General features: G+C 34.7%; 11 protein-coding genes, 1 non-coding gene and 1 pseudogene across 21 annotated transcripts; 4 read left to right on the top strand and 9 right to left on the bottom strand.

Moving 5' to 3' along the window:
* Positions 1–15035: 15035 nt before the first annotated feature.
* Positions 15036–23085, top strand: LOC100240941 (serine/threonine-protein kinase SRK2I). Its single transcript, XM_002264136.4, has 10 exons — positions 15036–15224; positions 16751–16947; positions 17797–17871; positions 18147–18248; positions 18332–18385; positions 18500–18592; positions 19361–19453; positions 21196–21300; positions 21382–21480; positions 22348–23085. The coding sequence occupies exons 1-10, from the start codon at positions 15152–15154 to the stop codon at positions 22633–22635; spliced, it is 1179 nt and encodes a 392-aa protein (XP_002264172.3). The 5' UTR covers positions 15036–15151; the 3' UTR covers positions 22636–23085.
* An 891-nt stretch (positions 23086–23976) lies between these two features.
* LOC100264041 (probable disease resistance protein At5g66900) lies at positions 23977–41288 on the bottom strand. Of its 7 annotated transcripts, none has more exons than XM_059738435.1 (6): positions 40713–41288; positions 27122–27793; positions 26159–26565; positions 25676–26040; positions 25148–25353; positions 23977–25039 (listed from the first exon to the last, which is right to left on the bottom strand). In XM_059738435.1, the coding sequence occupies exons 1-6, from the start codon at positions 40780–40782 to the stop codon at positions 24171–24173; spliced, it is 2589 nt and encodes an 862-aa protein (XP_059594418.1). In that variant the 5' UTR covers positions 40783–41288; the 3' UTR covers positions 23977–24170. The 7 variants fall into 7 exon arrangements, with proteins under 7 accessions (XP_059594418.1, XP_059594419.1, XP_010647112.1 ...); XM_059738436.1 differs by lacking the exon at positions 40713–41288 and adding an exon at positions 27902–28026; XM_010648810.3 differs by lacking the exons at positions 23977–25039; positions 25148–25353; positions 25676–26040; positions 26159–26565; positions 27122–27793 and adding exons at positions 36334–37461; positions 37561–37781; positions 38086–38450; positions 38549–38955; positions 39121–39789 and having other exon boundaries at positions 40713–41204.
* Positions 41289–46382: 5094 nt separating this feature from the next.
* On the bottom strand, positions 46383–50060 carry LOC100254879 (probable disease resistance protein At5g66900). 2 transcript variants are annotated; one of them, XM_010648818.3, is made up of 6 exons: positions 49836–50060; positions 49043–49719; positions 48469–48875; positions 48006–48370; positions 47483–47694; positions 46383–47383 (listed from the first exon to the last, which is right to left on the bottom strand). In XM_010648818.3, exons 2-6 carry the CDS (start codon positions 49668–49670, stop codon positions 46536–46538), a joined length of 2460 nt encoding a protein of 819 aa, XP_010647120.1. In that variant the 5' UTR covers positions 49671–49719; positions 49836–50060; the 3' UTR covers positions 46383–46535. The 2 variants fall into 2 exon arrangements, with proteins under 2 accessions (XP_010647120.1, XP_059594416.1); XM_059738433.1 differs by having other exon boundaries at positions 46383–47371; positions 49836–50055.
* Positions 50061–51674: 1614 nt separating this feature from the next.
* LOC104878428 (probable disease resistance protein At5g66900) lies at positions 51675–53805 on the bottom strand (annotated as a pseudogene).
* A 2634-nt stretch (positions 53806–56439) lies between these two features.
* Positions 56440–60507, bottom strand: LOC100853370 (probable disease resistance protein At5g66900). 2 transcript variants are annotated; one of them, XM_059738434.1, is made up of 6 exons: positions 60359–60507; positions 59547–60227; positions 58975–59378; positions 58513–58877; positions 57985–58196; positions 56440–57871 (listed from the first exon to the last, which is right to left on the bottom strand). In XM_059738434.1, the coding sequence occupies exons 2-6, from the start codon at positions 60172–60174 to the stop codon at positions 57036–57038; spliced, it is 2445 nt and encodes an 814-aa protein (XP_059594417.1). In that variant the 5' UTR covers positions 60175–60227; positions 60359–60507; the 3' UTR covers positions 56440–57035. The 2 variants fall into 2 exon arrangements, with proteins under 2 accessions (XP_059594417.1, XP_003635373.3); XM_003635325.4 differs by having other exon boundaries at positions 59547–60496.
* Positions 60508–68543: 8036 nt separating this feature from the next.
* LOC100246132 (probable disease resistance protein At5g66900) lies at positions 68544–72495 on the bottom strand. The gene is made up of 5 exons (XM_002268171.5): positions 71452–72495; positions 70896–71296; positions 70397–70758; positions 69703–69914; positions 68544–69608 (listed from the first exon to the last, which is right to left on the bottom strand). The coding sequence occupies exons 1-5, from the start codon at positions 72041–72043 to the stop codon at positions 68773–68775; spliced, it is 2403 nt and encodes an 800-aa protein (XP_002268207.3). The 5' UTR covers positions 72044–72495; the 3' UTR covers positions 68544–68772.
* A 2756-nt stretch (positions 72496–75251) lies between these two features.
* On the top strand, positions 75252–77705 carry LOC100251274 (pentatricopeptide repeat-containing protein At4g37170). The gene has a single exon (XM_003632418.4). It carries the CDS (start codon positions 75449–75451, stop codon positions 77534–77536), a length of 2088 nt encoding a protein of 695 aa, XP_003632466.3. The 5' UTR covers positions 75252–75448; the 3' UTR covers positions 77537–77705.
* A 5579-nt stretch (positions 77706–83284) lies between these two features.
* LOC132254088 (uncharacterized LOC116803646) lies at positions 83285–83965 on the bottom strand. The gene is given in 2 exon segments (XM_059738432.1): positions 83285–83750; positions 83753–83965. Coding segments are annotated over 2 exon segments (540 nt in total). The 3' UTR covers positions 83285–83423.
* A 241-nt stretch (positions 83966–84206) lies between these two features.
* On the bottom strand, positions 84207–84278 carry TRNAW-CCA (transfer RNA tryptophan (anticodon CCA)). Its single transcript has one exon. It is a non-coding gene; the product is annotated as a tRNA-Trp (tRNA).
* LOC100261514 (reticulon-like protein B13) lies at positions 84279–85487 on the bottom strand. Its single transcript, XM_002270761.4, has 4 exons — positions 85361–85487; positions 85107–85293; positions 84788–84999; positions 84279–84702 (listed from the first exon to the last, which is right to left on the bottom strand). Exons 1-4 carry the CDS (start codon positions 85395–85397, stop codon positions 84494–84496), a joined length of 645 nt encoding a protein of 214 aa, XP_002270797.2. The 5' UTR covers positions 85398–85487; the 3' UTR covers positions 84279–84493.
* A 4251-nt stretch (positions 85488–89738) lies between these two features.
* LOC100249552 (L-ascorbate oxidase homolog) lies at positions 89739–93948 on the top strand. The gene is made up of 8 exons (XM_002270795.4): positions 89739–90072; positions 90159–90268; positions 90786–91056; positions 91636–91732; positions 91870–92215; positions 92659–93024; positions 93106–93184; positions 93529–93948. Exons 1-8 carry the CDS (start codon positions 89938–89940, stop codon positions 93730–93732), a joined length of 1608 nt encoding a protein of 535 aa, XP_002270831.2. The 5' UTR covers positions 89739–89937; the 3' UTR covers positions 93733–93948.
* A 1362-nt stretch (positions 93949–95310) lies between these two features.
* On the top strand, positions 95311–99492 carry LOC100266715 (L-ascorbate oxidase homolog). Of its 2 annotated transcripts, none has more exons than XM_002267984.5 (9): positions 95311–95984; positions 96710–96890; positions 97010–97119; positions 97227–97497; positions 97788–97887; positions 98015–98360; positions 98451–98816; positions 98917–98995; positions 99074–99492. In XM_002267984.5, the coding sequence occupies exons 2-9, from the start codon at positions 96747–96749 to the stop codon at positions 99269–99271; spliced, it is 1614 nt and encodes a 537-aa protein (XP_002268020.3). In that variant the 5' UTR covers positions 95311–95984; positions 96710–96746; the 3' UTR covers positions 99272–99492. The 2 variants fall into 2 exon arrangements, with proteins under 2 accessions (XP_002268020.3, XP_019073787.2); XM_019218242.2 differs by lacking the exon at positions 95311–95984 and adding an exon at positions 96363–96488.
* Positions 99493–102853: 3361 nt separating this feature from the next.
* On the bottom strand, positions 102854–104365 carry LOC100244391 (dof zinc finger protein DOF1.1). The gene is made up of 2 exons (XM_019218234.2): positions 104217–104365; positions 102854–104119 (listed from the first exon to the last, which is right to left on the bottom strand). Exon 2 carries the CDS (start codon positions 104087–104089, stop codon positions 103091–103093), a length of 999 nt encoding a protein of 332 aa, XP_019073779.1. The 5' UTR covers positions 104090–104119; positions 104217–104365; the 3' UTR covers positions 102854–103090.
* Between the last annotated feature and the right edge of the window lie 4666 nt (positions 104366–109031).

Raw genomic sequence — 109031 nt, 5'->3', positions numbered from 1 at the left:
CTATTCTTTGTATAGTATTAATAGCTTAGTGAGTTGTTGAGATCTCTAATGGAAGGGGTTTTGTTATACATTTTATTTTTCTAGATCCTTGTTGTTGTTGGGCCAACTGGATACAGACTTTTTGCTTACATAGAAGGATGTTTAAACAGATGGTCTGGACACGCCCCTTCGAAGCTTTAAGTTAGAAATCAATAAGGATGAGTCCAATTATTTTGAATGGCTAGGTATGCACGCTTCTCAAGGGATTTTTATAAAGTAGATGACACCATTGTCATAGTGTTGATTGTGCATTCATGTCTTTCTTGCAATGATGATTGTCATTATAGTGGAAATTAAGTCTTAACAAAACAGTCAACATCATCATTTTTGAGCGAATTGGGTAATCATACCAAGTAAGAGCTGCTAACTAGTGTCATTTGCTGGCTGTCCAATCTCGTTGTTCAATTCACTAATAAAATTTGTGCTATACAGGACTACAATTTGAGGATGCTGATTAGAGTGGGTGAACAAAGCGAGGGGCTTTATTTTCTCAAGGGAGTGGCTCTTATTCGTGCTTACAAGACAACTAGTATTGCATCTTATGAGCTCTGACATAGAAGAATTGGTCATCTCTCTTTTAGTTGATAGTGTTGGTAGAAATGATGGTGTGAAGAATAAGTTTTGTGATATTTTTTTTAGAGCTCAACAAACCAAAAAAGTGCACGAGTCTCAAACCATGTAGTTGACTGTGCATCTACATTTGTCAAATGTCTCTAATTGCGTGTAACAGTTGATTGAGATTGATTTTTAGGCTTAAATGTCGTCTAGATTGTTGTTCAGGTTTTGAGTATGATTAACCCTTTGTTTAATGCCTAAAATTTTCGATTGGGTTGGTTTGCCTATTTCATTTGGCATTGGGAAAGAAGGAAATCTCTCTCCTTTTGCGTCGGACGAAGCTTATTTTGGTCAAGATGGATTGATCCCAAACAGATCAACTATTTACCTTGGATGGACCAAGGTGTCTTCAGTTTGGGGATGACACATAGAGGGAAGCCCCCATGTTAATTTCCGTGCAACGATTTATGGTGAAAATTAGAGAAAACGAAAAGAAAAACACACAGATTTAACATGGTTGAGCAGATTGCTTACGTCCTAGGGAACAGGAAAGAAGACTTTCACTATATATCAAATTAGAATTATATAAAAGAGTATTTATACTAATCCTCAAATAATGAAAATTCCAAAAATACCCCTAAACCGCACGCTCCCGCACCCCCAGCCTATCATTCACCCTCAATAATAAAAATACAACCTTGAATGGTAAATGTCGTCACTCCACTTCGCTCCAGCATTTACCCTTCTTTTGTTTTTTTTTTTGTGTTCATATGTCTTTCACTCAATATGAGCCATTTATTACAACACCCTACAATCCTAGAGATTCCTATAAGATGACTTAGAGCCCCTTTTTCATTCTCTTGTGTAAGTTGTTCAAAAAGGTAATACAGCTCTTGCCGATTGATTTTCTGTCCCAAAGTTGGACAATTCTCTTAGGCAATCTTTCCGTTGTCCCAAACAGGAAGGATACCTTAGCAAAGAAGATGTTGTCAGAAGCAAACAAAAGATAAAAAAGGGAGGGCCCAGTTCTGGAAGCATGTTGATCTTCAATATTGAGGAGTCGCGCGGCTCATCTCTAGCTAGTCCTGTGATGCCATTGCCAAGTGCCAACCGTAGTTAAATAGATCAATTGTCAATGCAGGATAGAGTTAGCATTCAGTAATAAGCTCTAAGAAGGGTTAGTGGATACCTAAAGGAGATGTTACAAGTACAACATGACCCTCTCTTTGCCGATAAACAAAAACTGAGGGGCGTTTGATTACAAGCCTAACGGCACTTATAAGTAAAAAAATAAAAAAATAAATAGTGGGTTCCACTTTTTACGGTAACATCTTTATAAAATAATACGTTTGAGACCAAAAAAAATTATTATCTTAATAAAAATATGAATATTTATGAATTTATAAAGGGTATTTTATTTTTACTATAATATTTGTACATGTATGATTTATAAATCTATAAATAATGAATGTGTTACTATGTAGAAGCGCAAGAGATGCTAAAAAAAAATAAGAGAATGTTATTAACTATAAAAGATAAAAATACTTAATAAGGAAGAGATGTGAAGGGTGTTCGGTAAATCGATTTAACTATTTAAAGTGATTTAATAACTTAATTTATGTTATTAAATAAATTAAATATTTTTTAAAAAATAATTTAATATTACAACTTAAAGTTAAAAATGACTTTAACTATTAATTCAAAATGGTTAACTTATTTTTACTTAAATCTAAAATTATGATTACAAAAAATATTAACCATAAAATATTTGAGATTGATATAAATTAAGTTATTAAATGTTAAGTCACTTTAAGCTATTAAGTTGATTTATTAAACATCGTGTATGATTTGAAAATTTATAAACAATGGATATGGTAAAAAGTTAATACATAGAAGTCTACAATACTTTAAAAATAAGATATGATTATTAACTTTAAAATATAAAAAGACTTCTAAAAATAAGAGTTGTGGTGTTAAACTTAGAATACGTTTGGTAGTGTTTTTATTCAAAATATTTTTAATGAAAGTGTTTTTCTTAGAAGTGTTTTCTGAAAAATTTCATATTAAATATTTATCCAAAAACACTACAAGTGATTTTTCATATTTGTAAAAATGTTTTATAAATTTTGCCAAATAGTTATTTTTTAAAAACATTTTTTAGATCACAATCACTTTTTAAAATCATTGTCAAACGAACTCTTAATATCTTATGTGGTGATTGCAATGAATGAATATAGAAGTTACTCAATACATTATATATAACCAATTCATCGTACTTTATCGGTTATTAATTTATATTTCCTTAGATTGTTAAGAATTTCTAAAAATATTATTATTTTATATATTTAGTGAAGTTATTAATTTAGTATATTAGCTCAAGTTGAGATTAGAATATTTTATTATTTAAACAAAGCAATTAATTTAGTGAATATTCATTTATCAAAGTTTTATTATACCACTTAGACTAACCACCACTAAAAAAAACTATTGAATTTGTTTAACAGGAAAGACTTACATTAATCACTTATGGCAAAACATGGCAAGTGAATTTTAAAATTTTCTAATTTTTTATTTCTTATGTGTTCTTTTGTTAAAAAAAAAAAAAAAGATTTTTATTATCAAATAATTTTATATTAAAATGTGTCTTCTTTAAAATCATTTTTATTTTATTTTTATTATTAGTAACTTCAAATTATGAAAATCCCATGTTAGTTGATGTCTAGGAATTAAACTCTATTTCTAATTTATTTATATTAAATTGATTTTTTTTAAATAGAATATTTTTATTTATTTAATATAATAAAATTAGAATTACAAATATTTTTATAAGTTCTAATTTTTCATTAAAGGGTTAATAAAAAACCAAAAATCATGATCATATTTCTTCTAAATGATTTTGTAAAAATAAAATAAAAATGTTAATGGAATTAATTAAGTAATAAATTATTTTTATTTATTATAAACTATTCATTTTTTCCTATTTTCTTGCAATTTTTACTCTATAATATATTTTCATTGATTTTCTTATTACATATTTCTTATAAAATACTATATATACTTTTAAAAGTTCCTTATTTATATAACTTTTAAGAAAAATATATTTAAATTTTAACCAATTCACTTTCTCATACTTCTTAATTTTTTAAATAAAATATTTTAAACTTTTCCATATCTTCTTTCTTAGTTTTTCTATCTCATTTTTCTTGAGAATAATTTTTCTCGATATTTTTTTCCCCAGTTTCTAAAATTTTGGAGAATCCAACATACTCTAAATAATTTCTATTAAAAGTAAAAAAATTATAATGAATTAAATTGTGAGGTCTATTTAAATATTTCATGAACATTGTAACTAGGGTGTATATTGACATTTTATAAAGATTGTGAGTCCTTCCTTGCAAGTAGTTTTAAACATGAAAATAAAAATAATGTGAGGTTTGCATTTACCATTGAAAATATAATATAGATATGAATTGATGTGTCCATATGTTGTAAGAATTGGACAATACTACATACTTTTATTAATCTCTACATGTAGTGTCCTATGAATGCTGGTTTCAAATGTGCAAAATATTATAGTACCTTAATGACATAAGAAAAGTCAAAAAAGTGAAAAACATGCTTACATGTGCTAAATTGGCATTGTTATTTCCAAAAATAAGGAGAATAATCATTTTGTAAATGAGTGGTTGCTTCTAAAGAAATAACAAGCATGTTAAGACTTTTATTCGTCGAGAGGGTAAACTAAGCTCACAAAGGAATTACTTTTGGAGGTAATCCAACTTCTGCGATTAGAGATCCTATAAAGATTCAATAGGTAGAAACACTTTGTATTGCATGATTTGTATGTAACACTGGTTTTAAGAGAGAGTTTCTTCTTTATCTTTATGATGATAGTGCTACCAATGCCATGATATAAAGGATGTTACTCTAAATAATCTAAAACAGAAAGTGTTACAAAGTACCACTCATGTGTACCCTTAAAGGATTTACTTAAGAGTTGTCCTAAGACCATGATTATGAGAATGGGTCATTCTTCATTAGCTTTCATGAGATCAAGATACCAACATATGATCATCAATAAAACTAACCCACTTAAAACCAAGTACTACATCAATACACTGTTTGATACTTTTAAATATTTCCAACCATTGGGTTAGAATTTATGGGTCATAATAGTTAATAGAATGATCCATTATACAATATTATGTACATAATAGTTCTTACCCATGTTTGCCTATAAAATGTGAGTCTCTTACCTTTTATAGATGATTGAAAAATTTAGAATAATCCACTCATTGTTTTCAAAGTCAAACAAACATTTGTTTTTATTTTATTTTTCTTTTACTTAGCAATGAAATTTATACAATTCTATTGATTTTCTTATGAATGTACTCATAGAAAAGATGCTGCTGTGAGCCAACCATTGGTTGTATCTTAGGCCTACTATCAACTATTATAAATGTTTTCAAAACTAGATTAGTAATTGAATAAAAAAAGTTATTGGTTTATGGTTCAATGGTTAGGTCGATGGTTGAACTGGTAATGTTATAAATATGTAATTTATATATTATTAAAATTAAAAATATTATATAAAAGTGTTTAGGTATGTAAAAAAAATTAAAAATCAATAGTATTTATTTTCTTCATCTTTAATATTATCAAATTAACATATAGATGTATTAATATTTTAACATAGTATTATCAATATATATATATTGAGAAAATAAAGGTTATGCTTAATTAAAAAAAACACTCAAAAGGGGGGGGGGGGGGTGAATTAGGTTTTTTAAAAATATTTTCAAACACAACAAGTTCAAGCACAATATAAACAAAAATAAAGAGATAGAGTTAGAAAATTCAAACTCGGGTTTTATAGTGGTTTGTCACTTCCTTGCCTACGTCCACTCTCCTCAATCTTTTAACCGAGTGAGGGTTCCACTAACTTGAAGCTTCAACTAAGCTTCCAATCTTCTTACACTTGGATTCCGACTCCAATAGACTCTTACACAATCTCTTCAAGATTCAACCCTCTTGAAGGCTTTAACACTCAGCTTTTACAAGAATGAATCCCTCAACCTAGCTTAAGGATAGCTCAAAATACAAGACAAAGCTAGGATGACACACAAAAGTGCACTAAAGAATATGTAAGTGATGATTTAATGCACTAAGAAAGAAATGAGAGCTTTTAGGCCAAGAAAAAGTAGGTAGACAATTGATTGCAAGTGTTCTCTTATCAATAAATGAAGTGAAGCTCTCAATTTATAGGTTTCTAAGCTTGGAAGCCAAAAACAGCAAAAGATAACCTCGACCGGTCGAGCTAGGGCTCGACCGGTTCACTAATGGTTGGAGCATTTAATGCTTAATAGGTTACCGTTGCCTTGACCGAACCTCGACCGGACCTTGACTGGGAAGAGATGAACCTCGACCGAGAAAAAAAAGGCTACTGGGAGAGAGAGAAGATTTTGGGCATCCCTCGATCGGATCTCGACCAGACAAGGGCAACCGGTTGAGCCAGTTGGCCATAGCCTCAACCGGTTGAGCCTTTTGACCTCGAAAACCTATCTTTTTCAATTCCTTTCTTTTCTAACACTTAGGCAAGGTCTTTAGGTGAATTATTATGCCAATTTTAAAACATTTTGCCTAAGGTACATTTGTTAAAACTCGGGTTTTAATGAAATCGAAGTTTAAAAGGATAAGCCGAGTTTTCTAAGTTGCATGAAACGGTATGAAAATCCTAAGTGCACCCATGCATTCATCTTACATTCGTTTCCTATGATCACAAGTCTTCTAAAATTCTCGATGTTGTATCCATTTGTTCATTTGATGAATTTTCGAGTTTATGTCTGAGATTCTTAATCATTAAACCAATTAGTCACTTAACCATGGTTTGTTATCATCAAAACCCAATTACGAGAACCCTTGGGCTAACAATTTCCCCTTTTTTTATGATGACAAACCTTGGTTATCTAGGAGAGAAAAAAAAATCTCCCCCTTAAACAAATCATGGATCAATCAATTAATTTTCAATAGGAAACAATGTAAAGCATGAAAATTAAAGAACCTAATTCAACCCTCCCCCCCCCTCTTTTGGATGTTTTTCTTAATTAAGCATAACCTTTATTTTCTCAATTGGTATCAGAGTTAGACCTCTTGTTTTAAAGACTTAATCGTCTAAGAGGAAATGACTATTCCATCAAGCTCATCTCAAATTGAAATTTTTTCAAAACATAGAGCTCTATTCTTTACGGGAATCGACTATCCCTATTGGAAAACTAGAATGAGTTGGTACTTACAATCAACTGATTTAGATGTATATGACGTCATTGAAGATGACCCAACTTTTCTCACTAAACTAGTTAATGGAGTTTTGGTTCCAAAACCCAAGCAAGAATATAATGAGTTTGATAGAAGAAACTTTTAATTAAATGCTAAAACCGTTTTTACTTTGCAATGTGCTATGGATAGAAATGAATAAAATAGAATATGTCAATGCAAATCGGCTAAAGAAATTTGGAGGTTGCTTGAAATAACTCATGAAGGAACAAATCAAGTGAAAGAGTAAAAAATTAATTTACTTGTTCATAACTATGAATTGTTTTCAATGAAAGAAAAAGAGACTATTGTTGAGATAATAACTAGGTTCACCGACATTGTCAATGGTCTTGAAGCTTTAGGAAAAACCTACAAGGAATCCAAGAAGGTGATGAAGATATTGTGGTTTATCCCATCAAAGTGGCATACCAAGGTCACCGCAATTCAAGAAGCAAAAGACTTGACTAAGCTACCTATGGAAGAGCTCATAAGGTCATTGATGACATATGAGATTAACTTGGCAAAGAAGCTACAAGATGGTGAAGACAAAAAGAAGAAGAAAATAGATCTCAAAGCTACAACCAAGGAAGAAGAAGATGTTGAAGAAGAAAAACCAAGTGAGGAAGATGATGATTTAGCCCTTATCACAAGAAAGCTTAACAAATACATGAGAAGTGAAAGGTTTAGAGGAAGAAAATTTACCTCTAGAAGAGACCCTTTTAAAAAGGAATCTTCATCTCATGGTGACAATGAGAAATGGGAAGAGAAAAGAGACTTGGTGTGTTTCAAATGCAAAAAAACTGGGACACATCAAATATGATTGTCCTCTCTACAAAAGTGAAGCCAAGAGAAGAATGAAAAAGGCAATGATGGCCACTTGGAGTGAAAGCGAAGAATCCTCCGAAGAAGAAAATGAGAAAGAAGTGACAAACATGTGCTTCATAGTAATAGATGATCTTGATGAGGTAAACTGTAACTTTAGTGATGAAGATATGTATGATGTTTTTGAAGAATTATATGAGGATTTTGAAAAACTTAGTTTGAAAAATAATTCTCTTAAAAAGAAAATTCAAGAACTTGAAGAAGTGAAAGAAAAATTTTCAATTGTTGAAATATCTAAAACTCATCTTGAAAAAGAGAATGAGATTTTGAGAAGTGAAAATAAGATTTTGAAAAAGAAAAATGAATGGTTGACTTCCTCTTTTTCAATTTTCTCTTGTGGACAAAAATATTTTGAAATGATCTTAGCAAGCCAAAAATGTGTTTTTGACAAACAAGGACTAGGATTCAAATTTTCAAAAAATCAAAAGTATTTTAAAAACTACTTTGTAAGAGAATCCGCAAGTTCAAGTCCTTCTACCACTTGCAACTTTTGTGAAAGAGGACACATTAATAGTACATGTCCCTTAAGAAATGGTTCTCAAAAGAATTCAAATGCTAAAGCTAAAAAGGTTTGGGTTGAGAAATCTAAGGTCACTAACCCTCAAGGACCCAAAAAGCTGTGGGCACCTAAATCAACTTAAATTTTATTTTGTAGTATTCAAAGAAGGATAAGTGGTTCTTGAATAGTGGATGCTCAAGTCACATGACCGATGATGAATCCAAGTTTGCTTTCCTTACAAAGAGAAAGAGATGATACGTTACATTTGGAGACAATGCAAAAGGAAGGATCATTGGTCAAGACAACATTGGTAATGACGCATCATCTCTTATTGAAAGTGTTTTATTAGTGGATGGTTTAAAACATAATCTTTTGAGCATAAGTCAACTTTGTGACAAAGGTTTTAAAATGATTTTTGAAGCATCTCATTGCATCATCAAAGATATTCAAAATGATAAAACCATTTTCATGGGTCATAGATGTGATAATGTTTATGCTATAAATATTTCAAAATATGATGGTCATGATAGATGCTTTTTAAGCACGCATGATCAAAGTTGGTTGTGGCATAGGAGGTTGGGACATGCTAACATGGACCTCATTTCCCAACTCAACAAAGATGAACTTGTTAGAGACCTTCCTAAAATAAATTTTCAAAAAAGACTAAGTTTGTGAAACTTGTCAAATGGGAAAGCAAATCAAAAACTCTTTTAAAAACAAAAATTTCATTTCAACAACTAGGCTTCTTGAATTGTTGCATATGAACTTATTTGGTCCCTCTAGGAAACCAAGCCTTGGAGGAAAATCTTATGCATTTGTTATTGTGGATGACTTCTCTAAATACACTTGGGTCTTATTTTTAAGTCAAAATAATGAAGCCTTTTATGAGTTTTCAAAGTTTTGCAATAAGGTTCAAAATGAAAAAGGTTTTGCAATTACTTGTATAAGAAGTGATTATGGGAGAGAGTTTGAAAATATTGATTTTGAAGACTATTGCAATGAGCATGGTATTAACCACAATTTTGCGACTCTTAGAACTCCTCAACAAAATGGGGTAGTTGAAAGGAAAAATAGAACTCTTCAAGAAATGGCTAGAACCATGCTAAATGAAAACAATTTACCAAAATATTTTTGGGCTGAAGCGGTTAACACTTCTTGTTATGTTTTAAATAGAATTTTATTGAGACCTATTCTTAAGAAAACTCCCTATGAGCTTTGGAAAAACAAGAAACCCAACATTAGCTATTTCAAAGTCTTTTGGTGCAAATGCTTTATATTAAACACCAAAGACAATCTTGGAAAATTTGATGCAAAATTGGATGTTGGAATTTTTCTTGGTTACTCAACTTCAAGTAAAGCCTTTAGAGTTTTTAACAAAAGAACCATGGTTGTAAAGGAGTCCATCCATGTTATTTTTGATGAATCTAACAATTCTTTCCAAGAAAAAGAGAGTTTTGATGATGATTTAGGCTTGGAAACCTCCATGGGAAAATTACAAATTGAAGATAGAAGGCAACAAGAAGAAATTGGAGAGGATCCCAAAAAAGAAGAATCACATTTGACACTACCTTCTCCTCAACAAGTGTAAGGTGAATCAAGCCAAGATCTTCCTAAAGATTGGAAGTTTGTCATCAACCACCTACAATATCAAATTATAGGTAATCTATCTAGTGGAGTAAGAACTAGATCATCTCTTAGAAATATTTGCAATAATTTTGCTTTTATCTCTTAAATTGAACCTAAAAATATAATGATGCTCTAGTTGATGAAAAATGGATGATTGTTGTGCAAGAAGAGTTAAACCAATTTGAAAGAAGTGAAGTATGAGAATTAGTACCAAGGCCTCAAAATCAAAGTGTTATTGGAATTAGATGAGCCTTTAGAAATAAAATGGATGAAAATGACATAATTGTAACGAATAAAGCAAGATTGGTAGCCCAAGGTTTTAATCAAGAAGAAGAGATAGATTATGAAGAAACCTTTGCTCCCGTAGCTAGATTAGAAGCCATTAGGATGCTACTTGCCTTTACATGTTTTAAAGAGTTTGTTTTATATCAAATGGATGTGAAAAGTGTTTTCTTAAAGGTTTTATAAGTGAAGAAGTATATGTTGAACAACTACCCGATTTTCAAAGTTTTAACTTTCCTAATCATGTTTTTAAACTTAAAAAGACACTTTATAGTTTGAAACAAGCACCTAGAGCATGGTATGAAAGATTGAGTAAATTTCTTTTGAAAAAGGGTTTTAAAATGGGAAAAATTGACACAACTCTTTTCATAAAAACCAAAGAAAATGACATGCTCTTAGTGCAAATATACATTGATGATATCATTTTTAGAGCTACTAATGTCTCTCTTTGTGAAGAATTTTCTAAATACATGCATAGTGAGTTCGAAATGAGCATGATGGGAGAACTTAACTTCTTCCTTGGACTTCAAATCAAGCAACTAAAGGAAGGAACCTTCATCAATCAATCAAAGTATATAAGAAATCTTTTCAAAAGGTTCAACATGGAAGAAGCCAAAACAATGAAGACTCCAATGAGCTCATCCATCAAGCTTGATAAGGATGAAAAAGGTAAATCCATTGACTCAACTATGTATATAGGCATGATAGGTTCTTTGTTATATTTGACTCTAGTAGACCTAACATTATGTATAGTGCATGTTTGTGTGCTAGATTTCAATCTTGTCCTAAAGAATCTCACTTAAGTGTTTTAAAACGAATTCTTAGATATTTGAAAGGGACAATGACCATAGGTTTATGGTATCCTAAGAGTGATAACTTTAAATTAATTGGATTCTCAAATGCCGATTTTGTCGGTTGTAGGGTTGAAAGAAAAAACACTAGTGACACTTGTCATTTCCTAGGACACTCACTTGTTTTATGGCATAGTAAGAAGCAAAATTCGGCAACCTTGTCAATGATGGAAGTTGAATACATAGCAGCCGATTTGTGTTGTGCATAAATTCCTTGGATGAAACAAACACTTAGTGATTTCAATTTGTTTTTTGAGCATGTTTCTATTAAATGTGATAACACTAGTGCCATAAACATTTCAAAAAATCTCGTGCAACACTCTAGGACTAAACATATAGAGATTAGACACCATTTTCTTAGAGACCATGCACAAAAAGGTGACATTACACTTGAATTTGTAAGCACAAAAAATCAATTTGCCGATATTTTTACAAAACCTCTAAGATCTTTAAGTGAAGAGCAATTTTTTGATATTAGAAGACAACTAGGGGTGATTTCTTTATGATCAAATGATTGTTTGATGAATTCTTGTTGAATATACCTTATGATTGCATGAATTTCATATCATATGCATCATATGGAAATACTCTTAGGAAAAAAGTCAAATTTTGACCAAAAATCAAAATTCCCTTGGCATTGGACAAAAAAAATTGGGGATTTCAACTGAAAAGGGTAGAGGGAAGATCACGAGACAAGAAAAAGCATAAAAAATTGGAGCATTGACCGTTGACTATTGACCAAGCATTCTACCGGTTCGTCGGGGCTGGGGATTTAAAGAGGCTTCCGCGCTTCATTTTCTCCACTGTTCTCTTTTATTCCTTGAAGACTCTTCACATTTTTGCTTCCAGAGATCAGTTTAGGCCAAATCTTGGACCGTTTACAGGCCTTGGAGTTGATTTTGGGACATTTTTTAGGCTAGGGTTTCGATTTGAAACCTAGGGTTTCCATTTTGGGAGTGATTTCTCTCTGACCGTGCACCTTAGCCAGGTTCAGCTCCATCTCCGTGCACTTAGGGCCTTTGGTTGGATTTCATTATCTCTTGTTTGGGTTCATTTTCTTTTCCGACTTCATTTTTTCATTTTCCGCTTTTCTGATGGCGCCTAGAAGAGAGACGACTACCTCTAGGGCTCAGGCCAAGCGCCCTGTTGAGCCATCTCTGCATGAGCAGATAGAGGCTCGCCGAAAGGTGAGGTATGACATGACCCTTTTCAGTTTTGTTGAAGAATATCAGAGATACAAGCAAAAATTCTCCCAAAGGAAAGTCGTTCCAGGGAGAAGTATCAATTTCTCCTAATTTTAGTATTTCGGGTTTGAGAAACTTTACAGTCGGATGGGATAGTTGCCAGTTGTGACGATTTCTGAGTCGATCTTCCCTACTCTGGTATGTGCATTTAATCATGGGTGACCTATGGACTTGGAGGATCGATCATGTCCATTGTTAGAGGTGTTGAGATCAGACTGAGCCCGGAGAGCATTTGGCACATTTTCGACATCCTTTCAGTTGGACTCTGGGTGTATGAGTCCATTTGGCCCACTGTGCTAGGTTTCGAGCCTAGAGAGGTTATTCAGAGGTTGTGTGACCTTGTAGACGCCTAGGGGATGGGCAAACCATCGGCACACAGCCTGACCATGACCAACCGTGTCCTTCATCACATGATCTGCTCCATCCTATTGCTGCGAGGTAGACATTGAGACGAGGTCTCCTATCTTGAGGCTTTCATAGTGGATTCCATTCTGATGGGGAGACGAATTCATGTAGGGTATTTGATGATGATGCATATGATATCCTGCTGTGAGAGCACGACCCGAGTACTCCCCTACGATTGCTTCCTTACTCAAGTATTCAAGGATGTCGGGGTTGATTTGAGTAGAGAGACAGACTTTGAGACCTCTACCGTTTATGACACTTATGATGAGTAGTCCCTGGGATGGATGAAGTTTGAGAAGGCCCCCGATGGCTCTTGGATTAGGAGAGTTGAGCGACCTCCAACACAAGTCCGGGACAGGGACAAATGCATCCCGGAGTAGAGGAAGAGGCCGAGATCAGAGAGATAGAGGGTAGGTTAGACCCTCAGAGGGACTTTGAGTAGAGAAGGCCCGAGCTTGACATTCCTCCTCCACCTCAGTCAGAGGGTATTCATTTTAAGGCCACATTCTCATAGCTTATGATGACTGAGCTGTCTTACACAACGGGACCATCCTCTTAACCATCATTCACCGAGCTTCCTCACACAGAGATACCATCTCAGGTAGCTCACGCTCCTGATCATGCGCCTTGGATGGATTTATCAGCTCAGATCAGCTCACTTGGGACTTGTATAGAGGAGCTCGCCGTTGTCAATAATACTCGATTCTATTCCATGGAGGATCACATAGATTAGTATCAGATTGGCTTCACTTCTTGTTTTGAGCACTTCCAACAAAGATTTAAGCGTATAGAGGAGCGTATGGATCAATAGCAGGCTACATTCGAGCATCTCCAGTAGAGTATTGAGCACATTGAGAGTCGCCAGGAGAGTCAGCATGATGAGATGATGGCTTACCTCCGCTTTGTGTTTCCACCTCTACCTCCTCAGCTTTCAGTTTATCTAGAGTTCCCACTCAGTCTTTTTTTGATGTTGCCAAAGGGGGAGAAATATCTAGGATCTAGGAGACTCTCATGCATATCATTGTCATATCTATCTGGATTAGCATATACGTTATGTTTTTGTGTACATGTGAGGTTACCATATATATATATATTATGCTATTTTCATGATCCATTGTTTCATATTCAAATTTTCATGTTTATGCATGAGATTCTTAATCATTAAACCAATTAGTCACTTAACCATTTGTTATCATTAAAACTCGATTAGGAGAACCCTTAGGCTAACATATATATACATTATTTTAGTTATATTATTTACATTTTTGTTATTATTAAAATTTTGAGAAGAATTTTATTATATAATTTATTGTTGTGCCTATGCGTATGTACAACAACATGAGCAACATAGTGGTATCGCTCATATGTGTTGAACCTAAGGTCACTCGTCCAAATCCCCGTCCTCCTTCTTAGCAATCCCACATCAAAATTTGATTAAGGAATAAAATGACTTTAAAGTGCCTATTCACCCATGACATAAGCAGCATGAGCGGTGACCTAAGTTATAGCCCATCTTCACATAAGATGCGTAAAAATATTGTTGAAAGACTTTTGAGGTTAAAACATTCTAGAAAGAAAAGATTGGGGTTTAGACTTTTGAGGCTAAAACATTCTAGAAAGAAAAGATTGGGGCTACTCTATTTGACATTGAATTTAATAAATTATAACGAGTTTAATAAATTATGAAATTTTAAACAATTGTAAGAATGTTCTAGAATTTCTAAGGACTTAGAGGGTTCTATATTGCTATTTGAGTGTTCATATAAGCAAAGACCTCATTAAGACCTCATTTGATTGAGACATGAGTCTTGAAAGTCATCAAACCTTTCATAACATTCTCATAAAAGCTTGTATTCTTTGAACTCACAAAGTTTGTCTTTCTTTATGCATTTCTAGCTTCCAAGCTTGCAAAATATTTCTAGTATCATTGGAATAGACTAATCTTGTAAACTCAACTGACTTGAATGATCTAATTAATACATAAGTTGCTTAGGAAAAAAAAAAAAAAGGCAAATAACATTGAGCTTGAGAGATTATAAAATTATAAGATAGAGCCAAATCATAGTGTCTAGTTAATGCCAAACCCAAGTTACGTCAATTAGGTTAAACCCACAACTTCGAGAGTATCGACCTCGAACCAACGTGGGACATCTTTTTAATAATAGCTTTAGGGGAAGAAAACAATTGAGACAATTATCAGCATCAACACCTCCAAAAACAGAAAAGAAAAAAAATCCCATTTATTATTATTAGTCCAAGTGCTTTGCCTATTTTTAGTTACACGACTCACTAGCATCGGTTACACATAGCTTCCTTGCATGCAAGGGCTTGGCTCTTATCCATAGAAGGAATCTCATTCACTCTCCTTCCTGAGCATAAATTAGGCCGTAAATTTCTCTCAATTCAAGCTAAACTATTCGGGTCTCTTTCAGTTTCGGTTCGAGTTTGAGAGAGCAATGAAGGGAAAAAGTGTGACCCAATGTGCAGAACATCTAGAGGGTTTAATCAAAGGGAAAGAAGCAGCTAAAGGTAAATATTTTCATCGTCTGTTTCTGTTTTTGAAATTCGATTCATCGTAAATTTGGTTGATTCCCCACCGATCATGCTTGGTTCTTTCCTTGCTTGATATATTGGGGTTCCGGAGTTTGGGTTGGTAACGCCGGTAGCTTGGGGTGAGGGTCCATGAGTTGATATTTAGTTTTGAGAAGGAGACGAAAGCTGCATGTCTTCAATCATCCCTCACAAACATTATCTACTACATATGAAAATGAGGAAACAAAATTGAGTGAAAGGGAAAGATTGGCACCCGAGTCTCAATTCCAGCACCTTTTTCATTCAACGGGTTGGCTACTTCCTTTATCATTATACTTTTTGATAATAAAAATTAAAGAGAGGGTGGCTAAATGTCAAAAATTGGGCTAAGGGTCTTGTAAGTCGGCCCAATCCAAGTCATTTTCATCTAAATGATCTAACCTTCTGATGGTGAGGTGGGGTTAGGTCCACCGTCCGCATACATCTCAACGGGACAAAATGTGGGACCACTCCAAGCCATCGCAAGTTCTTTTCCGGTGGACCTAATCTTGCCATCAAATCCCCCGAAACGGCGTCGTTTCGGTGGTCCCCGCTGTCATGACGCTCGTGGGCTCCCCATCAAGTCCCTTCCTTTCTGTGTCAAGTTAACCAAATAGAGTAGTCCCATCATCCAAAAATGTTTCAATGGAAGCACGCGCTCCCTAGGTTGGTCGTATTTCATCTTTGACTTGTTTGGTCCATTTGACGGTACGAGATCCATGTACTTCTGCTCCTCAGTACTACTCGATCGCTTCTCTCATCATTTGCTCAATTCTTTATTTGGCAAAATGCTGGAAAGTCAGAAACTTTACTTTGCACCCAAGGCTTTGCCCATAAAATGAGGATTATTTATGCTTTGAATTGACCAAAATGGCCCCCCGATAATGATTCTAATTTCTCGGTCCTTCATCTGCTTCTTCTCGGGCACTCAATGGTTGATGATTGAAGAACATCACAAATTTGGATGAGAGGATCTACTCTCTTTCTTTTTTGACGCTCACTTTATTGCCGTCGGATCACTTGGAGGGGCAGATATTTGGCATGCTCCCTCCAAAGACTACAGCCTCTCCCGACCAGGCCAAAATTATCCAAATTAGGGGCAATTGAGTCATTTCATTATGGTTGAAGGTCAATTACTCGACGGCAGGGGACAACGTTGCCCGCGAAGCAACCACTTCGAAACGGCGTCGTTTCAAACTGTTGCTGAAAGAAAAGACGCCATTTTATCTTATCCATCTTGCACACACCAAATACCGCCTTGTCAACATCACTTCCCCTTTCTCTCAGTTATCTTCGCACGCCGATTTTAATCAATCGCCGATCAGAAAAATATCTCCCTACAGCGAAACAAGTGAAATGAGTTCACGACTTCCAACCTTCTCTGCCACTCACTGAGTTTGAAAAACCGAGAGTTTCTTCTGGTTTGATCAGGAGCTGTGAAACGACGCCGTTGTCAGGTTCTCTGATGTGATCCGGTATTGCAGGACCAACTTGGAAATTGGGAATGGATAGATCGACGCTAGCACTGGGTCCTATCATGGACCTGCCGATCATGCACGACAGTGACCGGTACGATTTCGTCCGAGATATCGGTTCAGGAAATTTCGGAATCGCGAGATTGATGAGAGATAAGCTCACTAAAGAGCTCGTTGCCGTCAAATACATCGAGAGAGGTGATAAGGTGAGTTTTGGAATTTTCTATTGGTTTCAGTTCCCAATTGTGAACTTGTTTCAATTGGTTGTTGAACAGGGGCATATGACATTTATTTTCCATATTTAGTATTTCTTCAATTATTTGCCTTTTTTTTTTGCAATTAAAGTTTTCCAAATTTGCCGGATTTATGGTATATATTGGTACTTATTCATTTATTTTGGTTTTTGAGGACTGCTATTTCTACCAGTGATTGTGGTTCCTGCACAAAATTATGCTTCACAGAATTACCAAAATCGTTTGTGGAAATGGCAGTGCCCTTATTCTCTGTTTGGTTGTGAGAAACCGGAGGAAAAGAAAAGAGGAGGACATTTGAAGAGTGAAAACTCCATGCTTTTCGTTTTTGAGTTCCTTATTTGAAAAAACAAGAGCAAATCATACAAAATCTTGTTGATTATGTTAGTCAATTGAGGTTTTTTTTTTTGGTTTTCTGAAGAACCTGACAACCAAAACCATGAGACTTCTAGCCATTTTCCTCCGTTCTCTTTAAATTTCTTGGCACAACCAGTGTGTTGTCTATTTACCTGTTCTCATCATGAGCTATCATCAGGCCTATTATCATATGGTACATCATTATAAGATAAAAGTAATTCTTGAGTAGAAGGAGAAGTTGAAGAAGATGAATTCTCATTTCTCACACCTAAACAAAGTGGTATTTAGTAAGAAAATTTGGGTGATCTAGAATTAGACTGAAATTTGAATCCTGAAATTGGATTATCTGAAGCCAATTTAGATAGGCTATGATATCCACCTTGGTTATTTAATTTTATGAATATGTTTTAAAATGTGGATTTCTCATTATAATATTCTTTGTTGCAGATTGATGAAAATGTTCAAAGGGAAATAATTAATCATAGGTCTCTCAGGCACCCCAACATTGTTAGGTTTAAAGAGGTTTGATCATTTCTTATCTTTTATAATTTATAAAATGCTATTCTTTCCAGCATGGTGACCACCCATTCTGACTGATGCTGGGTGCTATTTTTCAAATTAACTAGTCAATGATGAGAATTTGTTTTCAAAAGAAAGGACAATACCTTGCAATGTCAGTTGGATTGGGGAACAGGAATGATGAGTCAGCTTTTGTAGCATCACTCTTTGTTATTGTACCTCTTTCAAAGTGGATGATAGCTAAATTTGCTATTACTTTCCTGGAAATCACACTTTAGGTCATATTAACACCAACCCATCTAGCTATTGTGATGGAATATGCTGCTGGTGGAGAGCTTTTTGAACGTATATGCAAGGCAGGGCGCTTCATTGAGGATGAGGTTCTTGATTCAACCCATTGGGTTTTTTCTTTTCTAGTTTTTGTGCTATTTCCATGGTTTCTTGACACTGGTTGCTTCTGCAGGCTCGCTTTTTCTTTCAACAGCTTATATCAGGGGTCAGCTATTGTCATGCAATGGTATTTGAGCTTTTCTTTTTTCTGAAAAAAGAAAATCTTGAAAATTTGTATTCCTTTATTCTACTAATTCCAATTATATAATTTATCTGACTTTTCTATATTCTTTTGATGAAGCAAATATGTCACCGGGACTTGAAGTTGGAAAATACTTTGTTGGATGGAAGCCCAGCTCCTCGTTTGAAGATATGTGATTTTGGGTACTCCAAGGTACTAACTGTCTTCATATTCCTGCTTCAGTTGGTGTCATTTCTGTGCTTATCTCCTGGAACTGGGCATTCCAAGGATGAGATGAAAATTTTCTTATATCCATCACTTGGTCACAGGTGTTCCTTTTAATATGTGAACTCCTGCTCTAGAATTACAATTCAGTGATTCTTGCTAAGTACCTTATAAGACTTGGGGTGATGAAACTTCTCTTCTATCATGATAAACTTTGGATGAGATTAAGACAAATTCAAGTGCTCTAGAAATTTAAAAGTTCCATTTACAATTTTAGTTTATAATGTTGTAAAAGAGGCAAAACAGTAAAGTTTACCATAAGAAAGTTCTAGCAGAACAAAATAATAAGTGTTCGTGGCTTAAATTTTCTAATTCAGGGCGTCACATTTACTTCTTTTCCAAAATATTTTCTAATCCATTTTATTGATGATTCAGTTTCTTGAAATATGGTTCTTGAATTTCCACACACACTCACATGTACATGCCTTCTACATGTTCCAAAGTTTTGAACCTCTAGGGACTTTCTCATCCTGAACTTCTTCTACCCCTGCTCTAGCTTTTTTACTTGTGAGGTATGCCAATTGTGTGATCTTACATGTTTAGCTATTTTAAATAAACTTTTAAGGGTTGATTGGAAACATTTGGGTTAGATTTAGCATCTGTACATCAGCATTCAATGGGTATTCAATCCCCTTTGTTCACGTTATCCTAGGATCATTATTATTTGCTCAAATCTGACAGTGGCACTTTTCTCAGTCTTCGGTGCTTCATTCACAACCAAAATCAACTGTTGGAACTCCTGCATACATTGCTCCAGAAGTATTAATGAGGCAAGAATACGATGGCAAGGTAAAACCATTTAATTTTACATCTTAATTTCAATTAAGCTTGTGCATTTTTCTAAGTTCTATCCATGAAACTTTAGCTTTATCAATAAAGATGTAGTAAGTTTTAATGTAGAACAAATTAATGAAGTATTTATATTGCTTATTGGTGAATCAGAGAAATTTGTGATAGCTATAGCAGAATGTGAAGTGGAAGTAGGTATGTGATATTCATTTAGTTTCTCTTGCTTTGTTTATCAGTCTTGTTGCAACGGACTGCAACAAATAGAGTTCTTATGCCTCTTCTTCTTTATCAGAAGCATCTACTGTCCATCTCATTATTTTCTTTTTCATTATAATTGAAGGATGCTTACCATCTATGTCACATGGTTTACTTTTTCTTAATCATTAACTTCAAGTGAACTTATTTAAAATCGTTTCTATCTAATTAATTTCCCATCAATAGTAAGAAAGAAACCAAATCTTTCATGGAAAACCCCTTCCAAGTCAAAACTAATTCAATTAAGTTAAAACAAGTAGAAGAGTTTTACAGAACTGTTAGATGATTAATCCCTTCTTGCTGGAATTGCTTCTATATTCCTTGTCCTTGGCTGTCCACAGTCCTGCAATACTTAATCCCCTTTTAGTGGGTCACTTCAAAACCCTCCGAGGAATGCAGCCCATGACTCCTTGAAATCACTCCAATCACTCACTTTCCTTGCAAGAGTGGCTTAGACGTTTGATTAATGTTTTTGAGATATAGGGTATGATTTTTCCGAACATGAAAATGATGAAAATTTAACCTTTTGAAAAATTCTAGAAAAGAATGATGAAGGACTTCTCTGCTTTTTGAACTTTTCTCTCTCCACTTCTATTATAAATGGAAGTTCTATACAATTTGGAAATGAAAGGTCAATAAACCAATCAAACATCATTTTGGAAGAATTTGGAACTGATATTATTGGTTGATCTCATATTTTACCGGTTGGCCATGTGGTGGTATTTGCAGTTGAAATGACCATTCAATCACATAAAGTACCATTCCATTGAACCATGTGTGGTATATGCAGTCATGGTGAACTCTTCAAATCAATAGATTGGGCTATGTATGTCCAGTAGAGTGCCCCTTGTAAAACTGTCTTGACCATTTCTCTGTTTTAAAAGATATTTTATGCAATTTAAAGAAACTGATTTTCTATCTTTAATGCAGAAACATACACATGTTTCTCATATACTTCGTTGAAATAATTTGATAACTGTGAACAACAAATTGATGATATGCATGCCCTTGAACAAGGACATCCGGGGTAAGAAAAACCCATGTTCACTAGATGGTTTTGACTTGACTTATCAGCAACTAAGATAATACTTTTACATCAACTAGAGTGCATTAGTGGGTTTATAGAACAAGAACATTGTAAGTTTGGTTTCTTAACATATCTGATATTTATTTTATTTCAAGATTTAAAGTTTTCTAGATATGACATGAATAAAAGCCAGTGTGGTCATCATCTATCAGATATATAATCTTTTATCATATGGGGTTTTTTTGTCTCCCCCTAATATCAGTCCAATTTTCATTTGGGCACGGACCTCAGCTTCTTTTTGGCTGTTGTGATAGGGATTGATAGATTTTTTCTATGGTGATTTATGTATATATTTATTTGAGTTTTTTATTCTGCTTGAGTGTCTTCCAGACACACAGTGTTTCATTATCTAATTATTCAAAGAATCAAATTTCTGGTTTGACTTTTACAAAAATTTCAGATTGCAGACGTGTGGTCATGTGGGGTAACATTATATGTTATGCTTGTTGGTGCATATCCTTTTGAGGATCCTGATGAACCCAAGGACTTCCGAAAGACAATACAAGTATTTCACTAGGCCTTATTATTGCATCATGAATCTGTGATATGAATCTCATCTGAAAATGCCCCTTATTATTTCATGCAGAGAATTCTCAGTGTTCAGTATTCCATTCCAAGCTCTGTTCAAATATCTACCGAGTGTCACCACCTGATCTCAAGGATATTTGTTGCTGACCCTGGAGCGGTTAGTAATGCTGGTTTCTCCAAAAACATAGTTTATTTTGCAGATAATCTTATGATTCCTCTTCCTCCCAACAGCTTGAGAAATTTGGATACCCTTCTAGATGCAATGATTTAGGTCCTGTTAAGATATCTTAGTTCATATGTGCTGCTCACCATCACCTTCTGTGGGTGGTAGCAAACATGGATGCTTTTTGAATGCAGGTGCTTGTGTGCATGAAGAGGAGCTCTTAAGATTGATCCTTTTTTGTCTCTATATAGCTGGAACCTTCTTGTTTCCTCTGGCCTAATTTTATCGATTTTCCAACTTATTATAAATAGCTATTATTTTGAATCATTGTTCATTATCAAAGCATCCAACTTCTGCTAAGAGGGATTCATTGTACTTCAATTATTACTTTTACAGAAGGGTGTCCTTGGAAAACTGGGTGCTTCAACTTCAAGGAATGATTTTGGTGGTCAATAGAATTTGTTCTACTGGAAGTTTTAAAAAGGGGAAAAAAAAGTGAGGCTGAAAATTTGGTTAGTTTCAGTTCAACTAAATATTTTTCAACTCTGTGTAAGTGGCTGGCCCTTCATTAAGTGGGTGATACCTTGCTTCCATGGGAATGTCTGTGCTAGGAAATCAAACAAAATGATTTTGATTGGAACATGATGTGGTTATTTCTATTGCTACCTTTATTACCATTAGATATTTATTTTTTGATAAAAAGTTGCCATCAAACCCACTCCAAATCTTGATGGAATCCTATTTAATCACTTCTTTTTGTTGCTTGGGCCACTTTTTTGGCACAAATACATATTGAACTTGTTCTTTTGCTAGTTTGGTCTTTGGTTTGAGCCTCATACTTCGGTTATTTACATGCAACAGAGGATTACAATTCCGGAAATCAAGAATCATGAGTGGTTTCTGAAGAACCTCCCTGCAGACCTCATGGATGAGAAGACAATAGGAAACCAGTTTGAAGAGCCTGATCAACCCATGCAGAGTCATGATGAGATCATGGCGATAATTTCTGAGGCCACTGTACCAGCACCAGGGGTCTATGGCCTTAATAGCTACATGACGGATGGCTTAGACATGGATGATGACATGGACTTGGAAAACGATTCAGACATCGATGTAGATAGCAGTGGAGAGGTAGTGTATGCAATGTGATGGGAACATGTATTTTGCCTCCTGAAAAGACAGCTGCCCCCAACTAGTAAAGCTCTTCTAGGCTTGTGGCTGTGTAGATTAAGCCAAGAAAATGCATGGTAGAATGTGTGGGAAATCACAGTAGATATTGCTCTAGGAAAGGAATCGTGGTTAATCTGTAATTCTCATTTACATTTTGGAGTTTGACATGTTCATAGTATGAAGCTTTTATCCCTTTTTTTGGGTGGGATATTTTAGTTTTATTACAAGAGGTGATAATAGGTTGTGGAAAATCTAGAGGCCATGTGACCACCCACCCCTCCTTCCCTTCCCCCTGGACTCTTGTTTATTTGTCATTTTTTACCTTCACCCTGTGTTTCTTGTTGTTTTATCTTTGCTTGTAAGGTATAAATATATATGTACACTTTGTACGATAGTGGTCTGTAGTTATTTATTTTCCTGTTGTGTTAAGTTCGGCAGTCTAGTCCCTTCATTTATTCTATGTTAGTTGTGTTCTAAGCTCTGAAGTATGTTCTTGAGATATGGTTTTTACTTTTGCTGAGCACCAGACGAGCATTAGCTCAATCACATCTGGTTGGCTTTGTTCTTCCATGTGGAGGGCGAGGTCTAAGAACCAAGATCTTTTGATGAGAAAATAGAGCTGGCAAATATTGGAATAGCTCTAACCCATTACATGTTTGAATTTATGTTGTCTGTCAAAGGTGCAGATTGGGCTACTTGTAATACTAGGCTCTATGCATGCTGGTCCCTCCTTGTTATGGTGCCAAGACAAAGTGAGCTCATCAACTGCAGGAGAAAGTGTGCTGTCCTCTTGCAGGACCCACCTGTTTTAAAGTTTTGCTTCAGGTAGAGATTTGTTGTTTGGAGAAATCCTGCTATTTCCATTTCTCTTGTTTGGGATAGAGAAGTGATGTTGCTGGTTCTGATACGCCTTGCTGTAATAGGAATTTCCAGATTGTTACGAACTGCAGCTGACTCCATTTTCGATTTTTTGGTGGAAGAACTTCATCGGTCAACACAAGCCTGTACTTTGGCCAACCCTAATCATTTTAAAATATGGGCCAGCTGGATTCAGTTCTAGTGTGAAAAATGCTAAAACTAAATTTCTGTTAATGTGACCAAATCTGGCACCGCGGACGGGATCGGGAAAATGTATTCCTTGATCTTAGCCTAACTCAAATATGAATATGACCAATAGTGGGTGAATTATGATGCCTGTACCCTCAATTTTTATCCTTACTCTTTAGATTTCACTGTTGAAGCAGAGGTGGTGTCACAAATAATTTTAAAAACATTTTTCATACCCATCATTATTAAGGAATGCATAAAAGAGAGTAGGACTTAGAACATGAAAAGGCTCACTGGAAGATCTTTAAATTATATGTATGAAAGTTAACATTACGGATCAAGCAAATGATAAATAAGAATAAAAAAAAAAGAAAAGAAACGAAAAATCCAATGCTTACATGTACAGCTGCTTCCATTTTGCAATCCCTCGTCTGTTGAGGAGAAATTTTTTTCGAGAAACTAGGATTTTATAGCAAATGCCAGTTGATACTTTCTTCACGCACTGATAGGGTGAGATTGGGGAGGAAGTGCTTAAAAGATTCCCACAGCAGGACAGTACTTTCATCGCATATTACACTCTCCAAATCCACGAGATCCTTCACTGATGATGGCAGCTCGCACAAACCAGGGCACCTTCTCATGTGGAACTCTCTTAGATCACGCAACCCGCCTATTCGGTTCGGCATTTCCGACAGTCGTACACAACCAGTTATATCAAGAAAGCTCAACTTGTGGAGGCTTCCGATTGAGTCTGGCAATTTTGACACCCGTGCACAGGCACGAAGCCTTAGCACTTCCAGATTTGCAAGCTTCCCTATTCCTTCCGGCAGTGCAGACAGCTTAGGGCAGTTGCTGATGCTCAGCTTATTCAGTCGGACTAAATCACAAAACCCCTCTGGTAATTCCACCAAGTCATTACAGTAGTCAATGTTGATTTCCCTAAGGTTTGCTAACATTTCTGTAATCTGGATGGTACTACTTGCAAAAGCCTGACCAATCTTATAACACATGACTAAGGATATCTTCTCCAAATTCTTCAATCCCATACTGGTGTTGCACAGTGTTGGAATTGAAACTTTCTCTAACCTGATTCTCTTTAGATTGGATAAGGAGCCGAGTACTGAAAAATTAGTCAGTTCAACTGCGATACCATAATTTGTTACTATTAGAACCTTCAGTTTATCCATTTGCTTAATGAACTCAGGCAATTTGTATTTTTTCTGTGTCTGATTAAAGTTCAGTATTAGAACCTCAGGGTCAGGAATTTGCATGTTGCACCAGCGAACCTCGGTTTCAGGAATTTGCAGGTCGCCCTGGCTTGAGGAAAACATTTCACCTGCAAAAGTATCCTATCAGGTATCAGAAGGTAGAGGAAAGAAGTAATACCAAATACTACTTATTAGATCCCCATTGTGAGACATAGAAAGAGAGGGAGAGAGGGGACCTGTAGAGATGGACACAAGGCGAGCACTTGATTGGGGTTGCTCTTCTTCAGTCCACCACTCGGGGAGTTTGCTAAAGTCCACAAATAGTCTTTTCCTCTCTTTTATGAGCTCCTGTTTGCTCTGGTAAATGGCTAGATCCCTGAGATCATCATGCTGCATCACAATGGCATCGCTGTACCATCCATCAATCTCACTTGCATCATTCCTGGTGAACCCGCAGACATTGGTTACTCAGTGATATTATGGATTGAAGAATATAATCGCAAATTAAGAAATATAATGGTAAAATTTGGGGAAATTAAGAGCAGTCGGAACTCCCCCCCACCCATGCTAGTGTTGATAGATTTCCTTCTCCTTCCTATGCTGTACAAGTTACTGTAATATGATATTACTAATTGCATAAACGCTGAGAGACAAAATTATAAGATTATCTATAGGATGCCATTGGTTGTAATTGCTGTGAACACGAGGACAAACTAATTAAAAGAAAAACGATCATTTTAAAGACAAACAGCAAGTCTGTGTACCTCGTGACCGCAAGATTAAGCAGACTCCGAGAGGAGAGTTCGTGAAGGTTGGCAATGGCATCAATCCCGTCTTTATCTAGGTTGTACAATTCCGCCCACATGTCTATAAGAGCAGTGGCAGGGATTTTCTGGTCTTCAGGAAAGGAGCCCAAGTCCATAAAACACTCCTTCAGCATAACATCCTCGTCATTTAGGGCGTCTATGCTACTTTGAAGACATTTACGCAGATCAGCTTCGGAATCGACAACGGATTGACCTTCGGATAATTTCTTCAGTCGGCTTCTCCAGATCTCTACAGGCCGCCCATGGAGTGATCTGCCAACGACTTCCAGGGCCAGTGGAAGTCCCTTGCAGTGCCCCACTATCTGCAGTTGAGCACCACTAACAAATGAAATCACTTGTGGTTTGGAGAGAAAAAAAATGAGTGCATATAGATGAAGTATACGTGCAGGTGCGATATATTAATGTAGAGTGACAAACCACCTTCTTCACAAGATCATTACTCGGTGTGAAATAACAGCTTCCATTCTGGGGGATTGCTGAGTGACGAAAAAGAGCCATGGCATCGTCGTCATTCAACGATTTCAAGTCATATGTAGACCCAAATTCTGGAAAGTCATTTCTTGATGTAACGACGACCTTGGATTTTGATGTCCGGAACTTGAACTTGGCTAAGAGGGATTCTGATCCACGCCAAACATCATCTAGGACCAACAGTACATCACCGGATTCTTCTTTCTTCTTCAGTTTCAGTTCCATTTGATTGGCTGCATCTTCCTCATTTTGAAACTTTGGCACTCGTTCATCCTCGTCCCAAAATAGTTTCGTAATGATGGCAATTAGGTTGGGCGATCTTGACACCGTGGCATACAAAATGTGCTTAAAATATTCTGTTCAAAATAGGAGAATGAAGTGATTTAGCAATGAGTTGATTTCATATGTTACATGGGTTTGGGTGCGGAACAATGTCTAGGTTGTGTCAGATCTTATACTTCCCAAAATTTTAGGATAAGGGGTGAATTTTTCAATCTTTTACAATTAATAACCATATCTTATTTTCTAAATTTCTAAAGCTTTTATGTATTAATTTTATATTCATTGTTATAATTGATCATTAAATTTTTTAAGATATTAAGTTTGATATTTATAAATTTTATATAATATTAATCACTATATTATCTTTAAATTTTATTTATTATAGTTTTAAAAGAAATTAACAAAAAAGATAAAAAGGTTGGCTCGAAATAAATTTTAAATTTCTTTATTTTTTATTATAATATATTTTATATTATTATATAAGTATAATTTTTTTTTAAAAAATTAAGCGTTCAATTATAAAAATAAAAAATAAAAAAATTAAAATTAAGTAGAAGATTAAAAAAAAAAGGAAATAAATGAAGCAATCTAAAAGTATATTAAAAAAAAAAAAAGATTTTGTATGAATACCTCTGACTTGATTGTCGTGACAAAGCTCTTTAGCCAAAGTGGTTTTCCCACATCCTCCAAGAGCCTTGATCACAATCCTTGATTCCCCATCCTCACATAGCCACCGCTTCAATTCTTTGAGAGGCACATCTAATCCCACCATAAATTCCGGTGGACCAGGAGCGTTGCAGGAACCCAAGTTTTCATGTTCATCGGAAACCCCTCTGTAATTCCAATTGCATCCATTTGATTTGAGAATGGCCAGAATCTCCTTGACGTCCCTACTGACTTGGGCGTGCACATCCACCTGAAACAATCTAAGAAGAGAGGCATCGAGGGCTTTAATTTTATTGGCGTACCCTATCCTCTGGTGGTAGTAGCAGCTAGAGCAGTCTTGGATTAGCTTCTCTCCATCTTGTAAGATTTGGATGAACTTCTCCATTTCCTTCCTTGGACGATCCAACTCGTCGTTCAACCTTTCCATCTCTTGGATATATGGCTTTATGCGTTCGAGTGTGGCTTCGAGTTTTTTGAGGATGGAGTGGAACCCGGCAAACTTTTTACTTACTTTTATGACCGCCGTTAGCAAACCCTGAAATGCTGCTCCCAGAGCAGCCCCTCCAACAAGCGCCAAAGCCATCGATATCTCCTCACCACAACCCCCAAAATCAGAAGGAGTTTTGTGTTTGCTAGCTAAGAAAGTCGTAGGAAACAGAAAAGAAATCGAGATAACTGGTCAGAAAACAGGATTCAATCTGAGCCTGGATTTTAATTCCCCTAAAAAGAAAAAATACATCTTACAACATCTAGATTCGAAACCACACTCTGCTTTCCTCCCTTTTCTTAGCGTGTTTTGGCCAGTGAGTGATCTGCAGCTAGGATTTATAAAGACCAGAAATGACGCGTCTTGGACTAGAAGGTAAACACGAAGCTTCCAGAAATGACGCGTCTTCGTCCAAATTTTGGGAGTACATTGACTTGTGCAGGTTCCATCGAAAAAAGATCAACATGTAACATTTTGAAGGTATAAAAAATATGGGGAGAATATGAAAAATGTGTAATGCCTAAGTAATATTAGTGCCATTAGAAGTGGAAAAAAAAATTAAAAAGGTGGAAAAATTGATAATTAAAATTAAAAAGGGATTTCCCACATTTACCCTCTCGAAATTTTAAGTATTTTAACCTTTTAATTTATTTTCATAAATTCCATCCATGGTGTAATTAGTGTGCATAAATAATATCATAGCTATTGAAAAAAAATTAGAATTAAAAAATTTACAAAAATTAGAAGGCACAAAGCTTCCCGAATTTTTTAGTATTTCCAATTATTATTTTTCTTTTGTGTGCATAGTTTCAGCAATCCTAAGGGTAATTAGTGTTTATAAATAATATCAAAGCTATTCGAAATGGAAAAAAAAATTAAAATTTCCAAAAAATGGGAAATTTCACATTTTTTGTACCTTTCTCAAATTTTAAGTATTTTCAAGTTTTAATTTTTTTATGCATAATTTCCATTAATCTTAAGTGTAACTAGTATTTTAAATAATATTATATCTATTCAAGTAGAATTAAAAAAAAAAAAATTCACAAAAGTTGGAGGGTACATATCTCACATTCTTAGTATCCTCCTTATTTTTTATTTCTCCATATTTTCAAGTTTTAAGGGTTTTTTTTTTTTTTTTTTTTGCATTATTTCCAACAATTCCAAATGTAATTAGTGCTTTTAAATAGTATTATAGCTATTGGAAGTGGATTTTTTTTTTTTAAATTCCAAAAAATGGAAGTTAATATTTGTTATTTCCTAAACTCATTTCGACATTGAACCTTGCATATTTTCTTCAAATTGATTGAGATATATGGGAACTAGGTTGGAATGGTTCAACTCATTGAGGGGGCCAAATGTCTTATGACGGTCTAAAAGGCAGATTGAACTTATTGAGTTAGAGTCTAGACCGGTCAAGGATTGATTGAATTGATAGAGCAATTGGTGGAGCTCCTATGGCCTAACAATCACCTACAATTCCCTAGCGGCTAGTAGCAAATTTGACTAGTTGAATGATCAGTTGGCCCCAAATTTTCCAACAACAAGTTTAGGCTTTTAACTATTGTTTAAAGGCTCTAAACTTCTTATATTGATGAGAAGCTATGTGTTTGAGTGCATTTTGCTTCAAAACTTACATTTCAACTTAGGGCACCTCTTAGTTATAGTTTCTTTGCATCAATTTAAGCCAAAACTACAAACTACGATCTTATTATGTTTCATTTATATATCTTGTGAGAATTTCAAAGTAAGATCACTAGGGGACTCAAGAGTATGGTATCTTTTTAGAGGGTTCATTAGAATGATATCATAATCTAAGGGATATAGTTTGGAGACTTTGGTTTTAAAAGTCTTATGGTCGTAAAGGATCCCTTGAAACCACAATCCAAGGGCAAAGCTTGAAGGCTTGGGTTGGAAGTATTGTTAGTGGAACTCTTAATGTTGAAGTTTGAAGTGAGTGGATGTAAGATTGCATTAAGCTACTATAAAAGTTCATGCTTGCATTTCTCTGTTCGTTATCTCTATTTACTTCTATATGTAATTGCTCTTCCATTATATTTGCTTTCTTAGTAATTAAATTGTCTCTTGCATTCATCCTAGTTCTTATTTATTAAAACTATAAAAAGAGACCATCACCTAGTTCGTCCACCCTCTTAGATGATCACCTTACATTAATTAATACATAGCCCTAACCATAAGTTTAGAAATATGAGAAACATCATTCCATCATAGTATGTTTGAACCACAACATCCCAAATAACATGAGTTATAGAAAGCTAGAGAAAAATGACACTATCATTTGAAGTCATTGAAATCAGAAGTCATGAAATCAACATGACATTCTCTTTTTCTCAAGTAAAGAAGAAGGATCACAAGTTTATTAAAAGTTATTTGTGCATATTAAGGTTTTGAAAACTGCACTGAATAGACTAGACTATTGACCTCTCCAATTCGATTGGCTTAGTTGAATAGCTTATGAATTAGACTGCTGTTGAATTGTTTGAACTGGGCAGATTGGTCAGTTCTCTAAGAATCAACAAGTTTATTTGACCCAAAATGGTAATGGGTAGTTGCAACTTTTGGTCCAATAATGCTAGCAACCTACCATTGCGCCAACTAGTTAGGTTTGTATTTGTTGTGATGTGTTTGTACAACCTTTTAGCTTCATATTCTCATACATGGGATTGCTTATAAGGTGCAAAAAAAGAATTTTTGCTTTAGGAAAACTCGGGACCACAAAATAATTGAATCATTAAGCTATGAGATCACTTTATTAGTTATTGCTATAAAATAATACACACATACATACATGTGGCTCAATCATAAGTATAAGTTATTATATATATAACTTATACATATAAACAAACATAAATATTTACCTTCACATTTAATTTTATAATGATAAGTATGACAATAATATAAGTTAAATAATATAATATATTTTTAAAAAATTATAAAATAATAAGATATATAACTTTTGAAATATAGATAAAATTAAAAATTATAATTTTCCTACATTGATCTAACCATTAAACCATCAATGAATAATGTTTCTAGTTCAATCATTGATATGAATTTGAAATATGACCGTTACAAATAATTATTTCGTAACACAAAAGATCAAATAAAATTTAATCTAAAAGATAATATAAAAATCATAAGGATGAAAATCTCTAAACATACTCGAGAGTGTTTTACTTAGGTTGGCAATTTTAGGGCAAAAACTTCTAAGTATTCTCCCAACTTGGGTCTATTAAATCCTTTCGCGAACTACTTATTGTAAGTGTTTTTAGGTTAAGATATGTAGTTGAGGTTGTGATATGGATGAAATTAAATTAACCAAAAATTTCAAATTAATGAAAATCTTTTAAAAATGGTTTTGGAAGACTTGGACAAACATTTTTTTGGCTAAGTATTTTTGTGCCATGTTCCAAGATTGATCCAAATTTATGTAGGATCAATTTATTTGTTGTTGAATCATTTTTCAGTTACTAGATCAATGATTCTTCAACTTATTTAAACAAATGTTTCTATTTTAAGGTGTGAAGAATACCAATAACCGTTTTTCTCACTCTCTTTGAGTGCCCTCTCACTCTTTCTCTTCAATCCAAATTGGAAGTGTTTGGTTGCCAAGAAAATCTTCCTTACTTCGATTTCTAAATTAGAGTTTTGATTAAGTTTTTTGAAAAATGGTCAATTAATTTTTTCCATTCATCTCTTTTGTTCTTGTTGATTTGGGTTTGAATAAAACCATATTTTCTTTTTGTGTGAATTCAAGAAAAAACTAAGATCGAGTTGTGATGTGAAGTCCAAGTGTGTTTAAGAAGAAAAATGTTTGAAGTTGAAGTTGAAAGATGTTCATCAAGTAGTCCGAAAAGGATTTGTAGACTTGAATTAGGTAAAACTTTATACTAAGTTTTTCTTCATAATAAATGCTCTTGATTACTTGTGGACCAATGATTTTTTATCTCTATTGATATTTTTTTCCATTAAATCTTGGTGGCGTTACTTTATTCTTTCTATCTTTTCATTAGCTAATTTTCTATATATTTATCTTTACTAAAAAAAATTACCATAATTTAATGAGTATATTTATAAAGAATTTGAGCTAAAGTTTCATTGTATATTCCTTGAAATAGTTTGGTAATTTCCAGCTTTGATTTTATTAGAAGTAAAGGATATTTAAGATTGTAAATTCTTACATGTGATTTAGTCTCACTATAAAAAAGAATTGATATAAAAAAATAAAAACAAAAAATTCTAAATAATGTTTTAGGTATAATCCATAGTGAAGATTCATCCGCAACATTGTTCACACCTGTCAACCGCCAGTTTTGATATGCCTTGCTAGAATAGGAATTTCCAGGTTAAGAAATGCAACCGAATCCATTTTCGATCTTTGTGGTCGATGAACTTCATAGGTTGATACGAGCCTGTGCCTTGGCCAACCCGAATCAGTATCAAGTCCCATTTTAAACTAACCTCCAACTGGATTCAGTTTTTGTGTGAAAAAAGTTCACACGAAATTTCCCTTAATGCCAACCAAAGTTGGCATTGAGGATGGGGTGCAGGAAAATGCATTCCTTGATTGAAGCCCGAACCAAATATGACAAATAGCCGATGAATTATGGCACCACAGCTTCTTGTAATCATCACTAGATTTCACACGTCGAATAGAACTGCTTCCCATTTTACAAGTCCACATTGTTTGAATATAATTAGGCGTCCGTTCTACAACTTTGAAGGATGAAAGTTTTTCAGAAACCAGTCTTCAAATTGATAAATGGTAGTTTTTTCATTCATTCTTTCATTCGTTCATGTACAGAGTATATACTAAGAATGGGAAAGAATGATACAAAGAAAGAATGATATAAGGAAATAACAACTAATATCCTAATATCTCAACTTTCCTAATATCTCAATATTTCTAATATCTCAACTTTCCTAATATCTAAACATTCCTAATATCTCAACACTAAATGATACAAGGAAAGAATGATATAAGGAAAACATTCCTAATATCTCAACACTCCCCCTCAAGTTGGTACATAGATGTCACACATGCCCAACTTATCTAAAAATTTTGAGAACACTTGACTTGAGACAGTTTTGGTGAGGATATCGGCCAATTGATCTTCTGATCGAATCTTAGGCAATTCCACAATCTTATCATCCAACTTTTCCTTAGTGAAGAATTTATCCACCTCGACATGCTTTGTACGATCATGTTGTACTGGATTATGAGCAATGTCACATGCAGCTTTATTGTCACAAAACAATCAGATTGGTTGCCTAGATAGGTAACCTAAATCCTGTAAGAGGAGTCTTAGCCATAATGCCTCACAAAGTCCTAGAGTCATACCTCTAAATTCCGCTTCTGCACTTGAACAAGCGACGACATTCTACTTCTTACTTTTCCATGTCACAAGATAACCACCTACAAAGGTAAAGTAACCAGATGTAGATCGTCTATCATCCACTGCACCGGCCTAATCAACATCAATATATACTTCTATACTTTGATGATCAATATTTTTAGCGAACAAAATTCCCCTCCTAGGAGCATTCTTCAAATACCTCAAAATACGCATGACTGCATTCATATGTTGCTCTCCAGGATTATGCATGTATTGACTCACTACACTCAATGCATAAGCAAGATCTGGTCTTATATGAGCTAAGTACATTAATCTCCCCACAAGTCTCTGGTATTTTCCCTTATCGGTTGATACTTGATTAGGCTCAACACACAATTTCAAACCTTTTTCTATTGGTGTATTAACAGGTTGACATCCCGACATTCCAGTCTCCTATAAAAGATTTAAGGCATACTTTCTTTGAGACAGAAAAATTCCTTCACTTGATCGAGAAACTTCAATCCCAAGAAAGTATTTCAGAAAACTTAGATCTTTCATTTCAAATTCTCTAAATAGATAATTTTGCAAAACTTTTCTTTCTTCAAGATCATTTCCTGTAACTACCATGCCATCCACATATACAATAAGTGTCGTAATCTTATCATGTTGCTTTTTCAGGAACAAAGTGTGATCTGAATTACTTTGACGATAGCCAAAGCTCTCATTGATTTTGTGAACCTTCCAAACCATGCTCTCGGGGATTGCTTCAACCCATACAATGACTTCTTCAATTTGCACACCTTCTGACATTGTTTTTCTGACACCATGCATCTTGGTGGAAGATCCATATATACTTCTTCAGATAACTCGCCATGCAGAAAGACATTTTTCACATCGAACTGTTGTAATGGCTAATCTAGGTTTGCAGCTAAAGACAGTAATACTCGAACTGTGTTGATCTTAGTTACAGGTGAAAATGTCTCTGTGTAGTCAATTCCATAAGTTTGAGTGTACCCTTTTGCTACCAGTCTTACTTTAAATCGTTCAATACTACCATCTGCCTTATACTTCACAGTATAGATCCAACAACACCCAACTGGCTTCTTTTGTGGTGGACATTCTACGAGTTCTCATGTTTCATTATTCTGCAATGATTTCATCTCTTCATTCATGACTGCTTTCCACTTTGGATCAGCTAAGGCTTCTTGCACATTGTTAGGAATAGCCACAGTAGATAATTGATTTACAAAGGACTTATTTGATTCAGACAAACGATGGTTAGACACATAATTATTCATGGGATATTTGACTTTGGTAGAAAATTCAGGTTCATATGTGGGTTTAGGAATACCTCTATTATGACGGTGTGGTAACCGTTTCATGAATGGATCAGGTTCCAAATTAAGAACACCCTCAGCAGACGACGATTGGTTTGGTATTTCAGTGAAGACATCTTCAGACCCAAATTGTTGACCACTCATATCCAACTCACCCGCTTCCTGGTTCACTAGTTTAGATTGTCTAGATTCATCCTCCTCAAAGATATGATAATCATAATCGAGAGTCTGAATTTCCTTATGGTACTTCCCTTGAAGTTCAGACTTAGATGAAAAATACATCAAATCTTCATGAAACACCACATCCATTGTAATAAACATTCGTTGAGTTGGAGGATGGTAACATCGATATCCCTTTTTGTGCAATGCATATCCAACAAACACACATTGTAATGCATGAGAAGTTAACTTGGTGCGTTGGTGTTTGTGTAGATGCACAAATGCCATGCAACCAAAAACACGAGGAGGTAGATTTGGGACGGTTGGGACAACTACGACATTAGTAAGAGCTTGAAGAGGTGTTTGGAAGTTAATTGAGCTAGAAGATACCCGATTGATCAAGTATGTGGCAGATGTGATTGCTTCTCCCCAATAAGATATCGATATTTTTGATGCTATCAAGGAAGCACGAACAACCTCTAACAAGTGCCGATTTTTCCGTTTAGCGACTCCATTTTGCTGGGGTGTATTAGAACAAGTAGTCTAATGAATGATGTCATGTTCTTCCAAATACTTTTGAAGATCAGAACTCTAATATTCTCCACCATTATCACTACGTAAAACCCGAACATTTGCATTGTACCGAGTTTCAATCATTTTATGAATTTTTTGAAACAACAAGTTCACTTCATCTTTGGTTTTCATCAAGCATAACCATGTCATTATGATACAATCATCAATAAAAGTAACAAACCAACGTGAGCCACTCAAAGTTGGGACTTTGGATGAGCCCCAAACATCAGAATGTATAACTATAAAAGGAAGCAGACTTTTATTCAAAATTAACGGAAACGAAGCACGATGACTTTTAGCTAATTCACAAATATCACAACGGAAACAAAAAATATCACTCTTTGCAAACAAATTAGAAAACAATTTTTTTAAATAACCAAAGGAAGCATGTCCCAGACGTCGATGCCACAACCAAATTTCAGACTTTTTTTTCTCCTCATCAGATCCATCTGCCATCTAGGCTTGTTGCAACTTATTTAAATCTTTTAACTGCAAGTCCAAGTAATAGAGTTTTCCCTACTTAATACCACAACCAATGGTCTATTTTGTTTGGATGTCCTTAATCACACAAAATTCAGGCCAAAAAATGATAATACAATATAAGACTGTAGTGATTTGAGAAACTGACAAAGATTGTAATCTAGAGATGGAACAACTAAAACAGAATCCAAATTCAAAGTATCAGTAAGGGTTAAGGTTCCTTCCCCAATGACTGGGGTTGTGTTACCATTAGCTGTGAAAACAATTTTTTGTGAAGAAGGTCTAAGGGGTGAAACTTGTCTGGAATCAAAAGTCATATGATCTATAGCACCAGAATCAATTATCCATGCACTATTAATAATAGGTGTAAAAGTATTTAGAAACTTACCACCATAATCTGTAGCGGCTACCAATGCAGAGGCTTTCTTAGCAACATTAGCTTTTGTTTTTATTTCGGCAACAGTTGCAGTCGAGGTTTTCTTGGAATCCTTCTTCCGTTGATTACGATTATTATCATTAATAACAAAGTGGTGATAGCCTAAACATGATCTAAAGGTCCATGGTTCAAACCCTTGGTTCCTCATTGTTTTCCTGGTCATACCAAGAGTCATTGCTTTGAAATTGTGGGATATCCAAACTGGTGGGATCAGTCTTATTGCAGTGAGTGCATTTGAAGGTTGACTTATTAATATTAGGGCTTGTCTTAGGATGGTTGACTGTTGTCGGACTACCATAGCGACAAAATATCCAGGATTTCAATTCCATGGCTCTGATACCATCTTCAAATTGATAAATGGTAGTTTTTTCATTCTTTCTTTCATTTGTTCATGTACAGAGTATATATAGAGGGTAATCACCATTCTAAGAATGAGAAAGAATGATACAATGAAAGAATGATATAAGGAAATAACAACTAATATCCTAATATCTCAACTTTCCTAATATCTCAATATTCTTAATATCTCAACTTTCCTAATATCTAAACATTTCGAATATCTCAACACTAAATGATACAAGGAAAGAATGATATAAGAAAAACATTCCTAATATCTCAACAACCAGTATTTTAAAGCCAATTCAAGTTGATAATTTCTTCAGGCACTAATAGAGTGAGATCGGGGAGCAAGTGCGTAAAACATTCCCACAGCTGGGCAGTCTCTTCATCGCAGATTACCCTCTTCAAATCCACGAGATCCGTCACTGATAATGGCAGCTCGCACAAACACTGGCACCTTCTCATGTGGAACTCTCTTAGACTGCGCAACTCGCCTATTTGTTTCGGCATTTTCCTTATTAGTAAACAACCAGTTATATCAAGAACCCTCAACTTGTGGAGGCTTCCCATTGAGTCTGGCAATTTTGACACCAATGTACAGGAACTAACCCTTAGCACTTCCAGATTTGTAAGCTTCCCTATTCCTTCCGGCAGTGAAGACAGCTTATGGCAGTTGCTGATGCCCAGCTTATTCAGTTGGATTAAATCACAAAACCCTTCTGGTAATTCCACCAAGTCATTACAGTAATCAATGTTGATTTCCCTAAGGTTGGGTAACATTTCTGGAATCTGGATGGTACTACTTGCAAAAGCCAGACCAATCTTATGACACATAACTAAGGATAGCTTCTCCAGATTCTTCAATTCTATACTGGTTTTGCATAGTGTTGGAATTGAAACTTTCTCTAACCTGATTCTCTTTAGATTGGATAAGGAACCAAGTACTGAAAAATTAGTCAATTCAGCCGTGCAGAAACCATAATTTGTTACTACTAGAACCTTCAGTTCATCCATTTGCTTCATGAACTCTGACAATTCGTATTTCTTTTCTGTCTGATTAAAGTTCAGTATTAGAGCCTCAGCTTCAGGAAGTTGCATGCTACACCAGCTTGAGGAGAACATTTCATCTACAGAATATCCTATATAAAGTGTCAGAAGGTAGGGAAAGAAGTAATGCCAAATACCGTATGAAATATTAGATTCCAATAATGAGAAATAGAAAGAGATAAGAGGGGGACCTGTGGAGATGGACACAAGACGAGCACTTGATCGGGGTTGCTTCTCTTTAGTCCACCACTCGGGGAGTCTGTTTCCTGTCAAGTCCACTATTAGTCTTTTCCTCTTTTCTATGGGCTCCTGTTCGCTCTGATAAATGGCTAGATCCCTGAGAAGATCATGCTGCATGACAAAGGCATCATTGTAGCACCAATCAATCTCATTTGCATCATTCCTGGAGGACCTACAGAAATTGGTTAGAGTGATACTATGGATTGAAGAATATAATTGCAAATCAAGAAATATAAGTCTTATTTTATTTTTGTGCTCATGTGATTTGACCATCTCCAAAACAAATGGGGTAAAAATTGCAGAAATTAGCAGGAGTTGGAATCCCCCTTCAATGCTAGCGTTAATAGATTTCTTTTCTCTATAGCGATTGTAATAGAACATTACTAATTGCATAAAATGTAGACTAAATTATAAGATTATAAAGACAAAAAAGACAAAAAGTTACTGCTTTAAAGACAAATAGCAAGCCTGTGTACCTTGTGACCACAAGATTAAGCAGATTCCGAGAGCAGAGTTTGTGAAGGTTGGAAATGGCATAAATGCCGCCTTTATCTAGATTGTGCAATTCCGCCCACATATCTATAAGAGCAGTGGCAGGGATTTTTTGGTCTTCAGGAAATGAACCCAAGTCCATAAAACACTCCTTCAGCATAATATCCTTGTCATCAAGGGCATCTAAGCTACTTTGAAGACAATTACGCAGTTCATCTTCAGAATTGACAATGGATTCACCTTCAGATAATTTCATCAGTGTGCTTCTCCAGATCTCTACAGGCTGCTCATGGAGGGATCTGCCAACCACTTCCAGGGCCAGTGGAAATCCCTTGCAGCGCCTCACTATCTGCAGTTCAGCACCAGCACCAAATAAAATTAGTTCTGGTTTGCAGGGAAACAAAAAGGAATGCAGGTGTGATAAATTAATGTAGGGTGAGAAACCACCCCATTCACAAGTTCTTCACTGGGCATGGAAGAACGGCTCCCATCCTCAGGGATTGCTGAGTGACAAAAAAGAGTCTTGGCATCTTCTTCACTCAACAATTTCAAGTTATATGTAGAACCAAATCCTGGAAATTCATTTCTAGATGTAACCAGAACCTTGAATTTCGATATTTGGAACTTAAACTTGTCTGGGACAGATTTCGACCCAGACCAAACGTCATCTAGGACCAACAGTATACGACCAGATTCTACTTTCCTCTTCAGCATTAGTTCCAATTGGTTGACTGCATCTTCCTCACTTTGAAACCCCTGCACTCGTTCAGCATTATGCCAAAATAGTTTCTTGATGATGCCAATTAGGTCGCATGTTTTTGATACCGTGACATAGCAAATGTCCGTAAAATATTCTGTTCAAAATGGTAGAAAGAAGTGATTTAGCAATGAGTTCATACAATATTTCATTAGACCAAAAAAGATTTTTGGATGAATTTCACTTGTATACCATGGAATATTTCATATTTGGTTTACTAACATGAAGGGAAAGAAAAGAAAGCAAGATTTTGTAGGAATACCCTTGACTTGTTGGTCGTGACAAAGCCTTTTAGCCAAAGTGGTTTTCCCACATCCTCCAGGAGCCGACACCACAATCCTTGATTCCCCATCCGTAAACAGCCGCCTCTTCAATTCTTTGAGAGGCACATCTAGTCCCACCATAAAAGCCGGCGGATCAGTAGCCTCACAGGAACCCAAACTTTCATAGTTATCGGAAACCCCTCTGTTACTCAAACTCAATCTATTTGATTTGGGCAGGACCGTGGTGCTCCAAAGTTGTATGACTTGCATTTCCACCTGAAAATTTTTTTCAATTGAGCCATCCAAGGCCTTAATTTTATTGGCGTACCTCCAATTATTGAAGTAGTCGCAACTAGAGACCTCGGAGCACTTGTGGATTAGCTTCTCCCCATCTTTTAAGATTTGGATTAACTTCTCCAATTCCACCCTTGGATGATTCGACTGGTCCATGAACTTTTTCACCTCTACGATACTTGGAGTTATGGAATTGAGTCTCTCTTCGAGTTTTTTGAGGCTGGAGTCGAACTGAGTTATCTTCTTCCGTGCATCTAGAACCGCCGTGATCAACTTCCCAAATCCTGCTCCCAAAGCAGACCCTCCAACAAGCTCCGCAGACATCAGTATCTCCTCACCACAACCCCCAAAATAAGGAGTTTTGTGTTTGCTAGCTGAGAAAAGTTGTAGGAAACAGAAAAGAAATCAAGATACTTGAATAGAAAATAAGAGCCAATCTGAGTCCTAGTTTTAAATTCCCCTCAAAACAAAACAATATTACAACATATAGATTCGAAATCAGACGTTGGTTTCTCCCTTCTCCTACTGTGTTTTGGCTAGTGAGCTCTGGAACTTGAAGGTAGCCAAGGAGTTTCCACTGTACTTCATGGAAATTTCGGGTATCTGCTGTGATTGACTTTACGTCGACTTGAGAAACGAGAAGGCAAACGCTGTAGTTTGCCTTTATCTTCTTATTTCCATTTTCTGTTTTTATTTTTTTAAATAAAAAGAAGGAATTTTTATACAAAAACTTACCATATATACCTTTAAAAATTACCCTTCCAAACCTTAAAATTTAATATAATAAAAAAAAATTCAATAGCTTGAATTTTTTAATCTTTTATGTTTCTAAAAATTCCTCTGTTTTATGTAGAAAGTACTATTATTTTTTATTTTTAAAATAAAAAAAATCTCCGTTTTTTGTTATAAAAGTAAAAAATAGTTGTAACATCTTTATAGAATATTATAAGTCTTAAAGTAGCTTTTGAAATTATTGTTTTTTTGAAGTCTTAAGTCTAAAAAAATTCTCCCCTTTTTTGTGGAGCTATTATCATTTTTTATTTTTAAAAATAAAAAATAAGAAGTATTCAAAAAGACAACTTAATAATTCAATTCTTTGTCTTTAATTATTAGTGCTTATTAAAACTTATTTGAAATTGAAAAAAAAAAAAAAAAAAAGCAGTTGGAACTTGGAGCCCTCCCATGCTAGTGTTGATAGACAAAATTATTAGATTATTTATGGGATACCATTCTGTGAACAAACTAATTACAAGAAAAACGATCATTTAATTTAAATACAAATAGCAAGTCTGTGTACCTCGTGACCACAAGATTAAGCAGACTCCAGGAGGAGAGTTTTTGAAGGTTGGCAATGGCATCAACCCCATCTTTATCTATAAGAGCAGTGGCAGGGATTTTCTGGTCTTGAGGAAAGGAGCCCAAGTCCATAAAACACTCCTTCAGCATAACATCCTCGTCATTTAGGGCGTCTAAGCTACTCTGGAGACATTTACGCAGATCAGCTTCAGAATCGACAACGGATTGACCTTCAGATAGTTTCATCAGTCGGCTTCTCCAGACCTCTACAGGCTGCCCATGGAGTGATCTGCCAACCACTTCCAGGGCCAGTGGAAGTCTCTTGCAGTGTCTCACTATCTGCGGTTGAGCGCCTGAGCACCAGAACTAACAAATGAAATCACTTGTGGTTTGGAGAGAAACAAAAATGAATGCATATAGATGAAGTATAGATGCAGGTGCGATATATTAATGTAGAGTGACAAACCCCCTTCCTCACAAGATCATTACTCGGTGCGACATAACAGCTTCGAAACCACACTCTGCTTTCCCCCCTTTTCTTTGCGTGTTTTGGAGAGTGAGTGACCAGAAATGACGCATCTTGAGCCTGAAGGTACACACGAAGTTTCCACTTTTCTTCGTCCAAATTTTGGGAATCCATTGACTTGTGTAGGCTCCATTGACAAATGAATAAATTATGAAGGTTTTTCCTCATATTTTGTTTCTCTCTCTAATGTGAACGCTCAATGCTGCTTACAATGCCTCGAGAGACTATGGAGCCGTTGATGGCTGGCTTTTTTATTTTATTTTATTTATTTATTTATTTTTTGACATCTACAACAAATTGGGGAAAAAAACCCTTAATGTAGTTTTTATTACCATAACATTTCCATGTGGGTCATAACTCAGATGTACTTTTTATGACCATACCTGATACCTCCAACCAGATGGTACGAATTCCATGCACATAACATTTAAGATATGTTTGCAACATCCAATTATATCATTTAATAAGTACTTTTATAAAAGTTGTAAACAAATTAAAGTTTTGTAAAAATAAAAATTTTGTGTAAGAAAATCAAAGTTGCTACTAATTATATGGTATAAAATTATAACATTAAGACTTTGTGAAAAAAAATCATTTATAAATAAATTAAAATAAATGTTTATTGTTAAAAAATTAAATTGGTAATCTATCAAATAATAACCGAAAATTATATTATTAAATTTTTTTATTATAATTTCCATTTTTTATGGAGAATATTGGATGAAATATTGAAAGTATTTTTTGAAGAATTTTTTTTTTTTAAATAAGACAAACATGTAAAATTTGAAGGGTATAAAAAGTACCAAGTGAAAAAGTTATGATCATTGTGATTAGGATGCCTAAGTAATATTAGAGCTACTAGAAGTGGAAAAAAAATTAATTAAAAAAGTTGAAAATTTTGGAAATTAAAATTAAAAGAGGATTCTCCACATTTTTCATGCCCTAATGAACTTCTAAGTATTTTAACCTTTTAATTTATTTTCATAAATTCCATCAATGTTAAGCGTAATTAGTGTGCATAAATAATATCATAGCCATTTGAAGTGAAAAAAAAAATCAAATTAAAAAAATTACAAAATTTAGAGGGCATGAAGCTTCCCCAATTTTTAAGTATTTCCAAATTTTAAATTTTTGTGCATAATTTCATCAATTGTAAGTGTGATTAGTTTTTTAAATAATATTATTGGAAATGGAAAAGAATTTTAAAATTTCCAAAAAGTGAAAATTTTCACATTTTTCATGCCCTTCTCAATTTTTAAGTATTTTTAAGTTTTAATTTTTGTGTGCATAATTTCCATTAATCTTAAGTGTAACTAGTATTTTTATATAATATTATAGCTATTGCAAGTAGAATTTTAAAAAAAAAATTCACAAAAGTACAAAATTAGGAGGGTACAAACCTCACACTCTTAGTATTCTCCTCAAATTTCTCATATTTTCAAGTTTTAATTTTATTTTATTTTTGTATAATTTCCATTAATTCCAAATTGTAGTTAGTGCTTTTAAATAATATTATAGCTTCTTCGAAATTTTGTTTAAAAATCCCAACAAATGGAAGTTAATAATTGTTGTTTCTCAACCTCATTTTGATATCAAAACTTGCATTTTCATCAAATCGATTGAGATATATAGGAATTGGTTGAGTCGGAATGGTTCAACTCGTCAAGGGGGCCAAATGTCCTCCTAAGGTCTAGAAAGCAATTTTAATTGATTAAGTTTGAGCCTCAATTAGTCAAGGATGGATTGAATTGGTAGATTAACTGGTTAAACTCCTATGACCTAATGATCACCTACAATTCTTCAATGGCTAGTAGTAAGATTTAACTAGTTGGATGATCAATCAACCCCAAATTTTTCCAACGACAAGTTTAGGCTTCTAACCCATGTTTAAAGGCCCTAAACTTCTTGTATTGAATGAGGAGTTATGTGTTTGATTGCATTTTGCTTCAAAACTTACATTTCGTCTTAGGAAACCTCTCAATCCTAGTTTTTTTGTATCCAATTTAAGCCAAAACTATTAACTAGGATCTTATTTATGTTTCATTTGTATACCTTGTGAGGATATCTATTGTAGGATCATTGGAGGACTCAAGAGTAGGGTATCTTTTGAGAGGGTTCATTGGAACCATAATCCAAGGGAGATAGTTTGGAGACTTTGGTTTTAAAAGGCTTATGGTCATAAAGGATCCCTTAAAGCCACAATCCAAGGGCAAAACTTGAAGGCTTTGGTTGGAAGTATTGTTAGCGGAACACTTAATGTTGAAGCTTGAGGAGAGTGGATGCAGGTTGGGTTGCATTAAACTACTATAAAGGCCCATGCTTGCATTTTTCTATTCGTTATCTCTATCTACTTTTATATGCAATTGCTCCTCCATTATATTTGCTTTCTTATATTCATTTACACATAATCCTAACAATAAGTTTATAAATACGAGAAGCATCATTACCATCGTAATATGTTTGAACCACAACATCCCATTGAATTCAGAAGTCATGAAATTAACATGATATTCTATTTTTCTCAAATAGAGATTAAAAGTTATTCGTGCATATTAAGGTTTTAAAAATTGCACTGAAACGACTAGACCGTTGACCTATCCAATTCGATTAGCTTAATTGAGTAGCTTATGAGTTAAAGTAGTGTTAAATTGTTCGAACTAGACAGATTGGTCTGTTCTCTAAGAATCAATCAAGTCTTATTTGACCCAAAATGATAATGTGTAATTGCACCTTTTGGCCCAATAATGCTAGCAACCTACCACTGCTTATATTTGTTGTAATGTGTCTATACAACCTATCAATTTCATAATCTTATGCATGAGATTGCTTATAAGGTGCGAATTTTTTTTCTTTTTTTTTGCGTTAGCAAGACTCGAGCCACGAGATAATTGAACCATTGAACTATGAGATCACTTTATTAGATATTGCTATAAAATATAATACACACACATACATACGCTATATATATAAACAAACATAAATATTTACCTTCACATTTAATTTTATAATGGTAAGTATGAAAATAATATAAGTTAAATAATAAACTAATTTCTAAAAATTATAAAATAATAAGATATATAACTTTTGAAATGTAGATAAAATTAAAAATTATAACTTTTCTTTCATCTTAAATATATTTTTACACTTAAATATCATACATGTTTTATTTAATAAAATTAAAAATATTAATGCATTTACTTTATTTTTATCATTTAATTTAACAACATCTAATATAAAAATGAAATATTATTAAAAAAAATTAGATTATATATATTCTTTTGATTGTGATTCAAACAATGATCTAACCATTAAACCATCAATGAATAATGTTTCCTATTCAATCATTTATCTAATTTTGAAATAAGACCATTACAAATAATTGTTTTGTAACACAAAGGATCAAATAAAATAAAATCTAAACGAAAATATATAAACCTTAAGGATGAAAATCTCTTAACATACATGTGATTGTTTTACTTAGATTGACAATTTTAGGTGAAAACTTCTAAGTATTCTCCCAGGTCTATCAAATCCTTCATTGAACTAGTTATTGTAAGTGTTTAGAGGTTAAGGTATGTAGTCGGGGTTGTGATATGGATGAAATTAAACCAACAAAGTTTTTCAAATTAATGAAAATCTTTTAAAGAAGCTTTGGGAGACTTGGGCAAACATTTTTTTGGATAAGTATTTTTGTGCCATGTTCCAAGATCGATCCAAATTTATGTAGGATCAATTTATTTTTTGTTGAATCATTCTTCAGTCATTGGATCAGGAATACTTCAACTTATTTAAATAAATATTTCTATTTTAGGGAGTGGAGAACACCAACAACTATTTTTCTCACTCCCTTTGAGGTCTAATCCAAATTGGAAGTGTTTGGTTGCCAAGAAAATTCTCCTTTGATTTCCAAGTCAGTTTTTTGAAAAATGGTTGATTAATTTCTTCCATTCATCTCTTGTGTTCTTGTTGATTTGGGTTTGAATGATAACCTATTTTCTTCTTCTAAAGATTCAAGAAAAAATTAAGATTGAGTTTAGTGTGGACTCCAAGTATGTTTTAGAAGAAGAAGGTGTGAAGTTGAAGTTGGAAGATGTTGATCAAGTAGTTCAAGCAGGATATGTAGACTTGAATTAAATAAAACCTTGTACTGGGTTAGTTTTTCTTCGTAGTAGATGTTCTTGATTTCTTGTAGGCCTATAGTTTTTTATCTTTATTGATATTTTGTCATATTAAATTTTGGTGTCATTACTTTATTTTCTATCTCTTCATTAGTTCATTTTCTTTGTATTTATCTTTGCTAAAAAAATTATCATATTTTAATAAGTATATGTATAAAGAATTTGAGCTAAAGTTTGATTGTATATTCCTTGAAAAAGATGGGTAATTTCCAATTTTGTTTTTATCAAAAGTAAAGAATATTTAAGTTTGTGAATTGTGTAGTCCAACATTAATATAATTCTTGATTGGAAAATGTTGTTCCATTAATACGTGATTCGCATTTATTTTACTTATTGATAGAGTGTTATGTATGTAAGAAATATTTAGGTGGTGTTTGTTTTTTTACTTAATTCTAAATAGAACATTAATATTTAATAGTGTTAAATATTAGGTTATTTGTTTTTATAGTATTTTATTTCTATTAAGTATTAAAAAATAAAAAAAATCAATATATTATTTTTTCTATTTGAAAAAAGTTACATATTTTAATTTTTTCTATTTAGTAAAAAGTTTATAATAAGTTATGAAAAAGTAAAAAAACAAACAACCTAAATTGTAAAACTAAATTACTTTCAACAAAAAGTCAAAAAAACAAACATCACTTAGTAAAAGAATTGATAGAAAAAATAAAAACAAAAAATTCTAAATAGGGGGAATGATTGTTAGGAGACTCCCCCTCTTCTAGGCGGTTTTGATATGCCTTGCTGTAATAGGAATTTCCAAGTTAAGAAATGCAAACGAATCCATTTTCGATCTTTGTGGTCAGTGAACTTCATAGGTCAATACAAGCCTGCGCCTTGGCCAACCCTAATCAATATCAAGTCCCGCTTTAAACCAATCAATCTCCAGCCGGATTCAATTTTAGTGTGAAAAAAGTTCACACGAAATTTCCCTTAATGTGAACAAAAGTTGGCACTGAGGACGGGGTGCAGGAAAATGCATTCCTTGATTGAAGCCCGAACCAAATATGACAAACAGCCGATGAAAGTTACTAGATTTCATAAGTCGAACATTGTTTGAATATAATTAGGCGTCCGGTTCAACACTTTGGAGGATGAAAGTTTTTCAGAAACCAGTATTTTAAAGCCAATTCAAGTTGATAATTTCTTCAGGCACTGATAGGGTGAGATTGGGGAGCAAGTGCGTATAACATTCCCACAGCTGGGCAGTCTCTTCATCGCAGATTACCCTCTCCAAATCCACGAGAAGCGTCACTGATGGTGGCAGCTCGCGCAAACCTGGGCACCTTCTCATGTGGAGCTCTCTTAGACCACGCAACTCCCCTATTTGTTTCGGCATTTTCCTTATTCGTAAACAACCAGTTATATCAAGAACGCTCAACTTGTGGAGGCTTCCCATTGAGTCTGGCAATTTTGACACCAATGTACAGGCACTAACCCTTAGCACTTCCAGATTTGCAAGCTTCCCTATCCCTTCCGGCAGTGCAGACAGCTTATGGCAGTTGCTGATGCTCAGCTTATTCAGCTGGACTAAGTCACAAAACCCTTCTGGTAATTCCACCAAGTCATTACAGTAATCAATGTTGATTTCCCTAAGGTTTGGTAACATTTCTGGGATCTGGATGGTACTACTTGCAAAAGCCTGACCAATCTTATGACACATGACTAAGGATAGCTTTTCCAGATTCTTCAATTCCATACTCGTGTTGCATAGTCTTGGAATTGAAACTTGCTCTAACCTGATTCTCTTTAGATTGGATAAGGAACCAAGTACTGAAAAATTAGTCAATTCAGCAGCACAGAAACCATAATTTGTTACTACTAGAACCTTCAGTTTATCCATTTGCTTCATGAACTCTGGCAATTCGTATTTATTTTCTGTCTGATTAAAGTTCAGTATTAGAGCCTCAGCTTCAGGAAGTTGCATGTTGCACCAGTTTGAGGAGAACATTTCATCTACAGAATATCCTATAAAGTGTCAGAAGGTAGGGAAAGAAGTAATGCCAAATACTGTATGAAATATTAGATTCCAATTATGAGAGATAGAAAGAGAGAGAGAGGGGGGACCTGTGGAGATGGACACAAGACGAGCACTTAATTGGGGCTGATTTTCTTTAGTCCACCACTCGGGGAGTCTGTTTCCTGTCAAGTCCACGATTAGTCTTTTCCTCTTTTCTATGGGCTCCTGGTTGCTCTGATAAATGGCTAGATCCCTGAGAAGATCATGCTGCATGACAAAGGCATCCTTGTAGCACCAACCAATCTCATTTGCATCATTCCTGGACAACCCGCAGACATTGGTTAGAGTGATATTATGGATTGAAGAATATAATTGCAAATCAAGAAATATAAGTCTTATTTTGTTTTTGTGCTCATTTGATTTGACCACCTCCAAAACAAATGGGGTAAAAATTGCAGAAATTAGCAGGAGTTCCCCCTTCAATGCTAGCGTTAATAGATTTCTTTTCTCTTAGTGATTGTAATAGAACATTACTAATTGTATAAAATGCTGATACACAAAATTATAAGATTATCAAGAGAAAAAGGAAAAAAGGTTATTACTTTAAAGACAAATAGCAAGCCTGTGTACCTTGTGACCACAAGATTAAGCAGATTCTGAGAGCAGAGATTCTGAAGGTTGATAACGGCATAAATGCCGTCTTTATCTAGTTTGTGCAATTCCGCCCACATATCTATAAGAGCAGTGGCAGGGATTTTTTGGTCTTCAGGAAATGAGCCCAAGTCCATAAAACACTCCTTCAGCATAATATCCTTGTCAGCAAGGGCATCTAAGCTACTCTGAAGACAATTACGCAGCTCATCTTCAGAATTGACAATGGATTCACCTTCAGATAATTTCATCAGTGTGCTTCTCCAGATCTCTACAGGCTGCCCATGGAGCGATCTGCCAACCACTTCCAGGGCCAGTGGAAATCCCTTGCAGCGCCTCACTATCTGCAGTTCAGCGCCAGCACCAAATAAGATTAGTTCTGGTTTGCAGGGAAACAAAAATGAATGCAGGTGTGATAAATTAATGTAGAGTGAGAAACCACCGTATTTACAAGGTCTTCACCGGGCATGGAAGAACCACTCCCATCCTCAGGGATTGCTGAGTGACGGAAAAGAGTCTTGGCATCTTCTTCACTCAACAATTTCAAGTTATATGTAGAACCAAATTTTGGAAATTCATTTCTAGATGTAATCAGAACCTTGCATCCCGATATTTGGAAGTTAAACTTGGTTAGGAAAGATTCCGACCCAGACCAAACGTCATCTAGGACCAACAGTATACGACCAGATTCTACTTTCCTCTTCAGCATTAGTTCCAATTGGTTGACTGCATCTTCCTCATTTTGAAACCCCGGCACTTGTTCATCACTATGCCAAAATAGTTTCTTGATGATGCCAATTAGGTTGAATGTTTTTGACACCGTGACATAGAAAATGTGCTGAAAATATTCTGTTCAAAATGGTAGAAAGAAGTGATTTAGCAATGAGCTCATACAATATTTCATTAGACCAAAAAAGAAGTTGTTTGGATGAATTTCACTTGTATAGCATGGAATATTTCGTATTTGGTTTACTAACATGAAGGAAAGAAAAGAAAGCAAGATTTTGTAGGAATACCCTTGACTTGTTGGTCGTGACAAAGCCTTTTAGCCAAAGTGGTTTTCCCACATCCTCCAGGAGCCGACACCACAATCCTTGATTCCCCATCCGTAAACAGCCACCTCTTCAATTCTTTGAGAGGCACATCTAGTCCCACCATAAAAGCCGGCGGATCAGTAGCCTCACAGGAACCCAAACTTTCATATTTAACGGAAACCCCTTTGTTACTCCAACTGAATCTATTTGATTTGAGCAGGACCAGAATCTGCATGTTGTTCCTACTGAGTTGGGCTTGCAATTCCACCTGAAAAATTTTACGAAGAGAGTCCTCCAAGGCCTCGATTTCATTGGCGTACCTCCACTTCTTGAAGTAGTTGCGACAAGAGACCTTGGAGCACTTGTGGATTAGCTTCTCCCCATCTTTTAAGATTTGGATCAACTTCTCCATTTCCTCCTTTGGACGATCCAACTGGTCGTTCATCCTTTTCATCTCTAGGATACTTGGATTTATGGATTTGAGTGTCTCTTCGAGTTTTTTGAGGCTGGAGTAGAACTTGGTTGCCTTAGTCCTTGCATCTTCAACCGCCGCGAACAACTTCTCAAACACTGCTCCCAACGCAGCCCCTCCAACAAGCTCCAAAGCCATCAGTATCTCCTCACCACAACCCCCAAAATTAGAAGGAGTTTTGTGTTTGCTAGAGGAGAAAAGTTGTAGGAAACAGAAGAAATCAAGATACTTGAATAGAAAACAAGATCCAATCTAAGCCCTAGTTTTAAATTCCCCTCAAAACAAAACAATATTACAACATACAGATTCGAAATCAGACGTTGGTTTCTCCCTTCTCCTACTGTGTTTTGGCTAGTGAGCTCTGGAACTTGAAGGTAGCCAAGGAGTTTCCACTGTACTTCATGGAAATTTTGGGAATCCACTGTGGTGGACTTTATGCAGACTTGAGAAATGAGAAGGCAAACCCTTTACCTACTGCTTCACTCATGCTCTTCCTTAAATCAATATTCTAGACTTCTAGTATGCATTATCCGTACAACTTATGAGGGGCGGACGCCATACTCTTAGTGGGGGACACAATGACACATTACTCCCTCAAATTTTCAAAAAATAAAACTTTTCTTATATTTATTTAGAAATTTTATAATATTAAAAAAAAAAAGTAAAAATGCAAATTTGCCCCTCTAAGAAATTAATTTTGTGTGTAAAAAAAAATTAGATAAGTATGAATATCAAATAGATTTTATAAAATGTTTTTTAAAATTTTATTTAATATTTATAAAATTAAATTTATTATAAAATAAATTTTTTATAATTTTTTTATTTAATAATATGTTTTTGTTGGTTTTGTTTGATTTTGATATTTTTTAAATGTTTTGACTTTTATGTTTAATAAAATATTTGCTAATTTGAAAATAATTACACATTATTCAATATATATTATTTAATTATTGATAAATTTTAATTTTATTTAAATATTTGATATTTTATCAAATATATTTTTTATCTTAAGTTTTAACAATAACTTTATATTCATTCACAACTTTTAAATTAAAATTTTATAACTATCAAGCCTTAGTTATTTCAAAAAAAAAATCTAATAAATTTATTAGTGAAATTATAAATTATTTTAAAATTTTCTCTACAAAAAACATTTTTGAAAATTATTAAAAATGTTTTAACAAGATTTTTTTTTACTATTTTTTTTTTAAAAAAATTACAAATATTATTTGAATTTTCTGATAAACTTTTTAATAAAATCAAAAACTCTCTTTTCAACATTTTAAATATTTTTGTTAATTAATTTGATATGTTATAAATTCTTCTTTCCTTTTATAATTAATATTAATAATTATTTATTTTATTGAATGATACCACCAACACCATTTCTAAAATATAAAAAATTATCTATATTTATTCTAATTCATAACTTTTCTAGACTTTTAGTCCAAAGAAAATGTACGGAATTCAACATATTAAAATTATCTTTATAATATATTTAAAAACATAAAAAATAAATTAAAAATATTTCAAATTCTCAACTTTTGTTTTAAAAAAAAATCATAAAACATTTAAAAACACTTTTCAAATAGAATCTTACTTTTCGTTTTTTACTTTTATTTTTAAAATAAAAAGAAGGATTTTTTATACAAAAATTATCATATACCTTTAAAAATTACATTTTCAAGCCTTAAAATTTACTATAATAAAAAAAATTCAATAGCTTGAATTTTTTAATCTTTTATGTTACTAAAATTCCTCTGTTTTATATAGAAAGTACTATTATTTTTTATTTTTAAAATAAAAAAATTTATTTTTAGTTATAAAAGTAAAAAAAATAATTGTAACATCTATATAGAATATTGTAAGTGTTAAATTTTTTAAAGTCAAGTCTCAAAAAATTCTTCCCTTTTATATGGAGCTATTATCATTTTATATTTTTTTAAATAAAAAATAAGAAGTATTCAAACAGACAACTTAATAATTCAATTCTTTATATTTAATTATTAGTGTTTATTAAAATTTATTTGAAATTTAAAAAAAAAAAAAATAGCACACTGTAAATATGAAGAAATAGAGAGGAAAACCCAGAGGAAGAAAGCAAACTTGAGAGGAAATAAGGGAAAGTGCAAAAAAGGCATGCTACATCACAAAGGCACCGCTGTAGCATCCATCAATCTCGCTTGCATCATTCCTGGTGAAGTCCATAAAACACTCCTTCTGCATAACATCCTCGTCATTTAGGGCGTCTAAGCTACTTTGAAGACATTTACGCAGATCAGTTTCAGAATCGACAATGGATTGACCTTCGTATAATTTCATCAGTCGGCTTCTCCAGATCTCTACAGGCTGCCCATGGAGTGATCTGCCAACACTTCCAGGACCAGTGGAAGTCTCTTGCAGTGCCTCACTGTCTGCAGACTGCAGTTGAGCACTACTAACAAATGAAATCACTTGTGGTTTGGAGAGAAAACAAATGAATGCATATAGATGAAGTATACGTGCAATGTAGAGTGACAAACCACCTTCGTCACAAGATCATTACTGTGTGTGAAATAACAGTTTCCATGCTCGGGGTTGCTGAATGACGAAAAAGAACCATGGTATCTTCCTTATTCCACAATTCCAGGTTATATGTAGAGCCAAATTCTGGAAATTCATTTCTTGATGTAACCAGAACCTTGGATTCTGATATCTGGAACTTGAACTTGGCTAAGAGGGATTCTGATCCACACCAAACATCATCTAGGACCAACAGTATAGCACCAGATTCTGCTTTCCTCTTCGGTTTCAGTTCCATTTGATTGACTGCATCTTCCTCATTTCGGAACTCTGGCACTTGTTCATCCTTGTCCCAAAGTAGTTTCTTAATGATGGCAATTAGGTTGGGCCGTTTTGATACCGTGGCATACAAAATGTGCTTAAAATATTCTGTTCAAAAATAGGAGAAACAGGTAATTCCTATGTTACATGGGTTTGAGTGCGGAAAGGTGTCTAGGTTATTTCAGATCATATACATCCCGAAATTTTAGTATAAGGGGTGAGTCTTTCTATCTTCTACTATTAATAACCTTATCTTCTTTTTCTAAATTTCTAAAGCTTTTATGTATTAACTTTTTACTATATTAATTGTTTTTAGATCCACAAATCATACATAAGTATCGTAATAAGCAATGATAAAAAAAGGTGTATTTGCACTAGTCATACATGCTTCTTAACATGGCATTTGCAAATATAAGTTGCACAGATAATGACCCATTTTTTCATATTCATCGTACAATACATGTATTTATTGGTAGAAGAATCATGATATATACTTTTGTATATTAGATAAAGCTTTATTTGGTACTATTCATAAATTAATAAATATTTATTTATCTATAAATCAATAAATTATTCATTTATGATCCCATTAAAACAATGATTTTGTTTTATTCCAAGACTATTATTTTATATTAGTTTTACTGTAATTTAATTTTTTTTTTTTAAATTTGTTGACTGATTTTGTATTTTATATTCATTATTATAATTTATCTTTAAATTTTATTTATTATAGTTTTTTTTTAAATTAACAAAAAGATAAAAGGGTATGCTAGAAATAAATTTTAAAATTCTTTATTTTTTTATTATAATTTATTTGATATTATTATATAAGTATGATTTTAAAAAAAATTAAGCACTGTTAATATATTGTCCTTTTTATTTATAAAAAAATTAAGTAGGAGATAAAATAGCGAAATGAATGTATTTGAAGCAATCTAAAAGTAATATTAAAAAATTAATAACAAAAAAAAAAGGATTTTGTATGAATACCTTTGACTTGATTGTCGAGACAAAGCCCTTTAGCCAAAGTGGTTTTCCCACATCCTCTAGGAGCCCTGATCACAATCCTTGATTTCCCATCCTCACACAGCCGCCTCTTCAATTCTTTGAGAGGCACATCTAATCCCATCATAAATTCCGGTGGACCAGGAGCGTTGCAAGAACCCAGGTTATCATATTCATCCGAAACCCCTCTGTTAGCTGTTATTCCAACTGAATCTATTTGATTTGAGCATGGCCAGAATCTGCTAGTGAGTTGGACTTGCACATCCACCTGAAACAATCTAAGAAGATAGGCATCGAAGGCTTTAATTTTATTGGCATACCCCATCCTCTGGTAGCAGTAGCAGCGAGAGCAGTCTTGGATTAGCTTCTCTCCATCTTGTAAGATTTGGATCAACTTCTTCATTTCCTTCCTTGGACGATCCTATTCGTGGTTCAACCTTTCCATCACTTGGATAAATGGCTTCGAGTTTTTTGAGGATGCAGTCGAACCCGGCTAACTTTTTACTTGCTTTTATGACCGCCCTTAGCAAACTCCGTATTCCTGCTCCCAGAGCAGCCCCTTCAACAAGCGCCAAAGCCATCGATATCTCTTCACCACAACCCCCAAAATCAGAAGGGGAGTTGTGTGTCTGCTAGCTGACAATAGAAAGTAAGAGAAAATGACACTACTATTTGAAGTCATTGAATGCAGAATGCATGAAATCAACATGAGACATTCTCTCAAGTAGAGAAGAAAGGATCTCAAGCTTGTTAGAAGTTATTTGTACATATTAAAGTTTCAAAAACTGCACTGTATCGACTAGACTGTCGACCTCTCCTATTCGATTGGCTTAGTTGAGTAGCTTATGAGTTAGGCTGGTGTTGAACCATTCGAGCTGGGCAGATTGATCGGTTCTCTAATAATCAATCAACTCTTATTTAACATAAGATGATAATGGGTAGTTGCACCTTTTGGCCCAATAATGCTAGCAACCTACCACTGCACCAACTTGTTAGGCTTATATATGTTGTAACGTGTTTATACAATCTATCAACTTCATATTCTTATACATGGGACTGCTTATAAGGTGCAAAAAAGAACTTTTGCGTTAGGAAGACTCAAGCCACAAGATAATTGAACCATTGAGCTATGAGATCACTTTTATTTGATATTGCTATAAAATATAACACACGCACATACATAGGCGTGTCTATATATATATACAAACATATATGTTTACCTTCACATTTAATTTTATAATGATAAGTATGAAAATATTACAAGTTAAATAATATAATAATTTTTAAAAATTATAAAATAATAAGATATATAACCTTTGAAATGTAGATAAAATTAAAAATTATATTTTTTCTTTCATATTAAATATATTTTTACACTTAAATATTATACATGTTTTATTTAATAAAATTAAAAAATATTAATATTTTTATTTTTATTTTTATTATTTAATTTAACAACATCAAATATAAAAATAAAATATTATTAAAATTTTGAGAGTATATATATATATATATATATATATATATATATATATATATATATATATATTCTTTCAAATGTGTTTCAAACATTGACCTAACCATTGAACCACCAATGAATAATATTTTTAGTTCAATCACTTATCTAATTTTGAAATAAGACTGTTACAAATAGTTATTTTGTAACAAAAGGATCAAATAAAATAAAATCTAAAAGATAATATAAAAACCTTAAGGATGAAAATCTCTTAACAGACCTGTGAGTGTTTTACATAGATTGGCAATTTTAGGTCAAAAACTTCTAAATATTCTTTCAATTGGGGTCTATCAAATCCTTCCTTGAACTACTTATTCTAAGTGTTTAGAGGTTAAGGTATGTAGTTGAAGTTGTGATATTGATGAAATTAAATCAACCAAGTTTTTAAAATTAACGAAAATATTCTAAAGAAGCTTTCAATGACTTGGGGAAACATTTTTTTGGCTAAGTATTTTTGTGTCATGTTCCAAGATCAATCCAGATTTATGTAGGATCAATTTATTTGTTGTTGAATCATTTTTCCATCATTGCATTAAGGATTCTTCAACTTATTTAAACAAATGTTTCTATTTTAGGGAGTTGAGAACATCAATAACCGTTTTTCTCACTCCCTTTGAGCTCTCTCTCTCTCCCATCCAAATTGAAAGGGTTTGGTTGCCAAGAAAGTCCTCATTACTTTGATTTCCAAATCAGTTTTTTGATTGAGCTTTTTGAGAAATGGTTGATTCATTTCTTCCATTCATCTCGTGTTCTTGTTGATTTGGGTTCGAATGAAAACCTATTTTCTTCTTATGCGGGTTCAAGAAAAAACTAAGATCAAGTTTGGTGTGGACTTCAAGTGTATTTCAGAAGAAAAATGTGTGAAGTTGAAGTTGGAAGGTGTTGATCAAGTAGTTCGAGAAGGATATGTAGACTTGAGTTAGGTAAAACTTTATATTGAGTTAGTTTTTCTTCGTAGTAAATGCTCTTGATTGCTTATATAGGTTTATGATTTTTTATCTCTATTGATATTTTTTTCACATTAAATCTTAGCGTCATTACTTTATTCTCTCTATATCTTCATTAGTTAATTTTTTTTGTGTTTATCTTTGCTAAAAAAAAATTACCATATTTTAATAAGTATGTTTTTAAAGAATTTGAGCTAAAGTTTGATTGTGTACTCCTTGAAAAAGTTTGATAATTTCCAGCTTTGTTTTTATTGGAAGTAAAGAATATTTAAGTTTGTGAATTGTGTAGTTAGACATTCATATAATTCTTGATTGGGAAATGTTATTACATTCATTTGTGAATCACATTTATTTACTTATTGATAAAGTATTGGTGCATTCATTCTTACATGTGATTTAGAGGATTTTTTTTTTTTTAATTTTTTTCTAGAAATAATTTGCTTTCAAACTTTAGATTGTTTGTTTTTCTATTTTTTCATGATTTATTATATATTTTTTTGTTAAATAGAAAAAACCAAAATATTTAACTTTTTCAAAATAGAAAAAATATTTTGTCTGTTTTACCTTACTTTTTAATGTTTAATTGAAATAAAATATTAAAAAAAAAAAAACAATCTAATATTTAACACTATTAACCATTAAAATTATATTTAAAATAAAGTCAAAAAAACAAACTCCACCTTAGTCTCGGTACAAAACGGAATTGATAGAAAAAATAAAAACAAAAAATTCCAAATAGGTAGGATCATTGTTAGGAGACTCCACCTCTTCTAGGTGGTTTTGATATACCTTGCTGTAATAGGAATTTCCAAGTTCAGAAATGCAACCGAATCCATTTTTGATCTTTGTGGTCCATGAACTTCATAGATCAATACGAGCCTGCGCCTTGGCCAACCCGAATCAGTATCAAGTCCCGTTTTAAACTAACCTCCAGCCAGATTCAGTTTTAGTGTGAAAAAAGTTCACACGAAATTTCCCTTAATGCGAGCCAAAGTTGGCACTGAGAACGGGGTGCAGGAAAATGCATTCCTTGATTGAAGCCTGAACCAAATATGACAAATGGAATTATGATACCACAGCTTCTTGTAATTTTCACCAGATTTCACACGTCGAATAGAGCTATAATTATTCAAACAAGTCCACCTTGTTTGAATATAATTAGGCGTCCGTTTCAGCACTTTGGAGGATGAACGCTTTTCAGAAACCAGTACTTTAAAGCCAATTCAAGTTGATAATTTCTTCAGGCACTGATAGGGTGAGATCGGGGAGCAAGTGCGTATAACATTCCCACAGCTGGGCAGTCTCTTCATCGCAGATTACCCTCTTCAAATCCACGAGATCCGTCACTGATGATGGCAGCTCGCACAAACCCGGGCACCTTCTCATGTGGAACTCTCTTAGACTACGCAACTCGCCTATTTGTTTCGGCATTTTCCTAATTCGTAAACAACCAGTTATATCAAGAACCCTCAACTTGTGGAGGCTTCCCATTGAGTCTGGCAATTTTGACACCAATGTACAGGCACTAACCCTTAGCACTTCCAGATTTGTAAGCTTCCCTATTCCTTCCGGCAGTGAAGACAGCTTATGGCAGTTGCCGATGCTCAGCTTATTCAGCTGGACTAAATCACAAAACCCTTCTGGTAATTCCACCAAGTCATTACAGTAATCAATGTTGATTTCCCTAAGGTTGGGTAACATTTCTGGAATCTGGATGGTACTACTTGCAAAAGCCTGACCAATCTTATGACACATGACTAAGGATAGCTTCTCCAGATTCTTCAATTCTATACTGGTGTTGCATAGTGTTGGAATAGAAACTTGCTCTAACCTGATTCTCTTTAGATTGGATAAGGAACCAAGTACTGAAAAATTAGTCAATTCAGCAGTGCAGAAACCATAATTTGTTACTACTAGGACCTTCAGTTCATCCATTTGCTTCATGAACTCTGGCAATTCGTATTTCTTTTCTGTCTGATTAAAGTTCAGTATTAGAACCTCAGCTTCAGGAAGTTGCATGTTGCACCAGCTTGAGGAGAACATTTCGTCTACAAAATATCCTATAAAGTGTCAGAAGGTAGGGAAAGAAGTAATGCCAAATACTGTATGAAATATTAGATTCCAATTATAAGAAATAGAAAGAGAGAGAGAGAGGGGGGACCTGTGGAGATGGACACAAGACGGGCACTTAATCGGGGTTGCATTTCTTTAGTCCACCACTCGGGGAGTCTGTTTCCTGTCAAGTCCACGATTAGTCTTTTCCTCTTTTCTATGGGCTCCTGGTTGCTCTGATAAATGGCTAGATCCCTGAGAAGATCATGCTGCATGACAAAGGCATCGTTGTAGCACCAATCAATCTCATTTGCATCATTCCTGGAGAACCCGCAGAAATTGGTTAGAGTGATATTATGGATTGAAGAATATAATTGCAAATCAAGAAATATAAGTCTTATTTGTTTTTGTGCTCATTTGATTTGACCATCTCCAAAACAAATGGGGTAAAAATTGCAGAAATTAGCAGGAGTTGGAATCCCCCTTCAATGATAGCGTTAATAGATTTCTTTTCTCTATAGCGATTGTAATAGAACATTACTAATTGCATAAAATGCTGATAGACTAAATTATAAGATTATAAAGACAAAAAAGACAAAAAGTTACTGCTTTAAAGACAAATAGCAAGCCTGTGTACCTTGTGACCACAAGATTAAGCAGATTCCGAGAGCAGAGTTTCTGAAGGTTGGAAATGGCATCAATGCCGTCTTTATCTAGTTTGTGCAATTCCGCCCACATATCTATAAGAGCAGTGGCAGGGATTTTTTGGTCTTCAGGAAATGAGCCCAAGTCCATAAAACACTCCTTCAGCATAATATCCTTGTCATCAAGGGCATCTAAGCTACTTTGAAGACAATTACGCAGTTCATCTTCAGAATTGACTATGGATTCACCTTCAGATAATTTCATCAGTGTGCTTCTCCAGATCTCTACAGGCTGCCCATGGAGTGATCTGCCAACCACTTCCAGGGCCAGTGGAAATCCCTTGCAGCACCTCACTATCTGCAGTTCAGCGCCAGTACCAAATTAAATTAGTTCTGGTTTGCAGGGAAACAAGATGAATGCAGGTGTGATATATTAATGTAGAGTGAGAAACCACCGTATTCACAAGGTCTTCACTGGGCATGGAAGAACCGCTCCCATCCTCAGGGATTGCTGAGTGACGGAAAAGAGTCATGGCATCTTCTTCACTCAACAATTTCAAGTGATATGTAGAAACAAATTCTGGAAATTCATTTCTAGATGTAACCAGAACCTTGTATCCCGATATTTTCTTAAACTTGGCTAGGACAGATTCCGACCCAGACCAAACATCATCTAGGACCAACAGTATACGACCAGATTCTACTTTCCTCTTCAGCATTCTTTCCAATTCGTTGACTGCATCTTCCTCATTTTGAAACGACGGCACTGGTTCATCATTATGCCAAAATAGTTTCTTGATGATGCCAATTAGGTCGCATGTTTTTGACACCGTGACATAGCAAATGTCCGTAAAATATTCTGTTCAAAATGGTAGAAAGAAGTGATTTAGCAATGAGTTCATACAATATTTCATTAGACCAAAAAAGAAGTTGTTTGGATGAATTTCACTTGTATAGCATGGAATATTTCATATTTGGTTTACTAACATGAAGGGAAAGAAAAGAAAGCAAGATTTTGTAGGAATACCCTTGACTTGTTGGTCGTGACAAAGCCTTTTAGCCAAAGTGGTTTTCCCACATCCTCCAGGAGCCGACACCACAATCCTTGATTCCCCATCCGTAAACAGCCACCTCTTCAATTCTTTGAGAGGCACATCTAGTCCCACCATAAAAGCGGGCGGATCAGTAGCCTCACAGGAACCCAAATTTTCGTAGTTATCGGAAACCCCTCTGTTACTCAAACTGAATCTATTTGATTGGAGCATGACCAGAATCTCTACGTTGTTCCTACCGAGTTGGGCTTGCAATTCCACCTGAAAAAAATTAAGAAGAGAGTCCTCCAAGGCCTCAATTTTATTGGCGTACCTCCACTTCTTGAGGCAGCTGCAACAAGAGACCTTGGAGCACTTGTGGATTAGCTTCTCCCCATCTTTTAAGATTTGGATCAACTTCTCCATGTCCTCCTTTGGACGATCCAACTGGTCGTTCAACTTTTTCATCTCTAGGATACTTGGATTTATGGATTTGAGTGTCTCTTCGAGTTTTTTGAGGCTGGACTCGAACTGAGTTGCCTTATTGCTTGCATCTACAACCGCCGCGAACAACTTCTCAAACACTGCTCCCAAAGCAGCCCCTCCAACAAGCTCCAAGGCCATCAGTATCTCCTCACCACAACCCCCAAAATTAGAAGGAGTTTTGTGTTTGCTAGCTGAGAAAAGTTGTAGGAAACAGAAAAGAAATCAAGATACTTAGAATAGAAAACAAGATCCAATCTGAGCCCTAGTTTTAAACTGCCCTCAAAACGAAGCAAAATTAAAACATATAGATTCGAAATCAGACGTTGGTTTCTCCCTTCTCAAACACTGCCCTAGTTATAAAGAGGCGCAACGACGCGTCGTCTGGAACAAGTTCGCAAGGAGTTTCCAATGTACTTCATGGAACGAGAAGGCAAACGCTTTGGGGCAAAGTAAATCTTTTATATTAAATAAGTTTCAGAGAGTTTGATAGGATTTTAAGAAGTTTTTATATCAATTTTTAATACTTAAAAAATTTTATATTTTAAGTATTAAAAACATTAAAAAATACTTCTTAAAATCAATACCTAATACACTCTACTCTCTTCACAAAACTCAAAATAGCCCTTTTAAGATAAACACGACATAAAAAAATTATAATTTTTTTAAATTTAAGTTAAAGCTTAAACTGATAATTAAGGTTTTATTTTTAAACTGAAGGCTAATTATCAATTGAAAATATAAAATTATAAATTATTATTAAAATTAAAAATATATATTTTAATAATAAAAAATTGATATATTTAAACTTAATTATCTAATATTATTTCATAAATTGATAAATATAATAATAAATAAATATTTTATTTATCAATAAATTAACAATGTTAATACAATAAAGTTTTATGATATATAAATAAGATATAAAATTATATAACTTATTAATTTAAGATATTTAATTTATTGTATTTTTAAGATATTAATTTATTTATATTTTGAAATTTTTATCTTTATTGAAATAATAGTATTATCTTAAATTTTCATATATAGATTTTTCATTATTTTAAAATATATTATTATAATTTTATGTAAAAAAAATACCTTGAAGATATATTTCAAAATTTGTTAACTAAATTAATTAAAGAAAATCTACAACAAAAGGTAATTTTTAATAGTTTCATCATAGTTACAAAAAAATACCTACTAAATATTTATATAGTAGGAAAAAAAAAAGTCTCTCCCTGATTATAACAAGTATTATATGTGATATAATTTAAATTAATAGATTATATAATTTGGTATTTGAAAACTTAAATTTAAAATATATATATATTATTATAGTAATAAGGAAGCTGCTTTGAACAGAACATAAGTTTGGCAAACGCGCCAACTCGCAAACGCGGCAGTAGGGCGCTTGTTCCTTTCACCTGCTGCAAACTCGCAAACGCGGCAGTAGGGCGCTTGTTCCTTTTACCTGCTGCTTTCCGATTCTTTAAAAAAACTCGGACAGTAGGTTGACCCTTGCTTCACTCAAGCTCTTCCTTAAATCAACATTCGGAAAGTGCTCCGCCCCAGGGGTGAGAATTTGACTTTTAGTCTAGAGAAAATGTACGGAATTCTTTTTTTTCAAGCGGGGACGTAGCCCTTTTACCTTTTCTCTGTTTCAAAAACAGTTTTTGGTACTCAAAAAAAAAAAATATATATATATATATATATATTTGATTACGGAAAAGAAAATATGATGTTTGGATAAAATATCTTTTAACTGTTTTTAGTTATTTTAAAAAAATATTTTTTAAAATAATTACATAAATATAAAAAATGATTAAAAATAAAGTATTATAAAAAAAATTATCTTTAAAATATATTTAAAAATATAACAAATAAGTTAAAATTATTTTAAATTTCCAAATAGGTTTTTTTTTTTTTTTTACAAAATATCGTATAACAGTTTTCAAAACATGTTATCAAAATCCATTTTTTACATCAGTTTTAAAAACACTTCCCAAATAAATTCTTATTTTCAACTTTTTATTTTTATTTTTATTTTTATTTTTAAAATAAAAATTATTAAAGAAAATGAGAGAATTTTTATACAAAACTTACCATATACCTTTAAAAATTACCTTTTTAAACCTTAAAATTTAATATAATAAAAAAATTCAATAGCTTGAATTTTTTTTATCATTTAAGTTTCTAAAAATTCCTCTATTTTATATAAAAAGTACTATTATTTTTTGTAACATCTATGTAGAATATTATAAGTCTTAAACAGCTTTTGAAATTATTTGTTTTTTTTATTAAAGTCTACAAATTTCTCCACTTTTATATGGAGCTATTATCATTTTATATTTTTTAAAATAAAAAAATAAGAAGTATTCAAACATACAACTTAATAATTCAATTCTTTATCTTTAAATATTAGTGTTTATTAAAATTTATTTTAATTTTAAAAAAAAGTATCGTAAATATGAAGAAATAGAGGAGAAGACCATGAGGAATAAGGCAAACTTGGTTGGAAATACATTGGAAAGTGCTATTATCATTTTATATTTTTTAAAATAAAAAAAAAAAAGAAGTATTCAAACATACAACTTAATAATTCAATTCTTTATCTTTAAATATTAGTTTTTATTAAAATTTATTTTAATTTTAAAAAAAAGTATCATAAATATGAAGAAATAGAGGAGAAGACCATGAGGAATAAGGCAAACTTGGTTGGAAATACATTGGAAAGTGTTATTATCATTTTATATTTTTTAAAATAAAAAAATAAGAAGTATTCAAACATACAACTTAATAATTCAATTCTTTATCTTTAAATATTAGTGTTTATTAAAATTTATTTTAATTTTAAAAAAAAGTATCGTAAATATGAAGAAATAGAGGAGAAGACCGTGAGGAATAAGGCAAACTTGGTTGGAAATACATTGGAAAGTGCTATTATCATTTTATATTTTTTAAAATAAAAAAATAAGAAGTATTCAAACATACAACTTAATAATTCAATTCTTTATCTTTAAATATTAGTGTTTATTAAAATTTATTTTAATTTTAAAAAAAAGTATCGTAAATATGAAGAAATAGAGGAGAAGACCATGAGGAATAAGGCAAACTTGGTTGGAAATACATTGGAAAGTGCTATTATCATTTTATATTTTTTAAAATAAAAAAATAAGAAGTATTCAAACATACAACTTAATAATTCAATTCTTTATCTTTGAATATTAGTGTTTATTAAAATTTATTTTAATTTAAAAAAAAAGTATCGTAAATATGAAGAAATAGAGGAGAAGACCACGAGGAATAAGACAAACTTGGTTGGAAATACGTTGGAAAGTGCAAAAAGGGTCTATTTGGTAATTGTCTTCGAATGTTTTTTTGAAAGACAATTTTTTAAAATTATTTTATAATATTTTATAAAACAAAAGTCTGTTTAAAAACCTAAAATATTTTTAAATATGTTTTAAAAATAATTTTTATGTCTAGTATTTTATTTTTAATCATCACATGTTTGAATAATTATTCTTTAAAACAAGTAAAAATAATATAAAGAAATTAAAAAAAAAATTCATGATTTATGTTCTTATAAACAAAATAAAAAATAGTTTTTGGTTATCAAACATGTTATTTTTTTTTAACAGAAAATTAGTTTTGAAAATAATTACTAAATATATCCAAACCCCGTTTTTTTCATTTATATTTTTTTAGAAAAATTAATTTTTAAAATTTTATATTTTGATGACACTAGTCTAATGGAATAGTTATTATCTTCTAGGCATGCGAAAGACCAGTGTAAGACTAATGGGATAATCGATTATTTTCCAAACATGTGAAAAAACCTCATTTTAACTTTTTTGATTCAAAGTCAACGATTATTTTCCAAACATATGAAAAAACCTCATTTTAACTTTTTTTGATTCAAAGTCAATTGGGCTCAAAGATCAAGACTTTTACACTATTTTATTAAAAATATGTAATTTAATTGTCAGCAATTCCAACACGACTTCCACGCCAATTCCAACATTTCTATAATATTTGTTAAACTAATTTAAGTTATAGATAATGATCAATTTAAGTCATCATTTTATTCAAAAAAAATTGAATTAATCGAAAATTTAACATCGTTTTATAAAGAGTTAAGCGTGAGGTGTATTGATAAACGAGTACTTTGAAGGATTCGATAAAACAAAAGTCAGTCAAAATATTCGTTATTATAATACTATGTACATATTTGAGCATATGATTTACTTCATTTTATATGAGACATATGACTAGAAAATTCATTTGAGCATTTTCTATGTAAAGAGTCGGTCATAAATTACTTGCATAGACTTGCCTCTCTTATCAATTTCGATTGAAGATGACTTTTGCAACCAAAATTGAATGAGTGAAACTACTTTATATCTCGTGAATTTCCATGTTACATCCATGGTAGGTTATTCTTTTAAGTTGAATTGATAGAAACTTTAAGCTGATCTTCTGTTAACTAATTTTTTATGAAATTTTAATTGTTTTGTTGGTTTTGGTTTAAATTTGGTGCATATTTTAATTGTAGATTTAATTGAAAATTAAAATAAAGTTAGTATTCTTTTATTCTTTTAGTTCCAAATGGAAAATAAGTAATATTTGATAACTTTAAGAATTTGAGTATTCTAATAAATATATTTAAGGCATGTTCTTTTAAAATGAAAATAAAAAATTCCATTTTTTTTGTTATAAAAGTAAAAATTGTAACATCTATGTAGAACATTATAATTCTTAAACAACTTTTGAAATTATTTGTTCTTTTTTTTAGTCAAGTCTAAAAATTTCTCCACTTTTATATGGAGCTATTATCATTTTATATTTGTTTAAATAAAAAATAAGAAGTATTCAGACAGACAACTTAATAATTCAATTCTTTATCTTTAAATATTAACATTTATTAAAATTTATTTTAATTTTTTTAAAACAAAAAACACCGTATGAAGAAATAGTGGAGAAGACCAAGAGGAATAAGGCAAACTTGGTAGGAAATACCACGAAAAGTGCAAAAAGGGCCTATTTGGTAATTGTTTTTTTAATTTTTTTTAAAAAATAGTTTTTAAGAATAGTTTTTTAAAATTATTTCATAATGTTTTATAAAACAAAAGTTTGTTTAGAAATCTAAAATATTTTAAAATATGTTTTAAAAATAATTTTATGTCTAAGTATTTTATTTTTAATCATCTCACATGTTTGAATAATTATTCTTTAAAATAGGCTTCGAAAAATAAGTAAAAATAATATAAATCAATTAAAAGATATTATCTGAAATATCATATTTTCTGTTTTTAAAAACAAAATAAAAAATAGTTTTTGGTTACCAAACATGTTTTCCTATTTTTTTCTATTAAATATAAAATTATTTTTGAAAATAATTACTAAATATACCTAAACCCCTTTTTTTTCATTTATATTTTTTAAAATTTTATATTTTTGAATAGTTATTATCTTCTAGACATGAGAAAGACTAGTCTAAGTCTAATGGGATAACCGATTATTTTCCAAACATGTGAAAAAACCTCATTCAACTTGAAAGAATCTCATTCAACTTTCTTTTATTCAAAGTCAATTACACTATTTTATTAAAAATATGTAATTTAATTGTTAACAATTCCAACACAACTTCTACGCCAATTCCAACATTTCTATAATATTTGTTAAACTAAGTTAAGTTATAAATAAGGATAAATTTAAGTTATCATTTTATTAAAAAAAAATTGAATTAATTAATAACTTAACATCGTTTTATAAAGAGTTAAGCCTGAGGTGTATTGATAGACGAGTACTTTAAAGGATTCCATAAAACAAAAGCCGGTCAAAATATTTATTATTATACTATTTACACATTTTAGCATATGATTTACTTCATTTTGTATGAGACATATGACTAGAAAATTCATTTGAACATTTTCTATGTAAAGATTTGGTCATAAATTACTTGCATCGACTTACTTTTCTTACCAATTTCAATTTAAAATGATTTTTGCAACCAAGGTTGAATGGGTGAAACTACTTTATATCTCGTGAATTTCCATGTTACACCCATGGTAGGTTATTCTTTTAAGTTGAATTGATAAAGACTTTAAGTTGGTCTTTTGTTTGGCTAATTTTTTATAAAATTTTAATTGTTTTGCTGGTTTTGGTTTAAAAAAAAAATATAAATTGAAATAAAATATACATTTCCATTTCTTGTATTCACCTACAAATCGTGACCAAAAGATGCGTTTGATACGTGGGAATAAGACCAAAATTAGATGAGGTTGAAGGGAAATAATATAAAATCAATATCTTGGGGAGAATAATATTTTTTTTATAATGATACATTTTTTTATTCTACTATTCTCATTCTCAAAACAATCCAAAATAGGAATAAATAGAAGATGAAATCAATTTTTAATTTAATATTTTTATAATAATTCAATTTATATTTTTGTAAAGTCGTTAATATCTATATTTTTTATAAATATTATAAAAAATATAATTTATGATTTTATTTTAATATTATTATTCATATTTTATTAAAAACTATTTATTTTTAAATTTATTTATAATTAAAAAATTATTTTTATTTTTAACAAAACTTAAATTAAATTTACTTTATAATATAAATTGAATTTACATTTTTTTTTTTACAAAATCAAATTAAAAATTAAATTATTCAAAAAAGTTTTTTATTTTGTATTCTTTTAAACGTGATTTAAAATAAAATTATATCAGAGAAGGAATCAAAATATCTTTTACTAGAAATAAATCAAAGTCGCATTCATAAGCGAATCTTATTTTAGTTGAAATCATTTTTTTATTCAATTCTCTTCATCATTTGAATTGTCGAAACATAAACATGGAAATGAACGGGAAGAGGGATGAGATGTTCCTTGTAATACCCGCCTCCACGTACCAAACATGGGCTAGAGGGTATTCCATTACCTACAAGCTCAAGCAAGTTTCAGGTCTTTACACAAATGCAGCGAAGTTGATATTGGACCTTTGCTGGCTGACAAAGGCATCGCTGTAGCAGCCATCAACCTCAGTTGCATCTTAATTTCCTGGGGAGTTGCTCAGGGAGAGAGGTTGTGCGACAATTTCTATCAAGATTCTGAATAGAAGCCAGAAGAGCCCGTCACACAAGTAATTCGACAACCCCGAACCGCGAAGATTCCAAGTCAAACTTCCTTCATTTCCTTTCCTTTTCCAAGGGTGTCTCAGCAGGCAAACAGATATAGAGATGGTGGGTTAAAGATTGGCATCTGCAAATAAAGAGAGGCCTTTTATTTTTTATGTGCAAGTTCATGCATACTCATGAAATTAATTGTACGGCACATATGATACACCCTTCAATTCTCCGATCTATATATTTGTATATGGATAAAAGAATCACTCTTCAATTCTCCAGGTATGATAGGTGTGATGAAATTTTAAACGACATAAAATCACATGTAGACATTAAAGCATGAATTAAATGACAATAAATGAAATGCTTACCTTGATTAATGTCACAAAAAGTCATTTTCATGCTCCACTGGTGATGCAAACCTCAATCGACACGCTTTGAGACTCAACAAAAAGTGTTGGAATAATTGCCCAAGAAAGTTAAAATACAGATTTTTTATAGAACCCTGACCCAACGTTTATAAGTGAAACGTGAACCAAAAGTATAAGTAATAGACCTTGACTTAATAATTACAATGGAATCATGAACTAAAGGTATAAAGTTTGAATGCCACAAGAAAGAATCCTTGATAAGTTTACAGTTCTTGAAGAACCAAAAGAAGAGCAAAGTCTCACATTTTTTTATTTTTTATTCAATAATCCTCTATTACAATGAGTGCATGCTATTTATATGTGATGATTGAAAAAAAACGTATTAAATATTAAAACCCTAAATAATCTAAGCCATAAATCACGCCCAATCAAGCCAAATTAGCCTTCAATAGCTTGGATTAAATTTATTACACCTTCATCTTTCTTTGGGCCAAGCTTCGAATGTCCTGTGTTAGAATCAACCCAAATATCTTGAATTAGCCCATTAAGTACTTCTCTGATCTTCTTGGATCTTGCTTTAGTAATAGGTCCAACTGGAACATGCAATGGATCCTTGAATGCTTGTTGATTCTCATCAACTGGTGTCCATGTCCAAGAATATGCTCAGTTCGTGATGGTATGAAAATCCGGGTTCAATGAGCTCTTCCCTTTCTACACCCAAGGTTCAGTCCGTGTGTATTTTCAAGACGAGTGTGCAGTACATGCCTTTTTTTCTGCCCAAAAAGAAGAAGTCTTTCTGCCCAAAAAGAAGAAGTCTTTCTTTGCACTTATATATATATATATATTCATATATATCACACATTACACACATTATTTGGACCACTTGACTTAGGGTGAGCCCATAAAAAATCAAACAACATTATTTGGACCACTTGACTTAGGGGTGAACCTATAAAAAATTAAGCAACAATATGTGTCCAGTCCCATTATGGACCACAATGTAAAAATAAAATAACATTGATTTATGACATTATCACATTGATTATATATGTCCACACACATAAAAAAAATTCCAACAAGATGGAGTTCTAATAAATAAATAAATAAAAGATTTTGGATTACGCTAAAAGGCGTTCTATAATGTTACATGTTTCACACGAAGAGCAAGAGAGCATGGAATGGAAAACAGCAGTGCTTATGCCACTTTGGAGACGCAGAAGTGAAAAGACTTCAAAGCCAGTTCAAGTTGATATTCTCTTCTGGCACTGATATCCTCAAGTTCTTGAGATGGTACTCAAAAGGTTCCCACAGCTTGGCTGTTTCTGTGTCGCAGATTACCTTCTTCAAACCCACCAGATTCATCACTGATGCTGGCAACTCGCTCCTGCACAAGCTCCAGCACTCTCTCATGTGGATCTTTCTCAAATTACATAACTCTCCCATTTGTTTTGGTATTTCCTTTATTTGCAGACAACCGCTAATATCAAGTACGCTCAACTTATGGAGCCTTCCAATTGAGTCCGGCAATCCTGACAGTTTCACGCAGTCTCGGAGCCTTAGCACTTCCAAATTTCCCAGCTTCCCTATTCCTTTGGGTAGAGCAGATAGCTTTGGACAGTTGCTGATGCTAAGCTTCTTTAGTTCCACTAAATCACAAAGCCCCTCAAGTAATTCCACCAAGTCATTGCAGTAATCAATATTGAGCTCCACAAGATTTGGAAACATGTTTGAAATCTGAATGCTACGGTTGCTGAGAGCCTCACTGATTTTACACATAACCAAGGATATTTTCTCCAAGTTCTTGAATTCTGCTGTGGTGTTGCAAAGGGGAGGAATTCGAACCTGCTCGAACCTGATTCGCTTTAGACTGGGTAAAGAACCCAGCACTGAAAAATTAATCAGTTGGGCAGGGCTGGGGCCATTATTTGTTAGTACTAGAACCTTCAGTTTCTCCATTTGCTTGATGAACTCTGGTAATGTGTAGTTTTCCTTTGACTGGAAGTTCAGTATTAGGACCTCCACTTCAGGTGTTTGTATGTTGCACCAGCTTGAGGAGAACAGTTCATCTGCAAAAGCATATATACTAGAAGGTGTCAGAAGGCAAGGTACCATATATTATGCACTAGATCATATTTAAAGAAAGGGAGATAGAGGGCCAACCTGTGGAGATAGACAAAAGGCGAGCCCCAAAGGGTTGTTGGTTGTCTTGTGTCCACCAGTTAGGAACTTTGTCTCCAGATAAGTCCACAATTAGTCTTTTCCTCTGTTCTATGGGTTCCTGGCTGCTTTGATAAATAGCTAGCTCTCTGAGAAGATCATGCAGCATGACATAGGTGTCATTGTAGCAGCCATTAACATCACTTTCATCTTTCCTGGCGAAGAGGCAGAATTTGGTTGTTCAGGGAGATATTGTGCCAATAAGAGAAATCCATGGCCCCATTTTGTGTTGGTGGTGTAGAAATTTTATTACTAGGGATTATTTTGGAGGTTACAGCATTTTATTAGTAGCAATCGTAGTTAATTAATAGACAAAGAATACAAATGACAGAAAATTAGGTCTGGCTGGGAACATTTTCAAAGAGAGCTATCAAAAAACAGGCTTTCTAGGACCATTCGTTTATTTTTAAGAATATAATTGCGTTTGAGAACTCAAATATAAAAAAAAAAAAAAGTTGATAATGTTTCCTCTGAATATTAAAAACATCTGAAAAGACCTTGAACTTGTTTTAAAAAACAACCTGTTTTCAAAATAAATCTTCAAAAAACTGTTTTCAATATCAAATATTTTTTTGAAGTTAGAAAACAAGCCCTTAGTCCTTTTAGAAGACAAAAAAAAGGAAGCATGTGTAAGTACCTTGCATCTACAAGACTAAGCAGATTCCGGAAGGAGAGTTCTTGGAGGTTATTAATGGCAAAGACATCATCTGTATGGAGTTTGTACAGTTCTGCCCACATATCTATAAGAGCAGCGGCAGGAATTTTTTGGTCTTCAGGAAATGAGCTCAAGTCCATAAAACACTCCTTCAGTATACCCTTGTCAACCAAGGCATCTAAGCTACTTTGGAGGCAAGGAAGTAGATCACTATCTGAACTGAAAATGGACTGGCCTTCTGACCATGTCAGCAGTCTACTTTCCCATGCCTCTGCAGGCTGGCCACATAGTGATCTACCAACGACTCTGAGGGCCAGAGGAAATCCCTTGCAGCCTTTCACAATCTGCAATTCAATGCCACCAAAAGGATTTAGTTGTATATTTTGGGGGAAAGCAAAAACTACAGAAAGTAATGCAGAATTGCACACAACCAATTGAAGGCCCAGTTCTTAATCTTCACTCAAATGATTGTGATCATCACCTTTTCCACAAGGTCGTCATCAGGCATATAAGACCTCCCATCTTGCTGGAATGCTGAGCTACGAAAAAGAGTCATGGCATCTTCATCCTTCAACAATGGCAACTTATAGGTAGAACCAAATCTTGGAAAGTCAAATCTTGATGTAATCAGAATCTTGTAATTTGGTATTTTAAACACAAAATTGTCAAGAAGGGATTCTGATCCACTCCAAACATCATCTAGAACCAGAAGCATAGGAGCTGGTGCTTTTTGCTTCAGTAGTCCTTCCAATTGGTTGACTGCATCTTCATCATTTTGAAAAACTCGAACCCCATGACCATTATGTTGAAATAGACTCTGTACAATGGCATTCAGGTTGAACGCTTTTGATACGGTAACATAGAAGATGTTCTTGAATTTTTCTGTTCAAGCAACATAAATGAGATTTCCTCTATAAAAAGTTAAGTAAAATTGAGCAAAGTAATTATTAGAGTTGGACAGAATGCTCTGTTTTGGTTCAATAAATTACTATATTAAAACTAAGAAGGCAGGATCAAATTTACTTTTGGATATATACCTTTAACTTGATGATCATGACAAAGCATTTTAGCCAAGGTGGTCTTCCCACATCCTCCGGGAGCTGAAACCACAATCACCGATGCATCATCCCTAAACAGCCGCATCTTCAACTCTTGCAGGGGTATATCCAGTCCAACTGTAAGAGGAGGAGGATCAGGAGCCTGGCATGGACCCAATTTCAAATGGTATGGATCTCTCTGACCCAACTTAATCTCCTTGATGTCCCTGAATCCCTGCACTGCCATATCCACCTGAAAGAAACGAAGAAGAGACTCATCCAGGTCCAGAAGTTTATTGCTGTACTTCCACTTCTTATGATAGTGCCACCAAGTGACCTTGGAGCACTTTTGAATAAGCTCCTTCCCATGTTTTAACATTTGGACCAACTGCTCTGTTTCCTTTGAACGATCCGACTCTTTGTTTAACCTTTCAATCTCTTGGATCGTTGGACCTATGGAGATGAGCGTGGATTGGAGGCGATCGAAGATGGCCTGGAACTCAGCTGCCTTTTTCCCCTCATCTAAAATCGCTTTTATCAATTCTCCCATCAGTGTTTCCACGACTGTCCCTCCAATAAGTTCCAAAGCCATCCTCTCTCCTCAGCCCAAAAAGCGCTTTCAGTCCCCCAAAATCAGAACTCTGGAGCTTGCTTGCCGAGAATATGGAGGAAAAATACAAAGAAATTAATCAAGATGTTGAACAGAAACAGAACCCAACCCGGCCCTGCAACGCAACCGATCAACTTCTAGTGATCTCCGGAGACAACGATCCAAAACTCAAATCTCCTTTTGGGTTTGTTCAGCAACCTAAGGGATGAGGATATGAGCATTGAGAGATTCTTAAATGTAGATCAGTGAGGAAGAGTTCTTAAAGATGGGGAAGAAGTTTCCACTTGTTCGGAAAGACTCAGTCGACCGAATCGGATTCTATTTTTTTAACGTTGGGGAAGAATTGCTTATTGAGGAAGAAAGTTTTGATATCCCCTTCCCGCTCTTTATTACCGTTGGTCATTTCTTGTCAGCCTCCTGTCATGGACCAGGCTCGGTCGTAGGCCCAGACGGGCCAGTTCAACCCAAGTAGCCGACATGGAACAATGGAACTAGTTTTCATTCTTTTTTTAAGTTTTGATATCGAAATAATTTATTTTTTATTACAAAAGGAAAGAAGTAAGGAGAACAATTGAGAGACAAATTCAGACAAAATCAACTCTAAAGTTAAACTTTGACCTCATTTGAAGGTTCACAATCATAATGGCTAAAACAAATACTTTTTACCATGATGATGAAAGTTATATGGATGAAAGGTTCAATGGAAAATGTAATATCCATACATTTTTAAATACCTTTACAACTCTCCCCTTTGCATGTTGGGCATTTTAAATTGTCTCATTGAAAGCTTATTAGAAAAGATTTGTAAGAAATATTTTCATAAAGAAGAAATAGTATAATATTCTTTCAATGACTTGTTCTACCTCATTAAAAGTCTTATTAATAACATTTAATGGGACAAAGCGTAAATCAAGGGGAAAAAATAGTATAATATACTACATCCACATCACGCTTTCTTTAAAATATTAACTTGAAAATCTTTAAATTTTTATATTCTAATTTTGTGTCTTAACTTCTTTAATGTAATAGATGGTGATACATTTTTTAATAGATTTGTTAAATTATCGTATACGCGTTTGATGAAATGTGTTTGGTTTGACCACCTTTAATATATTTTCTTTTGATATAAACAATATATTCAACATTATCTTTATATAGTATTATTAGATTATCTTTAGTAAAAGACAATTCGCATAACTTTCAAATACAACTTGCTTCTAGAATCGTGAGCATTTTTTAATGATTTGAGAAAGTACCTACTATTGGTTGTTTGATCAATTTTTATGATATAGCAATATTGCCACATGTGGTATGTAATAGTACACGCTCTAGATCACTCTCCTTTAACATGACCCTTTGTGCATCTTGCCTTTGATTTTCGATGCATGGACAAATCTGTGTTCTCCTTATAGAACTCCTATGCCATAATGTTGCATTGTTTGAACTTAGACATCTATCTCTAAACATATTTTAAGGTTAGTAATAGGCTTATAAAACTTGCAATGGGATCCCTTTTGCCCTATCTCTTGGTAATGGTGAAACTAGATGTACTTAAGACGGTTAGATGCTTTATTTTTATTACAAGAAGGATGTTTCTTTCATAAGTAGTTAGATGATTTCCTACATCCCCCTCAAAGGAGTTACCTTTGATATAAGGGAGAATTATGTTTTGGGGGTAGATGGGCCCCCAAATTAACAAAAGGTCCATGTAACTCTTCAAATTGAGCCCAAGACCCAATGAAAGTATGAAAATTGAGTTGAAGGATATCATCCTTCAGTATTTCCAAAAATGCCTTTTGTTGATTTTGAGAAAAAAAATTAATATTTTTGAAAAATACTTTTATTTAATTTAATATTTAAAAAAAATACTTTTATGTAATTTAATATTTTTTAAAATACTTTTATTTAATTTAATATTTTTAAAAAATAAATTTATTTAATTTAATATTTAAAAAAAATACTTTTATGTAATTTAATATTTTAAAAAAAAAATTAATTTAATTTAATATTTAAAAAAAAATTAATTTAATATTTTTTTAAATACTTTAATTTAATTTAATATTTTTGAAAAAAAAATTATTGAATTTAATATTTTTGAAAACTACTTTTATTTAATTTGGTATTTTTGAAAAAAAAAATTATTGAAAAAAAATTATTTAACTTAATTTTATAAAATATTTTATGTGTTCTTAAAGGGTATATTTGTCCGTTACTATTTCATATCCTTCAACTCAATTTTAAAAGTTATATGGACCTTTTGTTAATTTGGGGGCCCATCTACCCCAAAAGATAATTCTCTCTTGATATAATGCTCTGATGTGAATATGTCTTCTTGAGTTGGAAGTGGGGCTTGTAATGTCAATAGTGGAATTGGTCTTACCACATTAAGCACTTTGGGATTGGTTTGAGGGTCTCATCCTTGGTAGATGGAGTCAGAGGTTCATCTAGGTAGGATTATTATGGATCAAATCATTCAAGGCTGAATGAGAAGAGGACCATTATGCCTTTATGACACTTTTAATTTTTAAAAGCTTTCACATCATTACCAATCCATTAATGTGAGAGTTACTATTTTGGAACACTATATATATAAAATAAAAAAAATCATTTGTTTCAAAATAAAGAATTAGAACTTCAAAATAGAAAATTATTTTCCACTCTTTGTTGCTCTCCTTGGTTCCACCATCACTTTCTCCAAACCCCTCTAACTCTACTCAACTCTCTCCTCCCTTTCTCTCACTCTACTCTATTCTCTCCTCAAACCCTTGACACCTAATTATCCCACTTAATTGACCCCCTACATATCATTTTATAAATAATTTATAACAAAACTAAATAAATATTATTTCTAGTATTATTGAACTAATGTTTATAAATCATTAAATTTAATATAAATCCCTAAAACACTCCATTTTTCAAATAATATATCCATTGCTTTTCCAAAGTAACTTTCCATTTTTTTTTTCATAACCATCAACTTATAGAAAAACATATTATTTATATTAAATTTTTGCAATTCAAGTCTTATTAGGTTAGAAAAAGTTTGATATTTATTCATAAGATATATTTATTTTTAATATAATTATTTTAAAAACAAATAAATGGAATTGGTACGAGAAGGTGGTATAAATTTTCGTACCTAATTGCGCTTTTGTTTAAATTTTTTGTTGGAATGGCAATGGGAATGTGAATGGGAATGTGAATGGGAATCAGTGGGAATGGGAATGAATGCGAATAGATCTATAAAATCGAGTGGGATGGAAATCAGTCCGCACCCGCCCGTCGCCGTCCCTGTTGCACCAGAGACGAAGTGGGGCTCTGCTGTAGTGTACAAACATATTGAATCCTAGTTGTGTATGTGATCCCACTCTCTGCTGTGTTTTGGAGATGAAATCAGAGCAAGTATATAAAGTCGGGAAAATTTTAAAACTCTTCAGCCCCAGAAGGGCTATCTGTTCTTCTTCTACCACTTCTCAGCCCCAGTTGAGTAAGCCTCCTATTCACAATACTTTCTTCAAATCAGGTGCCAAAGATGAGCTTGTAAAACGTCTCTGCAGAGACAACAACTTCAAAGAAGCCATAGACATTCTATGCGAACAGAAACGTTTGCGTGAGGCAATTCAGATGCTGGACCACGTTGATCGACCCTCTGCCGCAACATACTCCACCCTCTTACAGCTCTGCCTCCAGCTTCGAGCCCTTGATGAGGGCATGAAGGTCCATGCCCACACCAAAACCTCCGGCTTTGTTCCTGGGGTTGTCATCTCCAACCGCATTCTTGATATGTATATCAAATGTAATAGCCTTGTTAATGCTAAAAGGATATTTGATGAAATGGCTGAGAGAGACTTGTGTTCTTGGAATATTATGATCTCTGGGTATGCAAAAGCGGGTCGGCTTCAGGAGGCTCGCAAACTGTTTGATCAAATGACGGAAAGAGATAATTTTTCTTGGACGGCAATGATATCTGGGTATGTTCGCCATGACCGGCATGAAGAAGCTTTGGAGTTGTTTAGAGCAATGCAAAGGCATGAGAACTTTAAATGCAATAAATTTACAATGTCTAGTGCTCTTGCTGCTTCTGCTGCCATTCAATCCCTGCATCTTGGGAAGGAGATTCATGGGCATATACTGCGAATAGGGTTGGATTTAGATGGCGTGGTTTGGAGCGCATTATCGGATATGTATGGGAAGTGTGGGAGTATAGGGGAAGCTCGACACATTTTTGATAAAACTGTTGACCGAGATGTTGTTTCATGGACGGCAATGATTGATAGATACTTCAAGGAGGGTAGAAGGGAAGAGGGATTTGCATTGTTCTCAGACTTTTTGAAATCTGGGATATGGCCCAATGAGTTCACTTTTTCTGGGGTTCTAAATGCATGTGCAGATCATGCTGCGGAGGAATTGGGTAAGCAGGTTCATGGGTATATGACGAGAATTGGGTTTGACCCGTCCTCATTTGCAGCTAGTACGCTTGTTCACATGTACACAAAGTGTGGGAATATTAAGAATGCAAGACGGGTTTTCAATGGGATGCCGAGACCGGATTTAGTATCATGGACTTCCCTGATTAGTGGTTATGCTCAGAATGGTCAACCTGATGAGGCTCTTCAGTTCTTTGAGCTGCTACTCAAATCAGGAACTCAGCCTGATCACATTACCTTTGTTGGGGTTCTTTCTGCTTGTACTCATGCTGGCTTAGTTGATAAAGGACTCGAGTATTTCGACTCAATAAAGGAAAAACATGGGCTAACACATACTGTTGATCACTATGCTTGTCTCATTGATCTATTGAGCCGATCTGGTCGACTCCAAGAAGCAGAAGATATTATTGATAAAATGCCGATGAAGCCTGATAAGTTTTTGTGGGCTTCTTTGCTTGGTGGTTGTAGAATTCATGGAAATCTTAAACTTGCAAAACGAGCAGCAGAAGCGTTATTTGAGATAGAGCCTGAGAACCCAGCTACATATACAACTCTGGCCAACATCTATGCTACAGCTGGTTTGTGGGGTGGTGTTGCAGAAGTCAGGAAGGTGATGGATGCTAGAGGAGTGGTAAAGAAACCAGGTTTGAGTTGGATTGAGATTAAGCGAGAGGTTCATGTGTTCTTAGTGGGAGACACATCCCATGCAAAATCCAAGGAAATACATGAGTTTCTGGGGAAGCTTTCAAAGAGGATGAAGGAAGAAGGGTATGTTCCTGACACGAACTTTGTGTTGCATGATGTGGAGGAGGAGCAGAAGGAACAAAACCTTTCCTACCACAGCGAAAAGCTTGCAGTCGCATTTGGGATTATTTCTACCCCAGCAGGAACATTAATCAAAGTTTTTAAGAATTTAAGAACTTGCGTAGACTGCCACACTGCCATTAAATTCATCTCCAAGATTGCTAAGAGAAAAATAATTGTGAGGGATTCGAATCGGTTTCATTGTTTTGAGGATGGGAGCTGTTCATGTAGAGACTACTGGTGATTCGATTTTGACCTAATGCCATCCAGTATTTTCTTATTCCCCTTATTGACTATGTAGTGTTAAGAATAACTTCAAAGTAGTTCATTGTGTTTTTTTGTAAGTGAACAGAATAGCAATCCAATATGAGTACAATAGAAAATTTAAAATAATACAATTGCACATTTCATTATCTAAATCACTCAAATAACCATTCCAAGGGAGTGAAGATCATTCTCCAATTCAGGAATTCAGGAGGGTGTGTCCAGGCTTGGTTGAGTTGATGGGAGTAACATTTTTATATCCAAATCGGTCAAATAGCCATTCAAAGGGAGAGAAGATCATTCTCCAATCAGGAGTGTGTGTTTCATCAGAGACCCAGAGATTAGAATGAAACCATCCATTGTCATTATCATTATATATAAGGCAAATCCATTTGTAGACCCCTCCTTTTGGACAGGGGGGCTCTCCTTTTTAACACTCTTTTGTGACATTTTTTTTTACCACCTGGAGACTGGTTTTCTGCAAGATATTGGGAGACATTTTTCTGCAGCAGGGAGACAGCACATTTCTGGGAAGACACGAGCAGAAGACATGTGGCAGAGAGGGCATTTTCTGGTGGTGATTAGAGGAGAGAGGGAGCAGGTTTTTAGGATTTTCGGGGGCTACCCGGGGAAAAACCAGAGCAGAGAGGGGAATATTCAGATATTCTGAGAGAGAGGTTTACAGAGAGAGAGAGGGGGGGGTAGAGCCTCTTGAGCAGAAGAAAGGATACAGGAAGCAGAGGAGCTCTTGAAATCTGGCTGGTAGAGGAGGCAGAGGATGGCTGTAAGCTAAGTGAGCTTCATTGGAGAGGAGTTTCACAGGTATGGAGTATCGTGTTTTTTCAGGGTCTTCCTCATTATCACTGTTCTTCATCATCTTTTCTTGCTACTTGAGCATTGTTAGTTTGTTTGGTTGTGGATTGAGTTTTGCTGAATTTGAGTTTGTTTTTATGCTTGCTCTGTTTTGGTTCTTTTCTGCTTTCTTTGATTTCTCATGTCAATAACTGACGTATGGATTGTTTTTGAGCTTGATGTTTGATTAATCATGCCACTGCTCTCTGCTTGTCTCACCTGTTTAGACCCATTGAGTGCAGCATGAGATGGAGTCTTGATTAATGGATTCTGAGCGTGCTCTGTTTCTTGAGCCTTCCTCTTTTGCTTTTGAAAAATACCAACCATTATTTTGTAAACTACCTGGAAGTTCTGGGATGATGGTAGAAAATGTTTCTAACTCCAAGTGGTTTCTGGATTTGATGGACTGGGGAAGTCGAAAGTTCAAGTTATTGGTCTGGTCTTTGTTGCTGCCGGAATGGGTGGAGGAACTGACAGTAGTGGGGCTCCTGTGATTGCAGTTGCAGAATCATTGGGGAGGAGTTCTGCATCCTGACTGAGAAACAGAGGTGATAGATGATGTCAATTTCCTCAGCCATTTAATGATGGATATCCTGTTCAAACTCATCAGAAAGTGGTTGATGTACCTCCAGTTATTGAATGGATACAGAGTCTTGAGGCTCTCCTACTGTTTCCATTGGAATTGCTGATAATGGGGGAATGGAAGAGTACAAAGCATGAACTTCAGCTTCTGATATCAGGTTCACTTGATGGCCAAGTTCCCATTGGTAATCATATTTCTTTTGATTGTTTTGTATGCAATACCTACCAGTGCAGCCATCTTGACCCAGTACATTCTGATCACTGTTCTGTTTGCTCTTCCATCTTTTCTCATACTGTACTTTGCTTATCCCTGTTTGAACTGGTTGGTTAGGGAAATCACTACCAGAATCACCATCAGTTAGTGCTTCCTGTTATATAAACTCTGTAGCATGGTGATGTAATGAATCTAATAATGGTGTTTGGAGTGCTAATGGGCCTGCATTTGGGTGCATTTTGATGAAAGATTTCCTCAAGTCACTCTCCAAGAGGCTCAAATGCAATACCACTGCTTATGAGAACTACCATAGAGTCTATGTTCCTGAGGGCCAGTCTCCTAAGCCTGATCCCAAGGAGCCTTTGAGGGTTTATGTTCTGTTCCAGCATATACAGAAAATGCTGTCAAGTGAGACTGCTGTCATTGCTGAGACTGAGGATTCTTGGTTTAACTGTCAGAAACTGAAATTGCCTAGAGGATGCAGATATGAGTTCCAAATGCAATACGGATCAATTGGTTGGTTAGTAGGTGTCACTCTTGGGTATGCACAGGCCCTGCCAAACAAGAGGGTGATGATTGCTTGCATTGGTGATGGTAGTTTTTACGTGACTCTGCTAGATATCTCTACGATGATCCTCTATGAGCAGGGGAAGGCATATTTGGAAGAGTATGTCAACCCTTGCGCAGATCTTTCTAGGAAAAGTTTGTGGGGAATTGCTCTACCATTGGGTGGCTCAGCTGATAAACTTGAAGGTGAAGGAGCAGGTTATACCACAACTTGGAAAATAATCCGGTTACCTCATGAGCTCTGTGTTGAACCTCGAACTTTCTGTTCTGGGCCAGTAACCAGTTCCAATTCCTGGTCCCACCCACTCATCAGTTTGAAGGAGCCTAGTATGCTCCTCCCCGGCTACTACGGATATCTAATACTGCCTGCCATCTTGAAGTTTGGATTCTCAAGGATGATCGATATGCTTAGATGCTGGCTTGTCTATCTCTGACTCGAGGATGGGTATCAAAATGCTCTAGAAGAACCACTGAAGCAGCTACTATCTTCATGGAAGAACGCTTGCAATGTCTAAAATGCTCATTGATGGTACAGTTGAGTATGAAGATGGAAGCTTGCAACTGTTTTCAGTTTAATCTATGGTGATCAGAGGACTGGCAAGGTCAGTTTCACAGGTTGACAACATGGCTTCCTTGAGCAGTGATATCTTCTGTGATATATTGAAGCATCTCGATGGCCCAGCTTTGACTAGTGCAGCCCATGCTTGTGCAGTATTCTGTTCAATCTCAAGAGGAGAGATTATGGGAAAATGTATGTTCGTCCATGTGGCCTTCAACCAACTGAGAAGATGTCAAAAGTTCAATTTCATCTATTGGTGGATTCAGAAAGTTCTATGCAGATTGTTTTCCACTCATGGTAAATAAGGAAGTTCCTGAATCTCAATGGAATGATTATCTCGAATATTCTGAAGAAGGGAGTGACACTGAATATTCTGATGACCTAGATGGATTTGAAAGTATTTCATCCTCCAATTTTGTTTCTATTGTAGATACCAGCCAATGCATCTTTGTGGGTTTTCCTACTGGCATGCATATGGACACATGGCTGGATGGCGGTGACCACTATTGGAAAACTATTCAATTTTTCTTTAAACGAAATGTCCCAGAGATGAACCAGGCCTGAGAGGTAGAAACCAGTGGCTACCTTCACTCACTTGAAGAATTCCAAGAACTTCCACATAAGGCGAAACAGGTCATGCAACCTTACCAGCTCCATATCAAGCGGTTAATAGGACATGGTGTAGAGTTCTTTATTTGCCTTCATATGTACCACTTGGGCAGCTTTATCTGTTGGGCAATTCATTAGTGGAATCACTATCAGGCTGCCTTCACTGAGCCTGAGATGGTGGAAGTGGTTGAAACTGCTACTCTTCTTTGACCCACAGTATCCTGGGTGGTACTATGATGCATTTGACCAAGAATGGAGGTTGTTAGTCTTATAATCCATCTGTAAATCACTCAGTGTTTGTGGACAATGATCAGTAAAATCAAACTAGAAATGTTTTGTCAGGTAATTTCTTCACCAACAAATGTCATACCATGAGCAAGTTGCAAATAATGGATTGAAATGCCTTAGTTGTCGAAGTCAAGTTGTAAATTGGGATGGGTCTGCCGGTGATTACTATAAGCAGTAGAAGAATATTTGGCAACCTGAGACAGTTTCTGAGAGTGATCCAACTGGTTGCATTGCAAAAACCGCAAGTGCTTCATACGAATAGGCAAGTCAAGTTTCTGTTAAGCAACTTGGTGGCAGAAAATCCCGGGGGTGGCATTCTGGCTCATACTCCAAGGTCTGGGAAAACTTTCATGATCATCAGCTTCATGCAGAGTTTCCTGGCTAAGTCTTCCCAAGCCAGACCTCTTGTTGTACTTCCCAAGGGTATCTCGGCAACATGGAAGAAAGAATTTCCGACTAGGCAAGTTGAGGATACTCCACTGTGTGACGTTTCCTGAGAGTGGAAAGATCAGAGGGATAGCCATTATCAGTTTGAAAACAGAAGCTGCAGCTAAAAGAGCTCTGGTCCTTGATGGTGCTGACAGGGGAGAACTGTTCCAGGAAATCCAGCATTCATCCATGCAACTCCGGGGGTCCAAATGCAAACTGGTAGTGGTAAAACAATTCATATTCTCTCTAAATCACCTAAGTGGGTGTCCTCATTCTTGCCATGGCCCAGCTGGGTAAACATAAAATTCTGGGTTTATAGATGGGATTCTTCCTTTAGTTAAAACTGTAAATATGATTCCAGTGGGATATGTATTGTTTGGTTTCTTTTGGTCCCTATGTTTTGTCTTGTTGAGCAGTCAAAGGAGTGGTCATCAATTGAAGTATCAAGCTACTTGGCCGAAAATGTGATGATGGATGTTTCTGAAGAAGAATTATAATATCCCCACTGCTGAATATGTTCATAGGCGTGGTGGATTTCTTTGTAGGGAATTAAATGTGTATCATGTTACATTCCATGCCTGTGTGGATCTCAGAAATGTAGAGGCAATATTGTGGGACTAAACCAGCACAAAGGAGAACTGAGTGACCCCATATGGAAGGCATCTTTGACAACTACTCTGTGAAGCACCAAATCATAAATTCAGGGCCAGTAATTACATGCCAATTGTTATTAGCAGATAAGATTTTAGGTGAAGGACCCAGCTGTGAAAGAAATATCAGAAACTCAGAATGAGATTCAGAATATGGACAAAGGTGAGATTCTAAAAGCTGTCCGGTTCTACTTTCTGGGTGTGGACGTAGTGATAAAGATACCCTTGCTGATATTCATACCTTTATACCAGGCTGTTAATGTGGCTTATGGACCTGAAGTTTCAAAGGAGTTGACTCCTTTGTGGGATTTTCGGACCCCTGCATGTTGCTCTTTTTATCTAGATGCTCTGAGGGATATGTGCACTCTTGTGTCTTTAGCTTCAAGCAGACAGCTAAAGTAGTCAAGAATATACCCACTTACTATTTTCTGGCCTATACTTATATTGATCACGGCAGCCCAGAAAGTGATGATGACTGTTCCGAGCATGAAGGTGACAGCAGTGATGACAGTACTGATTACAGCAGTGATGAAGTCTTTGTGGTATTTCAAGAAGATGGTTATTTCAAGTGAACCAGTTGATGATATGAGGCTCACATGTGCTGTTTCAGCATCTGTACTTCTGGGGAGAGCTGAGTTTTGGGCAAGTCATTCATGAACTTCGTGTTGCATGATGTGGAGGAGGAGCAGAAGGAACAAGACCTTTCCTGCCACAGTGAAAAGTTTGCAGTCGCAGTTGGCATTATTTCTACCCCAGCAGGAATGTTGATCAAGGTTTTTAAGAACTTAAGAACTTGTGTAGACTCCACACTGCCATTAAGTTCATCTTCGAGATTGATAAGAGAAAAATAATTGTGAGGGATTCGAATTGGTTTCATTGTTTTGAGGATGGGAACTGTTCTTGTGGAGACTACTGATGATTCACCTATGCCATTCCAGTATTTTCTTATTGCCCTTACTGATTATACAGTACTAAGAATAACTTCGAAGTAGTTGATTGTGTTTTTACTGTAAGCGAACAAAATAGCAATCCAACGAGTACAACAACAGAAAATCTAAAATAATACAATCGCACACTTCGTTATATATGGTATGGACTAGGGGAATCTTGTTAATATCTAAGTGGCTGAAATAGTCGTGCATGTCATTACTCTCCAGTTCATTTTCCTGTCCAAGGAATCCAATTTCTGATACAATTGCCTAACCTCAACCAATACCATTCTGGCATCCCTTAACTGCTCAACCTGCAATTCAATCTGACACAATCTGAGAAGCGCATGATCCAATTTCTGAAGCTTTTGGCGTAACGATTCTTTTTCCAGCAGTTCGAGCAAGCGACGTTCACACTTCTCCACGAGTATCTGGGCTTTCTCCAACGCCACCCTCAGCTTAATTATATCCCCCTTTTGAGAATCATCCAACTGTTGATTTAATCTGTCAATTTCGTTGATATCTTTGGGATGATGGACTCCAGTGTGGATTGGAGCTCTTGGAGCATGGGTTTGAATCGCACAACCCTATCCTTTGCACGCAGTACGGCCCTCAGTAGCTCCCCCATCACAGCTCCTAGAGCAGCCTCCCCTCCTCCTCCCATACCTCCACGTGTCTCCCCTGGTATATTCATTTCGAATTTTCCTCCTGCCATACCTAATACCTCCATGTCTCTCCCCTGGTATATTCATTTATACATGCTAAAATGGACTGATTCCACTTAATTTCGTTGTTGCTTCGACGCAAAGTTGAGTTTTTTCCTCATTTACTTTTCAGCTCAAGAACCAGCCTAACCCCGTTACTTTCCAAAAGCCAGAGCCCACGGCCCAAAACTGGAATGGACTGACTGCACTTAATTTCGTTGCTGCTTCGCAAGATTCCAATGGACCCGTCAAACAAAAAATTGACATTGAACCCGACGTGAATCGAACACGCAACCTTCTGATCTGGAGTCAGACGCGCTACCATTGCGCCACGGATCCACTTTTGACTTTTCTTGTAAATTTACATAATCAAAGAAAATGAAAAAGGATCATACTCCTTTATGGGCTGAAACAACTTGCTATTTACATCATATTTTGTTACGCATTCAAGAAAATACTGAAACGGCAAATTTACAATGCTTACTAACAACATCAACGAGAAGAACTACTAAGAATATATGCAGGCCTTTATTGGGTTGGAAAAAGGCAACCCACTACTCAACCTTCTTCTCCTTCTCCATCCCCTTCTTCTCATTCTCCTTCTCCTTCTGTTTGAATAACTTGTTCTTCACGTTCATAAACACCTTCTCATCCACAATCTCGACAAGTTTTCTCCAATGCACCTTCACCCTCTCTCCATACCTTTTAATCTTGTCCTCGTACTTTATATAGATTACAGGAATGGTCATGCTCATCATAATACCTGTAACTCCATCACAAACCAAATATATCCAGGAGATTGAACTACAGCGCCTTCTATTAATTAAGATCAATTAAACGTTACGTACCTATGTAAGCAAGTGTTAGGAGATCCATGCAGCTTCCCACTATGGAGAGTATCCAGAGACCAGTAACTACACCTGCAAAAACATACCACTCACTCTCCGCTCCTACGCGAAACATCCATCGCACTGCCTCTTCTATCGATTCTCTGAATAAAATTGTCATCTCTGTTGTTGACTGCTCTGTGATTTCCAATCCGGACAAGCTTGGGGGCTCTCTGAAACCCAATCAACCAGAATCAAAACTCTATGCTAGGTCAACTATGCTATAAAAAAAAAAAAAAAGCTCATGAATAAATAAATTAATGAAACGGAAGGCTCTTACTTTCCAAGAAGTCTGCACATGTTGCCCCATATGAACAATGAAGTAACAACCGCCATGCCCACCCAACAAACGATGGTGATGGAGTTGAATTGGTAGACTTCCATCAATACCCATGTTGCTGTTGATATGAAAAACACCATCACGCTCATCTTCTTTCTCCTCCATAGCAATATATCTCTCGCTAAATCTGCCACCCAAAAAAATAAATAAATAAATAGTGAGAGAGCGAAAACCTTCACCGCTATGGAGCTTACCTAGTATGGGTTGTGAACTTTTCTCTGTTGAAGACATACTGAAGATTAAATCAAACTGAAAATGGCAGATTGGAAGTTTTAGTATAGTACTTATGGTTTGAAATTTTGGGTGAATTGGCTTCAAAGGTGAAGTAGCTCTGAACAAGAGGGGGAGTTGTTTGAGTTCTACACGTAGCAAAGCCGAGGCAAGACGTGGAAGCCATGCAGGAGTCGTAGCGCTAGAAGAAGAGCTCACTTACAAGTCACAAGTCACAAGTCTCATGTCGTACCACAGAAACAGCACATCGTATTCATTTGCGTGGTTTCTCTGCAGTCAGCTGTTTGTCTCTAGCCATCGGTGGACACACACTAGTCGGCGACCGCCTTTGCAAACGTGTATAAGATAATTGGAAACCACCCCTACAAGATATGATGAACAAATGCTATATTTTTTATTGATATAATCTACATAAATACAGAAGAAACAGTTTTATTGAAGAAACGGTTGATAATAATGTCATAATTCATAAATATATAATTTATATATTATATAAAATTTAAAAAGTAATTAAAAAATAAAAATGTACATATATAATTGAAAATTTTAATAATATTTTATTTTTTAAATTTGATATATTAAATTAAATAATAAAGATAAATAAAAATGTATGAATATTTTAAATTTTATTAAATAAAATAATATAATAGTTAAATATAAAAATATATTTAAGATAAAAAAATTATAATATTTAATTTTATCTATATATTTATGTAATTTATTATTTTAAATTTTTTAAAATTATTATATTAATTAATTTATATTTATCATTATATGATTAAAATCAATGGAAATATAAATATTTATATTTATTTAATAGTTTTTACTTTTTATATAATAATAATTTGAAGAAAAAAATCGATAAGTCGTCATTGTTATTTAATTTATGTTTCAGCAATAGTTACTCAAGCAATTGGGTGGTTTAGTGGCTGAAGTCCCTTGGCTCAAAATTATACATGGCCTGTCTGTGTGCAACAACTGAACTGCGCGCAAGCTGGCTTGGGCAGAGGGCCCGTCATCGAAGATGGGCTACGTGGTTGGAGCAGCACAGTAAAATTTTATTCAACCCACCCCGGACCGGTTCTTTAGGAACCAGGCAGCTTATCCAGCTCGCTCATTGGTCCGACAGGCCGACGATTTGAACGGCTGAACACCGGTTTAAGAGCCAAACGGTTGGATGAGTCCAACCGGAGAGGCGACCGGTCGACGGGTTTTTAAAACATTGCTATACCAAAGCAAAAAACCGAAGCCATGGCTATTTCTACTTTTTCCTCCCGGGAACAAGGGAAGGGGTCGGGGGTCGTTGAAAGGATGAATAAGTGGACCACCACCAATGGTTCCATGATGGCCTTTTCTCTTATGTTGTTCCCGTTTGAGCACCAAACATCATAATGAAAACATTACTTCTTAGCTGCAGCAACCACCGCCCATTTCAAACTTAATTTTTGGAAGGTAAAGGCACTCCTCTCAATTCGTAGTAATAATTTTGCTGCAACCCACAATTGATTTCCCTTTCAGTCCAATTTTCATATGACATTATGCCTCTCCTGTGACCATCGAGTGAAATTTGACATCATCATAAGTAGTGAATTCCCATTTAATATGTGTGATAAGATCTTAATCCTTCAACAATGATACGAGGAATCAAAATCCAAGTATAAGCATGCAAATAATGAAACTTGGGTACAAGTGTATAAATAAATGAGATTTGAGTATATTATTTAAATTTGAAAATATATGTCTGATACCACCTATTTAATAGAACATATTCAATAAATACAAAAAAATGTATAAGTTGGAGACCAAGAACATTGCAATCAATTCATATATATAAAACTCTAGACCTAGACACATGAATGTCATTAACTAACAAATCTAAAATTAAATAAAATACTAAATTTTTAGTCAAATAAATAAAATAAAGTTTAATATGGTTTCAAATAAAAACACTTTTTCTGTTCTGATCTCCTCACCGATATCATTTGATGAACTAAACAACTCAATAAGAAAAAAATAATTTAATAAGAAATATCAAATATAGTTAGAGACGTCATTTTTTTTCTTTACAAAAAGGTCAATTAACAAGGAAGTTTTTTTTTTTTTATTTCAATCATTTATTTCACTTTCTTTCAAATATTTAACACTTCCAATGCAAAGATAAAATTACATATTACACTTTGTATGATTAATTATTATTTAAAAACATTTCACATATAAACATTTTACTCTAATCTACTCACAATAGCACTGTGCCCAAATAAATTGGATTTGCACTATGTAGCTAACCCTAAATTGTTCCATTTACTAGTGAGTAGAACGGATTCCAATCAATGGTATACTAAAAAGTCAATTATTAGTATATCAAAATGCCAATAACACTTTTATTGCCTAAGGTTGCATTGTATCATCACTCAAGTAAGGTTAACAACTTATTTTTTTGTTAATAAGGTTCATTATAATAAATTGGACGATAAAATTCACTTGTAAAAAAATAAATAGATGATATGATATTCAAGTAACAAATTAGAACATAATTTTTTTTAAAAAAATTACTTGACCCATTGTCGAGAATTCAAATATTTTAATATTTCTAAAAATAAATGAAAAATATATAGGGATTTATAAAATGATTTATTGCACTATTAATCCTTATTTTAAAGAAGTCATTATACAAAAACATTATCATTTCTAACTCTTTTTTGAATTAAAGTTCTGTAAAAAAAAAATTTCTCTTTCTCTTTTGGCTGTTCAATTTTAGATAACACATAAAAACGATAACAAGATGTAAGATAAAGATAGTGAATTGTTAAAAGGGATAAAAAATACCTCACTTATTATTATTATTTTTTAAATGTATAAATAGACCTAAAATCAAGTCTTTTAAAATTTTAAAATATATAAATATTTCTAAAATCAAGATAAATCTTTTTAAATTTTCAAAACACATAAATTTCTCTAAATATCTAAATATAAGTTAGGTAGGTATTTATAAATTTTCAAAATACATTACCTCTAGTCATTGTCTTTTACATTTCCTATTTACCCTTTGTAAGTTGTAACAACATCAAATCTAGAACGAACCTCAAGGAAATAAAATAAGCTGAAATGACAAGGTGCGTCTTTTGTGGCCATTGGGCAGTGGCAAACCGTGTGGGCACCCACTCAATGTCACAAGTCAATAGTTCAAATCCGTAAAAAAACAGCTCACATGGGTGCCCCATGATTGGCAGACATTTTCATTTTTCTCCCTTCGTTAATTTCCCCTTGTTTTTTTAAAAAAAAAATATCTATCCTTGTTTAGAATCTTAGGGCTGGCTGCTCAAGGAATCATCATATTTGGATATAATGCAAGTAAACCCCATAGCCACGTTCTTATTGATATCATTTACTTGAGAATTTTGAGAGGTTGTTTAAGGCCAAAAATGCCCATTTCTATAAGTTGACTATGATTTTTAAGTTTGCAGGGGCTTAGGGATGGAAGAAGTGGAGTGACAGGTGGTCCATATGAGCACATGAGTGTCGGTTCAACACAACCCATTGTTTTACTATGACCTCTTTACAGCTTTCATGGCCAATATACCTCCACCACCACCGTCCAATAAATTTTATAAATTGTTTTACGACCATCATTAGTCAATGTCATTGTCTCAATGAGGAATTTAAACAAGACAGACCACAAAAAGAAACAAAGCAATGAAGAAAGCAAAAGCAGCCCCATGCCCTTTGCTTCAAATAGAGGAGAAGGGACTGTAGACATTCACATTTCAATTGATGGTGACCACGAGGAGGCTGCTAGCTGTCTGCTTTTTCCTCAGAGACTGGCGGTGTATGCAGTGCAGTGTTTCCCTGATCCCATTCACAATTTTCTCCTTTTTCAAAATTATGGTGTGCATGTGAAGTCTGACTGACATTCAATTCTGTCATGGAAATTCACCATCCATACATACAATTAGTATTAACTGCTGACTAATAAATACAGCACCAGTTATCAGCTGAATGGACTCCCATGTCACATTAAAAACTTTCAACACCTTGCTTAAATTCAAAGATCCAAACCACCCAAATCAAAAGCAACAAAAACAAAAGCAAAAGAAAAACAAAAAGATAAAAGGACTAAAATAAAGCCAACTTGGAAGGATAGGGTAGGGATTTAAAGCATAAATCAATAGCGAGATTGTAGGATTGTTAGTCAACCTCCACGGTTTGATCACTTACACCAATGAGTGTGATTAGCGTTGGTTTGGAGCATTGCATCATTACTAGAAAACGCGTGACGTGACTTGCGCCGAAAATGTAATCAAAATCCCACTACAGAAGTACAGATCACCCTCAAAATGTATATTTATATACATATAAACTTTCCTCAAAACACTGCTAGAGCTAGAAGTACCTGGGGGAGCCTTCTTTCCCGCACTTCTATTATTTAAGCCCCCTAGATATAGTGAATAAGCAGTGGTATATATCACATTCCTAGATTTAGTTTCTCCCTTTCTGGGTTTTTGTTTTGGGGGTGTGATATTCTTTTTTCAGATATAGAATCATGAGAAAAGCGGTTTTGCTCCACCTGATCTGTGTTTTGTTGGGTGTTTTCTTGGTGAATGGAGAGGACCCTTATAAATACTACACATGGACTGTCACCTATGGAACTATTTCTCCTCTGGGCGTCCCCCAACAGGTTGGTAATGTAGCCATTTTTGTGGTGGTTTTGAATGTGAGAAAGTTTTCTTGTTTTTCTGAAGGGTTGATGTTGGATTTGTGAAGGTCATCCTCATCAATGGTCAGTTTCCTGGTCCGGCACTTGAGGTTGTGACTAATGACAACATAATCCTCGACCTGATTAATAAGCTTGACCAGCCTTTTCTCTTGACTTGGTGAGTTGATTTTATAGTTACTCTTGGCTTGAGTTCATGTGCTTGTTCTTAGTTTGTTTTAGTTGTTATTTGTTTTGACTAGGAAAATTCTGATGTTTCACTGTTTTCTATGACAAAATGCTCTGTGCTATGTGTTGATGTTAATTGAATGGCAAAAGGGCATAAGTGGGATTGTTCTGAAAGTTGCATTTGTGTCCCAAATTTGTGATTTAATCATCCATTTGGTAGTGAGGAAAATGAGGAAAAGGGTAATACATTTTGAATCTTAAGAAAAAGCAATTTAAGCCAAGTAGTTGTATTGCTGTATGTGTTTGTTGAAAGTTCTTGCTTTTCTGGTCCAAAACAATAAAAATCTTAAGATTAATTGAGGATTAATATTATGCACATGGAGAAAAGGAAGATAAATTTGACCACAGAAAACTTCCATTGCCGTTTGTCTTCTTCAAATGTGTTTATCTGATAGCAGCATTCTTGAAAAATGTCATGGTCTAACAAGAGCTTGCTTGTTCACTACTAGGAATGGAATTAAACAGAGGAAGAACTCATGGCAAGATGGAGTATTGGGGACCAATTGTCCTATCCCCCCAAACTCAAACTACACCTACAAATTCCAAACTAAGGATCAGATTGGGACTTTCACATATTTCCCATCAACCCTTTTCCATAAAGCTGCTGGAGGGTTTGGAGCAATCAATGTCTATGAAAGACCTAGGATCCCAATCCCATTTCCAGACCCTGCTGGAGATTTCACTTTACTTGTTGGTGATTGGTACAAGACCAGCCATAAGGTGAGGAAAAATTACATATATTTTTTCTGTTGCTTATGAAGTTTATGTTTTTAACATTTCTGATTATCACATAAAGTGGCAATGTGGTGTGCATTTGTTTGACATTTGTAGAATAATTATTTGTATGATATTCTTGGCCTTCATGTTCTAAAGCTTAAGTCCCAATCTCATTGCCACCCGTTTTGCATCTAGCTAGTAAAGAGTTGGTTGTCTTATTCTTGCATTTCTGTAAATGCCATAGGATGTTAATGAATCTGACAAAGACCAGAAACCTCAGTTCTCGGGCCAGATCCTAGCTTCCTGTGGTTCATTCTTATTATTTACAATTTGAAAATATTCTAATTATATATGAAAGGGCTGCTGTACTTGGTTTGTTCTATTCACCTTTAAAAATGTTGGTCAAATTGACTATTCTTCACTTTAATGGGAAACTATGTCAACTTAGTTAGCTTCCTACTTTGTAACACAAAAAAGAAACATTTCTGTGCTAGATGCAATTTGGACAAAGATGCTTATGTTATAAGTCTACCTTCTTATCATCCTTCTAATTTGTTCCATTGTGTGTTTTGATGTTGGCAGACATTACAGCAAACTCTGGACTCAGGGAAACCTCTTCCCTTCCCTGATGGTGTCCTTATAAATGGCCAGACTAGTTCTTCCTTCAGTGGTGATCAAGGTTATTCTCAGAATTTTGAGTTTTTTTCTTTGATTCCTCAAAAGATTAGAAGTTTCCATGTTATGAGCTTTTTGAATAATTTTGATACAAGAGTAGATTGTGTTTTACTAACAATTTTCTCTTGGTTTTCCTTCTAGGTAAAACTTACATGTTCAGGATCTCAAACGTGGGCCTATCAACCTCAATCAACTTTAGGATTCAGGGGCATACAATGAAGCTAGTTGAGGTGGAAGGATCTCATACTCTTCAGAACACATATGATTCTCTTGACGTGCATGTGGGCCAATCCATTGCTGTTTTAGTTACCTTAGATCAGCTCCCAAAAGACTACTACATTGTTGCATCCACAAGGTTTACAAAGCAGATTCTCACTGCAACTGCAGTGTTACACTATACAAACTCTCACACCCCAGTTTCTGGGCCTGTGCCTGCTGGTCCTACCTATCAAATACACTGGTCTATGAAGCAGGCCAGAACCTACAGGTGTGTAACTAAACTGCTCTACAAGTGGAGAAGGCTATTTTCTTTTGTGGCACAAAATTTCTGCTCATTCTTTTCCCTCAAAAGTTTTGATATACTCATCATCACTAGTAGAATAACATGGTGAAAAAAATGCATGCTGATGATTTTAGATGAATCTCACTTTCCATACTTGCAAAAAGGAGGAAACTATTATATTCTCAAGAAAATAAAGTGAGATATGGAGGGGATGAGGTTAGGGATAATGTGAGATTTAGGCTGCATGTGCTATTAGGGGGAGTATTCTGAACAATGATTCCATAAAGCTCAACAAACATGGCACCACTTCAACAGCACATTGATATACTTCTTTCCTGATTTAGTTTTCCATCAAATGAATGGATGGTTAGTACCTTGGTCTGTAATGATCTATCCTGATTTCTTGTTTCTCTCTGTTTTTCTTGAAGGTGGAACTTGACAGCAAGTGCAGCCAGACCCAACCCTCAGGGCTCATTCCATTATGGAAAGATAACACCATCAAGGACCATTATGTTGGCGAACTCAGCACCTCGACTAAATGGGAAGCAGCGCTATGCTGTTAATGGGGTCTCCTACATTAACACTGATACTCCTCTGAAGCTTGCTGATTATTTCAATATCCCTGGGGTATTCAGTGTAAATTCTATTCAAGACCTTCCCTCAGGTGGTTCCTCATTCCTGTCAACCTCTGTCATGGCAGCCAACCACCATGACTTCATTGAAGTTGTTTTCCAAAACAATGAGAATACCATTCAGTCTTGGCATCTCGATGGTTATGATTTTTGGGTAGTTGGGTAAGTTGTCAAATTCTGTTTCTAACTTATGTTTTTTGCTAGTTGGTTGGTTTCTAACTTTTGTCATTGTCACAAAAACAGTTATGGTTTTGGACAGTGGACACCAGCCAGAAGAAAAAGCTATAATCTAATTGATGCTCTTACTCGACACACTGCTCAGGTATGCTAAACCAAGACTAAGATGATGCTTTTCTTTTTTCTTTCATATCTGGGTTGGGAAATATTTTTTGTTCCATCGCTTGTAGGAACTGTGATAGTGTTTGACACCCTTGTATCATCTATTAGAACTTAGAATGCTCTATTCCTCACATTTGATATTTGAGGAAATATGGTTAGTAAGAACTGATTTGACATTGATAAAGCACAAAAAGCTTTGTGATTCACACCTTTAAATTTCATGGTAATGCTTTTTTTCTTAGGAGATTGACAGATCTGTCTCATGTTAGATCACTTGTTCTTTCTTGATCCATACTTTTCCTAACATGGATCCATTTTCTCTTGCAGGTGTACCCCAGGTCTTGGACCACTATATGGGTTTCCTTGGACAACCAAGGCATGTGGAACATGAGGTCTGCAGTATGGGAAAGGCAATATCTTGGGCAGCAATTCTATCTCAGGGTCTTTAACCCAGTTCACAGCCCTGCTAATGAATATGATATTCCTAAAAATGCTCTACTTTGTGGAAAAGCCATAGGAAGGCACCCTTAGTATGACCATTCATTTATTATCTGGTTTTTCCAGTCATGATGGTTTGACTGTAATAGTAAATCAGAAAGAGTGAAAAATTCCGCTTCTGATAGTTGGTTTATTCAGTTATTCTATATGTATAATATCAAATGGAATTTTGTTTCACATTCTGGGAAGTTGTGGAATTGGTTGAAATCATAATTTTAGAACCACAAAATGTCATTTGTCGTGGCTGAATTTTATTGCGGACCTATTTTATTTATGGTAACAGCAAACCAGATAATGAACAACTCAAGAGGAAGTGCATCTTGAGTCCTGGCCATATTAAGAGTACGTTTGGTAGTGATTTTAAAAAGTGTTTTTAATATTTTAACGTTTAAAATTTTTTATTTTTAAGTATTAAAAGGATTAAAAACTTTCTAAAATTACTAATAAACACACTAACTCTACTGGGAATTAATTTGAATTTGAAAAAAAAAAAGGTTTTGAGGTTTTGATTTCTGATACCACTAGGCTATTGGATCGAAATTCCTTAAAGTAGCCATGTGCTTATTTAACTAATCCAGAACTGCACATTGGTTGGTTAACTTGCCTTGATTTCAGCTACATTTCTGGATCATTCTTGGGTCATCTCACCCCTACTGAGCCTTGTTTTCAGCATACCCATTGTTTATCCCCCTCTTCCAACACAGTTGGCTGGTGCAATAGCACTTAGCTCTTGGAAGATGTTAGAAGCCTTTCTCATTTTTGAAGGGATATCTTGTGCTCCTGCAGGCTGTGTATGAGTTCATTCCGTGCCACCAAGGAAATACTATTACTTCATTTCAGAACACCCAGAGTTGAAACCTTCATGGTTGGCCCGGAATTCGATAGTCTCTGTTTGATTATGATCACAACCCAGAACTATATCTATGTTGCAAATAAAAGAAAGAGGACCCAAGATACTCTTTAACACCATATAGAAACTTACGATAAGATGATTGAAGGGCTGAGATCCATGAGGAGCACACGATGAGTATTTAATTTCACGTGTGTTGGGAGTTGAATTCAGTGGATTGGAGTCATTGCATGAACCCATGAGATCTGTCCTCGGAATACTTTCTAGTTTCCAGCCCACTAGTTGACTTAATGTAGTTTATACCAACTATCATGGGCTGACCTTAGGGTAGCATGTAAGTTTCACATTCAAAAGTTTTTTGACTCCAAATTCACCACCAGTCTACTGGGTCATGTGCAACATTGAAGTTATGGGATCAATTTTTTTTTTTTTTTTGGAAAAATGCAAAATGACAGTAATGTGGATTAAAATTCTTAAATATCTGAAACAATTACTATTTATATATGCTTCGAAGAAGTGTTCTAACTTCTACACAATTGGGAATTTTTTTTTATTTTTTTATTTTTGAGATATTTTACAATCTCACTTTCTCAGAATGAATTCTCTAATTTTTATTTTTTTTATTTTTAACAAAAGGTAGAGTATGATTTCGCTAAAAATGTGAATGAAAAATTATTTTAGACATTGAAAAATACACATGACTTGGACTTTCACCAAAACTTGAAAATGCAGAAAGAAACACCAAGAAAGTCAAATGGGAAAAGGGCCAAGAAAGAAACCCACTGCAGAACAAAAAAGAAATGATAAAATTGACGCCCCTTCTTGAAACGCTGCAATCTTAGACAAACTCGATCCATGGAAGCCTCTCAGTGTCTTCGGCCTCTGCTAGCTGCCGCGCCATGTGACCTATCTTCAACACCACCTCCATCTCATTCACATTTGCAACACTCCGCGATCTCTTTCATTTATTTAATCATAGTCCGACCTCCATTAATTGCACTTGATGATGATCCGCTCTCGGCTGCGTCGCTCTCGCTCTCTCAGATTTTTCTTCCTCCTGCCACCTCCCACGAATCCACAGCTAATTCTCTATGCAAAATTCACAATATATGGCTACTACATAAGTTTCTTGCAGTGGATGGTTTTAGTATTCCAAGAAATGCTGGTCAAATAGACAACATGGGTTTCAGTATTGGGAGAGAAATGAGGTTGAGAAAGAACAGATGGGTTTGCATGAAGTGCGCCGCAAATGAGTTTGCGATCAGCCCTCGATATTTGTGACCATGCTGGCATTCTTAGGATCTTTCATGGCCACCTTTTTTCTGGTTTAAAAAATAAATATATAAGGAATTGCGCGTGGACTCAATGGTTGTTGCATTACATTCTCACTTCCTTCTCCTTGTTTGTTTCTTTCACTGAGGAGTTTGGATTTCGGGTATGTCATAAATTTGGTTGTTTGTTAGAATGTTTTCGTACTTTTAGGTAGTTTTGATATGTGAGTAGGTTTCTTTAAGCTTATGTTGTAGAATTTGTTGGTACTTAAAAGGATGATGTGCAGTCGGGAAAATTTGTTGATAGTCTGTGATATAGTATGTGACTCATATTGAGTGAAAGACACATGGAGAAAAAGGGGCAAGCTTGTATTTTAATTGTTGAGGGTGAACGATAGGTTGGGGTTGCGGGGAACGCTGTGATAAGATTAAGGGGTAATTTTAGAATTTCATTACCTAGGGATACTCTTTTATGTAACCCTGCCGAACCATGTAAATCTTTTTCTTTTTTTTTCGCTTTTCTCTAATTTTCACCGGGAATTGTTGCACGAAAATTTTCAGTCTCTTGTTTTCAAGTATGAATTATAGTGAAATCTGGGGTGTTTTTCTACAAGAGCAATGCTGAAATATCTAAAAAGGCTTCTCTGAATACAGAGACACAGTCCATGGTGACTTGCTGTTATAACAGTAGTTTGAAGGAGGATCCCATTTGCATTTCAGGAATTCTTTTTATTTATTTCTTTATTTTTAAAAAAGAAAAAAGAAAAAGAGTTTTCAATCCAATTCTAAATTTTCCCTTTAGATCTGTTCCCTTTTTATTTGAATTTCTTTCATAGCATGGTTCTGATTTAGTTGCATGTATATGGGTTCTTTCAATTTTCTTTTTCAGAGAAGAACAGAATCTTGGAGGAACAATTTCTGATAGAATGAGGCCGGCCATTTTCCTGCATTTTTTCTTTGGAACATTGGCCTGTTTGAGTCTCCTCTGTGTTATAGCAGAGGACCCATCTAGATATTACACATGGACAGTCACATATGGAACAATTTCTCCTCTTGGGTCTCCTCAACAGGTTGGTTTTTAACAGTATATTTTTGTAATTGCTGATTCTGTTTGAAATTTAACATTAATGGGGTTCATATGTTAGCTTCTAGGGACTCACCTTGATTAGTTTTTCCTTGGATTTTGTAGGGTATCCTTATTAATGGACAGTTTCCTGGTCCTACGATTGATTGTGTGACCAATGACAACATTATTGTTACTGTCATCAACAAGCTGGATAAACCTTTCCTCATTACATGGTCAGTGCTTTCTTCCTTCTTGGACCCTAACTCTGCTCACCTTTGTAGTGTTTTCGCGTCATATATTTGTATGAAAACTCATAAGCAATAGTTTATTGGGAATCTAGGAATGGGATTAAACAGAGAAAGACCCCATGGCAAGATGGAACGCTTGGCACCAATTGTCCAATCCCACCAAACTCAAACTGGACATACAAGTTCCAGACGAAGGATCAGATAGGAACCTACTCCTACTTCCCTTCAACTCTAATGCATAGAGCTGCTGGAGGTTTTGGGGGTTTTAATATTGCGTCCAGGTCTGTGATACCGATTCCATATCCTATACCAGTTGAAGAATTCACTCTACTTGTTGGCGATTGGTACAACTCTTCCCACAAGGTTAGTAAGTAATGGTATTTATTTTCTTTAATTTTCTTACAGCATAATTCCTTGAGTCGCTTTGAGATTAGGTATGTAATGGTTGAAGGCATGCACATCCTTTCCATTGAAATATGTAGCACTGCCAAAATGTGCAAAATGGCAAAACAGTTTCATCGAATTTAGTATTATACATCCCGGGGAAATTTAGAAGTTGTTTACTGCTCTTAAGAATGTAAATATATTAATCTATTGCATTTAGGGGTAGATTTGTGGGGAGGCAAATGTTCTAATAGGTCTTATGCTTGCAGGCATTGCAGGCCAAATTGGACTCAGGTATTCCTCTTCCACTTCCTAATGCTCTTCTGATAAATGGGCTTCCTAGTGGTTCCACTTTCACCGGTGAAAAAGGTAACCATCTCATGAAATTCTTGAGTCTATGCTTCCCAATTTCATTTCAGGGGAATATGCTTTCCTGAATCTATATTAAGGCCAATTCAGTAGCTAATTACTAGAAGTGTTGTGAATATATTTTCAGGGAAAACCTACAAGTTCAGGGTTTCAAATGTGGGCATATCAACTTCAATCAATTTTAGGATTCAGGCCCACACAATGACACTCGTTGAAGTAGAAGGAGCTCATACAGTGCAGGATGTTTATGACTCCCTGGATGTTCATGTGGGTCAATCTGTTGCTGTCCTGGTTACCTTGCATGCTACGGTCAAGGATTATTTCATCGTGGCCTCGACCCGGTTTACAAAGCCCGTCCTCACTGCTACTTCATTTCTTAAGTATGCTGGTTCCAGCACCCCTGCCTCTGAGCCATTGCCAATTGGTCCAACTTATCAGATTCACTGGTCAATGATGCAGGCAAGGACCATCAGGTATATAATACTCTCATGACTTCAATTGTCATAGTTGTAGGCCAGTTGCTTCAAAACTATTCTAATGGCTTTCATTTTCTGTGTTGGAAGACGGAATTTGACTGCAAATGCAGCCAGGCCAAACCCTCAAGGGTCATTCCATTATGGGACCATACCGATACAAAGGACACTCATTTTAGCCAACTCTGCAACTAAGATCAATGGAACCCTAAGATATGCTGTTAATGGGATCTCCTATGTCAACCCCGCAACCCCATTGAAGCTTGCTGACTATTATAACATCTCGGGTGTCTTCAAGTTAAACTCCATCAAGGATACTCCTCCTTCTGGCCCTGCAGTTTTCGGCACCTCTGTCATAGGAACTACCCTTCATGACTTCATAGAAATTGTCTTCCAGAACAATGAGACCACTCTCCAATCTTGGCATCTGGATGGTTATACTTTCTGGACTGTCGGGTACGCCTCTGTTCTTTGTTTGCTTATTATTTGCTACTGGATTCTCTGCTCTTTTTGAAATCAAGTCTAAGAAATTCTATGATAATCTCTGGAAATTCAGATTTGGCTCCGGCCAGTGGACGCCTGACATGAGGAGGCGCTACAATCTGGCTGATGCTAACAGTAGACACACTGTCCAGGTAAATGAAAGTTCTAATTTTTTTTCTCTCTTTCGGTTTATCCAATTTAGTTTCTCACATATACACAACTTGTTGCAGGTATACCCCAATTCTTGGAGTGCAGTACTGGCATCTTTGGACAACAAAGGCATGTGGAACTTGAGGTCTGCAATATGGTCACGGCAGTATCTAGGACAGCAATTGTATATCAGAGTATGGAACAACGAAACGAGCTTGTTTACTGAGTATGATGTTCCTGATAATGCATTGTACTGTGGCAAGGCCAAGCGCCCATAAAATTACCTTCATGTGTTAGTTCTTTCATTGTTATTACTATTAGTTTTTTTCTTTCTTTCTTTCATTTTCAGTTACGAGGGTGTGACTGTCGGTAAAAAGGAAAAAGGGGGGTCAATAAGCTTAGAAAGAGGGACAATATTGAAGAAAATTTTAGTTGTCATTGTGTCAAGATTTCTTCCTATTCATAATCATAATAATATTTTCCTTACTTTTTCTGATCAGCTACTGTGCTATATGCTTGGGTTTTTTTGGTCTGGTGATGCTTTTTTTCTTGTCTGTTATCTGCTGCCTTTCACCCTGAATAAAAAGAAAAAGGAAAATAAGCACAATTCAGCTCAAAACATTGCCTAAAAATGCAAACTAGCTTACCATTGAAGGGCACAAAATGTAGGAGAGGCCCTCACAGACAACAAGGGAAAGCACAAACAGCAGACACATGGAAGCCAACCCATATACATGGTTCCAAGGGTTAATATACTCATGGATGTGTTTGACAGTAATTCTATAAAGTGTTTTTAATTTTTCTAATACTTAAAAAATAAAATTTTTTAAATATTAGAAATGATATAAACATTTCCTAAAATTACCATTAAACGCACTTTTAGAATAGTTTTAATACAACTTAATAATAATACTTAATAACTTAAAAGTAACTCTAAGTTGAATTATATTTAAGTTAAAGGTATTGAGTTATCAAAGTCATTTTTAATTTTAAATTATAATAATATGAGATAGTTGGATAATGTTTCTTAAAAGTATTTATAGTTTTAAAAACACTTAAAAAGCTCTTTTAAGGTAAAAAATAGATGTTTAATAATATTTTGAAAAATATTACTAAAAATTTAGAAAAACACTTGAAATAATTTTTAAAGAAGCACTTGGAAGATGTTTCTTTAAAGAAACACTTTAAAAATTTTCAAATATTCCTGAAATACCCTCGGGTGTTTTCTGATATCTATCGTCTTTTTTCCTTTCAATTCTCTTCTCTTTCTCCTTCCCTCTCCTCTTCCTTCTTCCCTTTCCATCTAAGTGGAGACTTTATAATCTAAAGGCTTTCATCGCTTTCATTCAACATCATTGAACTCTGCTTCAAGGTAGTTTCCATCCTAGATGAACAAGTTTTGTAAAGCATATCATGTGCAAGATGTAAAAAAAATATATATTAGAAATAAATGTCCATAGATATATCTACCTCAAAGAAGGAAAGAAATTGACATATGTATATAATGAAAACATGCGGTACTTGAACTTACAAATCATATACATATCACAAGCATCATAGAGCTATAATTTTAACCGTATTTTATAATCCAAACCCCACCTTGGGCAAGAACATCAAGGGATAAAAACTAACATTTGACACTTTTAATTTTTAGACTATACAATTTAAGAAAACTTTTAAATCTCAGGGAGTTGCCACCTATTATTCTTTGATAAAAAAAATCACTATTTTTAATCTAATATGTACTCCAATATTTTTTTTAATCTTTGAGAATTTGTTATACCACTATTAATGTTTATTTATTAAACCATTTGTTTTAATTTTTTCAAAATTTTCTTATAATCATAAAAATGATTATTTTTAGTTTTTTAATAATATAAATGTTTACATATTCTATTAATATAGATGTTTATATATTCTTTTATAATGAAAAGTTTTGGGTTTATTATAATATTTTTTTATAATTAAATTATATGTCATTTTTTATAATTTATTCTTAAAAACGTTTTCATACTTATACTTATACAACATATAATAAAAAATATTATTAAAATCATTTTTCCATATTCTCATAAAAGTGTTTTTCATGGAAACACTATAAAAAAAAATACTTCTAATAAAAATACTTTATCTAAAAACACTATCAAATGAGTTTTAAATTACTTAATCAAATATATTTAATATTTTTAATAACTTAAAATAAATCATTAAGTCATATTAAATCAATAAATTGATTTATCAAACACCCTCTTAATAACATATCGTATGGATTAAAAATATATATATATACACCAAATCCGACAAAAAGATGATTAAACATGAACTTTAGAAAATCAAGAATCAATCAAACAACATCATAAGGCTGCTGAGGCCACCGACACTAGTTCACTGAAAACAGTTCGGCATACATTCAAATTTTCATGAAATTAAAGACGACTTTAACTTGAATGCTTATCTAATCCGAATCCCTGCCACTCTATAAAGTTGTTATCCATAAAATCAGTCACAATCTGTGTGTTATTCACCCTACTTCTAAACAAACAGTAAATTTCTTTTTCCATAGCTTTGGAAGTGGACCACATAAATTTGTGAACATATAATATTTACAACATTGATCCACGTAATTCCCCATGATTGTGATTGTGATAATGATAATCTATATTCTATTACTGACATTAGTTAGTCTGTAGCTTTATTTTAAACATGGAAGAAGACTTAACTTGGATGGCAAATTGGAATTTTTCAAATTGAGTGGATTGTATCAAATCCATCCATTTCGATTCTATCAAACAGGTTTGGTGAATAATTACAATAACACGTAGAGGGATAGGCATGATAATAGCAATAAAAAAACATTTAAAACCATATAAATATGGGTTGGATTAGGTATGGTGTCAAATGCTTCAAATCAAAGCCCAAGGCCCTTCCATGTTTCAGAATGGTTCTTCGTACTGGTTTCGAATTTTTATGCCTATGAAAAATACTAAAATAGTTTATTCATTGAAATTTGTGATCGCTAAGAGAGAAGGGTGATGTCAGTCGATGACCCGTAACAACTGAAACAGTACTAGGTTTTTTTTTTTTTTTTTTTAATTTTTTTAATTCCACCATTTTGCTTCACACTCGGAAGTATAACATTGGAGGGAGATGTAACCGGAAGTTAATTATCTAATTGTTGAATGGAGAGGTTGAATTCAGTCTGGCATGTTTAGTCTGATCACAAGGCTACTGAACTAAACAAGATGCCAAGGGAAAACATGAGAGAGAATAAAAAGAGGAAGAGGGGTGGTGGTGGTAATGGTAGGTTAGGAGTTCTGAGTGATGGAAGAGAATATATATTCTTTGCCAATTTCTGAGTAGGAAGCAAGGAGAAACACAAAGGCGATTAACATAAAGCTGCAGCAGGAATCCTCCCAACTGTAAGAATCAAATTGCAGTTTTAGGAAACTCTTTCGAAAGGCTGCTTTGACACTTCACTTATCACTTTCTTATAACAAAACAATCCAAAGAATCTTCATCTGCCATCCACAAGGCCACCACCACCACCACCACCACCCTCCTCCTCCACCTCTTAATTTATGAAAAGTGAACCCTAGCTACAGCTTTAAGCTGACCAAGAAGATAAACTCTTTCACCAATTCATGAGCTTATTCTCTCACAAATATTTTATTCCCAGTCAGAGAAAATATTATTGTTATTTTTATTATAAGCAATCTAGATAAAATCTAACATTCTCATGTGTAAGAGCAACCCCCATGGATCACACCTACCTAGAAAATTGAACTGATGGAGTACTTGCTTTGAGTATCTAAGAGAAACCCATGATATTTTATGTAAATGGTGACAATAATCTGAAAATATGAAGAAGCACTCAAAAACACCTAAAATCTTTCATTGTTAAACACACCTTCAATCACACATACAGAAAAAGGAAGTGGAGAAGAAAGAAAGAAAGAGAGAGAAACTGATGCTACAGCCATATTCATATACCACAACCCAAACAACCATAACAAAAAACAAAAAAAACAAAAAACAAAAAAAAAAAACAACCCTAGCTTAGGGAGGAAAATTAAATGATATCAAAAGAAAAGGATCTTTTAAGGATATGCACCATTAGTTGTTGGAAGATCAGACCACGAAAAGGTCGGATTCCAGTAACCCAATTCACCTCCCGCAATCGGAGCAGACTCCAAAATGGATGAAGAGGAAGAAACCGCATTGCTGAGAACTACTGGTGAATGATCGGTGTAATAATTAGTGGATGATCTAAGCCTTTGATACAGCTCCTGAATCCCAGTGTTTTGAACTTCACCAAGTATAAAGCCATTTTGCTGTTGATGGTGGCTGTTTTGTTGGTGCTGTTGAGTTTGATGTTGATTGTTTCTCCAGTAAGAGCTGCACAGACCAATAGAAGGAAGCTGGTTCAGATGATCCAACCCCATGTTCCGAGCAATATTTACTGCACCTGTTCCCACTCCTGACTCCGAGGTCATGTGGGATCCAATCATAACCCCATCATCCTTCACAGTTACAGAATTCGATATTGGACTAGGGTTAGGATTAGGGTTCTGGGTGGCTCTCAGTAAGGCCAGCAGATGAGAATTCTGCGGCGACGCCCAAAGAATTGGGTTGGAAGGTATCTCGTGATCAAACCCACCTCCCAGACCCGATTTTCCGATCTCGGACACCGCGCTCTTGGCCTTTCCGGCACTCGATTTCCCCACAGCTGTTGAAACGCTAGTGTTCTTGTTCTTCCGGCAACCCCCTCCAATCGGAACATTGCGGAGGGCACCGCCTTTAGTCCAATACCTCCGGCAGGTCTTGCAGAAGTGGCGAGGCTGTGTAAGGTTATAGTTGTTGTAATAACAAAACTTAGTATTGGAAGAATCACAGCGAGGACACCTCAAATTCTCAGAAGCAGAAGAAGTGGTAGCAGCAGCAGCAGTGGTAACAGTAGTAGTATTGCCAGAAGAAGAAGAAGATGGAGAAGGTGAAGGAGAAGGAGAGGGAGAGGCCTCTAAAATTCCTCCATTAATGGTGATTTTCCTCTCTCCTCCTATAAGTCCAGCACCTCCCCCTAACAGCTCTTGAATCATCCTTTTTTTTCTTTTGCTGCCTTTGAAGATCTACAACAATCCAAAAACAAGAAAAGCAAAGTGAGGTGAGATCTTTTTAGCAGTGGAAAAGATAAAGAAAGTAGGTTTTGTTGTGTATTAGTATTACAGTATATGTGAGATCTATGTGAGAGTGATAAAGAGAGGTAGAAACATGAATTGAGAGCTTGTTTCAGTTGATGAATATGGGCTTTGTTTTTGTGGGTGTAAAAGAATAGGGGTGTGTGGGGAGGGTTGAGCCTTTGAAGGAAGCTTTAATATAGATACATATACAAGACCAAACACCCCCCACCTTTTCTCTCTCAGTCTATGCGGAAGAAAATAAATTAAAAAAAAATTTCTAGGATGGATTTGGATTTTGGTTGCAAGTAGTTTTTGGAGGGAAGTGATTGGAGGTTTCCCCATTTCCCACTTTGCCCTTTTCCCTTCCTTCTCTAAGGATTAAAATAAAATTTTATAAGACCACATTATTACTCTCATGATTCCAATGACAGTCAGCAAGAAATATTAACGAATTGATGATTAAAACCACCTTTTCTTCTCTTTTTATTCACCTGGTGCTTGCTGTCAAAAACACAGCCATTTTAAAAATAATCATATCTTTTTTTCCCATACGCTCCACACTTGTCACCCCACTTCGACATTGCTAGGTTTATCATAGTATTAACGATTTCGGATTTTCCTATAATTATCCCCAGTTTGGTCGTATGCCATATTCCTTATCTACAGCATAATCACTAAGCTTGAAGAATAAAACAAAACTAGTCAAAGGTGGGACTCAGTTCAGGATTGTTTATTTCAACATTTTGTTGACAACTAATTATATGGTATGTGACTAAACTTCCTAGTGAAAAAAATTCCTAAACTCCTATCATTTTCCTCAATATACGTTTGAAACTTCAATCCTCAATTACTTAATCGATGGGGAAATTTAAGATGAGTTCACTATTTGCTTTAGCATTATGGGAATTGTTTTTAGCGCTAGTGGGAAGAAAAGCCAAGGATTTATAATGGGGGAAGAGAAGGGGAGAATTAATAATGATAGTAGTAATCAAGTTAAGTAAAATAATAATGTTTGGGTTAGGGTAGTATTGGGGTTAGCTGTGCAGGAGAAGATGCTGCTGAAAGACAATGATTACATGTTCAAGAAGAGGGCTTATCACGTGGAAATACGTGTAAAGCACAAGACCCCACACCCAACAACAAAGCCACTGCCCGAAACTTATGGCTTGAATTGAGCCTTCCCCCACACACTACACTACCCTAACAAATCATCAGCATGATTGCCATCGTGTGCTACACATTTGAGCCATCACCCATCCCCTCTATCCCAATTATTCTCACGTGTCAATGCTCCCTCTCTATCCGTGTGCCTCTCCTCTCCCCATCTCACCTTTCAATTATTTGACTCCTAAAATATTTATTTCTAATAAGCTTAGTATATATGTTGAATGCTTTACAATATCTAGAAAAAAAAAAAGGGAAAATAATTAGGTTTCAATCATAGCCTAAGAGCGCTTTCATACAATTGAAAGCGACCAATACTACATTTGACAATTGAATTGGTGAAATGGATTCACACCTGGCTCAATTGTACGATGAAAATTGGAAAAAGAGACTCCATAGTGGCTGGGTCATGGTCATGAGCTTGAAAGATGTGGTTGGGTCTGCGTTTCTCACTACTTTACATTATGCCCACTACTAAGAAGAACACAAAACAAATTGTAAATCGACTTGACATAGCCCTCATCCATTCGCCACTGATGTATATATATATATATATATATATATAAATGTTATATTTCACCAACAAAATTTCATTCAGATATGGTGGTAAATGGAAAGAAAAAGGGTGGGGGTTGGAGGATGGAGGGGTCTACATGTCTCACATTTGCCGAACCGTTTGTCAATCTCTATAGGGATTCAAAGCCATTGATTATGAAGAGTAATCTTATCACTTGAGATACAAGATAATTAAATTAACATTGTAACCAACCTTGTTAGTACTAAGATTTTTTTGGGATTTTTCTCCCTTGTTATTATTACAAAATTCAACACCATGTCAATTCTCGTAGACTCCATGGAGAAGTGGACTAAACTAATCCTTTTCTGGACTGTAATGGCTTCAACCATACAATTCAATACTATATTTTAAAGTACTGTTCCAAGAAAGGAACATTATTATTATATAAATTAAATATATACCCCCTTAACTTTCCGAAATACTATTGGAATTCTTGCGTTCACATTCTGTCTGAACTATAAGTCTGTTTCATTGCCTAAAAGAAGAAACAACTACATTTTTTCCTAATACATAAAGTTTTCCAATTGATCATTTTAGAAAATTGAGGAGGTAAGGACCAAAGGTGGGCTTGACTCGGTGAACATGTCTCATGTGTTTGCCAAAGACAAAAAGGCCGTAGAAGGGGCCCCCAATTAGCTGTAGACTCAAGCGTAGAAGAGAAAGGAAACCAATCAGAACTGGAAAGAATCGAGGCTAAGGCTGATACGGCGGGTTACAAGGTTTAAGAGCTATAGTCCTGAATCCTGTGGTCTGTGGTCTGTGGTCTGTGGTCTCTGGCCTACGGACATTTTCTCATCATGCGCAGTGTTTCAATCCAATTCGAGTTTTTGATTTTATTTTATAATAAAGGAATTGTTATATAAAGCTGATTTTTCCCAAAGTGTACCTGAAGACGAATGGTGGGAGAACGCGTGGGAGTGAGGTCTGGGTCGAGAACAGGAGAAAATGAAATATGAGTGGAAAGGGAAATGAAAGAGGAGGAAAGGAGAAAAACCAAAGTTTGTTTGGCGGTGGGGAGGCGGAGTTGAAAGCAGCAACAAAAGGTAGTGCCGTTCTCGTATTCCAGATTCCTGTAGAAATAGTTATAAAATAATAAGTAACAATAATAATAAATGATAAATGTACTGGGTGGACTGGGAACGTACCTGACCGCGCGTGCCGTCCGGAACGCGAGACCAGTTCAGAGGCTTAAGGAAGACCGACACTGTATGGCCATGAGTCTGCCCACTTTATCCATAATGGACTGGGCAGCATGCGGGCAGCAGAAAACGACGTAAGATTGTAGTCGCAGCTCCACATGCCGGGCAGACGTTGTAGTCGCCGTCAAAGCCCTGTGGGGGCAGGGGCAGGGGCAGGGGCAGACGTCCCTCGATCCTCGGGCACCCACCCCCCCCCTTCCTTCATCTACTTTCTCTCTCCTGCTCTGTCACTGTCAGCTGCTTTCTCTTTCATATGCTCCCCGTAAGATTCGTTTCCCGCCGAATCTCTCTATAACCTAACCGTTCTGAATTTTCTACTTTATACTTATACAAAATATATTTGTTAATTATATGCTTTTTGCGTTATGGTACGCATACATGGACCAACCACTGGCATGGCATTATGCAGAATTATTTTGGAAGGTACATGAACGGCTTGCATTAAGATGAGATAAGATGATATGACATGACATGACATAGACCACCATGCATGGATGTCATTCACTTCCCACATTCCATATGGGTCCTACGTGATGTCCCCCTTTATGCGGCATTACAGCCTTTCTAGGGTTTCTCACCCTTCATACTAGTGAATTATTGACAGTATCCCTTCGAATTAAATAAATAAATAAAAATATATACTGCTTCCCTCTTTTTCTCTCCTTCACCCACCCCCCACCGTCTCTCACATTCATGTGTAAATTTTTTTTGTATCTATGTTTTGAGTATCTCTTTCATTTGTTTAGGAAAACACCAAAACTTTGGATTTTGGTTGTGACAGATGAATGAAAATGGGCTCATGCTACACTGCTGTAGTGTATCTCTGAGTCATGTGTCTTTGTCCTCTTGAGGGTGTCAAGGTCACTCAGAGTCCTTCGTGAGTAAGCTTCTGTGCTATATCCCCTCTTTGCAACACAACAAATTGAAAAACCAAAGACTCCTGGACCCTACCCCTACAATTTTTTAACTGCAGATCTGCATAAACCAGTGTGGGACACTGTTCTTTCCCTTATCGTCTCTACTCTTTTTCGGAATAAGTGAACTTTGAGTCCAAATTTATACTTTTCAAAGCCTTTCAAATTCGGATACAACTGATGTCTCTAACCAACTACATAATTCACTTAGTAGTTTTATTAATTACCCCCCACAATCTATTGTTGTATCATTTCCTATTGTCACTAAATACTAGCTAGAATTTTTTTTTTGTTCTTAAAGATCCAGCTACTCAACCTCTTTTAATTAGAATGCAATGCAATACAGAGAGAGTAGCGTTGACAGCAATAATCTTTTTCATTAGAATTTACAGTCTTGAAGATATGAAAACACATCGTATGTTTCTCCCTTTCTGTTAGAAATTATCCTGAGAATTTGTTCACTCAAACCGACGGAGCCAGGGAATCACTTACCAAGACATGGTAGCCGCTCAAGACCCACATAGAAAAAGTTTTTAATGTTGTGCATAAAATATGAACTGAGTATCATCTATCATGTGTGTGGACCCAATTCATTGTCAGTGGATTGCACTATAACCTTATTGCTGGCCTCTTCCTTGGCCATAGACCCATCTCAGTCCAAATCAATCATTCAAACCCAGCAGATGTGTCCCTTTAAATCATTTAGACTTGCAATTTAGTAATTGGAATTGCAGTGAGGAGTTTAGGGTATGCCGTATGCGTACTGTGTTGGGACCCTTTAAGGGCATCTTGTATTTTGTAAGTATTCATCCAGTGAAGAGATGAACAGAATAAACTAAAATAAAAAAAATAAAAAAATATTGGGGGAATTCCATGAAAGGAGAGAAATGGATGGTTCTTAATTCTACATTCCCCCCAGTGGACCCACCTAGAGCAACAATATAAGAAAACAGGTCATCCATGATGGGAACTCCAATGGAGCTTCAACCTGACAAAAGCTAACATGG

Source organism: Vitis vinifera, chromosome 7, assembly GCF_030704535.1.
Source record: "Vitis vinifera cultivar Pinot Noir 40024 chromosome 7, ASM3070453v1".
NCBI classification, from domain to species: Eukaryota; Viridiplantae; Streptophyta; class Magnoliopsida; order Vitales; family Vitaceae; genus Vitis; species Vitis vinifera.
This window is presented reverse-complemented; position numbering and strand designations above follow the sequence as displayed.

Excerpts from the sequence above, each read along its gene's own strand:
- LOC100266715 (XM_002267984.5), top strand. The coding sequence starts at position 96,747 with ATGAGGCCGGCCATTTTCCTGCATTTTTTCTTTGGAACATTGGCCTGT. Across the intron at positions 97,120-97,226 it reads AAACCTTTCCTCATTACATG|GAATGGGATTAAACAGAGAA; the intron begins GTCAGTGCTTTC and ends TTGGGAATCTAG. Across the intron at positions 98,996-99,073 it reads ACAGTAGACACACTGTCCAG|GTATACCCCAATTCTTGGAG; the intron begins GTAAATGAAAGT and ends AACTTGTTGCAG.
- LOC100264041 (XM_059738435.1), bottom strand. The coding sequence starts at position 40,782 with ATGGGGTTGATGCCATTGCCAACCTTCAAAAACTCTCCTCCTGGAGTC. Across the intron at positions 26,566-27,121 it reads TCACGACAATCAAGTCAGAG|AATATTTTAAGCACATTTTG; the intron begins GTATTCATACAA and ends TATTTTGAACAG. Across the intron at positions 25,354-25,675 it reads CTTAATCTTGCGGTCACGAG|GAATGATGCAAGTGAGATTG; the intron begins GTACACAGACTT and ends CGGGTTCACCAG.
- LOC100240941 (XM_002264136.4), top strand. The coding sequence starts at position 15,152 with ATGAAGGGAAAAAGTGTGACCCAATGTGCAGAACATCTAGAGGGTTTA. Across the intron at positions 15,225-16,750 it reads AGGGAAAGAAGCAGCTAAAG|GACCAACTTGGAAATTGGGA; the intron begins GTAAATATTTTC and ends CCGGTATTGCAG. Across the intron at positions 18,593-19,360 it reads GTGATTTTGGGTACTCCAAG|TCTTCGGTGCTTCATTCACA; the intron begins GTACTAACTGTC and ends CACTTTTCTCAG.
- LOC100853370 (XM_059738434.1), bottom strand. The coding sequence starts at position 60,174 with ATGGCCTTGGAGCTTGTTGGAGGGGCTGCTTTGGGAGCAGTGTTTGAG. Across the intron at positions 58,878-58,974 it reads GTGAAGACCTTGTGAATACG|ATAGTGAGGTGCTGCAAGGG; the intron begins GTGGTTTCTCAC and ends GCTGAACTGCAG. Across the intron at positions 58,197-58,512 it reads CTTAATCTTGTGGTCACAAG|GAATGATGCAAATGAGATTG; the intron begins GTACACAGGCTT and ends CGGGTTCTCCAG.
- LOC100246132 (XM_002268171.5), bottom strand. The coding sequence starts at position 72,043 with ATGGCTTTGGAACTTATTGGAGGGACAGTCGTGGAAACACTGATGGGA. Across the intron at positions 70,759-70,895 it reads ATGACGACCTTGTGGAAAAG|ATTGTGAAAGGCTGCAAGGG; the intron begins GTGATGATCACA and ends ATTGAATTGCAG. Across the intron at positions 69,915-70,396 it reads CTTAGTCTTGTAGATGCAAG|GAAAGATGAAAGTGATGTTA; the intron begins GTACTTACACAT and ends CCTCTTCGCCAG.
- LOC100251274 (XM_003632418.4), top strand. The coding sequence starts at position 75,449 with ATGAAATCAGAGCAAGTATATAAAGTCGGGAAAATTTTAAAACTCTTC.
- LOC100244391 (XM_019218234.2), bottom strand. The coding sequence starts at position 104,089 with ATGATTCAAGAGCTGTTAGGGGGAGGTGCTGGACTTATAGGAGGAGAG.
- LOC100254879 (XM_010648818.3), bottom strand. The coding sequence starts at position 49,670 with ATGGCTTTGGAGCTTGTTGGAGGGGCTGCGTTGGGAGCAGTGTTTGAG. Across the intron at positions 48,876-49,042 it reads TCACGACCAACAAGTCAAGG|AATATTTTCAGCACATTTTC; the intron begins GTATTCCTACAA and ends CATTTTGAACAG. Across the intron at positions 47,695-48,005 it reads CTTAATCTTGTGGTCACAAG|GAATGATGCAAATGAGATTG; the intron begins GTACACAGGCTT and ends CGGGTTGTCCAG.
- LOC100249552 (XM_002270795.4), top strand. The coding sequence starts at position 89,938 with ATGAGAAAAGCGGTTTTGCTCCACCTGATCTGTGTTTTGTTGGGTGTT. Across the intron at positions 90,073-90,158 it reads CTCTGGGCGTCCCCCAACAG|GTCATCCTCATCAATGGTCA; the intron begins GTTGGTAATGTA and ends GGATTTGTGAAG. Across the intron at positions 93,185-93,528 it reads TTACTCGACACACTGCTCAG|GTGTACCCCAGGTCTTGGAC; the intron begins GTATGCTAAACC and ends TTTCTCTTGCAG.
- LOC100261514 (XM_002270761.4), bottom strand. The coding sequence starts at position 85,397 with ATGTCTTCAACAGAGAAAAGTTCACAACCCATACTAG. Across the intron at positions 85,294-85,360 it reads AAGTTCACAACCCATACTAG|ATTTAGCGAGAGATATATTG; the intron begins GTAAGCTCCATA and ends TTTGGGTGGCAG. Across the intron at positions 84,703-84,787 it reads CCTAACACTTGCTTACATAG|GTATTATGATGAGCATGACC; the intron begins GTACGTAACGTT and ends ATGGAGTTACAG.